Raw genomic sequence first — 144,179 nt, forward strand, 5'->3', positions numbered from 1 at the left:
TTCTCCAGCAAGTGGTGTGTAGTGGCGAGCGCACAAGCCTGACGGGAACAGGACTTGTCATAAGCGAACATGCAGGCTGCACACCTTGAGGTCTGTGATCTGTCAGATGGGGTTGGAGCCAACTGAATGGTTGTTAAACAAGTGTCCACCTACACAGAACATCTTGACGGTTTTGTCAGGGTTTCAGGACAATTGAACGTAAAATCACATCTGGGTCACATTTTCTTATGGACAAAAACCACCCACCAGTTTTTATAAACCAAACCCCCGTCAACCACCTGAATTTTTTGTTGCCCACGAACATTTACATACCCGCTCCTAATTCGTAATATTAAAGCAACAGTAACCAAAATCAAAGGTATATTACCCAGATCTGCTGTCCACAGTATATAACACCATAGATAACCAAGTGATAAATCTCTGGGTACAGATAAGGTAGTAGCTGTTGTTTGCAGTCCTATGTAACACCAGATAATACAGAGATAGCTCTCTGAATACATCTGTTTTCTTTTTGTGCAGCCACCATATTTCTTAGTGAGAGCTCTGTGAATGTGTTAGTTGACACAGCTTCTGCTAGCAGATTTTGTGCTGGCAGTCAACCTGCTACATTATGTTAAAGCAAAGCAGGTTATCACAATTCAGGAAGACTTCAGCAGCGCACATTGAGATCTGCTACAAGCGGAAAGATGTCACAGTGCAGGACAACTTCAGTCACACTCTAGGGCGTACATAGAAATCAGGGGGCCCAATAGCAGAAGTTCTAATTGTGCCTCCCCCCACCCCCCAAAATAAATAACTAAATAAATGTAAGAATAAATAATTTTAACCTGGGTCACAGAAAAGCATATCTCACAGATTTGAAGCCCTTACAACATAATTTCCCTCCTATTGAAGTCCCAAGATTCGCCTTTCATTGCACCCATAAAGTGTGATGCCAACAAAAGTGCCCCAAAAACATTGCACAATACCCCCAGAGTGAATTCCTCCACAGTACCCTACACACACACACACACACACACACACAGTATGATGACCCTACTGTACCCCCAACAACTACCCCGGCAAAATATGGTGATGCCAAGACAGTATGGTCCCCAAATGTGACACCCCCCCACACAGCCCTCTATGCAATATAATGGGAATACAAACAATATAATAGACCTCACACCTCTTGACAATGTATAATGACCCCCACTAGCCATTTAAACAGTATAATAGCCTCCACACAGCCCTACACAAAATAGAATGGACCTCACACAAACCTTCACACTGTATAATTGCTTGTGTACAGTATAATGGCCCTCAAATAGCCCTCCATAATGTATAAAGGCTCCCTCATAGTCCTCCAAATAGTATAATGGCCTCCACTTAGCCTTTCATATAGTATAATGCCCCCTCCCCATAGCCCTTCACATAGAATAATGAACACCCCATAGTTCTCCATATAGAATAATACATATGTAGTGCCCCTAAACCCTTCAGGAGCTACAAGGTACTGTATCCTATCAAAGATGCAGGACCTACCCACAGGAACCTGGAAGACTAGTGCCGGAAACACCAAAACATACTATAATCCCAGTTTTCCCCATCCCCAACAACTGGTGACAGACTAGAAATGGACCCAATGTATGGCCACCCAGGGGTGGAACCGATCCAGTCCACTAAACGACGATCAGGTGCGAAGGAACAGTCAGAGTTTGAGTCAGTAAGTGTAAGTGAGAGGAGTCGGATGTGACCGCACTGACGGGAGTGTGTGACAGTGACCTGACGGTCCAGGCGTGTGGTTGCTGGTGGAGTACGGAGGAGTGCTCCCGGAACCATAGCACCGACAGGGTACAGAGCCCTAGGTCAGGCAAACGCTCCAGGCAGACCTGATAAAATCTGCACAGTGAGGGGACCATCCAGGGCTTCACTGACCGTAAAGTCCAGAGGCACCAGCAGTGATGGGAGAACCAGGGACCAGAACAGAACACCAACCCTAGAGGGCTCAAACTGCCGCCGTACGGACTAAAGACTGAGAGACAACTAGGAGGGGACCCCCAGATGCTCCAAGCCACAGGACTTACCAACTTGAAAAAGGTGCAGGGGAAAGAAGCCACCGGGTCACTTAAACAGCACTAGGACTAAAGGAACCAGCGGTGAACACCAGCATTCCTCTGGGAACCAGTCATCAAGTTGCCGTGAGTAAAGAACCCAGTTACACTGCAATCCCTTATGTGGCCTACCTTCTTTCACGCCTAACTCCGTCACCTACCCCCCTGGGGCCCAGACCCTACTTGCAGAGGGCCCAACATCCAGGCTGCCACCAACATCAGAACCAGCGGTGTGAAACTGAGCAGCTGCAAAACCTCAACCCGCAAGTAGCGTCACGATACAAACTTTGTAAATATTCCCCTGTACATAACCCCCTTCAATGCGACCCCCAGGGTCATGGAACCGGGCAACGGCCACCCAGTGAACTGTCCCCGTAAATATACGGCCCGGGACCGAGTACCCCATAACCCAGGGCGGCACACATACCCCCTAGTCCTCCATATAGTTGTCATGCTTGGTCTCAGTGCGACACCCCCACACGCTCCTGGTGCCATGCTACAGTGGGGGCACTGCTTTCCTCACCTGCCCGCCGGTTCCATGCACCCTGTTCCTGCCTTGGGGTCTGCTGTGGCCTCCTCCTGCTTCCAGGCCACAGGCAAACCGTCTGCGAGTGCCCATAGGGTGTGCGCACGGCCATGCCCCTGTTCTTAAAGTGCCGGTGTCCCATTACCTGGAAGTGATCCTTGAGATGAGCTATTACCCTGAAAGTATTTAAGCCTACCTCCACTTAGGGGAGGCTCCTGAGCAACATTGCCTATAATTAGTGTGTTGCTTGTTCTCAGGTCCCTTACCTGCTACTGTGTCTAGTTCAGTGTTTTGTGTCCTAGTACCAATGTCTTGTTCGGCTAATCTGTATCTTCTTAGAGCCTGCTTGCTGCCACTACCTCCGTGCTGCCACGTCTAAATTACCACCTCCATGCTGCCATGGCTGAATTACCAGCTCTGTGCCGCCACATCTGAGTATTCACATCTGTGCTGCCACATGTGAGCATACCCGTACTGGACATCAGAGTCTCACAAGTCCATCAGAGCCGACTCCACTGGTCCTGGCTGTCGTGCATTGAGGCCACCTGGGGAGGCGCCTGATAATCTCTGTATAGGGGTTAGCTCCTCCAGGTGAATCCGGTGTATGGCCCGATGGGTCCTCTCCCAGACGCTCACCGCCCCTCAGCGACCATAACAATAGTATAATGCACACCCCATGGTCCTCTACATAGAATAATGCACCCCCCTAATCCTCCATATAAAATTCAAATCCCATAGTAATCTATATAGTATTATGGCCACCAGTGTACTCATTGATTTTAAAAAAATATACTCACCTCCCATCATTCCCTGCTGCTCCAGTCTTCGTGGTGAGTGTTCTGTAGCTCTGCTCATCTCAGCTTAGCGTGCTCACTGCGCTGGGACATCAAACATCGAGGGAGAATGATTGATGGAGGAGGGAGCATCAGCAGAGCGCTCCCTCTTTCATCAATCAAAATTCAGTTGATGGGCGAGGGGCGGTGCTGCCACTGGCACTGGGCCCCCTCAGCATACCGGCCCCATAGCGGCTGCGTGGTCCACCGCCACTGCCCCACATATTCAGCTCTGCAGAGTTCTTCTACACTATGATTAGCTGTAGCAGAGCTGAATGTGTGTGGCCGAAGTCTTCCACTGTTGTGATAACCTTCTGACTTTAGATAATCATTTGACACAAGGTAAGGTTTTAATACTAGAGGCAGGTTAGAACCGTACTGATGGGTACACCTTGTCGCGGAAGCATGGCTTTTATGCTTTTTTGATCAAATTAGCATGAACTAAGTACTCTATGGGATTTACATGTACTATTACCATTTACTTATTAACTTGCTGTAAGGTATATGCTCATTTTTTTTTTTTTTTCTCTTGGGTTTTGACTTTAGATAATGTAGCAGGTTAAAGGCAGCACAAAATGTGTTATCATAAGTTTTGTCAACTAACCAACATACAGTGCTCTTATCAAGGAATATGGTGGCTGCCCATTGAAACACAATGTAAGCAGCCCATAGCTCCTCACTGTGGGGGGCGCTAAGTTGGAGAGGGACCTGGTCAGAGTCAGGAGGAGCAACATTTTGCACACCCCTGAGAGACACCTCAGCTCAGCTAACCTCATGGCAGAAGCAGCCTTTTAATATGCGAGGTGGTAAGAATGTTAGGAAGAGTAAACTATATGTGCAACTGTGGCGCCCTGGACAAGCCAGGTAGTCACAGGTACTACACCAACACACTCTACACCCCGGATAGGCACACCCAAGTCAAACACAAATCCTTGTTGCCTTCCTCCAGGGGCTGCTGTCTACACCAGGGGGTGGGCCAGGCGGTTGGACCCGCCCACCGAGGAGTTCACAGTCTTGGAGGCGGGAAGAGTTGGAGATCTGTTTTGGAAAGGGAAGTGGTAGTAGAGGAGACTGACCATGTCCGGGTGTGTGGCCCGGGCACTCAGCAAGGTTGGCAGACGGTGGTGACCATCTGCAGGGGAGGCTGATTGGAGTGAACCGTAAGGACCGGGGACGGGCGGTGGCCCACCGGTACCGGATCGGGGAGTGAAGAGAAGCCAGCACCATCCGGCAGGGCCTACGGACCCCGACCAGGCTAGGAGTCGCCGTAAAACCGGTCAAATCCATTAGCGAAGGGAACCTCCGGGGTTTCCCAGCAGCCAAGATCCGATTGAAGGCAACAGCACACACTGTAGAGGGAAACACAGTCACCGCCAAGGCTACAGTTCCCAGGGCCAGAGCCTGCGGGCAAAAAGGGGCTCCCTCAGCATCCATCCAAGCTGGGGAGCGGGTTACCGGTGGGAAGCCATTGGAACCATAAACACAACACAGGTGCAGGGAAAGGCAGTCACCATCAACCTACCGGGAGGAGAACAACCGCAGCCGCCTGTGGGACCCGTCCATCCAGCCGTTTGTTTGACCAGAGACTCTGTGTGAATTACTGGCTGAGTGAGTACCACTGTGCCGTGCGGCACAGCGCTGCCCCCGCGACCCTGCACCTCACCAGGCCCCGTAACCCGCCTGCCATCCCTACCCCTCACCGGGCCCCGGGACAACCAACCCCCCTACCCACGGAGGGGAGAAAACAACATCCAAGCTGCTCCCTGTCATCGCTCCCGGGATCCCCGTCCAGAGCAGCGGTGGTGTCACAACCTCACCACAATTGTGGGTGGCATCACGGACAATATCCCCAAACCACACACCAACCCCCCTTTCACTCACAGGCGAGGAACGCCGCTCTTGTCCCCGGGATCCGGCACACTGCTCGAGCAACCACCGAGCAGCAGCCGGACCCAAGCAGTGGGTGAGCGCAGCGTCCCCTCCTCCGCCCGCGACAACTTGGCGTCACGAACAGGATCTACCGCTCTGCCGTCTGGTAGAGGTGCGCCTTGTGACCGCCGGAGGTGTCCGGCCGAAAAATTTGAGAAGCCGCCATTTTGGGCACGAAAAGTCCCCGCTCGAGCGTCTTCCCGAGTAGTGGAGGCGCGAAAGCTGAAACCCCCCCCCCTGTAGAGGAGGAGCCGGAAAAAGACTAAGGGGGATGGAAACAAGATGTCTGCACCCGACGGAGCCGCTGGAGGAGCGGTGGTCGCAGCCGCATGTAACTAGCGCTGCAGCGTGCAGGGACGCCAGGACTCTGCTGAAACACGTTCCTGGATCCAGAAGCAAGATGTGCCAGGAGCTCCCGGCCCAAGTCCACTTCATGCTGGCGAAGTGGACGTCGGAGATGAAGGGCCTGGCCGCAACCGTTTGGGCATCTGAAGTGGAGGTGGTCTCAGAGGAGCGGGTAAGCGACCCACGCCCCTATATCCCCGAGGGATTGGTCGATACGGCTGAGGGGCCCAGCCTGCTGCCGTCCACCACGCTACCTCCCTCACTGCCCATGCCCGAGGCCAACGTCCCGACAGACCTGTTGCCCCTGCCACCGGTAGCGGAGCCCGCAGCGTCTGTGGAAAAGGGCCCAGACCTGCGGCCCCTGGGCCTTACCTTTACCACCGCCCTGGCTCCCGTCCCAGCTTTCATCCCGACTGCGACGGAGATGACGACGGCCCCAGCAGTCCGCCCGGCCGCAGCGGAGGCGATCCTCGACCAGAGGCCAGCACCGCAAGTCCCATCAACCGCTCCCAGACCCCGGGCCTCGGCTGAGGCACGGCAGGGATGCAGCTGCCAGGAGGCAGAGCAGGCCACGTCACAGCGGGGTCCCTCATTACCGAAGGTACCGGTCGTAGCCGGCACGGAGGGACTCTGGCTGGGCCCATCCCCCACACCGCCTGAACCGGAGCAAGCAGAAAGTGCTCCGCACCGGGAGCGGCAGCAAAGGCAGCTGCGCCGCGGGATTGCTGATTAAGAAAGAAAAGTTAGAGCATGGTAGCGGTTCCCGGTTACCTTGGTGTTGGTCCCCATTGGGACTCTGCTGACGTTCCAGATGGCCCTCAAGGCTAAGGAGTCCGGTTGGAGGAGCAGTCGTACCCGCATCATCGGCAGCTGAAAATGGAGTCCTGTGGGACAGTGTCTACCCTGTGTGAGGGTGGCGTTGGGGGCTCGTGCTGTTCGATGGTGGACTGTGGGAAAGCTACAGGAGGAAGCTGTACAGGAGCCAGGTGTTGTGGATGGCCCCTGGGACCCAGCTGACAGTTCGCGTTGGGACCCTATGGCAAGTCTCCGTCGGGACCCTACAGTTTTGTTTGTGGTAGCCCGTTGTCTACAAAGCACTGTTGTCCCCGTAGGGACTGTCTGCAAACCGTTGCGTAAGAGACTTCTTACGGACAAGCCCGAGAACTTGCAGGGCAACCACAAACTTAGTGGAATGTAAATAAAAATGTTTTTGGCTTGACACTGTTACCGCCTCCGGAGAGGCTGATTTGGGAGGATGGGCCTGGAGGAAAGAGATGGCCCAGGCCCGCCACTACCGTAACCGGTGGCAAACCTCCGGGGGTTCAGGGGTCCCCTTGGACGCGGGTCCCCTGAAAGAGACAGAACCCGCTCGGGCAACTTGGTGCTGGACTAGGGTCAAGGGATGCTGCCCGCTTCTTAGGGGCAACATCAGGGCTAGGTTGTTTGGGTGGGAGAAGAGCAAAAGCCGTACCGTTGAAATTGTTTATAATGTTTTTATATGTGCTTTTACCATTTTACTCTTTTTCAGTTGTGAAAATAATGGACGGGCAGCCCGCAGACGGTCTGCATTTTACTAAGGGGGAATGTGGCGCCCTGGACAAGCCAGGTCGTCACAGGTACTACACCAACACACCCTACACCCCGGATAGGCACACCCAAGTCAAACACAAATCCTTGTTGCCTTCCTCCAGGGGCTGATGTCCACGCCAGGGGGTGGGCCAGGCGGTTGGTCCCGCCCACCGAGGAGTTCACAGTCCTGGAGGCGGGAAGAGTTGGAGATCAGTTTTGGAGAGTGAAGTGGTAGTAGAGGAGACTGACCGTGTCCGGGTGTGTGGCCCGGGCACTCAGCAAGGTTGGCAGACGGTGGTGACCGTCTGCAGGAGAGGCTGATTGGAGTGAACCGTAAGGACCGGGGACGGGTGGTGGCCCACCAGTACCGGATCGGGGAGTGAAGAGAAGCCAGCACCATCCGGCAGGGCCTACGGACCCCGACCAGGCTAGGAGTCGTCGTAAAACCGGTCAAATCCGTTAGCGAAGGGAACCTCTGGGGTTTCCCAGCAGCCAAGACCCGATTGAAGGCAACAGCTCACACCGTAGAGGGAAACACAGTCACCGCCAAGGCTACAGTTCCCAGGGCCAGAGCCTGCGGGCAAAAAGGGGCTCCCTCAGCATCCATCCAACCTGGGGAGCGGGTTACCGGTGGGAAGCCATTGGAACCGTAAACACAACACAGGTGCAGGGAAAGGCAGTCACCATCAACCTACCGGGAGGAGAACAACCGCAGCCGCCTGTGGGACCCGTCCATCCAGCCGTTTGTTTGACCAGAGACTCTGTGTGAATTACTGGCTGAGTGAGTACCACCATGCCGTGCGGCACAGCGCTGCCCCCGCGACCCTGCACCTCACCAGGCCCCGTAACCCGCCTGCCATCCCTACTCCTCACCGGGCCCCGGGACAACCAACCCCCCTACCCACGGAGGGGAGAAAACAACATCCAAGCTGCTCCCTGTCATCGCTCCCGGGATCCCCGTCCAGAGCAGCGGTGGTGTCACAACCTCACCACAACCGTGGGTGGCGTCACGGACAATATCCCCAAACCACACACCAACCCCCCTTTTCACTCACGGGTGAGGAACGCCGCTTGAGTCCCCAGGATCCGGCACACGGCTCGAGCCACCACCGAGCAGCAGCAGCAGCCGGACCCGAGCAGGGGGTGAGCGCAGCGTCCCCTCCTCCGCCCGCGACACAACAATTTATCCATCCTGAGACTGTATAGAAATCTCTAGATGGCTCTATGTAAATGAATGCGAGGTGGCTGAGGGTTGGCCATATACAACTCTACTTCTTGGGAAATGTACTCTGTAGGCACAAAGGAAGAGATGATAAAAAAATTCAGGATGTAAACATTACTATACCACAAGAATGGCTGCTAGAGCTGAAGGAAACTAAATCTAAAAAAAGCTAATAGAGGAATTTGGGGACACCATATGTAAGAAAGTGGACTGGGTCCTGTTATGTTGCTTCCCTTGAAAACACCAATTGTGTCATTGTATTTTCATGTAGTGTAATGTGAATTGTGTCTTGTGTCTTTTGAACATAGTGCATCATGTGAATTGTAATGTAATGTATCTGTATTAGGAAAAGGTGACATATACTGTATATATAGTATCAAATAATGTAAGGTACCATGTATAGGAAGTATTATATGTGGGTGACAGACTTTAGCATAAGAGTTAGTTAAGCGTTGGGACTAGCCCACAATGGGAGGGGTTAGTTGAAAAGGAAAAAGGTAACGGGTCAGGACTAACTGAGACGTGCCAAGAGTTGACTTTCCTGGGCAGTGTCTTCCCAAGTATCTGAGAGCACAAGTATTTACTTCAGCCATAGTAACAGAACCCCTGTCCTTCTCCTCTATGAGGAGTCGGGACATGGAGCTGCTAGAAGGGAAGGCGACCGTCACGAATTGGACTGTAACTTTAGGATGGGTTATGCTGGGACTCACAGGACCAGTAAGATGGGAAACAATCCAATGGGAACTGATAATGTGGCTCACTATTCCCTGTAAAATTGAAGCATGCGGGAAGATATGTGCCTGCTATCTGGCGTGTGAAGATGTTGATGAAAATGAACCATTAAAGGGAACCTGTCACCAGATTTGGTGACTATAAGCTGCGGCCACCACCAGTGGGCTCTTATATACAGCATTCTAACATGCTGTAAATAAGAACCCAGGCCGCAGTGTAGAACGTAAAAATCACTTTATAATACTCACCTAAATGGTCGGTGCGGTGCAGACTGGTCGAATAGGTGTCTCCGTTCTCCAGGTCCGTCGCCTCCTCTTTCGGCCCTTTTTGTCCTCCTTTATCTGAAGCCTGGGTGCATGACACATCCTATGTCATGCACACAGGCCGTCATTGAGATCTTGCGCAGGCGCACTTTGATCTGCCCTGAGCAGGGCAGATCAAAGTATTGTAGTGCGCATGCCGCAGCTTATAGTCATCAAATCTGGTGACAGGTTCCCTTTAAGTAAAGTACCATTCTTTGAAATAAACTGGTCGTCTACTTCTAGAAACGAGTGATCCTTTTGTCCAGCCAGCCAAACATCAGCGGCAACACGCGGCCAGCACAGGGGCGAATGGCCCACACTACGCAAGTCCACAGATCCAGCCAGGACCAGGTCTTTCATGGAGCGTGCTGGGCCGATCGGAACCAATCTCTCGCCCACAACTACTGCCCCATGACAATCTACACATACAGGGACACCAGATGTTTTTTTGTTTTTCTGTGCCCCAAAAACCACTTAATGTGTATAACAACAGTGTTGTTGGTAGCCCAGCCTCCTATAACAGCAGTCTGATTGTGTAATCTAAACTACCTCCTATCATAGCAGTTAGGGGTACTTCACACACACAGCGAGATCGCTACTGAGATCGCTGCTGAGTCACGTTTTTTGTGACCTCATTAGCGATCTCGCTGTGTGTGACACTGAGCAGCGATCTGGCCCCTGCTGTGAGATCGCTGCTCGTTACACACAGCCCTGGTTCGTTTTTTTATTGTTGCTCTCCCGCTGATAAGCACACATCGCTGTGTGTGACAGCGATAGAGCAATAATCCTGAATGTGCAGGGACCAGGAGCCGGCGTCTGACAGCCTGCGGTAAGCTGTAACCAAGGTAAATATCGGGTAACCAAGGTGGTTACCCGATATTTACCTTCGTTACCAGCATCTGCAGCTCTCATGCTGCCAGTGCCGGCTCCTGCTCCCTGCACACGCTAAGTTAAGCGGTGTGAGCTGGTAACTAAGGTAAACATCGGGTAACCATACCCGATGTTTACCTTAGTTACCAGTGTCCGCAGCTTCCAGACGCCAGCTCCGTGCAAGCGCAGCATCGCTTGCACGTCGCTGCTGGCTGGGGGCTGGTCACTGGTCGCTGGTGAGATCTGCCTGTTTGACAGCTCACCAGCGACCATGTAGCGATGCAGCAGCGATCCTGATCAGGTCAGATCGCTGGTCGGATCGCTGCTGCATCGCTAAAGTGTGAAGGTACCCTTACACTATGCAATATCCACCAACATGTCTGCTGACTTCTCTTCTCTGCATGTCAATTTCTTAAGAGAAAACTCTGCAACAAGTATATCCGCAGATATAATCAGCCCCAGTTTAGAGTCTTGTAAAGCTACAATTTAATAGCAATTTGTTTGTGTATCCCAATCCTCCCTGCTATAACTACAGACTGCCCTTCTTTTCTGAACTATACTGAAAATACACAATAATTTCCTTAAATTTAATATTTGCTTGTTGTTTGTTTCCAAAAAGACTATACAGTTAAAAGCTTGATATCAACATACATGTTTTTAAAGTATTGCTGTAAGTGAATGCTGCATTATATAGGTGTAGTGAATTAAACACATCATGGATGATTACTTTAAGGTCTTGCTGGCACATGTAGATGGCTCAGTATTTACAATAAAACGGTCTTAAGTAGGGATGAGCGGACCCGAGAAAGTTCAGGTTCAGTCGAACTTTAGTTAAAAGTTTGGTTCAGAACCCAGACTTGACCCGCACCTGACCCTGAACCCTGAGTAAGTTAAGGGGGACCTGAACTTTGGTGCTGTAAAATAGCTGTAAATTGGTCATAGTAAGGGAAAGGGGGCTGTAAAAGGAAGCAAAATTGTAACAGCAGGACAATTGCCTGCAAACAAATGTGGAAAGGGGATAGAAAACTAACTAACTAACTAAATAAATAAATGACCTGGGGTTTACCTTATTTTTGAGAACCAGTGCAGGTAAAGCAGACAACTGCAGGCTGCAACTGTAAGCTGTCTGCTTTATCTGTGTGTCTGGGAAGTTATCAAAAATAGAGTGGATCCCACACCATTTATTTTAAATAATTAATTGTAATAATTAAAAAAAATGGCCTGTGGTCCCGCCCCCTCCCCGTGATATCCACCCAAGGTAAAGCAGACACTTGGGGTCTGGTATTATCAGGCTGGGAAGACCAATTGTTATTGGCCCTTTTCAGCCTAAAAATAGCACCTCCCAGCCGCCCCAGAAGTTGCACATCCAACAGATATGTCAATTCTGGCGCTTTGCTGGGTTCTTGCCCTGGTGTGTTGGGAACCGGGGTAATAGTTTTGGGGTTGATGTCAGCTGTGAATTTACAGCTGGCATCAAACCCAGGGTTAGTAATGGATAGGTGATATCAGACACCCCCATTACTATCGTGGCAAGTGTAAAGTTAAAACATACACACATAGGGAGGAAAAATAGTTTCTTTGAATAAACACTCCCCCACACTCCCTCATTCATCAATTTATTCATTTTTAAAAATCCTTGAAGTTCTGACAATCCAATTTGGTAATAAAGACTCCCCCACAATCCCTTGTTCATCAAGTTATTAATTAAAAAGAAAGTTCGAATGTAAACCAATTGTATAATGTCCCACAATATCCATCAATTCCTATGGAGCTTCATTCTGACAACATTCTCAGAACTAAGCTCCATAGGAATTTATTTTTAGTTAATAAATTGGTGAAAGAGGGAGGGTGGGAGAGTCTATATTCAAAGAAACTATTTTTCCAGGTGTGTGTGTGTGTGTTTTTTAACTGTACACGTGCCAGGTTAGTAATAGGGATGACTGATAAATGCCTATCCATTGCTAACACTTATGCTTGATACCAGCTGTCAATTCATGGCTGACCAACCCCAGAAGTATTACTCTGATTGCCACCGCACCAGGGTAATCTGGAAGAGTTGGGCAAAGTACCAGAATTGTCGCATATAGTGGATGCACCACTTCTGGGGTGGCTGCAGGCTGATATTTTTAGGCTAAGAAGTGCCAAATAACCATGGGCCTTCCCAGATTAATAATACAGCCCTAGCTGTCTTCTTTACCTTGGCTTTGCTGTTTATCAACAATATGGGGTACCCCACAGCATTTTTTTTTACAATTATTTAAATAATGTAAAAAAAATGGCATGGGGACCCTTCTATTTTTGATAATCAGCCAAAGTAAAGCAGACAGCTGAGGGCTGCAGCCACCAGCTGCCTGCTTTACCTGCATTGGTTATCAAAAATAGGTGGGAGCCCAAGTCATTTTTTACAATATTTTATTTATTATTCACAGCAGCATACAGCATCTTCCCCATGATGAAAAGGTTCTTGATTCACTGTGTTGCAGCTTTTCAACAAACCATTAGCATACAAATAGCACCAGAACTCAGACACAAACTTACTTTTAAAGTCTGTGTTTGAGCCCCGGACACCCCGTGTCCTGTACGAACCCCAAACTTTACTGTTCGGACTCGCTCATCCCTAGTCTTAAGGCTTAGCTGGTAAAGTTAGGGCATGTTAAAACCCCATTTTCAAGTCTATATTTGCAATAATTTTCTACATATTATACATTAGCATACTGAGAAGAGCCAACTGAGTATTAGGCTTGCAGCAGTAAAATAGGGCAAAATAAAGAATATATTAGCCAAAAAGAATAAATATTGCATCTTAAGGCCGTAAACTCTTGATTCTGGCTGCTGTGTTTAAGAGACGTAATATTCGTTCATTTTTGGTGAGATCTGCTGGTTGTTCATTTGTCTGTAATAAAAACAGATAGAGGTAAATTACACCTTATTTTCCTACAATGTACTGGAGTAAGAAATCAGATAAGCAGGGATACTATGGGAAAGTCAGATTCATTTATTGCACTTGAACACTAATAGCAAACTACAGAAGCCCCTAAAAAGGCTCCTCAGAAAACTTTACATTTTATGTTAATCGGTTGCTGTACATAGTGATTGGCATAAGAATACAATTGCGTTAAGTATTTAATAACCTGCAGCAGCATGGTGCCAGCTGCATACAAAAAAGCTGATGACAGGAACCCTTTATTTTTTAAGCAAGAAAGGAGAGCCCATGTATGGACAGAACATGGCACCATGCAATTCTAATACTATTGCAGCCAGGTCGCCATACAGATTACAGGAGATTTCTGCTATTTCCAGAATCTTGACACTTTGAGATCAGCTCACTGATAAAGGGAACCTGCTAACTTGTAGAATTTGTCCAAAGAAGGCTCTGTTATGACAAACTGCATATTTAATGCATGATTTTAAGTATTGAGTAAAGGGGGCTTTACACGGAGCGAAATCGCTAACGATATCGCTAGCGATGGCACCCGCCTCCGTCGTTTGTGCGTCACGGGCAAATCTCTGCCCGTGACGACACAATCTCGCTTGTCCATGTCACACATACAGCCCTCCCTAACGACGTCGCTATGGGCGGTGAACAACCTCCCCTGAGAGGCGGAGGTTCGTTCGGTGTCACAGCGGCGTCACAGAGCGGGCCGCCAATAGAAGCGGACGGGCGGAGAGCAGCCGCATCTCCGTCACTCCCACCTCGGTGCTCATTGAGGACACAGGTACACTGTAGTTCGTCATTCCCGAGGTGTCACACATAGCAATGTGTGTTGCCACGGGAACGACAAACAACCTGTGTGCTCAACAACCAACGATTTTTTGAAAATGAACAACGTGTCAACGATGGACAATTTGGTGAGTATTTTCCATCGTTAACGGCCACTCGTTGGTGTCACACGCAACGATGTCGCTAACGATGCCGGATGTGCGTCATGAAATCCGTGACCCCAGCGATATATCGTTAGTTGTTGCGTGTAACAGGGCCTTTACAGTCTATAGTTCGTTGGAAAGCTGCTGGTCCAAATTCCAGCTTATTAGCCAGCCCGATGACAGGGGGATAAGAAGTAGGTTATTAATATCATATTATTGGGGGTCTAGCACATATATTAATCAGCTGTCACAATGTCCGGTGGTTGCTGGAAGTACGCAGTGTATGGAGCCGCAATAACACAGCTTTGTACCCGCGGCAGTGACGGATCTCAGCTCCTACTGAAGTGATTGTGATCATCAGGGACAGGAACTACAGAATGTATGAAGCTGTCTGCTGGCTCCATACACAGGGAACCTTTGACAGCTGAGGGACAAGGCAACAGCTGGACGATGGGGGTGCCGAGTGTTGTGAATCAGAATCCAATAAAAATGCATTTATATCAATTTTAATAGTCACTCACTTTATTTCTAATTGTAGGGTTGGCTCCAGCTTCTAGAAGAAGAGAAACTGATTTAACGTTCCCACCGAGAACTGCAGCGTGGAGAGCTGTGGATCCATTCTGAAGCAAATAAGATTTTAAAATCACATAAGCAGTGAAGTAATCAATGTTACATTAACTTCCTACTAATTCAAAAGGTTATATTAAAGAATATCCCTGAGTATATCACCAGATGAATGCAGTGTCCTTAAGAAAAAAATCTTGTATATAGTAGATTATCTCAGGTCCACAAATTAATTAATTGTAGAATTGAATATTCACGCAAACGTTCTTTATTATAACAATAACAGAGAAACCAAACTTTTAATAACGTTTCGGCCATGCGGTCTTTGTCAAGGTCTCTAAGTAAAGGTTGCTTGGGTTAGAATGTCAACAGCTTGCAAGTTCCAAAGCTGAGGAGGTAAGGAGTTATCAGGACAAAGATTATCTCCTCAGCTTTGGAACCTGCAAGCTGTTTCAGCCTGATTGACATTCTACCCAAGCAACCTTTACTTAGAGAACTTGACAAAGACCGCATGGCCGAAACGTTAGGAAAAGTTTGGTTGCTCTGTTATTATTATAATAAAGAACATTTGCATGAATATTTGATTCTATAATTAATTATTTTGTGGACCTGAGATAATCTACTATATGATTCAAACAGTTAATATACTGTACAATGAAATATTATCACAGTTGAACAAAAAGATTTGCCAAACCCTGGTCTAGAGGCCACATTGGAAGTCCCCATGGTCACCGGATGAGAGCACTACCCACCTTCTCCACCTGCAGCATCCATGGCACCTTTTCAGATTAGTATACAGCAGCAACATTGTTACTTTGTGGTACAGCCTATTAATCAGGATGTGATGGGGATGTAGCAAGTAGTAAGAGGTTCAAAAACCACTAATTCAGGAGCCATGGACTACCGACGTGGCTACAGGATCAGGCCCCTTTATCCTTTCTGTGCAAACCTTTATGCTCAACTCCAATGATAAGTTCTGTAACATTAAACAATACTAACATGTAGAATATCAAATTGAGTTTCTGATCTGGTTCCATTAGCGTTGAGCAGTTTAACTTCTGATAAAATGAAACATAACAATTGAGAAATTGTTGAATAATGTACTTGATCCTCAAGATCCCAGTATCATTACCTTCTTATAGATTGTGGTAACATGCTGGCATTACAACGGGACTAACTTAGGGCTATGTGCGCACTGGGAAATGGAATTTTCTTGAGAAAATTCCGCATGCTCTCAAAGATTACCGCACCCACGGTAAAAAAACGCGGCAAACCGCACCCGAAAACCGCATGCGGTTTGCTGCGGTTTCACCGCGGTATTGTTCGCGGTATTGCCGCGGTTTTGCCGCGTGCGGGTTGGGATGTGCTTTATTGCATTCAATGCAATAAAGCACATTGAAAAAAAAAAAAAAGTCATTTAATTCTGAGATAGTAGATAGATAGACAGAAGAATAGATAGAGGGATAGATAGATAGATAGATAGATAGAGGGATAGATAGATAGACACTCTCCACCTGATCTATCTATTACAATAAATAACACCACGCTCTCGCCAGTACCCAAAGTTCGCTGCCTCGGAGTGACCTTTGACTCTGCCTTATCCTTCATACCACACATCCAGTCCCTCACCACCTCCTGCCGTCTTCAACTCAAAAATATTTCCAGAATCCGCCCTTTCCTCAATTTGCAATCTACTAAAATGCTAGTGCATGCCCTCATAATCTCCCGCCTCGACTACTGTAACATCCTCCTCTGTGGCCTCCCTGCCAACACGCTCGCCCCTCTCCAGTCCATCCTTAACTCTGCTGCCCGACTTATCCACCTCTCTCCTCAATACCACCCCGCTTCTCCCCTCTGCATGTCCCTCCACTGGCTTCCAATCTTCCACCGTATCCAATTCAAACTTCTAACACTGACCTACAAAGCTGTGCATAATCTTTCCCCTCCGTACATCTCCGAACTACTCTCCCACTACACTCCAACACGTCACCTCCGGTCCTCCCAAGATCTCCTCCTCTCCTCCTCTCTCATTCGCTCCTCACGCAACCGACTCCAAGACTTCTCCCGAGCATCCCCAGTCTCCTGGAACTCGCTGCCTCAACACGTCAGACTATCCCCTACCCTTGCAAACTTCAAACGGAACCTGAAAACTCATCTGTTCAGAAATGCCTACAATCTACAATGAACTCGCTGCCGCCCGACCACCGTGCGGAGCTGCCGCCCGACCACCGTGCGGAGCTGCCGCCCGACCACCGTGCGGAGCTGCCGCCCGACCACCGTGCGGAGCCGCCGCCTGACCTACACCCCACCTATTGTCTCCTCCCCATAATCCTATAGAATGTAAGCCCGCAAGGGTAGGGCCCTCTTCCCTCTGTGCTAGTCTGTCTACTGTAACTTGTATACGTATTTTGTATGTAACCCCCTTCTCATGTACAGCACCATGGAATTAATGGTGCTCTATAAATAAATAATAATAAATAATAATAATAGATAGAGGGATAGATAGATAGATAGATAGATAGATAGATAGATAGATAGATAGATAGATAGAGGACAGATCGCTACATTTCTCACGGTCGGCAGTGAGTTCACATTACCGGCCGTGGGAAATGACCGGTAATTATCTCTGCTGTCTGCTGCATTCAGCGCTGTGTCTGTGACAGTCGCGGCTGGATGTAAGCAGCGCAGGACGTTGGAGCTGTGGATTACGCCAGAGCTTTGGTGCGGGAGGGGTTAAAAAAATGGTGAACGAGGCTTGTTTGTTTTATTTAAATTAAAGGATTTTTCGGTGTCTGTGTTTTATTCACTTTACTTACGGGTTGATCATGTCAGCTGTCACATAGACGCTGCCATGATCAAGCCTGGAGTTAATGGCGGTGATCCACCACCATTAACCCCTTGTATTACCCTGCTGCCACTGCTACACGGCTGCAGGAAGAGCCGGGGACACTCCGGTGCTGCCGCATAATGGATGCGACAGTCCCGGGGCAGCTGCGGCTGATATTCTCGGCTGCGGGAGGGGGAGTGAGGCGGGGAACATTAACCCTGCCCCTCTCCCTCCCCAGCCTGAGAATACCGGGCCGCCGCTGTGTGCTTACCTCGGCTGGAAGGTAAATATGCAGCGGAGCCCACGTTCTTTGTTTTCTATGTTTCCGTTTTCTTTCTATGTGTGTTCTATGTGTCTGTGTCTATGTGATCTATGTCTGTGATGTCTGTGTGTGATCTTTGTGTGTGTTTACTCTCTGCACGGCTTCCTCTTCCTGTAATGACATCACTTCCCTGCAAAACCGCAGACAGGCGATGTACATTACCGGAGGTAAACCGCGAAATACCGCAGGGAATAACGCAGGAAAACACAGTGAACCGCACAGAATTTGCTTCCTGCGTTATTCCCTGCGGGATTTCACGATTAACATTGGAGTCAATGGAGTGAAATCCCGCAGCGACGTGCGGAAAAGAATTGACATGCACTTGTTTTTGCTGCGGGAATCCCGCAGCAAAACATGCAGCTGTCAAATTCCGCCCAGTGCGCACAGGATTTTTTTTCCCATAGGTTTTGCTGGTGATTCACTACAGAGATGTTATGAACATTTTCTGCAGCGAAACATGCAGCAAAACCGCAAAAAATCCGCGGCAAAATCCGGTAAGTGCGCACATAGCCTTAATATCTCCAGACTTGGACATCATAATACAGTTTATCACGAAAGTGAGTACATCCCGCACGTTTTGTAAATTATTATATCTTTTCATTTCATATTACTGAAGATATGACACTTTGATACAATGTAAAGTAGTCTGTGTACAGCTTGTATAACAGTGTAAATTTGGTGTCCTTTAAATAACTCAGCACACAGCCATGTCTAAATCGCTGGCAACACACGTGAGTACACCCCTAAGTGAAAATGGCCATTGTTCCAAATTAGCCATTTTCCCTCCATGGTGTCATGGGACTCATTAGGCTGCTTTCACACTACGTTTTTTTAACATGCGTCATGAACGTTTTTTTGCTGCAAAAGCGGATCCTGCTTTTACAGCAAAAAAACGCATGCAAACGCATGTGTTATTTTGCAGGATCATGTCACTTTAAGTTTATGGGCGGGCATTGGAGTCATGTGATCGGGAGTCAGTGGAACTGAACGTGATAGACTGGGAGCCGGCTCGTAACCAAGGTAAACATCGGGTAACTTGCTTGGATACCCGATATTTATCTTTGTTATGAGCGTCTGCAGATGCTAGGAGCCGGGCTCCCTGCACACGTAACCAACGTAAACATCGGGTAACTAAGAGAAGCGCTTTCCTTGGTTACCCGATATTTATCTTGGTTACGAGTGTCCGCAGCTCTCAGGCGGGGGAGAGAGAGAGGAGAGAGGGAGGGGGCGAGAGACAGAGAGGGAGGGGGAGAGAGGGACTGATCACCCGAGGCTGGTTTCTGTGTATGCTCAGTAGAGCAAGCAGGATCCTGTCTATCAGCACGCCAGCGTTCACATGCGTTTGCGTGAAGTATAGTCAGGATCCAGCAATTTGCAGTATTTGGACGCAGATCAAAAACGCTACAAGTAGCGTTTTTGAAAAATGTTAAAAAACTGCAAGTCGCTGGATCCTCACTATAACGCACACAAACACAGGTGAACGCATGTTGACGCGAGTCCATTGCAAATGCATTGAAATGAAAACGCATTTGCACTGGATCCACTTTTGCGTTAAAAAACGCTCATGACGGATGTTAAAAAAACGCAGTGTGAAAGCAGCCATAGTATTACAAAATCTCAGGTGTGACTGGGCAGCACGTATGTTAAAATTGAGGTTATCGCTCACACACTCTCTGGTCACCGAACGTTTAACATGGCATCTAATGGCAAAGAATTCTCTGAGGATCTGAAAAAAAAAATGTTGCACTACATAAAAATACCTCAACACTAAAAGATTTACATAAAAATAGCCAAGGCTATAAGATTGTCAACACCTTGAAACTAAGCTGCAGCATGGTGACCAAGACCATACAGTGGTTTAACAAGACAAATTCCAGTCTAAACAGTCCTCACCATGGTCAACCAAGAAAGTTGCGTGCACTTGCTCAGCGTCATATTCAGAGGTTGTCTTTTCAAAATTGACATATGAGTGCTGCCAGCATTGCTGCTGTGGTTAAAGGGGTGGGGGGGTCAGCTTAGATCAGATAGTGTCAGGTGTGTGTAGTGGCAACCAGGTGATGAGTACAAAGACAAGTGTGTCCTGAATACAATGAAGCATGGTGGTAGGAGGGTCACGGTTTGAGGCTGCATGAGTGCTGGTGGGGAGCTACAGTTCCTTGAGGGAACAATGAATGTCATCCAGTACTGTGACATACTGAAGCAGAGCATGATGACCTCTCTTCAGAAACTGGGCCGCAGGGCAGGATTCCAACATGGTAACATCCCCAAACACCACCTCCAAGACGACCACTGCTTTGATATAGAAAATGATGGTAAATGTGCTGAATTGGTCAAGCATCTCTCCAGACCTAAACCTTATTGAGTATCTACGGGGCATCCTCAAATGAATGGTGGAAGAGCGCAAGGGCTCTAACATCTACAAGCTCTGTGATGTCATCATGGAGGTTGAAAGAGGATTCCAGTAGCTCCTGTGAAACTCTAGTGAACTTCATGCCCAAGAGAGTTAAGGCAGTGCTCGAAAATAATGGTGGCCACACAAAATATTGACACTTTGGGCACAATTTGGCCATTTTCACTTAGGGGTGTGCTCACTTATATTACCAGAGTTTTAGACATTAATGTCTGTATGTTGAGTTATTTAAAGAGCACATCAAATTTACACTGTTAAGTTGTACACTGATTACTTTACATTGCATGAAAGTGTCATATCTTCAGTGATATCCCAGGAAAAGTTATGATCAAAAGTTTACAAAAATGTGAGGGGTGTACTCACTTTTGTGATATACTGTAAATATCCTCTTCCAGACATTGTTATTGAAGAGAAAGCACTAATCTCAATGCTTTGTGCAGTGGTATCTCGTAAGTATATGGATTTTTACCTTTAAAACACCAAGTGTGGGAGAAAACTGGAGCAGCTCTTCAATTACGTCATTGAATCCTTTAGCTGCAGCTTTAAACAGAGCCGAAGTGCCGTCCTGCGAGGAATTGGATAACATAGGACAAGGTATTAATGATAATGCAGCTGTTTCATGCAGCTTAGAATATATATTTGTACAAGGTCAAACAGATCTACCAGAGGATCCTCTTGGTGGTTCCAAGATTTCTCCCAAAAATGGTTCCTGAGCAGTGTCAGACTGGGTCACCAAGGGCCCACTAATAATTCAGCCACATTCAGGCATTACTTTTTCCTCATTGCAAAATTCAATATTTAGAAAATAATAATGAATTGGTATTGGCTCCATTTGTCTGTACACAGTGATTTAACTATATTTTGGCAAGTACTGCTCATATACAGCATTGCCCAAATGTTGGTACCCCTGAAATTGTTCTGGAAAATTAAGTATTTCTCCTAAAAAAAATTGTTTCAATTACACGTTTTGTTATACACATGTTTATTTCCTTTCTGTGTATTGGAATAACACACAAAAAACAGAGGGGAAAAAGGCAAATTGGACAGTTTCACACAAAACTCCAAAAATGGGCATTACAAAATTGTTGGCACTCTCAACTTAATATTTGGTTGCACACCCTTTGGAATAAATAACTGCAATCAATTGCTTTCTATAACCATCAACAAACTTCTTCGTCCTCTTAACTGGAATTTTGGATCACTCTTCTTTTGCAAATTGCTCCAGGTCTCTCATATTTGAATAACACCTTCTCCTAACAGCAATTTTAAAATCTCTCCACTGGTGTTCAATTGGATTTAGTTCCAGACTCATTGCTCACACTTCAGAATTCTCCAGCGCTTTGTTTCCATCCATTTCTGAGTGCTTCTTGACATATGTTTGGAGCATTGTCCTGCTGGAAGACCCATGACCTAAGACGCAAACCCAGCTTTCTGACACTGTTGCAACCAAAAATCCTTTGGTACGCTTCAGATGCCATGATGTCTTGCACACAGTCTAGGACCGAGTGTCAGAGGCAGCAAAACAACCCCAAAACATCTTTGAACCGCCACTATATTTGACTGTAGGTACTGTGTTCTTTTCTTTGTAGGCCTCCTTACATTTTCAGTAAACAGTAGAATGATATGCTTTACCAAAAAGCTCTATCTTGGTCTCATCAGTCCACAAGAAGGATTTTGCCTTACTCACGTACATTTTGGCAAACTGCTTTTTTATGTCTCTTTGTTAGAAGTGGAGTCCTCCTGGGTCTTCTGCAACAGCATTTCATTTTACTCAAATGTGGAAGGATAGTTTGCACTCACACTGTGGGGGTTAACTTAAATCCCGCCCTAATCTCCGGTCTAGGTACTTTATAAAGATGGGAACTGATGTTCTTTCCGGGTTGGAGCTGACCCGCTCTTGAGTTCCATAGACCGGAAATGACACATGATTTAATGTCGGATCTAGTTTAAATCCCGTACCTTCCGGGTTGAGCTGATCCGCACTTGCGTTCCATAGACCGGAAATGACACAAGAGTCAATGCCGGATCTAGTGTAAATCCCGCCCCCACTTCCGGTTACGTCACACACCTCCCGCGGCATTTAAACCCCGTAATTGATCCAGTGCACCACACGTTCCCTGAAGAAGAAGGTGAAACGCGCATCGGAACGGGAGGGGTGGCGCTATTACGGACACTATATACTGGTTAGTAATGCTGCATGACTGCACTATTATATTGCTGTATTGCCAAATGTCAAAGATTCGATGGTAACCGGACATTAAGAGACCTTGAATTCACCAATTAGGTGATCAATTGACTGACATTGAATTGCTTTCCGGTTCTCAGAGGTTTGGTAAAAGGCGGACTAGCTTTATATGTTATACTATACTTTGCCTTATCTATTATTTACCACTCTGAATACCGGACAATAACGTTGCAGCACTCGTACTGCCTTATGTTTAACTTATTGCAAAAGAAAGGCTTAGAAGTGATATTGCTGCAGGGTTCATTCAGGTTACCCATTAACTGTTTATGGGGTGCCCTCTTAAATTCAGGGGCATGGTGAACATTTAAACTAGCATGCCATGTTTATGCAGCTGTGCTATATTTACTACCATTAACTTTATAATTGTGTCCCTTTTGTATCCACCTCCGGTTGTGCATACCTTGCTTATTTTTAACATGTGTGTTACTTTTGGTAATAATAATAAAAATTTTCATGTTTTGGAATAAAGCCACTGTGTCGTGCAATTAATATTTTCAGTAAACAGTAGAATGATATGCTTTACCAAAAAGCTTTATCTTGGTCTCATCAGTCCACAAGAAGGATTTTGGCTTACTCACGTACATTTTGGCAAACTGCTTTTTTATGTCTCTTTGTTAGAAGTGGAGTCCTCCTGGGTCTTCTACAACAGCATTTCATTTTACTCAAATGTGGAAGGATAGTTTGCACTCACACTGATGCACCCTGAGCCTGCAGGACAGCTTGAATTTCTTTGGAACTTGATTGTGGCTGCTTATCCACCATCTGGACTATCCTGCATTGCAACCTTTCATCAATTTTTCTCTGCCATCCATATCCAGGAAGATTAACTATAGTGAAATGGGGTGTAAACTTTTTGATTATGTTGTGTACTGTCGATAAAGGAACATCAAGATCTCTGGAAAAGGACTTGTAACCTTGAGATTGTTGATATTTTTCAACAATTTTGGTTCTTTAGTCCTCAGACTGTTCTCTTATCCTCTTTCTGTTCTCCAAATTCTGATCTCAAACAATGCAAAGAATGAGACAACTTCTCCCCTTTTTATCTGGTTTCATTCAGGTGTGATTTTCATATTGCCCACACCTGTTACTTGCCACAGGTGAGTTTGAATGAGCATGCCATTTTTGAAACAAAGTTGTTTACCCACAAATATGGAAAGGTGCTCACAATTTTGTCTGTCCCATTTTTCAGATTTTGAGTGAAATTTGCCTTTTTTCTCAGTTTTTTTTTAGTATTATTCCAATAAACTCAAGGAAATAAACATATGTTTAACAAAACATGTGTCATTGCAATAGATTTCTTGGGAGAAATACTTCATTTTCTGGAACAATTTAAAAGTTGGCAACACTTTCGGCAATGACTTTAGGCGGGTGGGAGGCCTACTCATGCACAAGGACCCACAAGAGTGTTCACCTTTTCACATGTGAACCAGTCAGTGCCTGATCATGAGGGACTATAAGAAAACAACCCATTTGGAGCAAATTACTTATTAATAGGATCTATTTTTTGATTCACCAATAACCCATTAGACCTTTTTGATGTGTCCTCGATGTGCAATAATAACTATCATTACAATGCAGTTAAAAATGGATGTGTACAAATTTGTACTGATTTATTTTCAGAATTATTTCCTGTATTATGCTACAATGAACCCCAAAGCAATGCTATAATTGTTTTTAGTAACAGTAAAGGCCACTTTACACGCAGCGACATCACTAGTGATGTCGCTACCGATCGCACCCGCCCCCGTCAGTTGTGCGTCACGGGCAAATCGCTGCCCGTGGCGCACAATATCGTTAATCCCCGTCACACATACTTACATACTTACCTGCCTAGCGACGTCGCTGTGACCGACGAACCGCCTCCTTTCTAAGGGGGCGGTTCGTGCGGCGTCACAGCGATATCACACAGCAGCCGTCCAATAGAAGCGGAGGGGCGGAGAGCAGCCGTATAAAAGTCACGCCCACCTCGTTGCCAGAGGATGCAGGTACGGTGTTGTTCATCGTTCCCGGGGTGTCACACGTGGCGATGTGTGCTGCCTCAGGAACGAAAAAAACCCTGCGTCCTGCAACAGCAACGATATTTGGGATTAGAACGACGTGTCAACGGTCAACGATTAGGTGAGTAATTTTGATCGTTAGCGGTCGTTCATACGTTTCACACGCAACAACGTCACTAACGAGGCCGGATGTGCGTCACGAATTCCGTCACCCCAACGACATCTCGTTAGCGATGTCGTTGCGTGTAAAGCCCCCTTAAGAATCCTATTGTGTAGTAGCAACAATAGTAGTGGAAGTAGTAGCAGTAGTGGCAGTAATAGTAGTAGTAGCTGTAGTGGTATCAGTAGCTGTAGTAGTAGCCACAGTTGTAGCAGTAGTAGTAATAGCAGTACTAATTGATGCAGTTGTACTAGCAGTAGTAGTAGTATCAATAATAGTAGTAGCAGTAGTAACAATATCAGTAATAATTGTAATAGTACCAGTAGTTTCTGTTGTTGTATTAGCAGTAATACTGGCAGTTGCAGTTAAAGCTTTAGTAGTAGTGGCAGTACTAGTACTTGCAACTATAGTAGTTGTAGTAGTAGTAGTATCAGTACTAACAGTTAGGCCAGTATAACACTTGCGAGTGCCTCGCGTGTATCTCACATTGCATCAGCTGACACGGACTCATACTCTCCGGACAGGAGTGGGTCGGTTGCATGCATCTCTATGCAGCTGAGACGCTCCTAGCCGGAGAGTGTGAGTCCGTGACGGGTGATGCAGCGTGAGACTCGCGCGAGATACATGCGAGGCACTTGCAAGTGTGACACTGGCCTTAGGCTAAGGACACACAGTGAGTCAAATAGAGTGAATGGAATGTGATAAAAAAATCGCAGTCCACTCAGACCAATGTTACTCCCATGAGCGTTTTTTTTCTCACACCTAATCGGACCAAGAAAATAATCACAGCATGCTGCGGGTGGAATCCGATTAGTTTACAATTCTATCGGTGTGAGAGAAACATCACATTGTACTCACATTACACCGGTGTGCACTGCGATAAATGCATTAGCTGACAATGCAGGAGATAGAGAGAGTAGTCCCTCCCTCTCCTCTGCAGCGCCCACCCTGTCCTGCCCAGCTGTGCTGCGATCGCAGGATCGCATCACAGTGGCATGACACTTAGCTTACACTCCAACAGAGGGGAGCAGAGTGTCATGCGATGCACTTGCAGTAGTGCTCGTGTGGCCCCAGCCTTACAGCAGTAGTAGTGACATTAATAGTGGCAAATGTAGTAGTAGTAGTGGCAATAGTACCAGTATCATTATTTTTAGTAGTAGTAGTATGAGTAGTAGGAAACCCATTCTAATTCTTTATGCCCAGGTCTATATGGGTTATACTGGAGAATACACATGACATGGCATAAAGTATAGTATATTTCTTGCATGCTACTGGGTCACTACCCTTTGTTAAACCCATCCTGCTTTTTGAGAAAGCACCATGGCAAATGCAAAAGGACAAAAAGTCTCAAAAACATTGCTAATATAACAATTTGCTAACATTTTTGAGACTTTTTTATACAATTTTTTTGGTGTAAGAGGGCAGATAAATTCCCTCTAAAGCATATAAAACAGTTACATAACATGTGCTTATGCTCTATCTAACTCAAGCTTAAAGGGAACCAATCACCAGGATTTTCGTGCATGTAACCTAAAGCCAGTGCTATACTGTCACTATCAGGCTGATTCTATACATCTGTCCTGATTTTTCGCGGTTGGTGGCTGTTCACACTTGCCATCCAACCCCGTCCACTGGCTATTTATTCTAAGCAGCATGTGCTCGGGCCTGTCCCGCCCACAACCATGAATCAGTCATGGAGACGGTGACTGAAAAGCACAAGGTACGTGCTGTGCAGTCCTAATTTTGCATATGTGAGGCCACATGGCACACTTTAAATAAAAATATTTTAGTGTTAGGACTGCCCCAGGAGATTTGCCGTGACGTTGGCGGGGTGGCTCGAAAAATTGCAATTTTTTGCCAAAAATCTCATTTTTTCAATAGTACAGCTTGGAATGTTGGTTCTGTGCACACTTTGCAATACATAATATTTTTGAGTGGAGGTTGATTCTATACATACCTGAATTACAGGCGAACAAGGAGTGTATCATGCAACTGTATTTATTGATATAAAATTAATCTAATTTCTTTCAGTAATAAAAGTAGTATCAAAGATTAAAATACAATGTGAAACAAAAGGACAGTGAATATACATAATTCATGGTAATGGCATATCATGGGCAATATAGAGGGTAAAAGTGGACAAAGATGACAAATATATATAAAAAAAAGTAAGTTGGAAGTGCTTATATTAATCCCCCAATTATAGCAGCAGAGACAGTGTAGACTTCATCAAAAAAGAATCAGTCCAACTAAGTTAGACACTCTTGATATACAATTATAAATACATTTTGACCTGAACAATAAATGGTAAGGGAATGAACCACCTCCCCCCATAATAAAGACCCAACATATGTTTCGCTTTCTTACCAGATTGCCATGCAAATTAGCCAGTTCCCCCATTGTATTTTGATCTTTGATACTACTTTTATTACTGAAAGAAATTAGATTAATTTTTATATCAATAAATACAGTTGCATGCTACACTCCTTGTTTGCCTGTAACTCATGTTTGTTATGGAGTTTGTGCTTTTGTCCTTTGGCGCATGTAGCCATGGGCCCAAGTGGACTCCTTAAAATGGTATTTTTTGGAATTCGGTTGATAATTCCCTACATACCTGTAATGGTCAGCTCGGATGTTTAGGTTTTGAAACCCAAGAAAGTAAAGTTTATAAAATCATCAGCTTCTTGAGTGACAGCAGCTGAGGATCAGATAATATCTGGGGGGATTCATAGTTATAGTTATAATTAGCATAAGTATTATACAATCGATTCACTTTTTCACTTGCAGGGCCTGTGTGAGGTCATACCCATGTGACCAGTAGGGGCGGGGCTTCAGCTAACAGAAAAATGTTGCCTCGTGGTATCAGCACTGTTGGATGAGGCCCCTCCCCTTCTGGTCACATGGGTATGACTTCACACATGTCCTGCAAGAGAAAAACTGAATCGTTTGTATAATACTTATACAAATTCTAACAGGGGGAGTGGATAACAATGATTACCTCCCCAGATATTATCTGATTCTCAGCTGCTGTCACTCAAGAAGCTGATGATTTTATAAACTTTACTTTCTTGGATTTCAAAACGTATACATCCGCGCTGACCACTACAGGTATGTATAGAATCAGCCTGATAGTGCCAGTATAGCACTGGCTTTAGGTTATATACAAAATCCTGGTGATTGGTTCCCTTTAAAGGGAGATGTTTAAGCTAAGCAGGATTGGAGAAAACATACAAACAATATAGTGCATTTACTTTTTTAATCTTGACATTGAGGCAAAAATATGCATTATAATTAGGGCAAGAACTGTGATGAACCCATATCAATTTTTCAAACTCAAACCCAACTAGAGATTTCATTACTGATAATACTGATAAGTCACTGTGGTCTTACTGTCCGCAGGGCATCACGGTCGGCTCCTCTCAGGAGGAGGACTCTGACCACATCACTGTATCCCAGCTGTGCCGCTATCCAGAGAGCTGTTGTTCCATCCTGGATGAAAACAAAGTTACTGCAGTTTATAAACACTATATATGACATATGTTGTAATATGTAGGGTCTGTTAAACCCATTTTATTTGGAGTATATGCTTTTATAATTAGTATTCAAAATCCTTATAACCATTCCACTACTCCAATCAGAGACTTTAAGATGTGGCAGAGCCAGCATTAGGATGTGTAAAACTGGGCAATTGCCCTGGGTTCCCACTCCCTTGGGTCCCTCAGCGTCTACAGCAAAAGCTATAATGGTAATAGCATTATCAGTGTAACTTCCGATGTAGAGATTGCTTCAGGACCTTTGGTGACATCATGATCATGTGACCATGATTTCACCTCAGGTCCTGAAGTCTGCAGTAGTCAAAAGAGCTGAAAAGGAGATGGACTGGTGTCAAGTCCTCTATTGTTTGTGTTCCTGATGGTATACATTAATAAGGACATCAGAATGTATTGGCTACTTGCGGTATATATTAGTGCACACATCAGAATGTATGGGCTTCTGTTAAGTATTTATCAGTGACAACATCAGAATGTACAGGCTCCTGGTAGGTATATATTAGTGAACATATCAGAATGTATGGGCTCCTACTGGTATATATCAGTGAGGACAACAGAATAAATGGGTTCCTGATGATATATATCAGTGAAGACATCAGAATGTTTGGGCTCCTGTTAGGTATTTATCAGTGAGGATATTGGAATTTCTAGCCTTTTGGTGGTACATATCAGTGAAAAAATTTGAATGTATGGTCTCCTGTTAAGTATTATCACACGTCATTTGGCTCTAATCTCACCGAGTGTCATGGCGGCATCAGACGTTATTCAAAATCTACTGCTGGTCCCTTATGTTCCTCACCACCCTATATAGGTTTCGCACCTATGCGCCGAGCTGGATACCTGACCCTAGGTATCCCTAGTGTTGGGCCCTAAATAGGGAAGGGATGGGATGAGTTCAACCCCACTAAACTACTATAGAAGACACAAGGGTGACACACAAGGGGAAAAGCATGAACTACTTATCCACAAATTACTCAGGTAGGCATTCAGCAGGACTTTCAGCAATTATACCCCAAAGGAGTACAAACCACCTGCTTGCAACCTTGGCTTGGAGGAACTGAAAATATCACCAGCACAGTCCAAAGGAAGGAACCTGTACATGACCGAGGACATAATGGTACATCCTAAATCATGAAGGGGTGATCACCACCGGCTGATGCAGTGAGCCAGTGTTAATCCCCGCACATGTCTGCTGATTTGTACAGCAGACATGTGTGCCTTGCAGGTGGATCCGCGATCCACCCACACCAGTTAACCCTTAAATTGTACTGTCAAAATGTGATAGCACGACTTAGAGTGCTACAGCGGGGAACGCACCATTGGAGGTCTCGTGACGCGATCACAGGGTGGTTGTCATGTTAGCACAGGGCCTTGTTATGACTTCTGTTGCTATCATGACGTAGTTTCTGTTGCCGGCAGAGCAGCAGTTGTAACAAGAGCATTTATCCTGATCAGAGAGATATTGCAGAACACACTTGTTTAACGGTTTGAACTCAGCGCATGTAAATCCATCCTAAATGGTTGAGTGTGATGGTGCAATATGTGAGCATTTAGGACCCTACTTTAAACTTTTGCCCTGGGCTCCATTTTGTTTAAAAACGGCACTAATATATACCAGGAGTATACAAATGGTTGCACCTAATGTCTGCAGGAATCTCACAAAACAGAAGACTCAAGTCTTTAAACAGATTAGCTGCCAGAATTCTTGGAGCATTTGTTTGTCTGTAAGGGCACAAAGACATGAAAATTGCACATGGAGGAGCAGTCATTGTTTCTAAGTAATGTAAGTGCATATTTAGTTTTCACCTTTTTAATGCTCTAACATCACAGGTAACAGATGCTTTATTTAGCGATCGACCAGCCCAGACACAGGTCTGTTCACCATCATCCAGATGTGTTATTGTGTCGTATTGATTCTGACAATGTGTGTCATGTGCTAGTGTAAAATTACCAGCAGATGGCGATGTGCACCTTACAAAATTTATATACCATAGTTTGGTGAGCTCACGGATTGTTAGGCCCCATTTGGACTATAGATAAAATGAAGACACAAAAGCAAATTAGTTGTAAACATTTTCCAAGAGTGCAAGAGTCTGTATCACATTGTGCAAAAGGATATTTTATATCTGCTTACAACCATGTAAAATCTGGATACAGCATTTATTATAAAACTACTAACTACACTTTGAAATGCAGAAGTGAAATATATTGTTGCATTATATGACTGCAATATACACGGGAGGGCAGGAAGGCATGGTTTACCTACTCGATTCTGGATTCTCAAAACATCATGAAAACTCATGGGCAGCTTGCAGGTGTAAGGGGAGAGGGGTACAAAGGGATGGGGAGGCTTTTAGATATTAAAAAAAAAAGAGAGAGAACTCAAGTACATGATTATAAAGTACATGGAGTCTGGGAAGGGGTTGCAGGTCCTATACGCAGCCAAAACCACCTAAATTATGATGGTGGCATGGTATACAGATAGGGTGAGACCATACAGTGCGGCTGGCCCTACAGACGATACTCTGGCCTCAATGTTATACATTAACTATATTGTAGGCTTGACCATGTGACCGATTAACACTCCATTTGAAAACCTAATTCACAGTCATTAGACATGGTTTTGGCAGCCTGCACATCACAATGCAGGATTGTACCTGTGGCGCCCCTGAGGCTTCTGGTCGCCACAGGGTACTGCAACTCATTTAAGGTGCATTATCCATCTTGAGGATGGAAAGGTTAATGTTTGGTATGTCTCACTTAAATCACACAGTCAGAGAATGAGTCAGCAACTTCCTTGCATAACACATACAGCAGGTGGATTCTCACTAATTAGAGCAGGGGTGGTCACCATGACAATTGGAAAATCCCTAGTTAGTGACTCATCCAGTGGGAGGGGGAGCACTGGCAAAATACATGAGCAAAGACAGAATTACTTTAGAACTTCTGGGGACACAAAACAACACGGACATCCGCAGGGAGTGCTTGAGAGCTCCTGTGGATAGAATCGGCCAGGCTGGAGACACCTAGAGGAGAAGGAGACCGGTACCGGTAGATCTTGGGGGTTGGAGGAGTTCTACAGCTGTCGCTGGGGAAAAATAGGTGGCTGCTTCCACAGGGACGGCGCTACTACAGGGTGCAGAGTCCTAGGGCAAGTTATACTTCACGTTGGCTGCCAACATCTGCACGATAGAAAGATTTCATGTCTCCTGTCCACCACCCAAATAGCTCGAGGCACAGTGATACACTGGATCCGGGACTGAGTTCAGTGGCTCGTCCCAAGGCGAGCATCCACTTCAGCTGTGACAGGGCTGGGACACTTAAACAATCAAAGGGGTCCCAAAGGTGCTTTATGCCATGGGGATCGACACAGTGCATCGTAGAAAAGGCGAGGCCCACAGAGACTGCCATATTGGACCTAACCTCTGACCAACCCGGGATCAACCGGAGTGTGACGCCCTGGACTAGTCAGGTCGTCCCAGGTAGTCACACACACCACACCCCCCTCCCGGTTAGGTGACATCAGTCAAACTAAAAACCTTGTCACCACCCTCCAGGTTTGATGTCCACACCAGGAGGGGCGGAGCCAGGTGGTTGGCTCCGCCCACCGAGGAGTTCACAGGCCTGGAGGCGGGAAAGCAAGAACACACAAGTCAGTAGGAGGTGTAGAGCAGACTAGTTCACGGGCAGTCCTGTGTCCAGGTCTGCCAAGAGACTACCGGGTGGCTGGGTCGGAGCCCAGTCATCATTGGCAAGGAGGCAGACGGTGGTGGCCGCCTGCAGTAGCTGGGATTACAGCCAGTGGAACCATAGGGACCGGGGTCGGGCGGTGGCCTGCCGGTACCGAACCGGGGAACCGATTGGAAACCGGAGCACCAGGAGGGTACTCAGACCCAGTACAAAGCCCTGAACAGACAGGGCCGAGTCGAATCAACTGATTGTGGACTGGACTTAAGGACCTATCCCACACAAGCCCCGTTAGAAGACAACAGCCCAACCATACAGGGTAACGCCACCGCCAAGGCATAGAGACCCAAAGGGCCAGCGTCTGAGGGCAAACGGGCTCCTACGGCATATACAAGTCGGGGAGCGGACTACCGGTGTCTAGGCGTAGGAGTCAAACATTTACACACAGAGGTGCAGGAGAAAGGCGGAAACCACCAACCTATTCTGGGAGAAGCTGCAGTCGGCTGCGGGCCCCGTTCATCACTCCGTTTGGTTTACCAGAGACTCCGGTGTCTTGTGTCATAGTGAGTACACCAGTGCCTTCGGGCCGTGCACCGCACCGCAACACTTCACCCTGCACCCTGGCCCTCGCCATCCGGGCCCCGGGACCAACACCCCCTACCCACAGAGAGGTCAACACCTAGCTGCACCATTACAACGCTCCCGGGAGCCCCCATACCTTCACCGCAGTGGTGGTGTCTACAATCACCACAACCCGAGGGTGGCGTCACGAACTTACATCCCAAACCAAACCACCATGGCCCCGGCCGTGGAACTCCTCACCCAAGTCCCCGCGTGTAGCGCCAACTACCTTGCAGAGCGACGTGACCCCTGGGTCCGTAAGAGGCTCGAGCCACCACCCGCCGTACGAGCACAGATCCGAGTGGCTCGGCGGTCACAGTCGAGCCCGCGGGGCGGTACAGAAGCTTCATCACGGCAGAGACTAGTACCCCCGGGGTGCAGTGTTGAACCAGTAAGTAAAGATCTGGAACCCGCACCCATTGACTCTGACTCTGATTGTCGTCACCTGGCGCTCCGGCGCTCCCGTGGGACTGCAGTGCCCCCACCATCCTCCCAGGGTAATCCCGCTCCGCCTGTGGGGAGCAATACTTTCCTAAGCCCCCGACTACTACCTCCATCCTCCCTGCCACCCTCCAATCCTCCTTCCTGTACGCCTCGGGGCAACGGAACCGGGCCAGGCCACCCCGTGATGACACAGAAGAATCAGCACCCCGGTCCGGCAACGAATAGGTTAAAACACTTACCCGTGGGGCGTTACATGCCATAAGGCCAAAGGCAAAAAAGCACATGAAAAGTCATCCGATTGTTATGCAGAAAACATGGATGATTTTCATCAGTATTGTCATTGTGGCGCCCTGGACTAGCCAGGTAGCCACAGACAAAACACAAACACGCTCCCACCCCCCAGACAGTTACATTAGCCATGTGAGCAAGGATGGTTGACCTTAGGGAGATCAATATCCACCACTGCGGAGACACCATCACGTGTTTCTCAACGCAGTGATTCTAGAGCAATGCCCCCTGGGTAATATTCAAAGCAAGAAGGCCTGCGGAGACACCATCACATGTCTCAACGCTGGCAGGAAACTAGCCAGGTCTTTCACCGGGAAGGAACAACCACGGGAAGAGCAGTCTCCAGTCAAGGAGACCACCTATGCCAAACATGGTATCCATCCACAGACAGCTGTTTCGGGGTATTTGCCCCTCATCAGTGTGGAGTAGGAATCTGGCTAGTGGGAGCATTGCCTAGTAATAGACTATGTGAGCAAGGATGGTTGACCTTACTTACTTACTGACTGGAGACTGCTCTTCCCGTGGTTGTTCCTTCCCGGTGAAAGACCTGGCTAGTTTCCTGCCAGCGTTGAGACATGTGATGGTGTCTCCGCAGGCCTTCTTGCTTTGAATATTACCCAGGGGGCATTCCTCTAGAATCACTGCGTTGAGAAACACGTGATGGTGTCTCCGCAGTGGTGGATGTTGATCTCCCTAAGGTCAACCATCCTTGCTCACATAGTCTTTTACTAGGCAATGCTCCCACTAGCCAGATTCCTACTCCACACTGATGAGGAGCAAATACCCTGAAACGGCTGTCTGTGGATGGATACCATGTTTGGCATAGGTGGTCTTCTTGACTGGAGACTGCTCTTCCCGTGGTTGTTCCTTCCCGGTGAAAGACCTGGCTAGTTTCCTGCTAGCGTTGAGACATGTGATGGTGTCTCCGCAGGCCTTCTTGCTTTGAATATTACCCAGGGGGCATTGCTCTAGAATCACTGCGTTGAGAAACACGTGATGGTGTCTCCGCAGTGGTGGATGTTGATCTCCCTAAGGTCAACCATCCTTGCTCACAGTCTTTTACTAGGCAATGCTCCCACTAGCCAGATTCCTACTCCACACTGATGAGGGGCAAATACCCCGAAACGGCTGTCTGTGGATGGATACCATGTTTGGCATAGGTGGTCTCCTTGACTGGAGACTGCTCTTCCCGTGGTTGTTCCTTCCCGGTGAAAGACCTGGCTAGTTTCCTGCCAGCGTTGAGACATGTGATGGTGTCTCCGCAGTTACATTAGCCAGACACAAAACCCTTGTTGCCTCCCTCCAGGGTCTGATGTCTACACCAGGTGGGGCGGAGCCAGGCGGTTGGCCCCACCCACCGAGGAGTTCACAGGCCTGGAGGCAGGAAAAGTGACAGATCAGTTCAGGAGGTTGAAGTGATAGGAGTAAAGTGGAGAGTGTCTGGGTTTGTGGCCCAGCCACTGACAGCAAGGTTGGCAGACGGTGGTGGTCGTCTGCAGGAGTGGTGGATCAACGCGGAACCGTAGGACCGGGGACGGGCGGTGGCCCGCCGGTACCGACCGGGGAGCGAAGTTAAGCTAAGCACACCCAGGCAGGGCCATCGGACCCCGACCAGGCTTGGAGCCGCCGATAATAGTCAAATCCGAATGTGACAGGAACCCCAGGGGTTTCCTAACAGCCAAAGACCCGTTAGAAGGCAACCGTCCGCACCGTGAGGGTATACAGCCGCCGCCAACGGCTAGAGACCCAAGGGCCAGCGACTGCGGGCAAAACGGGCTCCTCCGGCATCCATACACCGGGGAGCGGACTACCGTTGGGGACCCATCGTAGTCAAGATAGTACACAAAGGTGCAGGGAAAGACAGCCGCCATCACCTGTCCGGGGAGGGACACAGCAGTCAGCTGCGGGACCCGTCCATCCAGCCGTTTGGTTTACCAGAGACTTTGTGCCTCTTTTGCTGAGTGAGTACACCCGTGCCATCCGGCACCGCGCCGCACTGTCCCTGCAACCCTGCACCTCACCTACCCTGCCTCCCCGTCTCACCACCGGGCCCCGGGACCACCAACCCCTACCCACGGAGGGGGAAAACAACATCCCAGCTGCTCCCTACCATCGCTCCCAGGATCCCCGTCACCAGCAGCGGTGGTGCCCATCTTCACCACAACCCGTGGGCGGCGTCACGGACTAAATCCCCAAACAAACCACCCCCTTTTCACTCACGGGCGAGGAGCGCCGCTCGAGTCCCCGGATCCGGCCCACTGCTCGAGCCACCGAGCAGCAGCAGCGCCGGACCCGTGCGTTAGCGAGTGCAGCGCCCCACCGCCCGCGACATCATCATTGTGTCCGTATTTTATGCCTGTGTGACATCTGTGTGGCATCCGATTTTATACATCAACATTTAAAAATGCACTTGATTAAATACAGTTTCTAAGATAAATGGCAGCAATGAATCTTTAAATGTTGGATGCTACACAGATTTATCTGTATGAGATCCAACATTTTTGATCATCCATAGACTTGAATTCGATATATGGAAGAGACAAGTGCATTCTGGGATTTTTTTATCACCTGGTCACTTGGTCCATTTGAAAAAAAATGTCAATTGACTTTTGATGGTCAGAGTGCTGTCTAATTTTTACTTTTATTATATGCTTTTCTGAATATGCCCTAAGGGTGGTTCAGCTACATTGAGTTTTGACCTTGCAGATATCATACCTTTGTGCAAATTGGTACTGCAGAATTAATTCCTTATTGCAAAAAACATTATTGGAAATTCAGCGCTGGACACAGGGAGGTGAGTAATGCACAAATTGCAGTTTGTTTTAAAAAAGACAACCGGGGACAGGGGGATTCCGAAACTGGAAAACCCCTTTAATTAACAAAAAATGTTATCAATCATCCTCTAACAGAGAAAAATTATGTTTTCCAACTAAGCACTATACCTTGATTTGCACGAAAAAGCAACGTTAATATAGTTACTTTATATCAGTGGCTAAAATCCATAATTAAAGGTGCTGGAGGTTCTCTTATAATGAACAGCTGCCCTTGATGTGATCGGCATGAACAATCTATAGTCTTGGAATTTATGATGATAACATTTCTGATAAGGTTTATGATCAGCATAAGCAATCTATTCTTGGAACTGGTTCATAAATCTATCCTTACTTTGTAGCTGACACAGACTGTCATTGCTTTCTTCGTCAAACATTAAACCTAGAAGAGTGGAGGCTGGCTGGAGATGAAGAGTACACAGTCTAAGCAGGTTATTCCGGCTACGGTGGAAGGACAAAGAAGTGGAGGTACAGTCACCTGTCGTGGTTGATTTGCCTTTGCTCCAAATGTCAGCAATAATCGAACTACATCCACAAAGCCTCCCTGGGCCGCAAGAAAGAGTGGAGTTGCCCCATCCTAAACAAAAAAAAAAAGGAGAGATCAAAACTAATTTATGCAGACGGACCCAGAGCTGAAAACCATGTGCTAGGCATTATGAAATGAGAGAAATATTCTTAAAGGGATTGTCCATGATTACAATATAAATTACAAATAATTTTGGTAATCCTAATTGACCTATAATGAGAAAGGTTTATTCTGATTTCATGTCAGATAGTGAAAAAACATGTATATGTCTTTTTAGATAGTGTATATAAACTTCTGGTTTCAACTCTATATTGCATAGGACTTGTATATATAGTTAGTTAGCAGACTATAGGGTAAGCAATAGCTAAGTTTTAGGACTAGCCCACAATGGGAGAGCTCAGCTAATGAGGAAAGAGACAGTACCTTCTAGATAGTTATTAAAGTCCTAGTCTGCGATGCATACGGATGGATAGTTTGTAGGTCGTTCAGGTTGCATGAAGTGGGTGACTTGTGGAGGAAAAAGGAGAGAGATGACTGGAGTTGAGATAGCTTGATCCTTAAGTGTTAACTGAGACACAGAAAGAGACATCGCTAAGGCTAGAAACTTCAAACTAAGTGGCCCCAGACAGAAGCGTGTGGAGGACGGAACTTTTGCGACTAGGCCTTAAGTCAAAAAGGTAATGGATCGTAACAGACTAAGACATGAGCAAAGTTGAATTTCCTGGGTAAAATCTGGGAACACAAGGTTCTACTCTGGCACTACTGGCTATCCCCAACCCCCTTCCTCTATGAGGAGAAGAGAGACGTGGATTCCAAAGCGTCTCTGCGCACAAGGTTGTACTCTGGCCATAGTGCCAAACCGCCCTACTCCCTCCTCCACAAGAAGAGACAGGGAGCTGCGGAGAGGGAAAGTGTCTGTCACATACTAGATTATAGCATTAGGCTGGATTGTGGTGGAACTCACAGGACCAGTAAGAATGGAAACAAAGCAATGGGAACTGAGAATATGTTTGATTATGCTTTGTACAACTGAAACATGCTGGAAGAGGTGTGCCTGCTATCTCATGTATAAAGGTGGTGAAGATGATCTGTTAAGTAAAGAGTTGTGTTTTAAACTCAACTGGTGGTCTCCTTGTGGAAGTGAGTCGTCATTCTGTCCTGGCTAGCCTACGCCAACAGCAACATGTGTCCTGCACGGACATACAGCCCACGCAACACAAGACCACACACCCGGCCAGGACCATGTCTTGTATGTAGTATACCAGGTGTAAACGTTGTTATTACTCTGCGATGCCAGTGAAGGAAAGATGAAGCAGAACATATAATCCAAGTCATTTATTATGATCTACACAATTTGCTTCAATATTCCTTCACCAGCAATGCAGATTGTTATCCCCTTTTCTTACTGGTATGCAGTCTTTCATCATCGTGAGGCTGCAGCAGCTGTGCATTAATTGCATGCAACCCCAACCAGGTAAGTGTGTTTCTTTACCTACATCAATACCATCACCCAGATAAGACTCTATCGCGTTTGTCTTTTTTCCAGTTTCTAACCCATGTCTTGTATGTTAGTGTGGCGGGGTGTCTAGCGTCAATCCCTCACCTACGACTTCCACCCTGTGCCACTCTACAGGGGACTGCTAATCAGAAGTCCCGGGGATGCCACAGCAGGGATGGAGAGGGTCACAGTGCTTTGTTCTCTGGACCAGAGTCCTATAAATCTTCTTGCTCGACATTCTGAATACCCAGATTTTATATGTAGCTATATAGTCTAATGAATAATCAATGAAAGACAAAATTAGGAATTCACTTATACTAAGATTTATTTAATATTGCTGCAGGCCTTGTCCCGATGTAAAAAAAATACTTAAGAGAGTAGTGTTCAAACTTTTATAGCAGAGCACTTTGTCATTTCTATAACGCAATCATTTCTATAAAACCATCGTTGCTATGAGACATCTTTTCTTTCAGTACTTAACTTCATACGTATTCATTTTAAATGCCTGTCAGACAAAAATGCTCAGTCTTTGGTATGTGTAACCCCAGGCATAAAACAGATTTGACTGTTGCTTCAGTGTTTTGTAATCCATTGTTCTAGCTATATGTAACAGATCTGCCTGTGGGTTTTTACTTGGGACTGAATTGCCTAAAAGTGGTTATCTGGTCTAAGAAGAAAAGTCTGTAGTCACTCCATGTGACTGCAGACTGCTGAATCATGACAGTGTGCATTGGGCTACCTGTCACGATTCCCCTGTATAATCCATGCAAATGGATGGTCACTTGGCAGCATGTATGCGATTTCCAGACATGCAGTCACGTGACTGCTCTCTTGCATGAAAAATATAGGAAAATCACATCAGTGTGTGCACTGTCCACAGTCAGTCATAGCTCAGCAATTTGTAGTGATATAAGATTACTTATTAGTAAAGAAAACCCCTTAAAGATGCCCTCTCATGAAGATTTTTTTTTTTTAATAAATCTGTGTACATGTGTATGTTATGTAGTGCGAGTGTATTAATATACTCACCTAACGCCGTCTTCTCCAGAATCCAGAGCCATTCTACTCCTCTTAGTGATGTCTTCACTCTTCAGACTCTCCGGGTCATGCTGCAGACTGCAAGATCCAGAAGTGGCTTTTATTATGTAAGTCTATTGAGCGTCAGAAGGAGGCTCCATAGACTTACATTGTAAAAGAGACAGATAGTTGAAGAGTGGTGACGTCACACAGAAGAGGAGCAGAACAGCGCTGGATTCTGAAGAAGGTTGTGGTAGGTGTAGTATATTAATACACTTGCTGTACTTTTTTTTTATCTGCAGCTGTTCTTTTGCTTTTATGCAACAGGGGTGAATATTTATCATTGTAATTACTGTGATGCCTTGCCAAGTGCTTTAAAGTTGTTAAACGCAAATTAAAAAAAAAATTCTGTTCCCAGGTTTTTTATATACAGTATGAGACATAAAGTCCATAGAAAAATACTTGGGTGAGGAGTCTTGGGTGAGCAAGTCCAGATGGAACAGAAAGTGTATCAAGCGGGAGGGGATAAAAGTACTAATCCTTGGAATTTTTTCTGTTTTGCACCATTAAAAACATTGAAAAACCACAACCCTCTTTTTACTTCTTTCTTCAAGTGTGCTATAGTCTTTATTATATTTTTTGGCACCAGGAACATGGCCGCAAGTATCTGATATGCATAATTCAGGCCCGAATTCGACTAGATTGTTTCTGGCCTCACACAATACATGTTCGTGAGAATGCCAGGAACAGTCTAGTTGGATTCTGACTGGGAGTTCGTATGTTGTACTCTTGCGGCCATGTGACTGCCATTCCCAGTCAGGAGCAGAACAGTAATAACGCAGTAACAAGACAAGAATCTGCATAACTAATCATATGCTAAATAGTTGCAAGTCAAATTTATGTATGAGAAAGCCAAGACGATTGTCTGTAAAATGAAGGTAGTCTCACGTTTGAAGCTGTAGTGGATGGTGAGATATGGAGCCTGAAAGTCAAACGTTCAAAACATTGTTACTCTTTTGCTCATCAGTGTACAGTATGTCTAATTTTCCTGTTAATATCTGCACACATGGCTCAGTTTCTTCTGGTATTTCTGTCTCCATTTGTCTGCCTGCCATCCTGCATACCCTGCTATCCAACTCCTCTCTGATCCACACACCTTATAGCAATACCAAGACCATGCCATCTCCTCTGGTCAATGTTGCTCACCTTGACCTACAGCTTAGAGAATGTGTGGCGTCGCTGAGGGTCCAGTCGCCACAGAGGTACTGCACCTCAGCCAGAGGTGTGGTATCCCAATCCCGAGTAAGGCGGAGGCCACAACTCGTTGCACACATACACAGACACGCACTATTAATTTAGCGACATTCCATTAGGCCATGGTTAGGGCGAGTTGCACCTTAGGGAAAGTACAGTCTCAAAGCCAGTCTGGAGGTGGGGTTTAGTTAGTGGGAGTAGACTGTAGAATGTTACTCAGTCAGGAAGTGGACGTGAAGGAGAAAGTTCCTGTGGTCTGGAGCTGGAGCAGCTCGTCCCAGGATCAGGAAAGAAGGAATCTTAAAGCCGTGGGAAGTGAGCCATCCACCCGTAGGCTTTCATCCACAGCTGGTATACCGGTGTGGAGGGACTTGGCCACGACAGGGAACCAGGACCTAGACTAGTGGAGAACAACCAGGCTCAGCTAGTAAACTGGAGGCTGAGGTTACTTCAAGTACCGAAGCCATCACCGCACATAACTCGCTAACAAAGGTGACCACATAGGATCAAGGGACAAGGCAGGAAAGCCACCCTTAAAAAGGGATCCGCGTACACCGGCTCAGGGCACTGTGTGTGAGGCACGGGGCAGGCGGGAAAGGCCAGCACAGGAAGACGACCAGGGAAAGAACATAGAAGGGTGTACCGAATTGTGCCTGTGATCTATCTGGGGATTGGCTGGGCCCCATCACAGCACGACTCAGCACTCTGAGGGCAGCTTCTGACTAGTCATGGTAACCTGGAACTATCAACAGTGAGTAAAGAACTTGTGACTGCATTCCTGTGTTGCCCAGTTATTGCCTGCGCCTCCGGCCCTGCACCCTGCCATTACATCTCAACACCATAGACTCTATCTCCCATCAACAGCCCTGGGGCCCAGCTCTACTTGTGGAGAGCTATACCAACTCAGCTGCATCACCACCGACCCCAAGGGAACTGAATAGCAGTGGAGGCACCTATCTTGCCGCATACCATGGGTGGCGTCACAAATTAATTTCCCCTTGTAGATAACTTCCCCCCCATCTCTTAAAAATGACACCACCGAGGTCACGAAGCCGAGCCTTGCCACCATGATCTCCCAGAACAGAGCTGGCCTGCTAACGAGTGCTCCACGGCCCTGGTGGGCGTATCAAATGCACCTTACCTGGTGAATTATAACAACTACACTGTAAAAGTCTTCGTAATGAATCAGCAGCTGTCAGTCCTTGATGTCAGCTAGTTGTGGATGGCGGAGAGCTTTGTCAAATGCCTCTCAAGCGTGAAACAGCTCATGAAGGTGGCCAAGCTGGAAGGAACAGCTTTCTAGAAATGCATACAGTGGCATGTAAGCGTTTGGGCACCCCATGTCAAAATTAATGTTATTGTGACCAGTGTTTAGGATCATTATCCATTTGTAGAAGCCATCCTCTTTTCAACTTCAACTTTTTTACAGATGGTGTTATGTTTGCATCAAGAATTTGTTGAAATTTAATTGAATCCATTCTTCCCTCTATCCAGGAAATGTTCCCTGTGCCATTGCCTGCAACACAACCCCAAAACATGATTGATCCACCCCCATTCTTAATAGTTGGTGAGATATTCTTTTCCTGAAATTCTCTGCCCTTTCTTCTCTACATATACCTTATATCATTGTGGCTAGAGTTTAAACTCATCAGTCCACAAGAATTGTTTCCAAAATTCATCAGGCTTGTTTAGATGTTCTTTTGCATATTTCTGATACAGAATTTTATGGTGAGGACACAGGAGAGGTTTTCTTCTCATGATTCTTCCATGAAGGCCATATTTGTGCAGGTGTCTCTGAATAGTAGAACAATGTACCAGATCTCCAGAGTATGCTAAATATTTTGCAGTCAAGAGGGGTTTCTGATTTGCCTCTCTGGCAATCCTACTAGCAGCTCTCACAGAAATCTTGCTTGGTCTTCCAGACTCAATCTTACATTTTAAACTGAGGAAAGGGTAACTTGAAAACACTTTGCTATCTTCTTACAGCTTTCTCCTGCTTTGTGGGCGTCCACCATTTTCATTTTCAGAGTGCTAGGCAGCTGCTTATAAGAACCCATTACTCCTGTTTTTTAGCACGAGGTTTGAGGAGGCTGTTAGTGTTTGGGGTTTTTTTTAAGCTGGGAAAATTGCATCACCTGGCCTTATCTAACAATGATAGTGAGCAAGCAAGCCATAACCCTTAAGGTACCGTCACACATAACGAGATCGCTAGCGAGATCGCTGCTAAGTCACCGTTTTGGTGAAGCAGTAGCGATCCCGTTAGCGATCTCGTTATGTGTGACATCTACCAGCGATCAGGCCCCTGCTGTGAGATCGCTAGTCTTTGCAGAATGGTCCAGGCCATTTTCTTCAAAGGCGATGTCCTGCTGGGCAGGACACATCGCTGTGTTTGACACTGTGTGACAGGATCACAGTGACTGCTGAGATCGTTATACAGGTCACTACTGCGACCTGTATTGTTCCTGCATCGCTGGTAAGGTCTGACTGTGTGACATCTCACCAGCGACCTCCCAGCGACTTACCTGCGATCCCTATCAGGTCGCATCGTTTTCGGGATCGCTGGTAAGTCGTTGTGTGTGACTGGGCCTTAACAGGCTAGTTAAGGTCTGAAACCTTGGCTAAAGTCATCTGAGCACACAAATCTCCATGGGAGACCAAACGTTTTTACAGTCAGGGCCAGAAATATTTGGACAGTGACACAAGTTTTGTTATTTTAGCTGTTTACAAAAACATGTTCAGAAATACAATTATACATATAATATGGGCTGAAAGTGCACACTCCCAGCTGCAATATGAGAGATTTCACATCCAAATCGGAGAAAGGGTTTAGAAATCATAGCTCTGTAATGCATAGCCTCCTCTTTTTCAAGGAACCAAAAGTAATTGGACAAAGGACTCTAAGGGCTGCAATTAACTCTGAAGGCGTCTCCCTCGTTAACCTGTAATCAATGAAGTAGTTAAAAGGTCTGGGGTTGATTACAGGTGTGTGGTTTTGCATTTGGAAGCTGTTGCTGTGACCAGACAACATGCAGTCTAAGGAACTCTCAATTGAGCTGAAGCAGAACATCCTGAGGCTGAAAAAAAAGAAAAAATCCATCAGAGAGATAGCAGACATGCTTGGAGTAGCAAAATCAACAGTTGGGTACATTCTGAGAAAAAAGGAATTGACTGGTGAGCTTGGGAACTCAAAAAGGCCTGGGCGTCCACGGATGACAACAGTGGTGGATGATCGCCGCATACTTTCTTTGGTGAAGAAGAACCCGTTCACAACATCAACTGAAGTCCAGAACACTCTCAGTGAAGTAGGTGTATCTGTCTTTAAGTCAACAGTGAAGAGAAGACTCCATGAAAGTAAATACAAAGGGTTCACATCTAGATGCAAACCATTCATTAATTCCAAAAATAGACAGGCCAGAGTTAAATTTGCTGAAAAACACCTCATGAAGCCAGCTCAGTTCTGGAAAAGTATTCTATGGACAGATGAGACAAAGATCAACCTGTACCAGAATGATGGAAAGAAAAAAGTTTGGAGAAGAAAGGGAACGGCACATGATCCAAGGCACACCACATCCTCTGTAAAACATGGTGGAGGCAACGTGATGGTATGGGCATGCATGGCTTTCAATGGCACTGGGTCACTTGTGTTTATTGATGACATAACAGCAGACAAGAGTAGCCGGATGAATTCTGAAGTGTACAGGGATATACTTTCAGCCCAGATTCAGCCAAATGCTGCAAAGTTGATCGGACGGCGCTTCATAGTACAGATGGACAATGACCCCAAGCATACAGCCAAAGCTACCCAGGAGTTCATGAGTGCAAAAAAGTGGAACATTCTGCAATGGCCAAGTCAATCACCAGATCTTAACCCAATTGAGCATGCATTTCACTTGCTCAAATCCAGACTTAAGACGGAAAGACCCACAAACAAGCAAGACCTGAAGGCTGCGGCTGTAAAGGCCTGGCAAAGCATTAAGAAGGAGGAAACCCAGCGTTTGGTGATGTCCATGGGTTCCAGACTCAAGGCAGTGATTGCCTCCAAAGGATTCGCAACAAAATATTGAAAATAAAAATATTTTGTTTGGGTTTGGTTTATTTGTCCAATTACTTTTGACCTCCTAAAATGTGGAGTGTTTGTAAAGAAATGTGTACAATTCCTACAATTTCTATCAGATATTTTTGTTCAAACCTTCAAATTAAACGTTACAATCTGCACTTGAATTCTGTTGTAGAGGTTTCATTTCAAATCCAATGTGGTGGCATGCAGAGCCCAACTCGCGAAAATTGTGTCACTGTCCAAATATTTCTGGACCTAATTGTAATCGGCCAATTTTCCTGTTTTGTTAATCTAAAAATGTAAAACATGACAATAAAAAAATATTTTTTTCCCTAAATTACAAAGGAAATGTGTCATCTTTAACCAAGTCAAAGACAGTAGCCGTGGCCTGATCCCTTGGCAATGAGCTAAAAAAGTATAACAAGAGAATGGTGCAATATATAAAAAAATATATAAACAGCAAGTCAACTGCAAATTTACTACCTTTAACACTGTCTCCATACCTAGCTATATTTTATAAAATAGAATTAACCATTTAAGTAAACTCAGTGTTTCACTACAACCTGTACTGCTGCCAGTGCATGTCTGTTTATAATGGGTGTGACTGAAACATCTAAACTCAATAATTAGGAGTCTACATGCTATTGGCCATATAGTGTGGGTTATGTTTTGGCTGTATGTTTTTAAAAAGTCTTCTAACACAAAATCTAAGCATCATTTAGAGATTGTTTTCTAGCCCAGCTGTATCTAGAGTACTGTATGTCTGCATGTTGGTACACGATTTATGAGATAAAAATAAAGATATTTGCACATGTACGTACATAGATTATTAGTTAAATTGGCAGGCTGCTCTTACCTCACCCTTAGCGGATGTATGTTAATATTGCAATTTATTTTAAAAGAAATAATTGCTCCGGTTAAATAAGGACACACAACTCACCCTGGGGCAGCAGCTTTGATTGTGAGGAAAATCTTAAGTCATACATGGTATACAAATATTCTGTAAACTATGCTGTAACTGGAGATCTGGGGTGAATTAGGCTATGGCTACAGACTTCATTTTCACTTGAAGAAGGACCTCCACGCAACCTATGCACAACTTTCCCTTCATCCAAAATAGCATAATTTATGGTGCATATGGGCAACATGGATCCCTTATACAGCATTCTAGAATGCTGTTTATAAGTTGTCAGGCTGATCTGTATAACATAAAAAACAGCTTGCTTTTATTATATACACCTACAGGGCGCTCAGGTCCGATTGGTGTTGCTGGTCTTGGTCCGGTGCCTCCTCTCTTCTTTTGATCTCCATTCTCCTTCTTGTTTTGTGTGGATGACGCGTCCTATGTGGACTGTATATATAGTATATACTTTAAGATCGGAGTGGGCCGAAGTGGTTTTCCTGATGTTGCACCTTGGTGAGGAGGCATTCACTTAGGTCAACCCTCTGTTTGAGAGAAGAGATACGATCACCTCCAATGTCCTAGAATTTTTGGAAGCCTTCCGGAAGGTTTTTGATGAGCCAGGTCATTTCGCCGCTGCTGCAACCTCTCTTCTGCAGTTACAGCAGGGGCAGCAGAGTGTCCACACTGTCGGCCAGTATGCAGTTCAGTTCCGCACCCTCTCCCCAGAACTAGGTTGGAATAATGGCTACAGACTTGTCCTGTCCACTTGTTTTTGGTTTCCCTTGGCTCCGTGCCCATGAGTCCACCTTGGACTGGAAGTCATTGGGGGTAGAATTGCCACAATAGATGTCTGATCCCTGAAGCCTCAGCACAAGTCCCACAGGAGTGCTCTTAGGGCATGCATATACACACCTGCCCTTCTCTTAAAGGGCCGGTGTGCTATTTCCAGGAAGTGCCTCTCAGCCTATGGCTGAGAGGCGCTAGATACTTAAGGCATCCTCTCATGAGGGGGGGTGCCTGTGCAATATCCTTAGTTAGTCAGTCATCTGTCTACTAGCTAATTGTGAGGTCCCGTGCTCCTGTCTCGTTACCTATTCCTTAGTCTGCCTCCCATACCTGCCTTCCTGTCTGCCTCAGCCATTCCGGTTGTACCCACCTGCACCTGTGTCTGCACCTGAGTCCATCTCCCGTCCTCTGGGGGTCAGCTGTCGCAGTGGCGGTCATTGCCCTAGGAGTGGTACCTGGCATCTGTCTTGTGGCAGGCGCTTAGTTAAGCCCCTCCGAAAAAAGGGTAAGCCCAGGTTCCCCTGTGGTCTAGTGGATCTACTCTTGCTCTCCACCACAACATCGGGGAGCATTACAATTTGCAAATACCTCCGATTAGAAATGTAGTACAGCTGTTCTGATTCATTAACACTAGAAGTCCCAGAGAGGGGTCATTTAACATTTCTACCTTTGGAACCCAGAGACGGGTCGAATGAAATTCTTTTGTTTACACTCTCTTACAAGACCTTTGTTGAGGTGGATCAACACAATTGCCCCCTGCAGATTCCTCAGGCAATGGCCACATTTACAAAGGAAAGGATGCTAATTGGAGCCATCAGAGTTGTCAGTTTGGACTAAGGGTCTTTTGACCCTCTTTCGGGACGTCAGGGGGGAGCTCAAAATTTCTGGGACTTCTAGTGTTAAGTCCCTTACCTCATGTGCATTGCATTGCAGGACCTTAAGTACCCATATATAGTTACAGTTAGTTAGTTTCATAGCTATGGATACCTAAGTTCCTGCAATGCCCTGAACATGAGGTAAGCGACATAGTGAATCAGAAGAACTATACTACATTTCTAACTGGAGGTATTTGCTAATATTATTACACCTACTGGGACAGGATCTTGGAGATGGGAATAGCCAATTAACTCCCCTGACAATCAATTGTCCGGGGCCCCTATACACAACTTGTCAGCCAAATCTGTAGTTATCAGCAGGTTCAGCTGACATTAGTCTAATGCGTATGGAGGGATTTAGAATATTTAAAGTCAACCTTGCAAACATTTGATCGATGAAGGTTCTTGCTGTTGGACCCCAATCAATTAATAATGACCTATTTTTAGGATTGGCTGTCTGTTTTTAAATCCTGGACAACCCTTTTCATAATAATTTTAAATGGAGAATTGCTCCCTATAACTTTCTGTATCAATTCTGTATAGTATGATTTATATTATAGTTATTTTTAATGCATATTCGGAATAATTGGAAATCCAGTTTATGAATGCCTTCTGATTTCCAATTTGTTTGTAACAGATTAAGTCATAATGATTCATAAGAATGCTTATTGGTTCATTAGTACATACACAAAGCTGCTCATGGATGTTGGCTCCATTTTTTAACAGGATTTCTGCAGCTCCGCAATGTCCATGCTGACAGGCTGTGAGTAACGCTGTTCCTCCATCCTATGGAGATAAGAAAAAAGTCAATAAGTATTTGCACATAGGTACTGTTTTCCCAAAAATAAGACATGGTCTTATATTATTTTTTGCTCGGAAAGAGAGCAATAACAACAATCCACATTTATTCTTGAACAAGAAAATCAACAATTATTGAAATATAATCATGTCATTGCACTCTACAAAATCATCCTAACTCTCCTGAATGCCATAATTAATTTCTTGAGACCGTATTGCCTTTTTACATATACAACAATTTACATTAACTGATATTTATGTACAAAATCCAAAAGTGTCCAGGCAGCTACTGGCATACATGAAAAAGACTAAAAAAGAGCTATTCACAAAAGGCTAAAAACAAGAGGAGTAAACCTTTTGTGATATTGGATACATGTAATAAAGATATATTTTTATAAATTATTCATAGCTATACATCATTTTTGAATAGGTGTTTTTCAATACTATTTAATTTATAGCCACATTTATAGTTAAAGTATGTAAAAAGTTTACTGGGTGCCATTATTAATACTACCCTCATTGGCAAACATAGGAAAAACACAATGTAATGAACCCCTCCAATTTATGAAAAATTGCAAAAATTAAAGTAGCTTCTTCAAAGAACCTTAAGTTCTGATTCTTGTCCTGAAGAAAGAGACTCCGAAACGCGTAGACGAATAAACTCACTTTTTAACAAGATTTTTGGACTGGAGTCTACTTTTGATGCAGTGCGGTGTTGTTTACCCTTTCCTTGACCTACCTCTTCTAACGTACAGAAAAAAGAGATCCTATAATGGGTGAGGTATTGAAATGTAAAAAACAGTGAAAACGCTTTGTGACGACTGCCCTAAAAATATTTTCTACATGAATGACTATCAAGAATATGGACACTATGCTTAATATACAATGGAACTGACAATTGAACACAAAAATTCTGGTCTTGATAAAAGCAGTCTTTGGATAAAATTTTGTAAATAAAATATGTGTTTTCCCAGAATGATCATTTACCACCTATCCATAAGAGAGGTGAAATACACACTGTGTAATTACTGGGGACCCAACCAATACCTATACCTGAGTCTGCCTTCCCATACCTGACTTCCCCTGCCATGCCCACCATTCTTGTTCTTACCCACCTGTCCAGCCTGCCTCAGTCATCCTGCCAGTACCTGTCTATTCCTGAGTCCATCACCTGCCCTGGATGTCAGCTGCCATAGTCCCGGTCACTTCGCTGGGAGTGGGACCTGGCATCTGCCTTAAGGTGGGCGCGTAGTTGAATCCCTGCCACTAAAGGGTAAGTCCGGGTCCCCCCTGTAGTCCAGTGGGTCAACTAATCCCGCTCGCGGCCCCTACACCAGCCGCTAGCGTTACACCCATCACTACAATGAGAATAGAATTCAAGATCCGATTTCTTCTCACTGCATGACCGCAGAGAAAAGGTGTCTTGCCACTCCATGCAATGGCTGTGCGGTTAACAGGAGGAGTTTCCATCACCTTTAAAGAATTTGCGGAGACTCCTTTTAATCATGATATATGATATAACACTGATTCAGGCCTGGCACGGCTCGCCAATCTTTTCAATCGTTTGTAGATTTAAATGCTGATGGCAACATATTGGATTTTGCTAAGTAGTCGAATTACAATCCTTCCAACAGAAATAAACCATTTCCACGAAGCCAATTCTCTGGGATAAGAAACATTGGGCATGAAGTAAATATCTTCAAGCTAGTACCTGAAATCCAGCCTCAGATGCCCTTTTACTGTCCGGAAATAAACGTGTGCATTAAACCGTAACGTGCCAATGAGCCAAGTCAGCACTTTTCTGAATAGGTGCCAGGCGCTCACTGAGCACAGATTCAACACCAAGTGGATTCCATCTCTTTCATAACACTTAACATATTGACTTGTTACCAAGTCGTAGAACAAGGCAGCCTCTTATTTATTTTTACAGGCTTTCTGCATCACCCCACGTGCACTAGTGACTTGTTCAAGCAGGATCACAATGAAAAAGCGATTTTGACAAGTTTATGTTACACAAAGATGGTTGTAATTAAGAATATAACTAATACAATAAAGTCGTCCTTGTATGAATGTTAACGAGCATCTGTTTTATGAGTAAGACTCAATGGTATCTTTTATAGTAATCTCTCTGGAATATCTTAAGTCTATTATCTCTCTTTTGTTATTATTAATGTTGTTTTTAGAATGTTTTAACTGAGAACAAGATAAAGGTTTTCGTCAATCTTCTAAAAAAATATGCAGAATACTACATAGATTTTCCATTACAATCGCAACTAACTTTTAAACTTCTCTCCTCGTCAGCTTAAAGGGAATTTGTCACCAGGTTTTTGCCACCTAATCTCTGAGAGCAGCATAACGTAGGGGCAGAGATCCTGATTCCAGCGATGTGTCAATTACTGGGCTGCTTAATGTAGTTTTGATAAAAAAAAATCACTGTTTAATCAGCAGCAGATTATCATTAGAGGATTACTTGAGATGCTGCAGGTTGTCCAGCATATTCATGAGCTCTGTATAACTGCTAGATCTGTAGCAGAGAAAACATTGATTTTTATCAAAATTACATCTAACAGCTCAGTAAGTGACATATCGATGGGATCAGGGTCTCTGTCTCTACATTATGCTGCTCTCAGATGAGGTTGCAAAACCCCAGTGACAGATTCCCTGTAACCAGTACCCAAGGGGCGCATATAGTGCCCTTAGAGTTTAGCAGTGCCCCCGGGCCTCGTACCATCTTTGATCAAAAAAATACTGACCATTACTATTACAGAGTGGCATGGATCTCTATCTGAGTATGACAAAGAACAATGTAACAGAAAATTGTGACCTCATCTAAGAAAATTGATTTACACTATATGGACAATAGTGTTGTGACCTGCGTATCTACAGGAGCTTTAATGACAATAGAGTTGAGGTCAGGTCTCTGTGCAGCTAATCAAGTTCTTCCACACCAAATCCCCCAACGATGCCTTTATAGACATTGCTGTGTGCACTGGACACAGTCATGCTGGAACAGAAAACTTAATATCCCAAACTGTTAACACAAAGTTGGAAGGTCTCAGTTGTCCAAAATGTCCAGGTATTCCTTCACAAGAGCCATACCGTATCATCCTAAATCCTTAGGGGACATAGCTTTGCCCGATTTCAGATCTTACTGTATTATCTTTCTAGAGTCCTGGACTGGTGCACGAAAGTATCGGAAAAGCTTGGGTCAGGATGGTGCAAAGCTTTACAAATATCCCTCTCATTATGATTTCCTGGTTGGACCCATCTCTGGTTAAATCACTTAAAACATATCCCACAATTGGGGCTACTCTTGCCTGTTGTACCCTTCAAGTGGTAAGTGCCTATCTTATACTGCAGTCCTCTTCTATTTTTATCATTTTGGGTAATGCACTTTTCCTCTCGGGACTAGATTACAATGTCTTTTGAACCTAGATTAACAGTGGATACTTCAGAATTTGCCATTTTGGAGCTGGACATGTCCACTAACTAACTAACTCCACTGGGACTTTGGAGAGTGGATTAGTTGTCTCATTTCTTTCATTCCCTTCCTCCTAGATCATTTTACGATAAGGACAAGATGACTTTTGAGACAGCGTGCTCGAGTGGGGGACCTACTCTGTCTTTCTCATATTCATTGAAAAATGATCTTCCTGACCAGCCTGCCACTCAATATCTAACACAATCGTAGGCTGCCCATGGGTATTTCTTTCTCGAAAGAACAACAGAGGCAAATTTTCACTTTAACGCATAAAGCATCGATTTGCTCGCATTTTCATTAGGCTAGTTATAAACGGATATCCTGGTATAGAGTCACAACCTGCCTACACTCTATGATCCCTGATGCCAATAACGTGTTGGAAATATGGGGATGAGGAAGGTGACCCACTACATATCTTTTGGTCTGGCAGATTTCTCACTCCTTCTTGGAAAAAAAATGCTACAAATAATAAGAGGGATTACGGATCTTGGGTCTAATCTGAATTTCCGCCTCGTCCTTCTCCATCACTGTAACATTCTATACTGAGGCTCCTAATTGCAACAGCTTGAGAGTGCACCCCTCCTCTGGAAAAAATAATCCCCTCTGACGATCTGCGTCTGGTTTTCTAAAATGAATGAAGTGATGTTGATGCAGGAACTAACTTCTAAAGTCAATATCTCATATGACTGCTGTTAAATAACTTGGTTTTATTGGATAGAATTTAGATCTTGGTTTTGATATCTAACTTGCTTTATATTATCTTGGCATTTTATATTATATTTCACTATTGTGTAACTCTTGTCATTACTGCAAACTACCTATTGATCTCTACTTCAAGATAACAGTTCCAGTTTCTCACTGTAGTCTATATTAACATTATCTTGTGTATTTGTTTTTGTGTTTGATTTTAGCACATTAGTGCCTTTTGTCTTTGTTGCTCTTTTTGCAATTTAATAAATACAGATACATTTTAAAAAATATTTCCTTTACTAGGGCCTTAATTAACTCTTGAAAAACAACCTAATAAGATTATGCCCCTTACAGGTGGCACAATTCAGCAGTCAGGCTGGTAAGTTCATTCTGTAATCAGGCTGGGCATAATAGTAGGTCCCAAATTTAACATGAACCAACAGTGTGGTGCTGCAGCTAAAAAGGTCGACACAATTCTGGGATGTATCAAGACAAGCATTGAATCTAGGTCAAGAGAGGTAGTTATTCCCCTATATTCTGCCCTGGTCAGACCCCACCTGGAATACTGTGTACAGTTCTGGGCGCCTCAATTCAAGAAAGACGTCGATATATTGGAGCAAGTCCAGAGAAGAGCAACCAAGGTGGTGGAAGGTCTGAAAACCATGTCATATGAAGAACGGCTAAAAGAACGATGGATGTTTAATTTGAAAAAGAGAAGGCTGAGAGGAGACTTAATAGCGGTCTACAAATATCTGGAAGGAAATCATAATACAGAGGGAACCACCCTATTCTCATTAGCACACACAAGTAAAAGAAGCAATGGGATGAAACTAAAAGAAAGGATATTCAGATTAGACATTAGGAAAAACTTTCTGACAGTGAGGGCAGTCAGAGAGTGGAATAGGCTACCACGGGAGGTAGTGAGCTCTCTATCAATGGAAATCATCAAGTGTAAGCTGGATAAACATATAGCTGGGGTGATTTAGGAAAACCTGCACTCGCAGTGGGTTGGACCCAATGGTCCTTTAGGTCACTTTCAAGTCTACCATCCTATGAATCTATGACGTTTCTACTAGTAATTGCCATATCAGCCACCACACTGCCAGATAGAAAAGTGTGAGTCATCACTCCACAGAACAAGTTTCTACTGTTCTATAGTAATATGGCAGTGAAATTAGTTAACCCGATTAATCAAATTTGTATTAAAAAGTAACAAAAAAAATATTTAATATTTAAAAAATATGAAAAAAAAATTATAAACATTTGAAATCACCCCTCTTTTTTCCATTAAAAATAAATAATTAAAAATAAAAAAATAAAATAAACACATACAGTATATGTGGCATCTATTTGTCCATCCAAAAAAGTCCAATCTATCATGTAAAATAAATGCATTCGATTGGTAAAATCCTGTGTTGAGAAAACAAAATTAAAATATCAGAATTGTGTTTTTTTGAATACTTAAGTGCGGCAATAAAATGCAATAAGGGGGTTGATCAAAATATTGTATCTACCCCAAAATAGTATCAATAAAAATATCTGCTCATACCACAAAAAAACAAACTCTAACACGGCATCATCAACTAAAAATTGAAAACGCTATGGGTCTGGCAAAATGGTGACAAAAGCAATTTTTTTATGAATTTCGTAAAATTAAATGAATTACTATTTAAATAAAAAAAACTATACATGTTTGGTATCACCGTGATCATACTGATCCAAAGAATTATACTGTCTGGTAAGTTTTAACTTATAATAAATGCTGTCAGAATAAAACACAAAAAAAAAATGGCGGAATTTCACCGGGCATGGATTTTTTTCCCCTACATTCCAACACATCACATGATAAAATGGATGGAGTCATTCAAAAGTAAAAGTCATCATGCCAAATACAAGCTCTTACATCGCTGTGTCAATGAAAAAGTAAAAAAGTTATGGTTTTGGAGCAGGGGAGGAAAAAACGAAAGCGCATATAGGGAAAATCACCAGGTCGGGAAGGGGTTGATCAAGACCTTGTGGCTCTAATACTGCCTTGTGTACCTCAAAGAAGTCATATATTTAGGAGTTCATAAGGAGATGACCACAAGAGTAATGGCTGATGCATGAACAGTGAGTAAGTGGCCTGTACAGTCTATACAGTCCTCAGTACATGTTCAGATTGAAAAAAGCTACTTTGAACATCATGATTTAATTTCAGTTTTAGGTTTTTTATTTTCTTTCCCCAGCACAGAGACCACTCATGTTCATCTAGGGCTATCCTAGCAGATTATTGGCATACTACCGCATGTCAACTGTGTATTCTACCAGTTTATTTTCATTGAGAAAAAAAGAACTTCTAAAGTCACTGTCGAGGCACTAGACATTCTGCAGACAATATGGTTATTCTCCAATGATCTTGTTTCCAGTCTACTGAGTAGACAGCCCCCAGTCTATGGTGCTGAAGAAATAATACGATTGTAGATAACTGGGAAAACAGGAAACACTCTTACTACCTAAGGTGAGAACAGTGATACAAGCTTGAAAAATTGACTTCAGTCATGTACGAAGAAGAAGGACAGATAAGATGAAAAACAAGCTTATAATAATGTCCTATTGTAAGAGTGTGATCTACAGTCATGTACCCCCCTGAAGACCTCAATGGCTTTAGTGCCTGCTGTGTGATATACAATACGGGGTATAGAAAGTAATAGTACAAAATGTAATGTATAGTAATGTTGATAAGGGTTTGCAATGTATGAGGTGTAGTACATTAGAAGGTTGAGTTTAAAGAAGTATAAAATATCAACAAAAAGAGGAATAAAGATCCTCCATAAATTAGGAAATACTTATAGCAACAGAAGCAGTTGTGAACTGCCCAGGCCAAAAAAACTAATGCACTAACAGGATGCAGACAAACCCCCAGTAGGTGGCGGCATCACAGGTGCAAGAGGAGCAAGTCACACACACATCTCCAAAATATGGAGGGGGCAATTGCTGGATGATAAAATGCACACTAGTGGCCTGCATAGGGCACAGTTCACACATGCAGGTACATAGTAACTGACCAGCAGCCTATTAAACGCCCATACTATTCGACCAGGCGGGCTACGTATAGTACAGAGTCTCCCCAGCATTTATTTGCACCATACAGGGACGGAAACTCCACTATACAAGGCCTTACATGAAGGGGCCTGGCTGCATCCTGTATAAAATGTTATGTGCAGAAAAATGTATCTAAAATATATATGAGGAATTAGTTGGCCATAAGAGGAGGTTGCTCCTGGCTATGGTTAGATGTCCCCCACGTAATATAGAGTTAAGCCTAGTCAGATAGGGAAGGGGAGTAGAGTGTGAGGATATATAGGAAGAGGGATTTCCTGGTTTTAGAGCTGTTCTGGGAGTAGAAAGGAGAAGTCAAATGCAGGAGGAAGCAAAGGTGGCCGGGTTTGGAATCCAGACGTAGCTCTAAGGAGGCGTGTTGAGAGACGGGGACTCCCCGCCAAGCAGGCAGTTTGACAAGGTGTGGACAGTGTCAGAACAGTGTGCAACGGGGACCCCATAAGAGAAAGAGGCTGCAGGACACTAAGACTCTAAGAGCGACTCTGGAAAAAGTAGCATAGCCGTGCAAAGTATCTTAGCCACAGTGAAACACGTGGACCCATGTGGTTAAATATCAGTGGGATAGATATGAGTCAGCCTCCCGATCCCTCCTTGGTAGCCGGTGTTGAAAGAGTTAACACATATCTGAACCCAATTTGGAAGAGCCGGTCTATGTCAAAGTAACAATGCCTTGTAAGAAACTATGTTTTAAACCACTAGCAAGTAAAGTACAAGACGTTTTTTAACTACTGTTGTGGACTTTCCTTTAATAACCTAAAATGCAGCGGTACAGCACTTTGTGCAGCAGGAAATGAAAACCAGGCCTCCGACCTAGAGGTACCGATACAAAGAGGTAATGCTACCACACACATGCAATCCTTGTCTGTAACAAGCCAGGGCAAAGAATCTGAGACCCTTGCCCACAGCTATAGCCCTAGGCAGTAAAGTTTGCCAAACCTGGATAGAAATATGACAGTGAAATCATGGCATCATAGTGGTACCACAGTTAGTATTCTCAAGTTATGTAATAGTCCAGACAAAAAGAATTTAAGCAAATAATAAGATTTATGTGATAAACATTTTACAAAGACGTAAGGAGGGGAAGATCAGGTGTATACCGCGCTATCACCAGAGGAAACAATGTCGATTATTTCATCTATTTATTATTTGTTCAGGTCAACACGTTTCAGAGAACACTGTCTTCTTCATCAGGATGTCAAAGAAAAATCAATAGTCTACTACAAAGGAGGAAGAACCTATTTATATACAAATACAGATACGTCACATCACTGCCTGCTGTATTTCAAATACTGGCGGGATAATCGACTGTTACATTAATGGAAACAAGATTTAAAGAGTTCTCAGAAACAGGAGAACTCTGAGTCTGTATCAAAAACATACGCATTTAATTTCTCATAATTCATTAGACAAAAAACACATATTTACATATCATGATCCCAATTAACATTATAAGAAATAAAGAGTTGGTGGATCCAAAAGGTATAATTAAGTTACTGCTCTTAAAGATTTAAAGAGTATTGTAATGAAAAACTATTTAAAAAGGTCCTGGAGGTATAGCATTTCAAAATTCCTAACAATAAAACACATTATAACAAAAAAAAAGTAAAAGGGAAAAAAAGGGTTTACAAAAATGTTTTAGGTGGTGTAACAATAAAGAGAGTCTAGATCTCGGAGAGCTAAAGGGGATCATGGAGTGATACTAGCTGGAGGTTCTAACTACAACCATATATGGAAGAATGGGGTGAAAGACAAGACATCATTGAAGAGATGGTGTTAATAGTGATAATAGATGGTGTTGCAAAAAATGAAAAAAATAAATGAATAAAAATTAGAAAAAAGTTGAAAGAATTGCATTGTGTTTTATTTATCAGAGAGTGTGGTGATATTTGATATTTTGATATATTGATATTTTATCAAATGTGCGTGTGGTGTAATTACGTGGATAAAAACGTGTTAATAGGTTGAAAAATATTAGTCTGGAATTTATATGCCAATGGGTGTGTTCAGAGGTCACGTGCCAGTTCGTACTGTATGTATGAATTTGTTATAATGGAGAACATAAATGAATTCAAATAAGAACACAAAAAGACAGAAATGAGAGAATTGCCTAAGAGTCCTAAAAAAAACAGGTTAGGACCCATAGAATAGTTGCACCTGCAGTGATTAATGTGATCCACTTGGCCATCTAACTCAGAAGCTGCTCAAGAGTCGTAGAGGACAGTGATACAAATTCCGTAAGGGAGTAAATCTAATAAATAATTTCCTTTAGATAAATGGGCCAAAAAGACTTTTGCGCTTTTGTTCCACAGTTACTTCTTTGTAAACATTTGTAAACTCCACCTGGCAGTGTACGGTACTTTATACAGTAATGCGATACATATCAGATACTTATCCCAAGTGTCACCAATCCATTTCTGAGCCATACAGGAATCCTTACAAATCATTGAAGCAAAACCAACCCCAGTGCAACTGGACTGCATCAGCTATTTCCATAAGTAAAACCATAAAAATGTCCATGTGCCAAGAAACCCCTTACAATACTAATATAGCTAGAAGAAAGGGTAAAGTACCTGTGAGTAAACTAATGTACAGAAAGTAATTTTCCTTAAATAGAGCTTGTTGTCACTTCCCTAAACCAAATAAATGTGTGTAGATTATTAATCTACAAGTAACATCATACCAAATAATTACTCTGTTACAGAGAAATCAACTTTTCATGCTATATACAAATAAGGCTGGAAGTGCATTGGGGAGTGATGATACACTTTCATTGCCTATTCCTTCAACAACTGCCCTTTTCATTGAAGTCTATTCTGTCCTGTATCAATATTTCTACTGGTATGTCATATTCCGTCAACAACTGTCTTCCTTTAAAATTAGAATTTTTGGGGTTTTTTTTTCTTCTTTTTAACTTTTTGATCCTAGATCACACTTGACTATATCTTCTCCATCTCAAGTGTATAGCCATCTTGCTGTGAAGTAATCCTAATGCTTCTTGTAGTGTCTTTCTGCTAATTTACCCCTGTTGTGTTTCTGTGCTCTGTGTTAGTATGACCCCTCCCTTCTGCTCCCACCAGAGTCAATCTGTAGGCCTTCAGAGATGTATAAATTTGATGGTGCAGGTCTGCTATGACCCTGGTCTGGTGTGCTCTCATAAGTGGGATCTATTAAGTGGAGTGTCAGAAATATACCAGAAATGTCACAGAAGTGACCAGAAGGTAAAATTTTACTCTTTCTGAGTTTGCCACTGTCACAATTTATTTGTTAAATCCCAAACTTAACACCTTACTCCCACCATGTTCACCTATGCCCTCACAGTCTTTGCCCCTCTCCTCCTTACTCTCCTTCGCTATCCCCACACCCCAGCACTCTCCAAACAAATATTCATCTCCCCTTCCCTCCTGCCTTCTCATCTGTCCTCATCTGCTGACCTGCTCCTAAACCTCAGATCGCTCCTTATATCACGCAGACCATGCTTGCCACTCTCCTTTTCCCACCTGCTCTCCCTTTCTCTACTTCTTCTCACTACTGGTGACATATCCCCCAACCCTGGCCCCCCACAGATGGTACACCCCTCTTTATCACCCATTTATCACTCCCCACATACTAGTAACTACTGCAATCTCTCCAATATAAAATCCATTCCCCTCTCACCTACTCCAGTGCTCCCACTCTCTGGAGCACTCTGGAATGCCCGTTCTGTCTGTAATAAACTGCACATCATTGACGATCTCTTAACCTCCAGCAATCTATCCTTTCTGGGCCTCACCGAAACATGGCTGACACCCTCCAAAAACTGCCTCCCCTGCTGCACTATGCTACAGTGGCCTTCACTTCTTCCACACTCCTCGCCCTGGCAATAGACAAGGTGGAGGAGTGGGCCTCCTTTCTAACAACTGCAGCTTTAACCCAATCCCACCTGTATCCTCTCTTGTCCTGCCTTCCTTTGGAAGTGCACTCTGTCCGAATCTATTCTCCCTCTAACCTCCAAGTGGCTGTCATATACAGACCCCCGGGCACTACCACTGCCTTCTTCGACCACTTCTCTGCCTGGCTTCTACACTTTCTCTCTGCTGACATTCCCACCATCATCATGGGTGACTTCAACATCCCCACTGACAACTGCCAGTCGGTAGCCTCCAAACTCCTGTCCCTCGCTTCGTCTTTTGGTCTAACTCAGTGGTCCGCCTCTGCCACCCATAAAGATGGACACACACTAGACCTTATCTTCACCTGCCTCTGTTCCCTTTCTGACCTCACAACTTCCCCCCTCCCCCATCTGACCATCATCTGCTGACCTTTTCAGTCCTGTCCTCCTCACCTGCCCCCCCTGTCCAGCGCCTAGCACATCCCCGCAGAAACCTTGCACAACTCAACATGCACACCCTCTCTGACTCTATCCTTCCGCTGTCCTCCATATCGTCACTCCACGACACAAACAGTGCCACCACTTTCTACAACACCACTCTCACATCAGCTATTGATTCAGTCGCTCCCCTTGTGCATGGCAGAGTGAGATGAATCAATAGACAGCCCTGGCACAACAGCCTCACTAAAAAACTACGGCAAGTGTCTAGGGCTGCAGAGCGGCGCTGGAAGAAAACGCACTCCCAGGAAGACTTCACCACATTCAAAAATGCAATTCACACACTTCGTTCAGCTCTCACCTCCGCTAAACAGGATTACTTCAGAAACCTCATATCCTCTTTAACACACAACCCCAAACAGTTATTCAATACTTTCAACTCCCTCCTTCGCCCACCACTGCCCCCTCCAACCTCCCTCATTTCTGCAGAAGACTTTGCCACTTATTTCAAAGAAAAAATCGACCAAATAAGTCTTCTCTGCTCAGCCACCACAACCCCTTCATATAACAGACCACAGCCCCTCCCCATAAACTTCCTTCCCACCATCACCGAAGACGAGCTTGCACATCTTCTCTCAAAAGCGCACCTCACCACCTGCGCACTTGACCCCATCCCATCCCACCTCCTCCCCAACCTCGCCACTATCCTTATTCCAGCCTTAACCCATCTTTTCAACCTATCTTTAACGACTGGTATCTTCCCTTCTGCCTTTAAACATGCATCAGTCACACCTATCCTAAAGAAACCTTCCCTCGACCCAACCTCTACTAACAGCTACCGCCCCATATCACTACTCCCATCCACCTTAAAACTCCTGGAACAGTACGTCCATGCTGAACTTTCCTCCCACCTCTCATCTAACTCTCTCTTTGGCAACCTACATTTCGGCTTCCATCCTCATCATTCTACCGAAACTGCCCTGACTAAAATCACGAATGACTTACTTACTGCCAAAGCTAACAAGCACTTCTCCATACTCCTACTTCTAGACCTGTCCTCAGCCTTCGATACTGTCGACCACTCCCTCCTATTACAGATCCTCTCTTCCCCTGGTGTCAGAGATCTCGCCCTCTCTTGGATCTCTTCATACCTTTCCAACCGCACTTTTAGTGTCTCCCACTCCGACACAACCTCTTCATCCCGCTATCTCTCTGTTGGCGTCCCTCAAGTCTCTGTCCTGGGATCCTTACTTTTTTCTATCTATACATTTGGCCTGGGACAACTCATTAAGTCCCATGGCTTCCAGTACCACCTATATGCCGATGATACTCAGATCTACCTCTCTGGCCCAGATGTCACATCTCTGCTGTCCAGAATCCCGAAGTGTCTAACTGCTATATCCTCCTTTTACTCCTCTCACTTCCTAAAGCTCAATGTGGCCAAAACTGAACTAATCATCTTTCCTCCATCTCACCTACATTCTCCACCTGATCTATCTATTACAATAAATAACATCACGCTCTCCCCAGCACCCAAAGTTCGCTGCCTCGGAGTGACCTTTGACTCTGCCTTGTCCTTTATACCAAACATACAATCCCTCATCACCTCCTGCCATCTTCAACTCAAAAATATTTCCAGAATCCGTCCTTTCCTCAACTCGCAATCTACAAATATGCTAGTGCATGCCCTCATAATCTCCCGCCTCGATTACTGTAACATCCCCCTCTGTGGCCTCCCTGCCAACACGCTCGCCCCTCTCCAGTCCATGATTAATTCTGCTGCCCGACTGATCCACCTCTCTCCTCAATACCACGCCACTTCTCCTCTCTGCAAGTCCCTCTACTGGCTCCCAATCTTCCACCGTATCCAATTCAAACTACTAACACTGACCTACAAAGCTGTGCATAATCTGTCTCCTCCGTATATCTCTGAACTAATCTCCCACTACACTCCAACATGTCACCTCCGGTCCTCCCAAGATCTCCTTCTCTCCTCCTCTCTCATTCGTGCCTCACACAACCGACTCCAAGACGTCTCCCAAGCATCCCCAGTCTTCTGGAACTCGCTGCCTCAACACGTCAGACTATCTGCTACCCTTGCAAGCTTCAAACGGAACCTGAAAACCCATCTGTTCAGAAATGCCTATAATCTACAATGACCTCACTGCCTCACTACCGTGCGGAGCTGTCGCCCGACCACCGTGCGGAGCTGTCGCCCGACCACCGTGCGGAGCTGCCCCCGACCACTGTGCGGAGCTGCCGCCCAATCTACATCTACACCCCACCTACTGTCTCCTCCCCAAAATTCTATAGAATGTAAGCCCGCAAGGGTAGGGCCCTCTTCCCTCTGTACTAGTCTGTCTACTGTAACTTGTGTATGTATTCTGTATGTAACCCCTTCTCATGTACAGCACCATGGAATCAATGGTGCTCTATAAATAAATAATAATAATAATAAAAATAATAATAAAATTGCCTATCCCTTTGATCCACTCTTTTCCTAATGCTGCACTCCACTACTTAGATAGCGCTGCTCTATTACCACTCTGTTCTTGAAATGTTGAGCAAGGTCTGCTCCTTGAGCCCACCTATGGGAAACTACTGCACAGGCATGATACCTAAGCAGAGCAGTGTCATGCCTTGGATTTGATCCAGCAGCCTGTGCTGTGGTTTGTTTCCCTCTCCACTAAACCACAGTCAGGTTCAGTTGCTGTCCTGGTTCTGAACACTTTTGTTTGTGTGTTCATTGCTTTTCTGCCAATAAGTGTTATCAATGCTGTAATTCAGTCTGCCCTAACACTCGGCGGGTGTAACTATTTAAAATTTCCCCAGGCAGGCTTGAATTACTCGCTGGTGATATTTCTGAAGTGGTTCCTGCTTGGAATTACAACTTGTCTGGAAGATTGTTACTTTTGGTTTACCTAATTTTTACTCTGCACCTTCCCTCAGATTCTTAAGGAGATAAGTGAAACCCTTGATGGCCGCTTAAGAAGCAAAGGTCTAAGTGGTCATCTGAGTCTAAGGCGGACTTTGCACATTGCGACATCGCAAGCCGATTCTGCGATGTCGCACGCGATAGTCCCCGCCCCCGTCGCAGGTACGATATCGTGTGATAGCTGGCGTAGCAAAAATTATCGCTACGCCAGCTTCACATGCACTCACCTGCCCTGCGACTGTCGCTCTGGCCGGCGACCCGCCTCCTTCCTAAGGGAACGGGTCGTGCGGCGTCATAGCGACATCACACGGCAGGCGGCCAATAGCGGCGGAGGGGCGGAGATGAGCAGGATGTAAACATCCCGCCCACCTCCTTCCTTCCGCATATCCTACGGAAGCCGCGGTAATGCCGGTAGGAGCTGTTCCTCGCAGGAGCGAGGAACAACATCGGACCGTCGCGTCAGGATAATTATGGATTACGCCGACGCTGCACCGATGATACGATTACGACGATTTTGCGCTCGTTAATCGTATCATCTAGGCTTTACACACTACGATGTCGCATGCGATGCCGGATATGCGTCACTTTCAATTTGACCCCACCGACATCGCACCTGCGATGTCGTAGTGTGCAAAGCCCACCTAAGTCTTCTAGTTAGAGTTGTTTCAGTTTATGCAGGGGTCTTTAGAGACTGCACAGCTGAGACCTCTAATCTGTACAACAACCGGGTGGGTCAGGTGTAGTAGTTTAGAGTTAGTCCTTATTTTACATTATTTTTCACGTGAACACAGTAGTGTGCATAATAAACAGAATATGGTGAAAAATGCACTGAACAGAGTAATTAAGTAGCACACTACTTAAGTGTCCATCATCTAGAAGAGGGAGGAGCTATGTGGAGAAAGACCTCAAGGCACCAGGCAATGGAAGTGCATTGTCACACCCAGTGCACTTCAAGCCTTGTTTGCATATTGCTTCGAAAGCCAATTAATTAAATGTGTTGTGTAGTAAAGCTTTCGGGCAAATAAAGGCATGCATTGAGTCATGTTTCAATGTTACATGGACATGTATTCAATTTGGTGGAGGGCTTAAATTTTTAGTTGATGTAAGGACAGGAAAAAGGGTCAAGCATTTACAACAAGAGCAGACCCCATAACATTGCTACTCACAATGCCAACGCATATTACTGTAAAGTGTCACTACTACATTACTCTGTTTAGCTACTGTTTCAGATTTTCTTTGCTATAATTAGTAAGTATACAACTATTTTTTTTAAAAACAAGCCTTAGGTAATTTTGCTTTACGCTCTTTTAGAAAACTATTACGGTACTTACCCTGGTGGTAAATTCTGTAGATGCACCAAATTCAAAAAGGAATTTCACAATCTCATTGTGCCCTTGCTGAGCTGCAAAGAACAAAGCAGTAGCACCAGTCTGCAAAAAATTGGCAAAAGTTATAAATTACAACATACCATCATAGGTTTTAGCAGTAATCAGATATCAGACATACATGAAGTAACTTGAGAGTTGAGCGCTCTCTGATATAGAATAATTGTTTCTTACACCTGATATATACTTACATCTCTCTGAAGATTAATATCCGCCCCTTGAAGTACTAACTCTCGTACACATTGCATATGTCCTGCATAGGATGCCACCATCAAAGCTGTAGCCCCAGTCTGTGAAAAAAAAGATACCATAAGAATATATCATAAAACTTGTTTGTTAGTTGTTTTTATTTATTTATTTATTTAAAAAAAAAAAAGCAAGTGCTGTCATGATTAGCTTTTTAATATATTTTAAACTGGAAAAATGTTATTATTAATAATTGCTAGTTAAAAAATATTGCTTCATTTATTTAATTAATCCATTCTAGACCAATAGCAAAATATGTTCATCCAAAAGACAATCATTTCATTACATAGAGGCACCTTTGGAGGTATATTTTTTACCTACACATTTTTTGGATGGAAAAGCATTTGTTCAACACGGTTCTATTAAAAATGATATTTTTGTTTGACATAGATAGAGATCATGGGGCCCCTAGCAAAAGTCCTAACTGCCCATGCTCTTAAAAAAAATGATATATATATATATATATATATATATATATATATATATATATATATATATATACATATATACATATATGTGACAGAATAGGGGTAGTCACGGCTTATCCGCTCAGTCTCTGTAGGGGTTACCTCCCGACACTTCTAAAAAGGGAGAGGGCCATGCATTCTAACACATACACAGTAATTGATTGTACCACTACTGAAGTCCCTTAGCGTTTTTACCCACTACCATATACTTATCATGGTTCCAATAGAATATGATGGCTCCAAAAATGGTCCCTCAAATAAAGTATGATACCCAAACACAATCTACCCCCACAGTACAAGGTAGTCCAACTACTCCCCCACAACTGATTGGCAGTTATCTTCCTATGCACAGTGTACACGGAGAGCAAACAATCATTGATGTGGGCGTGGTTATATAGAGCTCAGCATTCAGAGAACTGGTAGACTTGCAGCTGTGAAAATTGTGATTTTAAAAAAATACAACATGTAGACCAGTGATGAATCACTGGCATCAGGGTCTCTGCCCCTACATAATGCTACTGTCAAATGGGGCAGCAAAAACCTGGTGAAACCGCCAATCAGCTGTTCCAGTGTCATTGGTGGCTACATGTTGCTAGTCGCAGATCTGAACAGCTCAGCTTCGTTAACTGCCCGATCCCCATACCAGGTACCACAGATCTATCCCTATTCATTAGATCAGAAGAGGTTTTGCAGTACAGCAGACACTAAGTAGTGGTCACAGCTGTACAGCTCCACAACTGGTCACATCCTGCCATGTCAACAAGGGGAACAGCTGATCAGCGGAGTTTCCGGTTGTCATATTCCCACTAATTTGGAATTCATGACCTATCCTAACGATAAGCAATCAATAGCCTGAAAGTGTTTGTACCCTTGATATTGTTCCAGAAAATGAAGTATTTCTGCAGAAAATTAGTGAAATTACACATGTTTTGTTATACACATGTTTATCCCTTGGTGTGTATTGGAACAACACAAAAATAAACAGGAAAAAAAGGTAAATTAGACATAATTTCACACAAAACTCCAAAAATGGTCAGGCCAAAATTGTTTGCAACTCAATATTTGATTCCACACCCTTTGGAATAAGTAACTGCACTCAATTGCTTCCTATAACCATCAACAAGCTTCTTACACCTCTCAACTGGAATTTTGGACCCCTTTACTTTTGCAAACTGCTCCAGGTCTCTGATATTTGAAGAGTGCCTTCTCCCAACAGCAATTGTAACATCTCTCCACAGGTGTATAATGGGATTTTGATGATCATTTTGGGATCATTGGTGGCCACATCAGAAGTCTCCAGCACTTTGATTCAATTCATTTCTGAGTGATGGCTGAAGTATATTTGGGGTCATTGTCTAGCTGGAAGTTCCTTGACCTAGGACGTAAACCCAGCTTTCTAACACTGGGCAATACATTGCGACCCATAAACGTTTGGTAAACTTCAAATTTCATGATGCCTTGTACACAGTCAAGGCACCCAGTGCCAAAGATAGCAAAACAACTCCAAAACATTTTTGACTCTCCACCATATCTGACTGTAGGTATTGTGTTCTTTTCTATGTAGGCCTCATTCCATGTTCGGTAAACAGTAGAATTATGTGATTTACCAAAAGCTCTATCTTGGTCTCATCTGTCCACAAGACATTTTCCCAGGATTCTGGCTTACTCACATACTGTACATTTTGTCAGACTGCCATCTAGCTTTTTTATGTCTCTCTGTCAACAGTGGGGTTTTCCTTGGTCTCGTGCCATAATGTTTAATTTCATTCAAATGGTGAATGATATTTTGTGCTGAGACCAATGCACCCTGAGCCTGCAGGAAAACTTTAATTTCTTTCGAAGTTGATTGAGGCTGCTTTTCCACTATCCAGACTATTCTGCATTGCAATCTTTTGACAATTTTTTTCTGCCGCCCACGTCCAGGGAGATTAGCTACAGTGCCTTTTTGGAAACGACTTGATTATATTGTGCAACGTGGATAAAGGAACATAAAAATCTCTGTAAATGGACTTGTAACCTTGAGATTGTTGATATTTTTCAACAATTTTGGTTCTCAATGCACCCAGACACACAATGCAAACATTCTCCCTTTTTTTCTTATTACAGGTGTGATTTTCATATTGCCCCCACCTGTTACTTGCCACAGGTTAATTTGTATGAGCATCACACTCTTGAAATAAAGTTGTTTACCCACAATTTTGGCAAGGTACCCAAAATTTTGTCCTGACCATTTTTGTTTGTTTTTTGTGAAATTATGTCCAATTTTTCTTTGTTTTTTTATATATTGTTCCAATACACAAGTGTAATTGAAATAATATTCTCGGCGAAATACTTCATATACTGGATTAATTTCAAGGCTGCCAATACTTTCGACTATGACTGTATTTAAGTTCTGGACCCCTTCTTTATTGCATTTAGGTAGCAAATGAAAAATAAAAAATCTGGTGCACAGTATATAGAAAATCTGTGTCACTTTTCAATATACAAAGAATATGTTTTATGTGCTTTATTTAGAAAAGCAGTAAAGGTCACCAGTGGGAACAAAATATGAAACCATGCAATGCTCTTACAATGACAAGCAAAAGAGCAACAATGTTTTGAACTTTTGACATTCAGACTCCATATCTCACCATCCACTACAGCTTTGAGTGTGAGACTACCCTCATTTTACAGACAATGATCTTGGCTATCACATACATAAACTTGACTTGCAACTATTTAGCATACGATTAGTTATACAGATTCTTGTCATGTCACTGCATTATTACTGTTTTGCACATACAAATCTAAATCTAAATTTGTATTATTTTGTTAATGTTTTGGCTTTGGCTTTCAGCACTACCTGAATCCTTCTGGGCATGCTTTCTATCAGATTCAAGCTTCTATCAACCAAAATATGATCCCAGGTCTATTCTACACGTTCCGTGCATACTGGACAACTCACTAGGGTATGTATATAGCTTTTCTTTCAACTCTACCTACAACTGATCGATTGGGTTGAGGTCTGAGCACTGCAGGGGCCAATAAATCACCTCTAATTCATTGTCATTGAACCATTTATTTGCCAGTTTTGATTAGTGATGAGCGAGTATGCTTGTTACTACTCGGTACTCGCACGAGTATCAATGTACTCGGGCTACTCGGCGGGGACCGAGTAATCTCGCGATACTCGTGCTGTACTCGTGGTCTTCATGTTGGCGCTCTTTTTACAGCCATCCCTTATGCAGGGATTGGCTGGCAGACCACTGCAATGCCACAGCCCTGTTGTGGAATTGCAGTGATTGGCCAGCCCGCACAGCGTGACCGTGCCTTTAGCCCGACACTTCCCCGCTCGGCTACGGCCCCTCCCGCACTCCACTCCGCGTGTATATATATATATGCACGCTTACACACACACGCACGTTTTTTTTTTTAATTTACAGTTTTCTGGTTTCTACATGCTGCCGGGGGTGATTTCACAAAAATACTCGGGTCTCCCATAGGATAACATTGGGCTCGGTGCTCGGGCCGAGTACACGAGTATCTTGGGATGCTCGGCCCGAGCCTCGAGCACCCGAGCTTTTTGGTACTCGCTCATCACTAGTTTTGATATATGCTGTGGGTTGCTGGAACACTGTCGTCCTTTTCATACCCATAGTACTTGAGTATATGAAGTAACTCATCTTGTAGGATACTCACATAAAGCTCAGTATTGACACCACCATTGATCCTGGTTAAGTAAGCCTTTTGCTGTGAAACAGCCAGATATCATCAGGCATCCTTTACTTAACTTGACAGTTCCTTCAATTTCTCTATCCGTTAGCCTCTTTTTTCCCCTTGTTTCTTCCAGACCTACTTGCACCTATCAGAGCCTTGACTATTGACTTTCATCTCAATGCTCCAAATCTCCTGTTTCCAATCTTCTACTGTCTACTTTTTGTATTTTTTTGCAATCTCAAGCCAACGCTTCTTAGATGATACTGAAGTTGAGGCTTCTTCACCTTTTTTCGGGCCACCATTCCAGACTATTGTATGCATATCTGTGATCTCACTAGTATGAAGCACATGAGCTATCTTCATTGCCGTTTTTTTTAAGCCAGAACTGACTGACCTTAAGATGAGCCGACTTGCTTGACTTCAATATTTTGCCTGGACATCCACCTCTTGGTTTTTGAATGGATGAACGGACTTCATTTCTTATCCTTCCAACTGTAATGGCACTCAATTGATGCAGTTTGGCAATTTTCTGACCAACAGACCACTAAGGATGAGCTGGATGATGCTGTTCCTCTTTTCTTGGGAAATCTTCTTCATGGTGGCTCCTCGATTTGAACTGCTGACTTTTGCTTGCGAATCAACCTAATAACACTTGTCTATTAGAGAATGTGAGAACATATTGCAATTTATAGTATTCAGGAAGTTAAAAGATTTTTCGCAAAACAATAATAATGGAGTGACACAACAAAAATCTGCATAACTAATTATATGCTAAATAGTTGCAAGTCAAATTTATGTATGAGATAGCCAAGTCTATAAAATGAAGGTCGTCTCACGCTCAAACATGTACCGTAGTGCATGGTGAGATATGGAACCTAAAAGTCAAAAGTTCAAAACATTTTTACTTTTTACTTGTCAATAAGAAGGTAAAATCTGCTTCCACTAACAACAAAAATCTATTTTCATATTTGTGTCCCCCCAAAAAATCCTCTTGGGATGATATGAAAAGAACATTGATTGATATTACTCATGCCTACTGACTTCATGTTAGGCACCTACAAAGGGCAGTAAATATATTATCAGCTGTACTTTGTTCTCCTGCTTAGTGAGATTCTTCGCTGTCAGTCTTAAGACAACCACTAATGCTACCGTAGCTCACATACAGCGTGAGGTGATAACAAGAAAACGTGAGATTGCATGGGTGGAGAAAGTTTCCATGGTGGAGAATTTTTGTGACTCATGCAAAACATGTTCTAAGCCAGAGCTTTTCTTTCCCCTTTTCCTTCCCCTTTTCCTTTTCAATAGGTATTTGTAAGAGCATGCCAGCTATCATTCTTATTTTACTAGAAAACATGAGTCTGGAATCATGGTATAAAGTATGAGACTTTTATGATGGGATCAGTATCTAATATATGCGGTACATAGTGCAACTTTAAAGTACATCAAGATTTTATGTAGATGATAAAAGTCTGCAGTTTCTAATAAAGTGCTTTTTTTATCACTTTCCATTTAATTATAATGAGTGACCAATAGTTTCCATAAGGGGAAAGGAAATTTAAAAAAATCTTATATAATAAGAGTTATAGCACATGTAACCATAGGGTTGTGACATTAGTTTAGATGCTTGGTATCTGCTATAATTTCTCTTAAAATCACTCATTATGGGTTTTTTTTTCAAATTTATCTATTTCTTTTTCACATTTTTCTCTGTTGAGGTTTATATCCTAGAATTATAAATATCCATCAAACATTAGCTACTGATAGATGTCTAAACTTAGGCAAGCCTGTGCTTAGTTTGAACAGTCATTTTGCATTGACAGACTCCATTTAAAAGGAACCTGTCAGGTGACCTATGCCCTCCAATCCAGCAGCATTTATACCTGTATGCCCAAATTCCATCTGTAACCAGCCATGTAGATCACTATTCACTTTGAAAAAACAACTTCTAAATCTCCTTGTTCTTATGCTAATTACCGTATGCCTTGACTAATCACAGGGGCGTTAGATTAGTCGGCCATCTTTTCATGCAATCACGACCCTGTGGGCGCCAGCTCCTGGAAATCTTGCACATGTGCGCGGTTCATTTTGGCTGCATCAAAGCTAGGTATACACTTCCCGGCTACATCAGGCCCAATGTGCATGACCGGAAGTTCAAAAGACAGCTTACGTAAACGTATTTTGAACTTCTGGTCATGCACTGTGCTCTTAATGAAGCCGGGAAGTGTCCACCCTGCTTCAGTAGCGCTTTCAAAGGGCTGGCGCTGACGCTAGCTCATGTAGATCATTTTATCATGCCCACAGAGGAGTGATAACATAAGAAAAGGGCCGACTAGTCTGGGGAAACATGGTACCTGCGACTAGTCAAGGCCTAATTAGTAAAGCAACAGCGAAGTTTATAAGTCGTTTGTTTAAACCTTCATATTAGTGAATAGCATTATACATAATAATTTATGAATGCTGCTGGGTTGGAGGGTATAGGGGACCAATCCACAGGGTTGCTTAATTATAGGTTACTTTGTAATTTTTATCATATGTGAACCTTCCTAATAAGGAATTTTAATTGAAAATAGTGGTAATGAGTGGCATTAACCATTCTGGTAGACCCTCCTTACCAGCAGACTGCAAATTGTCACTATTACTACAGAATATGCTGCCAAAACATCCAAGAGAATTGAAGATGTCATGTGTTCTGCTCTTAAATGCCCACGGCCATAAATAAAATATTTAGCATTTGTGCCAATCTTCCTTTCGCTTTTATTTTTATTTGGTTACTAGATTGCACTTTGCATTTCTTAACACATCCACCACAAATCCATTACAACATCCTAGAGCTTTGTTTAAACCACTGAATAATATTGATGCTGAAGGAATAATAACAGGCCTGTTGTCTGGCCACTGTGCCATTCTGATGAAGGAGATAGTGATCTGGAATTCTTGGCATACACAAGTGAAGGGCATACACTGTCTCTGCAGTCCACATCGACGCGGCCACTGTTCAGCAACAGCTGGAGTAGTGCCAGGTTTCCTTTACGAGCGGCCCAGAAAGCAGCATTGGCAAGAGGCGTTTCCTTCTGTGTAAAATAATAGCTCCATATTACTTTCATGGCATCTTGATTTAAAAGGCAAACAATCACATCAAAGAATGGATTAACACAACAATGGAGAATATATCTGGTGTACAATGGGCGGTGATTGGGACTTACCATGGAAAGTTCATTACCCTCAAATTGAAGAATATAACACTATACAGTAAACTTCACTACTTTTACTGTAAAGGCCCCGTTACACACTGAGACTTTCTAGCGATCCTACCAGCGATCCCAACCTGGCCGGGATCGCTGGAAAGTCGCTGGTGAGCTGTCAAACAGGCAGATCTGGCTAACGACGCAACAGCGATACGGACCTGCAGAACGATCTCACTGGTCGTTGGGGACATGTCACACAGCAGCTATTTGACGACTCACACCTATGTTAGGGGTGTGGTGTTTGGCGCTGAAGCCACCTAGGGGTCCATTTTACTCGCCCCCCTCAGCTCCGATTGGTGATCGCTAGTGTGTTCTTATTGGCGACCCTGAGCTTGGAAAAATTGGCAGAAGTCGCGCTTGTATAGCCTTTGTTCCTGAGCTTCTGTTGCTTAGCGGATCTTTGTAGAGTTCTCTGTGCAGCGACTTCATACTGGTTTATCTATACAGCATCAATACAGCTTCAATCAAATGATGCTTACCATATAGGCTTTATAGTATTGCAGACTGGAGAACTCTCTGATGATCCGCAAACCAGCACGCTCAGGAACAAGGTAGCTTTGAAACAAAGGACGGACGCGCTAAAGTTGCCTTCTTTTCAGTGAAAGCCGCCCAATCAGAACGCAATAGCGACCACCAATCGGAGGTAAGGGGGCGAGAAAAAGAACGCTATAGCACGCCTACAGGCTGGGTTCTAAGTCGCTAACGATGTCGTTGTAACGGTATCAAACACACCGATGCATGCTGCGCAGCGGGAAACAAAGGACCAAAATGGTCCTGAAAGATTTGCAGCGATCAGTGACCTTACAGCGGGGGCCAGGTCGCTGATGCGTGTCACACACTGCAATGTCGCTGGGGAGGTCGCTATTACGTCACAAAACCGTGACGTTACAGCGATATCACTAGCAATGTTGCAGTGTGTAAAGGGGCCTTAAGGTGAAATGTTCTTCCAAGTTTTTGAGATAACAGATCTCAACAGGACCAGATCTACTTTATAGGGGGCATAAAGGCTTCACACAGCCAGTAAACCCAATGAAAAAGGTACTTGTGACAGTGAAAGTAACAAAACTACATTTTCACAAACTAGCGAACATGCTAAAACATGAGAGCAGTTTAGTCTTAAAATGTCACATAGAAGATTCTGTACTTTATAGATGATAAGTGGTGGTAAGAACAATAAACTACGTCACCTTTAGAATTGAAATATGCAGTTTTAAAGGAAGTCTGGTCGGCGGTATTCACATTAGAGAAGTTATCTGCACTGAGCCCTGGGGTTATGTGTTTATACCCATAAATGACATTCAGACGTCCCCCGGAGGGCTCCATTTACTGCACTGAAGCAGCGGGAGTTCAGTGGATAAATGCTTGGATTCCATTTGATCTCTGTCTATGGCCACGTGCACACATTGAGTCTTTGGTCAGTATTTTACATCAGTTTGTGTAAGCCAAAACCAGGAGTGGGTGAAAAATACAGAAATGGTGACGTGTCTCTATTATACTTTTCCTCCGATGGTTGCATTCCTGGCTTTGGCTTATAAATACTGAGCTAAAATACTAACCAACATACTCAATCTGTGAAAGTGGCCTATGACACTACCAACACTAGACTGCTGTGGGGATACAGGGGAGTCACAGCCACCGGTGTTAATTGATGCCATAAGACAGTGATGTTTAACCAACCAATCACTGTGCAAGAGCTTAATTTAACGTCTCAATGACCGTACTGCGCCACCTCATTGCAGTCTGGCAAAGCTTGTAGAGTAGACATTGTGCCAAGCAGTGAACTGCCTTCCTGGTAGGACTTTGGTGCCACAGATTTCTGTTGTCATCATAGCTATTCTGGTGTAGATCATCCATCTTCTAATTCCTGAATGACTCCACTGTCCACTGCCTCACCCAAATCTATTCCCCGACAATTGTAACCCCCACGCCATATACAAACCCCATCCCTCGCACCCCTTTTAAACCACTTCTACCACTAAGCTCAGATTTGTAGTGTGAGCCACTGACTGCATAGTGTGCTCAATTTTTCACAAGAATTTTTTTTTTCTCCTGTCACTTTTATTCTTCACATTACCTCCTGCAGTTGAAGTGCACTGATCAGTGCCCAGCACTGATCTGCCTCAATGCTTCCTTTTAGTCTAGAATTATTTTTGTGTAATTTATTTTTTTCCCTTTACATCATAAAAATGAAAATTAAAAAAGAAAAATCGCCAGGGGGTGAATAGGTTCATTTTGGGAGGTAGTAACCAAGGCCCTAACCTCTGGAGGTCAAGAAGGGGAGGGTCCCACTAGATTTTGGTACTGAAGTTGCCTGTTTTGTACTAAGGCAACATTTACTCATTGAAGTTCAAAACTGTAAAGGAAGGAAGGTTGCAAAAAAGTTGCAAAGTGTGTTCCAAGAAGTATAATAAATGTTGGGTCCCCAGGGACCACCGTGGAATCCGTATAGACAAATTCTGACTAGTTTGTTGCTAATAAAGGTCATACAATGCGTTTCTGCCCTTAAAGGGTTTCATCAGGTAAAAAAAAATAAAAGATTTGATACACACTGTCTCCAGGTCCACTCATTAAATCTTATAAATATTCACTTCTTCCCCAGTTTCTGTGATTGGTTGCAGTCAGACTGAGCCCCCACCTTCTGTGATTGGTTGCCCTCACACTAGCTGTCTTGGTCCCTGAAGTGGAGTGTAAGAATAAATAAATAATTGGAACAAATGGCATAGGGTCCCCCATATTTTGATACCCAGCACAAATAAAGCACACAGCTGGAGGCTGCAGCCCCCACTTGTGTCCTTTAATTTGGCTGTGTATCAAAATATGAGGGACCCCATGCTGCTTCTTTAAAATTATTTAAATAAATAATTTTAAAAGTCGGTGTGTGGTATCCCTCAATTTTGATACTCAGCCAAGATAAAGCAGACAGTTGGGGGCTGGTATTCTCAAGCTGGAGAGGCCTATTGATAATGGGCCCTCCCCAGATAAAATTAGCAGCTTGCAGCCACCCCACAATTAGTGCATGCATAAGATGCACCAATCCAGACACTTACCCGGCTCATCCCAATTACCCTGGAGTGGTGGAAATTAGGGTAATATAAGGGGTTAATGATAACTGTGATTTGTCAAAAAAATCACAGCTGCCACAAAGTTCTGAATTAGTAATTGGTATTGGTCTATGAGACTCCCCATTACTAATAGTGTTAGCTGTTATTAACCCCTTATATTACCCCAATTGGCCTCACTCCAGGGCAAACAGGATGAGCCAGGTAAAGCGCCAGGATTGGTGCATCTAATGGAAGCGCCAAATGTGGGCCGGCTGTGGGCTGCTATTTTTAGCTGGGGAGGGCCCAATATTCATAGGCCTCCCCAGCCTGAGAATACAAGCCCCCAGCTGTCTGCTTTATCTTGGCTAAGCATCAAAATTGGGGATTACCGCACACCAACTTTTTCAATTATTCATTTAAATAATTTTAAAGAAGCAACATGGGGTACCTCATATTTTGATACACAGTGAAGATAAAGCACACAGCTGGGGGCTGCACTGTCAATAGTTGGAAACTATCCTCTCTGCTTAGGTAAATACAAATGCATGATGATTTAAAGGGACTCTGTAAGCACAGAATGACACAGGGGCCTAAAAGGTAAGGGGGCACATTTCCACCTCCAAAGCAGGTGGAATTGTGCATTTTGATGAGTTAAGGTCCAGTCACACTAAGCAACTTACCAGCGATCCCAACAACGATAGGGATCGCTGGTAAGTTGCTAGGAGGTTGCTGGTGAGCTGTCACACTGCGACGCTCCAGCGATCCCACCAGCAACCTGACCTGGCAGGGATCGCTGGAGCGTGGCTACACGAGTTGCTGGTGAGCTCACCAGCAACCAGTGACCAGCCCCCAGTCTCCTAGTTACAGCACACATCAGGTTAATTAACCCGATGTGTGCTGCAGCTAAATGTGCACAGAGCAGGGAGCAGCGCACAATGCTTAGCGCTGGCTCCTTGCTCTCCTAGTTACAGCACACATCGGGTTAATTACCTGATGTGTGCTGCAGCTAAATGTGCACAGAGCAGGGAGCAGCGCACACTGCTTAGCGCTGGCTCCTTGCTCTCCTAGTTACAGCACACATCGGGTTAATTACCTGATGTGTGCTGCAGCTACATGTGCACAGAGCAGGAGCCGGCACTGACAGTGAGAGCGGAGGAGGCTGGTATCAAAGGTAAATATTGGGTAACCAAGGACAGGGCTTCTTGGTTACCCGATGTTTACATTGGTTACCAGCCTCAGCAGAAGCTGGCTCCCTGCTCACTGCACATTAGTTGTTGCTGTCTCGCTGTCACACACAGCGATCTGTGCTTCACAGCGGGACAGCAACAACTAAAAAATGGCCCAGGACATTCAGCAACAACCAACGACCTCACAGCAGGGGCCAGGTTGTTGCTGGATGCCACACACAGCAACATCGCTAGCAACGTCACAAAAGTTGTTCGTTACCAGCGATGTTGCTAGCGATGTTGCTTAGTGTGACGGGGCCTTAAGGCCATGTGTCCACGCTGCGGAAAATGCGCGGATCTTGCCGTGGATTTCTCGCGGAAAAGCCGCGGATTTTCCGAAAATCTGCAGCAGCGGCACTTCTAAGCCATTTCAATGGCATTTTGGAAATGCTGTGTCCATGCTGCGGATTTTTCCGCGGCGGATTTGCCGCGGATTTTGATCCGGAAAAATCTGCAGCCTGTCAATTATTGTTGCAGATTTTGATCCGGATTTTGGCTATAGAATGGGGAGAAAAAAAAAAAAATCCGCATCAAAGTCCGCGGCAATTCCGCGGTAAATCCGCGGTAAATCTGCGGCAAATCCGCGGCAAAAAAAGGTGCGGATTTGCCGCGAAAGTCGCGGATTTTCATGCAGAAAAATCCGCAGCAACATTCTACCGTGGACACATAGCCTTATTGGACTGAAAAATCCCCTATACTGTTCTTGCACGGGGCTCTTTTTTGTCTGTGTCCACCAGTGCACACGATGATGTACTTGGTTTGACCAGTGATTCTATGCTTAGTACCTTTAACTATCTAGTGCAAACTATACCATGATTTACTGCAGTAGTCTGGAAGACCAAAAGAGGTCCATTACACTTCATGGGTATCTCTAATTCTATTTGGTCATTCAGCGTAAAAAGAAATTGAAATGGATCTCCACTAATGGGAGCTTAGTAGATCATAATAAAAGGGTCTGCCAGTGAGTCTATCTTTTTGACAATGAGAATTGTGCTGCAGACTGCACTAACCTGGCTTTAAAAATACTGGCACCCCTAATGGAAAGCATAAAATCACTTCCAGATATTCTCGTCTCAGATGCTCTACTAAGGCATTGTGACCTAAAACTGGAGCAGCCCATTTCTTTTATTTTTCTAAAGCAAATGACAATTTCTGACATAGCAGAATTTAAGAAATGTGCAATTACTAAACGTTTTTCAATTACTTTATGAGGGAAAACAACATTCTAAAATCTCCAAATCCAGCTGCTAAAAAAAGATAGCATTACTGTTGAATATGCATTGCATTTGTGAGTGCATTCCTATAGAAAATGACTGTTGTAAGACAAAAAACTTGAGCCAACAGTCGTCATCAGACCCCGGGCTGATTCTATTTGGCATTGTCCCATTAGCTGAAGCCAAGAGCTACATCTAGATTCGGGCAGTTTTTGCTAGCAAGTATTCTTCTTCAAGGACAGCCACAGCCCTCTGTTGCTACAAAACCTGCACAGACGTTTCTCTATACCCTACTTATAGAAGCAATTCAATACATTTTTTATCGTTGCTACAGTTTGTATTGTACATCAGGTAAGATGTGTCGGTGCTCTTCTATTAAATTATCAGCTTCATTCTTGGCATTTGATATATCATGTGACCGGCACTCGGAGTACCTCTGAATCATGCACTGTCTTCTGTACGATAACCGCAATGAGAATCTGATAGGAATGAATATACAGACTGACTAGTGACCTACAAATACGACTCTGGAGGATTTGGGTACAGTGCAGGTCAAATGATGCAAAGGTGGCCAAAAGTGAAGCTCATATGTGCCGCCCCAGCCTCAATCCCCTGCAACCAGGGGTCTGACTCTTCTAGGTCCAGACCACCATCTGCAACCTAGACAGCTTCTCCTGGGAGCCACTACTCCCAACCTCCTCCACTGTACTACTTCACTTTCTCACTCCACTCTTCACTCCTCAGCTCCACTTTCTGAGCCCTAGGTAGGCGACCCTATTCCGCTTAAGCCGCCCACTGGTGTGCCTGGTGGGTGTGATGCAGGGTGTATCTAGAATTTGATTTGCTGTTGGAGGCAACACTGTAAGATGGGGACCCAGAACCATGAGGAATTTGAATACCGCACTAAGAAGAAAGAACGTGCAGTACCCTGTGACGACCTGAATAGTCCAGGGGCATCACACATACATCAGCAATATAGTGCACCTGCCCTATCTTTTTCATGATGTACTATATAAACCGGTGGCACATTTTAGAGGTGTCCATGAAGAAGTTCTGTAGAGCAAGATACCATGCAAACTTTTCAATTGAAAAACTTTGTTTTACAATATTTCCTCTACGATATATCTAAGTCATTATGTGAGTGAGCTAAGTAACAAAATCGTCTGGAAAAGAAAAAGTACTGTTCCAGTGACAAAAATGAGAGATAATAATAATAATAATAATAATTCTGTATAATTTAAAGAACACATATTGGAAGTGAAATATATTTAGAAACTAATATACACATTTATTTTATAAAGATAGAAATATCTCAATATCTAAAGTCACTGTTGTTACATTTGCATTCATTCTTCTCTCTTTATGTTACATTATTTTAATGCTTTAAATGAAAATATTCTATAAATATTTAACATGTATATTGCTGAGAAATTAAAAAATCAACTATTGTTCCAAACTAGTGACTGTTTCCTTAATTTTTCATACATTAATAAAAATGACTTTGTTCTAATTAATAAGCTTGTCTGTTCCTGCAAAGCATTGTAATCCAGGGTTCCCTGCATTGTCTTCTACTTCAGGAAATTTGCTGGCTCATAACTCAGGGCCTGTACCAGCAGTATCTGCACTATGCTATCCCAGAACAAGGCCTGGGAAGCAGAACCGTTTAGTGCAGGGCGTTACTAATTTTACAGCTTCATCTGCATGGAACATAATTATCACTTGCCTTGAAAGACATCATGCACATGTCGTAGCCGCAGCAGATTCTTCCTAGTCCAAGAGGGATATAAAGAATAGGATCAGGTCCTCAGCAGTCGCTTTGCCGCGCACTCTGGGATTCTGAGCTCCAGCCCGTCTCTTCCATCAGCAGATACTGAGAGAATAAAATCCCCAAGACTTACATCTGCAGAGTTGTAGCCAGCAATATTGACTAGTTCATTGCCAGAATCCCAAGAGCGAATACTAAAGTGCAGCTGGAAGTCTGCAGTGTTCAAAGGATGCTTTTATAGTACAGATCAATATACCAACTCCAAGTAGTGTAAGTGCAGGAAGATACCATAGGATTCCCCTTCTAATACATTTAGGAAATATTTATATACAATAGTATACATCATATTGCCTATTTTGTAGTGTATTGAACCGGCCGGTGCATTATTGAAATGCTCTTGTATGTATCTGTTACGTATACAGATGAGCGGACCCGTGTATGTTTGGGTTAGCCGGGTTCAGCCGGACTTTAGTCAGAAGTTCATTTCGGGGCCCAGACTAGACCTGAACTTGTTCCCAGACCCCAAACCCCATATAAATCAATGGGGATCCGAACTAAAGAACTTTGACTTGAGATTCGAGTACAATGGAAGTCAATGATTGCAGAGTTCAGCTTTCCGCTCACATACAGCCAAACAGAGCATTTCCGGGGGGCAGGAAAAGTGGGTGTTTTTACTCTTTCTTTTTAGACACAGCATTGGTCCCCAGTGGGAGCCATTCAGAGACTGGGACGAGCATCAAGCGTACCCAAGCACCCCAATGCTCGATCGAGTGGTTAACATATGAACAGCACCCGAATTCGAGTCCAAGATCTGGTCACCTGTTGTTAGGTAAGGACCCCAAACTTTACAGTTCAGGTTAGCTCATCTCTAGTTGCGAATACTATGCTGAGAATAGATGTAGAACAGAAATTAAAAAAAACTTTACTTACAATTAAGTACAATTTAATAAGATTTAATAATAATTCATCTAGTGGTCATAACGGCTGGTATTATCAACACATCCCAGACAAGGTTACCAACTTGACTTGGTAAATCATGGGCACTCAATTTTTTTCAACTCCTTCACGACCAATGACAGATCTATCCATCATGGAGCGTGTGAGGTTAAGCCCCGCCCCCTGCCATGGGCAGGTTGTGGCGATCCGCGCACATATCAGCTGTTTTCAACAGCTGACATGTGTGCCTGCATGTTACAAAATCTGGCAGCGAGATGTATTTGCGCGCAGCCATTACATTTACTTACCGCTGCCCCCACCGGAAGTCACGTGCGTGATAGCGTGACTTTCGGTGGTTGCCATGGTAGCACAGGGTCATGTGATGATGCCTGTAGCTATCATGAGTCACTTCCTCTCAATGCCGACATAGTGCCAGCACGGAGAGTAAAGCACCATATCTGCAGATCTTAGCTCTGTAGCTGAGATCTACAGATAGGGCAGAGCGATCGGATTGCTGATCACTATAGCCCCCTAGGGGGACTAGTAAAATTAAACAAAAAAGTTAAAAAAAAGTTTTAAAAAATAAAAAAAACCCTAAAAGTTCAAATTACCCCTCTTTCGCCCCATTGAAAATTAAAGGGTTAAAAAATAAAAAAATATACACATATTTGGTATCGCCACGTTCAGAAATGCCTGATCTATCAAAATCTAAAATCAATTAATCTGATGAGTAAACGGCGTAGCGGCAAAAAAATTCCAAACGCCAAAATTACGTTTTTTGGTTGCCGCAAGTTTTGCGCAAAATGCAATAACAGGCGATCAAAACGTAACATCTGTACAAAAATGGTACCATTAGAAACATCAGCTTGAGGCGCAAAAAATAAGCCATCACTGAGCCATTGATCCCGAAAAATGAGAAAGCTACAGGTTTTGGAAAATGGCGCAAAACGTGCGCCACTTGCATTGGACAAACATGTGAATATTTTTAACCTTTTAGATACAAGTAAACCTACACATTTTTGGTATCTACAAACTCGCACCGACCTCAGGCATCACAATGACACATCAGTTCTACCATATAGTGAACACGGTGAATAAAATATCCCAAAAACTATTGTGCAATCACACTTTTTTTGCAGTTTTTCCACACTTGGAATTTATTTGCTGTTTTCCAGTACACGATATGGTAAAACTTATGGTTTCATTTAAAAGTACAACTTGTCCCGCAAAAAACAAGCCCCATATGGCAAGATTGACGGAAAATTAAAAAAGTTACGGCTCTCGGAAGAAGGGGAGCAAAAAACAAAAATGCAAAAACGGAAAAGGCTCTGGGGCTGAAGGGGTTAATAGATAAGGGAAAAGTGCCCTAAGTTTACAAACTGTCCATGATTTTCTAGACAGTTGGAAACCCTGATCACAGGGTAAATATCTTTAGGTAAAGGGGTTTTCACCTTAAAGTAGTGCTCACCTTCCACCAGCTGATCCAACACTATAACTCCAAACATGCCAAGTCAGTCAGAAAAGAGTTGCACTTTTGGAACAACTGGAGAGGCAGAAATTGATTGAGAAACACTGCTTGAAAGTATGCTAGGACATATGGGAATCATGGAGACAAGCACAAGGAGTTGTTGATCTTGAAGGGTGAAGGAGCAGTGGTGTATTGTGGGTTCCCAGCGCTTGGGGCAAGGCAGTATTTTGCCGATAAAGCCTGCTTTACATGCTGCAATGTATCTTACAATGTGTCGGCGGGGTCACGTCGTAAGTGACGCACATCCGGCATCGTAAGTTACATTGCAGTGTGTGACAGGTACGTGCGATTACGATTGAACGTTAAAACGTTCATCGCACGCACATCGTACCTTTCTCTAGAATTGCACGTCAGATTGTTCATCGTACCCGGGGTAGCACACATCGCAGTGTGTGACACCCCGGGAACGATGAACAGATCTTACCTACGTCCTGCGGCTCCCGGCCCACAATGCGGAAGGAAGGAGGTGGGAGGGATGTTTACGTCCCGCTCATCTCCGCCCCTCCGCTTCTATTGGCCTGCTGTCGCGTGACGTCGATGTGACGCCGAACGTCCCTCCCACTCCAGGAAGTGGACGTTCGCCGCCCACATCGAAGTCGTATGGAAGGGTAAGTACGTGTGACGGGGGTTAAACGTTTGTGCGGCACATTCAACAAATAGAACGTGCCACACATATGATGGGGGTGTTGCAAATCGCATACGATATCGTATGCGAAATTGCAACGTGTAAAGCAGGCTTTAGAGTGACAACTAAATTTATCAAAAGTTATGTAGTAAGACTGCTCTTTCTAAAACGTGACCAACTTCCTCTCTATACTCACTTATACAAAGAAAGATACGATACGATACACTTTATTGATCCCGTGGGAAATTATGGTATCACAGCAGCACAACTTAAATAATAAACGTGCGCCACTTTTATTGGACAAACTTTTTTTACCCCTTAGATACAAGTAAACGCATACATGTTTGGTGTCTACAAACTCGCACCAACCTCAGGCATCATACCCACACATCAGTTTTACCATATAGTGAACACCGTGAATAAAACATCCCAAAAACTATTGTGCCATCACACTTTTTTGTAATTTTTCCGCATTTGGAATTTTTTTGCTATTTTCCAGTACACCATATATTAAAAGTTATGGTTTCATTTAAAAGTACAACTTGTCCCGCAAAAAACAAGCCCTCATATGGCAAGATTGATGGAAAATAAAAAAGTTACGGCTCTCGGAAGAAGGGGAGCAAAAAACAAAAACGCAAAAACGGAAAGTGCCCGGGGCAGAAGGGGTTAAAAGACCTCAGTTTCCTTAGGAAATACAATCTGCTCATCCCCTTTTTGTAGACCCTCTCTGAGTGGCATCTCCAGTCCAGTTTGCTATCAAGGTGGACCCCCAAATATTTGTAACTCTTCACCTGCTCCACCTCCTGACCAGCAATAGTGATCGGTAAACATTCCAGCTTTCTCCTGCTATAGTTGAAAGATGTCATTTAATGATAGGACCACCCACATGACCGAAACCCACAGAAAGAGGAGATGATTAAATGTTAAAAACACAGGCTATACTAAATTTTTTCTCACAAAACTATGTATTAATCTACTCAGCTCCCCCTGATCTAAATTGGACTTTCTGCAAATTGGACTGCACTTTCAGGTTCACTGGTGCTTTTGTCTCCTACCCCCTATCTTATCCTTAGCCTCTGACATCTTCCTCTTTTAACAAAACAGCTGTCCCGTGGCGCCATGTTTTGCACGTAACTGTTGATTTGGAAGAAGTTAGGAGTTACGTCACTAGCGCTCAATACAATTCTATGAGAGCAAGGACAAGACTCTCATAGACTTGTATTGTGTTATGACCTCTGGCATTCTCCATGAAACATTAGAGCAGCCGGGAGGTCACAAAGTGCCTGAGACCGACCAGAGCAATGCTGAAAATAGAAGAAGACACTGATGGGTAAGTATAAGACAGGGTGGAGGGGACTTAGATTAAAAGCACCACTCCGGCACTGAAATAAAAAAAATAATAATGCTTTAGTTGGTGCATTAACATTCAGCAAGCCCAGTTAATCATGGTATATTTAGGCGTAGAGTTAGTATGAATTGATGTGGACAACCCAGTATGAATTGATGTGGACAACCCAGTCCATCGGCCAGTTCAGCTATATGTGCTTGCAGGTTTGGAGCCTTGAGAACCACCTCTTACCTAACAACATCCATGGTTCTTAGTTTGATAAGTCAGTTGTTTGGAACATGTGACTTTGCACCAGGCTGGCTAATCACAAAAAGAGCAATGGATACTGTCAGGTAAGGGATGGTCCTCACAGCTCCCGTCCAGCGCTGACAGATCTCTCACATGGCCAATAGACTGCGTGTGGAAATCAATTTGCATCAACTCCACTTAGGAAGAAAGAAATTTCACAAACTGACTGGTTACAATTGTGGCATCCTATTACAGGACCATTCTCAAATTCAGTAATCTCTCTAAAATGAGCCGTTCTTTCCGAAATTTTTGTAAAGGCAGCCTATAGCTTAGGTGCTTTATTTTATACAATCTGTGGCAATGGGTCTGAATGAAAAACTTGAATTAAATAATTAAGATGTGTCCTAATTCTTTATTCATATAGTAAGGGAATCCCCAGATTGTGGCTGCTGGACCATGATGGCTAGCAGCTGTCTGCCAACTTGGTGCATTAGCACCAGGTCTAGCAAACAGTAAAGGGGGCTTTACACGGTAGCGATATCGCTAGCAATTTGTAGCGATAGCGAGCGTGTAAGTACCTGCCCCCGTCGCGCATGTGATTGTTTGTGATCGCTGCCGTAGCGAACATTATCGCTACGGCAGCGTCACACATACTTACCTGGTCGGCGGCGTCGCTGTGACTGCCGAACAATCCCTCCTTCAAGGGGGAGGGACGTTCGGCATCACAACGACATGACCGCAACGTCCCTAAGCGGCCGGCCAATCAAAGCGGAGGGGCGGAGATGAGAAGGACGTAATATCCCGCCCACCTCCTTCCTTCCTCAGTGTGGCCGACGGCAGGTAAAGAGACGTTCCTCGCTCCTGCGGTGTCACACATAGCGATGTGTGCTGTCGCATGAGCGATGAACCACCTGGATAAACAACCCTTACCGATTTTTGAGTTTGGGACGACCTCTCCATGGTGATCGATTTTCACCATTTTTGAGGTCGCTTAAGGTCGCTGGTCAGTGTCACACGCTGCGATATCGTTAATGACGCCGGATGTGCATCACTAAAACTTGACCCCGACGACAAAACATTAACGATATCGTAGCGTGTAAAGCCCCCTTTACAAGGAGAAGCTTTCCAGACTTTTGTGAGTAGTAGAGCAGATTGGAGAAAGCAATAAATTGCTACATTGGACAGAGGATGATACTTACATATAGAGGAGGTGCTTGAAGCTGGATGCGATAGCCTGGTGGGAGTGATTCATTCAAAAATTTCAAATGAGGGTAAGGTGGGAACCCATGAATGCAATGGGTATACTGCCTTGGTATGATTTCTGTGGGTAAACTTTGGCTGTCATTATACCAAATGAGACAAAAAAAAACAAAAGAAGTAACATTTGTGCACTTCCTGAGCATTACAGGTAGCACACAGTCCTCAACAAAAAGCAGTACCGGTATAGGTTTTGAGAGCCATAGTTAGGGCTCATGCGCATGTAACTGCTGAATATTCTGCAGCGATTTGACAGCATATGTGCGCGTCAAATCGCTGCAGAAACACTGCATAAGGCTGGAAACACATCTATGCGAGTAAAATCGGTCCGACTGGGCTGAAAAAAACTCGGCTGATTTTAGTTCACGTTAGGTCCGAGTGCAACGCAAGTGCGATGCTTTTTTTTTTTATTTAATGACTTGCCTAGCGTGTGTAATGCATGTGTAATGCGTAGGGGATCCGTTTTTACTATGTCATCTGCCATTCAGCTCTGCTACATGGCCGCTGACAGCAGACACAGCCATGTAGCAGAGCTGAATGGCAGACGACAGCAGACACAGACAGAGCCGCACGATCAGAATGAACTCGGGTGAACTTCACCCGACTTCATTGTCATACCGCAGCTCTGTCTGTGTCGCGTCCTGATTAGGGGTCACCCGTGAAGGACTCACCAGTGACCGCTAATCCCCTGAGTGACTGAATTGAGCAGCGCGATTAGCGCTGCTGTCACTCAGGTTACATGCGGCTAGCTGTATTCTCCCCCCGTGATCGCAACTCACCTGTGACTTCATCGCTGTCACTCGGGCGACTTGCTGTCACTGTTGGAGGATCCAGCGGTGGCCGCGAGTAACCTGAGTGACATCATCAGCTGATCACGATACTCACCTCAGTTGCTGCATGGAGCTGACAGGAGCGGCGGTGTCTTCTGCAGCTCCTGTCACCTTCATGTAGCAGAGCTGAGAGCGTCGCGGGACCTCCGTGGATTACGTTGGACAAGGATGGGTTATTTGGGGACTTAATAAAGTGGTGAACGAGGGTATTTGTTTTATTTTATTATTTCAAATAAAGGATTTTTTAACTCTGTGTGTTTATGAACTTTAATTTACAGGTTAATCATTGCGGGAGTCTCATAGACGCCTGCAATGATTAATCTAGGACTTATTGGCAGCTATGGGCTGCCATTAACTCCTTATTACCCCGTTTGCCAATGCACCAGGGCAAATCGGGATGAGCCGGGTACTGTCCCAGAACAGTAGCATCTAATGGATGCGGCAATTCTGGGCGGCTGCTGGCTGATATTGTTAGGCTGGGGGGCTCCCCATAACGTGGAGCTCCCCATCCTGAGAATACCAGCCTTCTGCCGTATGGCTTTATCTGTCTGGTATTAAAATTGGGGGGGACTGCACGCCGTTTTTTTTATTTATTTATTTATTTTTTTTTAAATGCACAGCATAGACATGCCCACCGGCTGCTGTGATTGGTTGCAGTGAGACAGCTGTCACTCATCATGGGGGCGTGTCTGACTGCAACCAATCATAGGCGCCGGTGTGCGTGGAAAGCAGGGAATACGAGATTGAACAATAAGCGGCCGGCTTTTTCAAAAGAGGAGAAGCTGCCGAATCAGTGTGAACGCCGTGCAGCGCCGCGCCGGTGATCGGGGATTGGTGAGTATGAGAGAGGGGGCAGAGGGATAGACCGACATGAACAGAGAGAGGGACAGAGATAGTGACCGACCGATTGACAGACCGACCGACAGACCGATCGACAGAGAGAGAATAGAGACCGAGAGGGAGAGACCGACTGACAGAGAATAGAGATTGACAGACATTGTGACACATCACTCGTTTCCAGTATTTTAGGAAACATGCGAGAAATGTATTTAGAAAATCGGATGTCACTAGGATGGTGTGAGTGCCGTCCCGTGACATCCGATTTTTTACACGCTCCCATAGACTTGCATTGGAGAGACTCGCCGAGAAACTCGCAAAAAAGCAGCATGCTGTGATTTTTTTCTCAGCCCGATTTGGACTGAGAAAAAAAATCGCAAATGGGAGCTGAATCATTCACTAACATGTGTCCGATTCCAATGCGAGTTTTTCTCGCATTGCTCTACTGCGAGAAACTCGCAAGTGAGAATCCACCCTAATGAATGTAATTTTTCCGTACAAAAAAAGCCGATTTCATGCGCTACGGCTGCTGCTTCCAACATAGACAGAGTGGGAGCTGCATCCAAAGCGCACAAATAATTGACATGCTCATTTTATGAACGCACGGATTTGGGTCAAAATTTTAGCACCCAAATCGCTGCATTCATAAATGCATCGTGCACACATATCATGCACAATCTTCCTAGATTGTGCAGGGGACGCAGGACGCATGCATTTACGCTGCGGTGTAATACGCAGCGTAAATGCATGCAATTACGCAATGTGCGCATGAGCCCTTATGATTTGAATACAGCCCCTGCATGTCATCCAAGTGACATGATGTTCCTTTATGGACTCAAAGATAAGAAACTCTGTTAGGGTATGTGCCCCCATTCCAGGTTTGGTTGCAGTACTTTCTGCACCAAATCTTTATCTCTTGGCAGGCAAAATGCAGAGACAAAAACATGTTTTCCATGCATTTTCCATTTGTTTCATTTGTTTTCTAATGTATTTTTGGCATGAGTTTTGTTCATTGCTTTCTATGGGGAAAACAAAGCCAAAAGAATTGACATGCTGCAGATTATTTTCTGCACCAAATCTTCAATGAGAAAATCCTGAAAGTGTGTACTACATGTCAGGATTCTCATTTACTTTGCTGACATCAGGATATAATTGCACTTTTGTGACAAGCCTGCAAGCAAAAATGCATAAAAAAACACGGCAAAAACGCAACGTGTGCATACAGCCTTAAGGGGGCTTTACACACTACGATATCGTTAATGTTTTGTCGTCGGGGTCACGTTGTTAGTGACGCACATCCGGCGTCATTAACGATATCGCAGCGTGTGACAATGACCAGCATGAAAATCGTTCACCATGGAGAGGTCGTCCCAAACTCAAAAATCGGTAAGGGTTGTTTATCCAGGTGGTTCATCGCTCATGCGGCAGCACACATCGCTGTGTGTGACACCGCAGGAGCGAAGAACGTCTCCTTACCTGCCGCCGGCCACAATGCGGAAGGAAGGAGGTGGGCGGGATGTTACGCCCTGCTCATCTCCACCCCTCCGCTTTGATTGGCCGGCCGCTTAGTGACGTTGCGGTGACGTCGCTGTGATGCCGAACGTGCCTCCCCCTTGAAGGAGGGATTGTTCGGCAGTCACAGCGACGACGACGACCAGGTAAGTATGTGTGACGCTGCCGTAGCGATAATGTTCGCTACGGTGTGTCGTCCTGGACAAGCCAGGGGCCACAGAGAACAACACCTACACACCCCACACTCCCGGTCAGGCACACCGAAGTCAGACACAAAACCCTTGTTGCCTTCCTCCAGGGGCTGATGATCACACCAGGGGGTGGGCCAGGCGGTTGGTCCTGCCCACCGAGGAGTACACAGTCCTGGAGGCGGGAAAAGCAGACAGATTAGTTTTGGAGGTGGAAGTGAAAGGAAGGAGAAGTGGTAGTGGAGCAACTAACTGACAGCGTCCGGGTGTGTGGCCCGGGCGGTACAGCAAGGTTGGCAGACGGTGGTGACCGTCTGCATGAGTGGCCTATCGGAGTTACCGTAAGGACCGTGGACGGGCGGTGGCCCGGCGGTACCGGACCGGTACACAAAGAGAAGTCAGCACCATCTGGCAGGGGCTTGCGGACCCCGGCAAGGCTAGGAGTCGCCGTGAATTTGCCGAATTCGTTAGTGAAGGGAACCTCCTGGGTTTCCCAACAGCCAAGTCCCGACAGAAGGCAACAGTCCAACCAGAAGAGGGAGACACCGCCACCACCAAGGCAACTGTTTCTCAAGACCAGAGCCTGCGGGCAAAAAGGGGCTCCTCCAGCCCACATCCAAGCTGGGGAGCGGGTTACCGGTGGGAACCCATCGGAACCATCAACTGTACATAGGTGCAGGGAAAGGCAGTCACCATCAACCTGCCGGGAGAAACAACACCGCAGCCGTCTGTGGGACCCATCCATCCAGCCGTGTGTTTTACCGAGAACTGTGTCCTCATCATTGGGCTGAGTGAGTACCACCGTGCCGTGCGGCACAGCACTGCCCCTGCTACCCTGCACCTCACCAGGCCCCGTAACCCGCCTGCCATCCATCCCTACCCCATCACCGGGCCCCGGGACAACCAACCCCCTAACCACGCAGTGGAGAATTAACAACAAAGCTGCTCCCTGTCACAGCTCCCGGGATCCCCGTCCAGAGCAGCGGTGGTGTCACCATTATCACCACAACCGTGGGTGGCGTCACGGACAATAAATCCCCACAATCAATCCTCTTTTCACTCACGGGCGAGGAGCGCCGCTCGAGTCCCCGGGATCCGGCCCACCGCTCGAGCCACCACCGAGCAGCGGCAGCCGCAGCAGCAGCCGCAGCAGCAACGGCCGGACCCGAGCAGTGGGAGAGCGCAGCGTCCCCTCCTCCGCCCGCGACAACTTGGCGTCACGAACAGGATCCTACCGCTCTGCCGTTGGGTAGAGGTGCGCCTTGTTATTGCCGGAGGTGTCCGGCTGAAAATTTGCCGAAGCCGCCATCTTTGGAGCGAAGAATTCCCGCTCGAGCGTCTCCTCGAGTAGTGGAGGCGCGAAGGCCAAAACCCCGCCCCTAGAGAGGAGGAGCCGAAAACAGACTAAGGGGGACGAAATGGCGGCTGGTCGCATGTGAGCGCGGCTATAAAAGCAGGGACGCCAGGACCCTGCGGCCATCTTGTTCCTGGGAGAGGCCGCCAGCAAGATGTACATGCCGTCCCGAAGCACCGTAGCCCCCGAGCCTGGAACCGCGGCGTGGGTGGAGATCCGGACCGCGCAGCTCCAACAACGGCTGCAGGTCAAAATGCAGCTCCTCTTGGAGGAGTGGGAGACCGACATGGCGGAGGTCATAGCGACCATGCGGAGACGCGAGGAGGAAGTTGCGGAAGAGAGGGTGAGTGACCCACGCCCCGATACCCCTAGTGGGTCGGTCATCGCGGCTGTGGGACCCGGTCTGAACCCCCTCGCCCTACTGCCTCCCTCGCCACCCGTCTCGGCTGCCGTGACCCCGCCACTAGGCCCGCTACCCCCGCAACCGGTAGCGATACCCCGCGTGTCCGCCCAGGCGGACCGACCTGTAGCCGGAGCCCGGAGCCGACCGGAGGTGCTACCGTGGAAAGCCCCGAAGCCTGAACCGGAGGCATCCCCCGAGAGATTACCCGAGCCGGAGCCGATAGACTGCTCCGTGCAGAAGGCCCAGCGGAGGAAAGCCCCTGTGCCCATCCCCCACACCTCGGCTGAGGTTGCGCCGGGTTGTCGCTGCAAGGCAGCGTCCAAGGCCAAGTCACCGCGGGACCTTCTGCCCAGATCACCAGCAGTGGGCAGTGTCCAAAAGGTCTCGCGGGGCTCGACCCATGCGCCGGAGCTCGCAGCAGCACCGTACTGGGATAGGGAGCCGGTACCGTTGGGCCCAGAAATCGTGGAAAGGGAAAGGAAGAAGGCGGAGTTGGTGGCCCGTACGATCCGGGAGAAAGAAAGCCTCCGCCAGGCAACCTTCCGCGTCCGGGGCCCGCTGTATGAAGGGCAGGTGATTCGGTTTGATGTCCGCCGGGGCTATGGTTTCATCTATGAACCGGGCCTAGAGGCCGAAGTCTTTATAGCCCGGTGGGATGTTAATGCCCACCTGCCAGAAGAGCACCCAGGCCGTAACCTGATGCCAGGAGACCTGGTGCAATACACCCGGCACTGCGGGGAGAGGGGGTGGTTTGCGTTGGACGCCAAGCTGAGGGGCAGCAATGAGGCCCGAGTGTGTACCGCGCCCCCTCCCCCAGTCGATACCGAGGACTCAGAGTAAGGGCAGCGGAATGCCGTTGTCAACGTCCCCGTTGGGACTACCAGTGTTTAAAGTTTGAAAATGATAAGAATAATCAACTGAGATGTCACCTGATTGAAGCCTTGATTGAAACCGGTCGTTGCCGGCACCATTGTCCCGGTGGGGACCGTTTAAAAAGTTTTTGCATAAGGGACTCCTGATGAACAAGCCCAAGAACTTGCAGGGCAACCACAAACTTAGTGGCTTGTAAATAATAATGTTGTTGTGGCTTCTACCGTTGCCGCCTCCGGAGAGGCAGATTGGAGAAAGGGCCCGCAGTGGAACAGGCTGGGGCCCAGCCACCACCGAAACCGGTGGTGATCCTCTGGGGGTTTCAGGGGTTCCCCATGGACGTGGGTCCCCTGAAAAGGACAGAACCCGCTCGGGCAACTGGTGCAGGACTGGGGTCAAGGGGTGCTGCCTGTTTGTTTAGGGGCAGCATCAGGGCCAGGTTGCTTGGGTGGGAGAGAGCGGAAGCCGTAACCGTTATGCAACCGTTTAACTAAGAGTACATCCCGATGTGGGAAGATGTTATTATACTTGTATGTGTTACCGTTTAACCGTTTTCATATTTTTCAGTTGTGAAAATAAAACCGGTGATGGACGGGCAGCCCGCGGACGGTCTGCATTTAACTAAGGGGGAATGTGGCGCCCTGGACAAGCCAGGGGCCACAGAGAACAACACCTACACACCCCGCACTCCCGGTCAGGCACACCGAAGTCAGACACAAAACCCTTGTTGCCTTCCTCCAGGGGCTGATGATCACACCAGGGGGTGGGCCAGGCGGTTGGTCCCGCCCACCGAGGAGTACACAGTCCTGGAGGTGGGAAAAGCAGACAGATTAGTTTTGGAGGTGGAAGTGAAAGGAAGGAGAAGTGGTAGTGGAGCAACTAACTGACAGCGACCGGGTGTGTGGCCGGGCGGTACAGCAAGGTTGGCAGACGGTGGTGACCGTCTGCAGGCCTATCGGAGTTACCATAAGGACCATGGGCGGGCGGTGGCCCGGCGGTACCGGACCGGTACACAAAGAGAAGTCAGCACCATCTGGCAGGGGCTTGCGGACCCCGGCAAGGCTAGGAGTCGCCGTGAATTTGCCGAATTCGTTAGTGAAGGGAACCTCCTGGGTTTCCCAACAGCCAAGTCCCGACAGAAGGCAACAGTCCAACCAGAAGAGGGAGACACCGCCACCGCCAAGGCAACCGTTTCTCAGGGCCAGAGCCTACGGGCAAAAAGGGGCTCCTCCAGCCCACATCCAAGCTGGGGAGCGGGTTACCGGTGGGAACCCATCGGAACCATCAACTGTACATAGGTGCAGGGAAAGGCAGTCACCATCAACCTGCCGGGAGAAACAACACCGCAGCCGTCTGTGGGACCCATCCATCCAGCCGTGTGTTTTACCGAGAACTGTGTCCTCATCATTGGGCTGAGTGAGTACCACTGTGCCGTGCAGCACAGCACTGCCCCTGCTACCCTGCACCTCACCAGGCCCCGTAACCCGCCTGCCATCCATCCCTACCCCATCACCGGGCCCCGGGACAACCAACCCCCTACCCACGGAGGGGAGAACTAACAACAAAGCTGCTCCCTGTCACAGCTCCCGGGATCCCCGTCCAGAGCAGCGGTGGTGTCACCATTATGACCACAACCGTGGGTGGCGTCACGGACAATAAATCCCCACAATCAATCCCCTTTTCACTCACGGGTGAGGAGCGCCGCTCGAGTCCCCGGGATCCGGCCCACCGCTCGAGCCACCACCGAGCAGCGGCAGCCGCAGCAGCAGCGGCCGGACCTGAGCAGTGGGAGAGCGCAGCATCCCCTCCTCCGCCCGCGACAACGGCAGCAATCACAAACAATCGCATGCGCGACGGGGGCGGGTACTTACACGCTCGCTATCGCTACAAATTGCTAGCGATATCGCTACCGTGTAAAGCCCCCCTTATTGTTGCAATGGCTTTCGTGAGTCCATGTTGGACCATGCCAGAGATTACAATAGAGTAATGCTAGATTCTGATTAATATTACAAATACAGACCAATAGGATGATTGTTGTGTACTGGAATGACAGAAATGCACCAAGAAGAAAGAAAAGAACAAGTTCCTGGCACAGGTCTAGCATCGGATACAGGAAAGCTTTGTTACACATCATTTCAATCAGGAGTGTGAATCTGAGTAGGTGAATGGATGTTTGTATGCAGTGAAATGAGATGGGTGTGAGAGAAGCTATCAAAGGTAAATCAAGGTGAAGCTCCTTATGTCACAATGCTGGATTGCAGCTCGCTGTTGCAGGTGTTACCATGGCATGGCAAAGTATAGTTCTTTTTTTATTAGTTAAGATTTTTCCAATTAAAACTAATTATTTCTTTACAGGACTTGGCTAGCTATATGTTTAGCTCATTTTCTGTTTTGAAGCAGTCACAGAAGAAGAAGAAGTTACCCGGCTTCTTGCATCTTCTCGCCCAACTACCTTCACCAGTGACCCTATTCCTGCACATCTCGTTCAGTCCCTTCCCTGGCTGTCATCCCTCAACTATCTAAAATATTTAACCTGTCTCTTTCGGGCCTCCTTCACACATCCATCACTCCAGTACGTGTGACGTCCATTTTCACACTGCCTCACATAGACCCATTAAAATCAATGGGCTTGGTCACACATCTGTATTTTCACATGGATTGTGTGTCCGTATGAAGCAGACATGTATCCATGTGCTCCACACGGCGACATGTCCATTTTCTAGCGGCAGCACGGGTGTCACACGTACCGCAAACTGATGTGATCCATGTGACATCAGTGTGACACGTACTGGAGAAAACACAGGTGACATAAAAGTAAAGAATTTTTATACTTACCTGTCTTCAGTGCTCCTGTCTCTGCCTCTGCTGTTGCTTCCAGTCCAGCTCTTTATGCTCATTGCATATTCACTGCACTCAGCGCAAAACCGGAAGTAGCAGCAGTGCGGGAAACAGCAGTGCTGGTGACAGGTAAATATACCAGCTCATGTTGTCCATGTGCTATCAAGATTTCACACAGAAAGCACAAGGTCAACATGTAACACTCACGGACACATGTAAACAGGGCCAGATTATAGGCAGGGCAGACGGGGCTTCAGCCCCGGGGCCCTCCCCGCCATACTTGCCACTAGGCACCTGTCAGCATTTTCTTTTTTCCTCTTCACATTCCCCCCCCCCGTAAAGACAGTCTAATAAATCAGCTGTGTTTTCGGGGGGGGAGGGGAGGGGGGGGTTGGCGCACTGCCATTTATTTGTATCTGCGTCTTTCAGACGCAAAAACAAACTGTGGGCACAGGACGCTGAATGATCCCGGAAGTACAGCGCTTGCACTTCCGGGGTTAGAGGTGTGCACTGCCAATGAGCTGCCTGCTATGTGCTGCGGCCGTACCCAGGGGTAATGGGGGGTGCATTATATTGTGTGTGTGTGTGTGTGTGTGTGTGTGGGTGGGGAGGGGTAATGGAGGGTGCATTATATTGTGTGTGGGGGGAGGGGTAACGGAGGGTGCATTGTATTGCGTGTGTTGGGGGAGGGGTAATGGAGGGTGCATTGTATTGTGTGTGTTGGGGGAGGGGTAATTGGGGGTGCATTGTATTGTGTGTGTGGGAGGGGTAATGGGGGGTGCATTGTATTGTGTGTGGGGGGAGGGGTAATGGGGTGTGCATTGTGTGTGGTGGAGGGGTAATGGGGGGTGTATTGTGTGTGGGGGGAGGGGTAATGGGGGGGTGCATTGTAGTGTGTGTAGTGGGTGATGGGTGGGTGCAGTGTGTGTGTGTGTGTGTGTGTGTGGTGGGTGATGGGTGGGTGCACTGTGTGTGTGTGTAGGGGGTGATGGGGGATGCATTGTGTGTGTGTGTGTGTGGGGGTGATGGGGGGTGCATTGTATTTGTATGTGTGTGTCAGAGCTGTGTGTGTGTGTAAGAAGCAGTACTGTGTGTGTGTATATATGAATTAGAGCAGTCAGTTCGGCCCCCCCCAGAACTATATGGGTGCCCCAGAGCGCTATGTCACCCATCCCAGTAATGAGTACACCACCAGAGCTGTTTTCCACTCCAGTAACGTCTATGCCCCCTGCCCCTCCTGTAATGTATATATTGTAGCCCTCAGCCCCTCCTGTGATGTATATACAGCAGTGCTGTCAGTGTGCAGTCATGTCTGTTAGTGACAGCCATCGTGAAACACAGCCACATGTCCTGAAGGAGCTGGATGGAAACAAGCGGGAGAGGTGAGTGAGGCTGCTGGCGACTTCCCCATATTAATACCTGTAAGGGTTCATGCGCATGTAACTGCTGAATATTCTGCAGCGATTTGACAGTGCATGTGCGCTTCAAATCGCTGCAGAAACACTGCATAATGGATGCAGTTTTTCTGTACAACAAAAGCCGATTTCATGCGCTTTGGCTGCTGCCCCCACCATAGACAGAGCGGGAGCTGCATCCATAGCGCACGGAATAATTGACATGCTCATTTTATGAACGCACAGATTTGGGTCAACATTTTAGCATCCAAATCGCTGCGTTCATAAAAGCAACGTGTGCACGTATCATGCACAATCTACATAGATTGTGCAGGGGACGCAGGACGCATGCATTTATACTGCAGTGTAATACGCAGCATAAATGCATGGAATTACGCAACGTGAACACGAGCCCTAATGCGTCTGTGTCTGCATGTATGTCAGTGTATATGACTGTGCATATATTTGTCTGTTTATATGTATTTTTCTGAATTTGTCTTCAAATATGTATATGTACGTATGCCTGTATGTGTATGTGCGTGTCTGTGTGTGGATGGGGTCCACTGAGACTCTTTCACCCGGAGGCCAGAAAAAGCCGGCCCTGGCTGCCTTAACATTGGGATCAATAAAAAATATGTGACTAAAGCGGGCTTTACACGCTACAATATATCTAACGATATATCGGCGGGGTCACGTCGTAAGTGACGCACATCCGGCATCGTTAGTGATATTGTAGTGGGTGACAGCTACGTGCGACCCTGATTGTGCGTTAAAACGTTGATTGCATGCACGTCATTCAGTTTCTAAAAATTGAATGTCCGGTTGTTCAATGTTGCTGAGGCAGCGCACATCGCAGTGTGTGACACCCCAGCAATGATGAACACCGCTTACCTGCATTCCGCCGGCAATGCGGAAGGAAGGAGGTGTCCGCCCCTCTGCTTCTATTGGCCGGCCGCTGTGTGACGTCGCTGTGATGCCGAATGTCCCTCCCACTCCAGGAAGTGGATGTTCGCCGCCCACAGCGAGGTCGTTTGGAAGGTAGGTACATGTGACGGGGGTTAATCGTTTGTGCGACACGGGCAACAAATTGCCCGTTCCGCACATACGATGGGGGCGCGTGCGATCGCATACGAGATCGCATATATAATTGAAACGTGTAAAGCAGCCTTAACTCTACTTTCTGTGTATATGTGATGGCTGTGAGTTATCATGGACTGTATCTGTATTGTAGTATTGTAAAGGTACCGTCACACATAACAAGATCGCTAGAGAGATCGCAGCTGAGTCACGGTTTCCGTGACGCAGTAACGATCCCGTTAGCGCTGTTGTTTTGTGTGACACCTACCATCGATCAGGCCCCTGCTGTGAGATCTCTAGTCGTTGCAGAATGGTCCAGGTGTGGCGCCCTGGACAAGCCAGGTGCCACAGGTAACAACACACACACACACACACACCCCCAGCAGGTCACAGCAGACATCCCCAGTGGAACTTGATTCCTTTCCTCGGGCTCAGACAGACACACCAGGTGGGCGGAGTCAGGAGATGGAGACGCCCACCCAGGAGTTTAGCTGGCCTGAGGCAGGAAACAAGTCCAGACAAGTCCTAGGAAAGGAAGAGAGAGGAGGTCTGCAGAGAGGCAGACGCAGACTGGGGCCTAGGTTGGAGCCTAGGGCCCTCGTGCAGAGTGAGGCAGACGATAGTGGCCACCTGCAGGGAGCCGGGCAGACAGTTGGTGGAACTGTAGGTAGCCGGGGCTGGGCGGTAGACCACCGGTACTGAATCGGGGAGCCAGCTGGAAACCGGAGCGCAGGAGGAGCGTATGGAAGGTGCAGGAGAGGACTTGCATCACCAACCTGGGGTCAGGGGAAAAACACCGCAGCCGCCTGTGGGACCCGTCCATCCAGCCGTTTGTTTCAGCAGAGACTCTGTGTGCATCATTGGGCTGAGTGAGTACCACCGTGCCGTGCGGCACAGCGCTGCCCCTGCGACCCTGCACCTCACCAGGCCCCAAAACCTGCCTGCCATCCATCCCCACCCCATCATCGGGCCTCGGGACCACCAACCCCCTACCCACGGAGGGGAGAACTAACAACAAAGCTGCTCCCTGTCACAGCTCCCGGGATCCCCGTCCAGAGCAGCGGTGGTGTCACCATTATGACCACAACCGTGGGTGGCGTCACGGACAATAAATCCCCATCAACATCAACATCCTAGCTGCTCCATACCATCACTCCCGGGATCCCCGTCCAGAGCAGCGGTGGTGTCACAACCTAACCACAACCGTGGGTGGCGTCACGGACAATCTCCCTTACCTAACCCCTTTTTACTGTGGAGCCTGGGATCACAGACCGGGTCACGCCACCGTGATACCCACAGAAGTGACCTCGTGGCCCGGATCTGAGTACCCCTTATCCACGGGCGACACATTTGGCGTCACGAACAGGATCCTACCGCTCTGCCGTTTGGCAGAGGTGCGCCTTGTTACCGCCGGAGGTGTCCGGCCGAAAATTTTGCAAAGCCGCCATCTTGGGCGCGAAAATTTTCCCACTCGAGCGTCTTCCCCGAGCAGGAAAGGCGCGAAAGTGGAGCCCCGCCCCCTGAAGAAGGAAGTTCCAAAAAGAGACTAAGGGGGACGGGATGGCGTCCGGCTGCATGTGAACCGTGGCTGTGGAAGCAGGGACGCCAGGACTCTGCCAGTGTTTGGTTCCTGGAACACCGCTGCACAAGATGTCCCGTCCGTCCGGCACCGCTGAAACCTCGGTGCCCGTGCCCGCGGCCAACGCCCCGACCGACCCGTTACCCCTGTCACTGGTAGCGGAGCTCGCAGCGTCTGTGAGGGAGGGCCCAGGCCTTACCATCGTCACTGCCCTGCCACCGGTCCCGGCTTCCATCCCAGCCGCACCGCCGATGACGACGGCACCGGCAGTCCGCCCGGCCGCGGTGGAGATGACGACGGCTCCGGCAGTCCGCCCGGCCGCAACGGCAGCGAAGCACCCATCCCGTTAACTATCTGGGCAGCCTGGTTCTGGACTGGGGTCAAGGGGTGCTGCCCGTTTCTTAGGGGCAGCATCAGGGCCAGGTTGTTTGGGTGGGTGACTGAAGGACACGTTCCATTGTTATTATTAAAAGTGTTTTAATGTTTGATGTGCCTCCCATTGTGGGAAGTTTGCAAAGTAATGCTTGTGTTTAATGTTTTAATCTTTTACAGTTAAAAGAGAAAAATAAAACCGGTGATGGACGGGCAGCCCGCGGACGGTCTGCATTTTGCTAAGGGGGAATGTGGCGCCCTGGACAAGCCAGGGGCCACAGGTAACAACACACACACACCCACCCCTAGCAGTTCACAGCAGACATCCCCAGTGGAACTTGATTCCTTTCCTCGGGCTCAGACAGACACACCAGGTGGGCGGATTCAGGAGATGGAGACGCCCACCCAAGAGTTTAGCTGGCCTGAGGCAGGAAACAAGTCCAGACAAGTCCTAGGAGAGGAAGAGAGAGGAGGTATGCAGAGAGGCAGACGCAGACTGGGGCCTAGGTTGGAGCCTAGGGCCCTCGTGCAGAGTGAGACAGACGATAGTGGCCGTCTGCAGGGAGCTGGGCAGACAGTTGGTGGAACCGTAGGTAGCCGTGGCTGGGCGGTAGCCCACCGGTACTGAATCGGGGAGCCAGCTGGAAACCGGAGCGCAGGAGGAGCATACGGAAGGTGCAGGAGAGGACTTACATCACCAACCTGGGGTCAGGGGAAAAACACCGCAGCCGCCTGTGGGACCCGTCCATCCAGCCGTTTGTTTCAGCAGAGACTCTGTGTGCATCATTGGGCTGAGTGAGTACCACCGTGCCGTGCGGCACAGCGCTGCCCCTGCGACCCTGCATCTCACCAGGCCCCGTAACCTGCATGCCATCCATCCCCACCCAATCACCGGGCCCCGGGACCACCAACCCCCTACCCACGGAGGGGAAACAACATCCTAGCTGCTCCATACCATCGCTCCCGGGATCCCCGTCCAGAGCAGCGGTGGTGTCACAACCTCACCACAACCGTGGGTGGCGTCACGGACAATCTCCCTTACCTAACCCCTTTTTACTGTGGAGCCTGGGATCACAGACCGGGTCACGCCACCGTGATACCCACAGAAGTGACCTCGTGGCCCGGATCTGAGTACCCCTTATCCACGGGCGACACACAGGCCATTTTCTTCAAAGGCGATGTACTGCTGGGCAGGACACATCGCTGTGTTTGACACTGTGTGACAGGGTCACAGTGACTGCTGAGATCGTTATACAGGTCGCTACTGCCACCTGTATTGTTCCTGCATCACAGGTAAGATCTGACTGTGTGATATCTCACCTGCGACCTCCCAGCGACTTAGGCTGGGTTCACACTAAGCGACAGCGAAAACGACGTCGCTGTTACGTCACCATTTTCTGTGACGTAACAGTGACCTTGTAAGTCGCTGTTATGATCGCTGGTTAGCTGTCAAACACAGCAGCCGAAGCAGCGATCATAACGACACGCGTCGCTGTGCTGCAACATGTGCAGAGAGCAGGGAGCCGCGCACACTGAGCGCTGGCTCCTTGCTCTCCTAGCTACAGTACACAACGGGTTAATTACCCGATGTGTAGTGCAGCTACATGTGCAGAGAGCAGGGAGCCGCACACTGCTTAGCGCTGGCACCCTGCTCTCCTAGCTACAGGACACATCGGGTTAATTACCCGATGTGTAGTGCAGCTACATGTGCAGAGAGCAGGGAGCCGCGCACACTGCTTAGCGCTTGCTCCCTGCTCTCCTAGCTACAGTACACATCGGGTTAATTAACCCGAAGTGTACAGCAGCTACATGTGCAGAGAGCCGGAGCCGGCAGCACAGGCAGCGTGAGAGCTGCGGAGGCTGGTAACTAAGGTAAATATCGGGTAACCACCTTGGTTACCCGATGTTTACCCTGGTTACAGCTTACCGCAGCTGCCAGATGCCGGCTCCTGCTCCCTGCTCGCTTCATTTCGTCGCTCTCTCGCTGTCACACACAGCGATCTGTGTGTCACAGCGGGCGAGCGCCTTTGAAGAAAACGAACCAGGGCTGTGTGTAACGAGCAGCGATCTCGCAGCAGGGGCCAGATCGCTGCTCAGTGTCACACACAGCGAGATCGCTAATGAGGTCACTGTTGCGTCACCAAAACCGTGCCGTAGCAGCGATTTCGGTAGTGATCTCGCTATGTGTGAAGCACCCCTTACCAGCGATCCCTATCAGGTCGCCTTGTTTTCGGGATCGCTGGTAAGTCGTTGTGTGTGACTGGGCCTTTAATCTGAATGTGGCAGAACAGGATAAGATATGTTCATTGGATTTATATCTAAATGCTACAGTTCGCGCTCTACTGTTATAGCTAAAAATGTTAACGTTATGGGACCCCCACCAGATTTTCTGCCCAGGGGCCCCCACCAACCTTAATCTGGCCCTGCATGTAAACACACATATGCACCTCCACCATGGACAGTGCAAAACGTTAGTGTTTTGCACAGATGTGTGAAGGAGGCCTCATCTGGTGTTTTTCCCTCCTCCTTCAAACATGTCAGTTTACCCTCTATTAAAAAAAATCAATCAATCAAAACTACATTGCGAATTACAGATCGGTCTCTAATCTCCCCTTCCTCTCTAAACATCTGGAATGCTTGGTCCAGTCCTGTCTAATATGCTGTCGTTCAGATAATTCTCTTCTTGACCGTGTACAATCCGATTTCTGCTCCTAAGGGCGGCTTTGCACGTTGCGACATCGCACGTGCGATGTTGATGGGGTCAAATCGAAAGTGACGCACATCAGGCGTCGCAGTCGATATCGCAACGTGTAAAACCTTTTTGATACGATGAACGAGCGCAAAAGCGTCGTTATCGTATCATCGCTGCAGCCTCCGACATTTCCATAATGCCGGTGCAGCGACAGGTGCAATGTTGTTCCTCGCTCCTGCGGCAGCACACATCGCTGTGTGTGAAGCCGCAGGAGCGAGGAACATCACCTTACCTGCCTCCCGGCTGCAATGAGAAGGACGGAGGTGGGCGGGATGTTTACATCCTGCTCATCTCCGCCCCTCCGCTTCAATTGGCCGCCTGCCGTGTGACGTCGCTGTGACGCCACACGACCCGACCCCTTAGGAAGGAGGTGGGTCGCCGGCCTGAGGGACGTCGCACGGCAGGTATGTGCGTGTGAAGCTGCCATAGCGATAATAATCGCTACGGCAGCTTTCACTAGATATCGCATGTGCGACGGGGGAGGGACTATCGCTGCAGCATCGGTAACACATTATTACCGATGTCGCAGCGTGCAAAGCCCGCCTAAAGGTCCAGTCACACACAACGACTTACCAGCGATCCCGAAAACGATGCGACCTAATAGGGATCGCAGGTAAGTCGCTGGGAGGTCGCAGGTGAGATGTCACACAGTCAGACCTTACCAGAGATGCAGGAACAATACAGGCCGCAGTAGCGACCTGTATAACGATCTCAGCAGTCACTGTGACCCTGTCACACAGTGTCAAACACAGCGATGTGTCCTGCCCAGCAGGACATCGCCTTTGAAGAAAATGGCCTGGACCATTCTGCAACAACTAGAGATCTCACAGCAGGGGCCTGATCACTGGTAGGTGTCACACTTAACAAGATCGCTAACGGGATCGCAACTGTGTCACGGAAACCGTGACTCATATGCGATCTCACTAGCGATCTCGTTATGTGTGACGGTACCTTTACACTCTACTGAAATTGCTCTTACTAAAGTCTCTAATGATCTACTAACAGCTAAATCTAATGATACTACTCCCTGCTGATTCTCCTGGATCTCTGTGCGGCTTTCAACACTATTGATCACCATCTCTTCCTCACCATGCTCTGCTCTGTCAGGCTCAAGGACACTGTTCTCTCTTGGTTCTCCTGTCAAGTCTCCAAAAGCTGATAACCTGCAGGAAAGGGGTTAATCTGGAGATTAATAGTGTTTCAATTTTGTTTGCCCCCCTTACTGATAGTGCAGTATTTGGGAAGTAATGAACTTTATTCCTCCTGGAAACTGCTGGCTTTGAGTCATAGAGGTGTGCCAGAGCAGCTTCAATCACCACTCAGCACACAGTAAGTACTTCTCTACACTTTGACTGTACGCTCTGCACAGATATGCCTCTCACTGTTTACTGAGTGGTGACTGAAGCCACTCCAGCACTCCTTTGAAAGCCAGTGGCTCCGGCGAGGAATAAAGTCAATATCCTCCCCGTAGCTGTGATTTCAGCAGCAAGGCACCCATACATTACACTAATGCTATTGTAGCGCCCCTGAGACACTCAGGGCACTACAGGGAACTGCATCCTCACGGGGATGCAGGACCTACCCCCTGGGACCTGGAACACCAGTGCCAGAAACACCCACACACACCAAAATCCTAGTTACCACTCCACACCAGGGGGCACTGTCTAGTCAAACAAGGGGATGGCCACTTAGAGGGTGGAGCCAGACCAGAGGGACTAGACAGCCTAGTGGGAGGGGACAAGGCAGAGAAGCAGTAGAAGTGAAAGTAGAGAGATGTGCCTGAGAGCTGGGTCGTGTAACGGTGACTCGGGGGCACAGGAGAGTGGTCGCCAGGGCGGGTACATCCGAATACCGCTGGAACCAGAGCACACACGGGGCACAGGGCCCTAGGTCAGGCGACAGTTTCAGATGACCTGGTAAATACTTGCACAGTGAGGGGATCTCCACGGTCCTCACTGACCCACAAATCCAGGGGCATCAGCAGTAAAGCAAGGATCAGGGTTCGGACACATACCTCCCTACAGGGTCAACACTGCCCGCCGTACGGAGTAGGAGACTGCCGCTGCAAAGAGACAGTCGGGCCCCAAATGCTCCACGCTACAGGGACCCAACCACACAGAGAGTGCCGGGGACAGAGCAACCGAGTCATCAACTGGCACTGGAAATACAGGGACCTGAACCAGCCATCCAAGGGCCCACCAGTGAGTAGAGACTGTTAATTACAACCCTGGTGTGGTCTCCCTTAATCCGACACGTCCGCCATACAGCTCCCTGGGCTCAGCCCTACCTGTAGGGGGCCTACAACCTCAGCTGCCATTACCACCAGCCCTAGAGGTAACCAATCCAGCAGCGGCGGTTCCCGCATATTAACCGCAACCCGCAGGTGGCGTCATACAAATTACTTTATTCTCCCCTGTAAATACTCCCCATCAGAAAGCACCTAGGGCACGGGACTGGGCAACGGCCACCACCAAAGTGACATTCCCCAGTAGTAAACTGTCTGGAACCGAGTACCCCATTCTCTGGGCAACACAGCTTTTTTCCTGGCGTCACGAACAGGATAAGGACTAGGCCCATTAACCCGAGTGACGTGCGCCTTATGGACTATTTTGTGCAAAAACTACAGCCATCTTTAATTCTGTGAAAAACTGACTGCGCCATCAGTGTGGCAAAAGGGCGCGAAAAACCGACTCCGCCCCTGGGAGTGTGCAGAATGCAAAAGTGAAACTAACTATGGGAAGCCGGCAGAGGCGTCGGCAGAATGCACCCTGGTATGCTGGAGCAATCGCAGCTCTGCAGCACAAGACCAGCAAACCTGCAGAGGAGAGAATGTCTGCCCCTCCAGCCCGCAGAACCGTTCCCTGGCTTGAAGAAGAGCTGGGACGGCTGTGCCTATGGATATGGCTGCAAATGATCCAGCAAACAGAGGACTGGCGCTCGGAGATGATGGGGTAGTGGTGGTTGTGCAAGCCCAGGATGCACGGGCTCTGCACAAGGAGAGGCAACAGGAGCTGGTAAGAGTGGAAACCTCCTTAGCCCCACTAGTCCCCAAGGCAGCAGAATCTGTATCACCCCTGACCGCTGACCACCGGTAGCACCGGACCCTCCGACCACGGCCAGATCGGACCAGGCCGCAACGGCCACCACCAAAGTGACAATGCCCAGTAGTAAACTGCCTGGGACCGAGTACTCCATTCCCTGGGTGACACTCTATTAATCTGCAGATTAGGTCCCATCTAAACATGCAAGGAGATGATCTAAGTAAGCACTTGAAGAGATTCTTAGAGAGAAACTATCACCAGGTCAAAACTGGCCAATTATTAGCTCTTATGGTATTCCTGCTACTATCATAACTTTTCTGTTGTTTTTTTCTTCTGCAATCCATCAAATGGTTCCAGAGATATGTGTTTTTTAATTTAGTGCTACTTTTTACTGGCATTACATTAATTTCAAAGGAAGGATCTTTAGACGGTTCTGCATTATTACCCTGTGAGCCACATCCCCTTAATAAACAGAAGCACAGAACAAAAAAGCTCCATATATCTAGAACAGCACAGCAAATTAAAAACAGAATACTGAGAGAAACAGCAGGAATAAAACAAGGGCAAAAACTGGTCACTTTTGACCTCTTAATGCTATTGCCAGTGCTTGCTCAATGGACTATGGAATAGGCTGTGTCCGCACTTTGCGTCGTCGTAGTTGCAGTTCTAAACGCATCCTCTGGCAGAAATTGCTTTTGCCAAAGTTACTTTGATCACAAAATCGCGGTAAATACACATGCGTTTTTACCGCGTTTTTAGCGCTTTTTAACTGCGTTTCCATTGCTTAAAATCAGATGCGTTTTGATTACAAAGACACTACTAAATACAGTTTTGACATACAAACACAATGAAAAAAGGGAAAAAAAAAGGAAAAAAATATAATTATTTAAATTATAACGATAATAGTTATATTTAATATAATTATAGCGGTTTTATACTATTTATCGCTATAATTCCAATAAATTAATATTTTTCAGGAATTTAATTGTCGGACTATGTGTGTGTGTAAAGGGACATATCATTCCATTATTTTGATATCAGAAACGCATGCTTTCTGCACGTAAAATGCAGGAATTTTGATGTTGCTTGCTTTTTACAACTTCTCATTGACTTCAATGTTAGCAAAACGCAGCCCAAATGGCAAAAACAATTGACATGCTGCTTCTTTGAACGCAGAGTTTTTGCCCAAAATTATGCAAATTAAACGCAACGTTTTGAACTGCATTGTGCGCACAAGAAATCCACTTTTCTCATAGACTTTGCTGGAACATCAAAACACATGTATTTTGGCATGAAAACACTGCAGTTCAAAACGCTGCGGAAAAGCAGCTGAAACACAGGTGAAAACGGAAAGTGCGGACACAGCCTTAGGCCTCTGCCACACTCACGTGAAATTCACGCACGTGCCGAGAGACCCGTATTTCCCCTGCGTGTTGCGTGCAGGTAAGTACGTGTCTCTGGTACGTGCGGGACACGTGTGTTCTACGTGTGCTATCCGCGATAGCACACGTAGAATCGGTAATTAACATACTCACCTGGTCCTTCCTGATGTCTGCGGTGCTGTCCATGGTGCTGATCCTCGGTCTCCAGCCCTCCCGTCTCCCCGCGGCTGCTGCTGCCAGGCAGTGAAGTGAATATTCAATGAGAATAATGAGCGGCGGTCGGCAGCAAGAGGCAGCAGCGGCAGAGACGGGAGGGCTGGAGAAGGTGAGTTAATGTTTTGGTTTTTTTTCACTGACATGTGTGTTTTCTCCGGCGCGTGTCACACGGGACCGCATCCACACTACACCCGTGTGGTACGGGTGCGGGCCGTGTGACACCCGTGCTGCGGGAGAAATCACTGACATGTCAGCGCTTTGAAAAACGCACACACGTACAAACGCACACGGACACACGTTCCGTGTGGTTTTACGTGTGTGTGCCTGCTACAATAGGATAGTATTGCTGAACGTGTCTCCATGCCGCCGGTACGTGTAAAAAATGACAAACATGTGCCGGCAGCACGGATGTGTGTCGCAGGCCTTAGGGTTGTAAGATCCCACCCAAATCAGCAAGTTCATCCAACCAAATCTTGTATGTTGCCAGAGTTTAGTTTACGGCAATGGCGATCAGCCTACTTGTACATACTGGGGCCCTATTTGCAGCAGAGAGGAGGCCTCACATACACAATTACTCTCCATTACAGATTATAATATCTTTTATATCTTTAATTCACTCCAATCTAGTGTGAGTATACATGTGCAGAAAATATCCTGTAAAGCTTGACACGTCCTTCCTCTGTTTCGGTGGGGATTGCATTAGTAAATAGGTCAGTTTAGTAACCATGTATGGCAGATTCTATTTTTTTTTTATCAAAAACGACTAGTGAGCCAGAACGTGACCATTAAAGCTTTTACCATCTGAAACTCTCAGACTACATTCAGAATCTACTCGACACAGCAAAGTCATGGAGTTTTGCACTGTATGCATTTCACAGGGCAATCATGAAATAGAAATGTCTGGTGAGAATGCACCAGGAGGTCATCCACCTCTGATGTTAGGTCAGGTTTGCTTACAATACAATAATAATAGCAATATTAGTATATAGATATCTACACACATAACTAAGCATAAGAATACTATATCTGTATAGTTTGCAACACCTCTTGTAATGTCCTTTGCTCCTGCTTCAGGTATTTGGTGCCAGGCTTTTTTTGCCATGATGGTGGTCATTACACATATGCACGCTGATTACTAACTTTTTATACACTGATGAGCAAAAGGGTAACAATGTTTTGAACTGTTGACTTTCAGGTTCCATATCTCGCAATCAACTACAGCTGTGAGTGTGAGACTACCTTCACTTTATAGACAATCATCTCGGCTTTCTAATCCATAAATGTGACTTGCAACTATTTAGCATGAGTCATGAGCTCATCAACAGCAGCCTCTCGGTCAAGAAAATTGCCAAATTGCATCATGTGAATGCTATGACAGGAGGAAGAATACAAAATGAAAGCAAAATATCAGAGTCAACAAGTCGGCTATTCACAAGGTCTATCAGTTCTGATGTAACAAACACGGCGGTGGAGGTGGCTGGTATGCATTGTAAGGGTATGTGCGCACGTTGCTTTTTACCTGCTTTTTTGCTGCTTTTTCTTCTGCGCTGTTTAATGCCAAAATGGATGTGTTCTTCTATTCAAGCAAAGTCTATGGGAATTTGGGTTTCTTGTTCACACTATGTTGTTCAAAATGCTGCCTTTTTGTGGCAGAACTTTGGTCAAAAACTCAGCTTTGCAGTGCAAAACCCAAATGGCAAAAACAATTGACATGTTGCTTCTTTGAAAAGCTGAGTTTTTGACCAAAGTTCTGCCACAAAAAGGCAGCATTTTGAACAACATAGTGTGAACAAGAAACCCAAATTCCCATAGACTTTGCTTGAATAGAAGAACACATCCATTTTGGCATTAAACAGCGCAGAAGAAAAAGCAGCAAAAAAGCAGGTAAAAAGCAGGTAAAAAGCAACGTGCGCACATACCCTAATAGTGAGATCAAGCACCGTGCAATGTGAGCTACACAAATCTATATTGGTGGCCCGAAAAAAGGTGAAGTCTCAACTTCAATAGCATCATAAGTAATGTTGGCTCAAGTATGCAAAGAAGTACAAAAATTGGACGGTAGAAGATTGGAAATGGGTGATTCGGTGAGACAAAAATTAATAGACTAGGCTCTGATGAGTGCAAATAATGAAAGACATGAGGGAAAAAGGAGCAAATAGATTAAAGAACCTGTCAGGTTCAGTGGAAGAAGCCTGATGATATGGGAATGTTCCAAAGCCAAAGGTGTTGGATATTTGACCATGATTGATAGTGGTTTCAATGCTGAGCTATATGTGAGTATAATACAAGACAAGTTACTTCATACATGAGAGTACTACAGGTATGTGAAGGACGACATACTCGAAGTGAAAATCAAGAGTGACAAAGAAAAGATTCAGTGACAATGTAGTAGAAGTACTGGATTGTCCCCCACAGTGCCCAGACCTCAACCCAATCGAACACTTGTGTGGAGAGTTGAAGAAAAAGCTGTATGGATACCCACGTGAGACCTGTATGCACCAAAATTAGGAAAATGTAGAAGAGACCTGGGAACAGATTTTGGTAAAGGCATGCTTAAATCTTAAAAAGAGCATGACCAGAAGGATTCAGACAGTGTTGAAAACTAAAGGTGGTTTTACAAAGTACTAACAAAATAATAAATATTTAAATTGAGATTTTTAGGAGCAAAACATTAACAATGCATGAATCTGCATAACTAATCATATGCTAAATAGGTGCAATTGAAATTTATGTATGACATAGACAAGATGATTGTCTATGAAATAAAGGTAGTCTCACGTTCAAAGCTGTAGAGGATGGTGAGATATGGAGCCTGAAAGTCAAAAGTTCCAAACATTGTCACCCTATTGCTCGTCAGTGTATATCTACTAGAAGTAACAGATGAATGTCACGTTGCAAAGTTCTAAAGGTGGCGTTACACGCAACGATTTATCGTACGATCGCATGAGCGATCGCACCCGCCCCCATCATTTGTGCGTCACGGGCAATTCATTTCCCGTGGCGCACAAAGTCGTTAAACCCCGTCACACACACTTACCTCCCTAACGACGTCGCTGTGGAAGGCGAACATCCGCTTCCTGAAGTAGGAGGGACGTTCGGCGTCACAGCGACGTCACACAGCGGCCACCCAATAGAAGCGGAGGGGCGGAGATGAGCGGGACATAACATCCCGCCCACCTCCTTCCTTAATCATTGCCAGCGGGATGCAGGTAAGGTGTTTTTCGTCGTTCCCGGGGGGGGCCCGATGTAGCGATGTGTGCTGCCACGGGAACGACAAACAGCCGGCGCGCAGAAGGAGGAACAACATTATGGAAATGAACGACGTGTCAACGAGCAACGATAAGGTAAGTATTTTTGCTCGTTAACAGTCGTTCGGAGGTGTCACACAGTACAACATCTCTAACGATGCCGGATGTGCGTTACGAATTCCGTGACCCCGATGACATATTGCACGATATATCATACCGTGTAACGCCACCTTAAGAAGTAGGGCTGCTGAATTGTTATTTATTGGTAAATGTAAGTATTTATTTACCATGACAGACATATAAGGAGGGATGACAGGTCCACTTTAAGGTTTAGCAAAAAATAAACATAACCACCAAGGGGTAATGGTAATGGATGAAAAGGTGGAAGTTATTAAAATACTTTTTTTTATTTGGAAAACACTTCATTTATGAAATGTATACCTACTGTATTCATCGGAAGTGAAGTCATGGTAATGAGCACTCAAATCCCACAATGAGAAAGGGCTGAATGATTAATGAAAATTGCTTGGCACAAGAGGGATTATCAGTTTTCTAGATCTTCAAAGAGAACAAATTGTAGCAATGCTAAAAATATTTTTCTTGTTTCTACAATGCCAGTTCCCAAAAGTTGTGACGCTGTGTAAAATGCAAAGTATAAAGAAAGTAAGAATGCAATGATTGGGAAATCTTTTATATCCATATTTTAATCACAAAAGTACACAAAAGTGGAGAGATAGACATTTTTCCATTTTATTTAAAAAAAATTAGCTCTTTTAGAAATTGATAGCAACAACAGATATCAATAGGTTGGGCCAGGGCAGGTCTACCATCGTGTAGCATCACCGCTTCTTCATACAATAGTCTGTAAAAGACTACAAGTCAGGAGACCAATGCTGGAGTTTGGGGAGAAGAATGTTATCGTATTTTTGGCTGATGTAGGATTGTATCTGCTCAATAATCCTGGATTATCTTTGCTGAGTTTTTAATTCCACCTCTTCCAACAAGCCTACAACCTACAATAACCCTAACTCCAGTACACCACTGCGCAACCAGCTCTGTCCCCACCTATTGTACCATCACCCATTACCTGTAGACTGTGACTCCTCGCGGGCAGGGTCCTCTCTCCTCCTATACCAGTCTGTTTTGTACTGTTAATGATTGTTGTACGTATACCCTCTTTCACTTGTAAAGTGCCATGGAATAAATGGTGCAATAATAATAATAATAATGTGACCAATGTTTTTGTTTTTATTGTTGAAAGATCTGGACTGCAGGCGGCCAATTTATCACCCAAACCTTTCTTCCTGCAAAGCCATACCGCTGTGATAGTTGCAGTATGTGGTTAGAATTGTCTTGCAAGACCCTCCCTGGTCACTCCTTTTTGGGCATAAACTTTAGACATTGTCTTGATGGGAGCATATGTTCTACAACCTCTATATAATGCTCAGCAGGGGTAGAATAATTGTGGTCACAAGGATCACCATCGCAACTGGGTCCGGGGGTTTAGGGGGCCCGAGGACCTTAGCCAGTTGCGCATCACCAATGGTGGCAGGCCACCCGACCGCTATGGGGCACAGTGCCAGCGCTGGCAAAGGCCCTCCCTGCCGGGGATTCGACTGACACTTACAAATGTATCGGCTTTGAAGGTGGCGATACAATTGAAAGCAATGATGAGAGAGCGAGCAGAGCGCTCCCTCTCTCATCATTCTCCAGCTGTGTCTGCGGCGCTCTGACCTCTCAGCACAGCGGAGCACGATGACGTCAATACTGCGCACCTGCTGTGCTGAGATGAGCAGAACGGCAGAACAGTGGACACACTGAGGAGACCGGAGCAGCGGGGGGAACGAGAAGGGAGTATGTATTTAATCACGATGGCCAGACGACTATGGGGGTACATTAAACAAGATCAGGGTTGGATGCTACCACATAGGGACTGTATAATGGTATATAGGGGCTGCATAATACTATATGGGGGTGCCTACTACTATATGGTCGCTGCATACTACTATATGGGAGCTACATAATACTATATGGAGGTCCGAATTTTGCACCGGGGCCCATTGAACTCTACTTACACCACTGATGCTCAGCATTGGTAGTGCCTTTGAAAACATGTAATCGGCCCATACAATGGGCACTAATGCAGCCTCATACCCCCAGGGATGCAGGCTGTTAAATTGTGAGCTGATAAGCTGGATGGTCGGCTCCCTTTTGAGTCTGCAATACATGGTGTTCGTGGTCTCCATAAAGAATTTCACATTTTGATTCATCTGACCACAGAATAGTTTTCCATTTTTCCTCAGCTCATTTTAAATGTGAAGATTTTTGGATTGTGTGAATAAATGGCTTATTTTTTACATGATAGAGATTTGACTTGCATTTTCAGCATTTTAGTAACACTGTCTCTACTGTTTGAGATGTATTGCTGCCATCAATTTCTAAATTAGTTCATTTTTTCAAATGAAATGGAAAACATCTAAATTTCCACTTCTGATACAGTATGTATTCTATGTTCTATGGCTATAAGAGATTTCTAAATCATTGCATTATTGTTTTCTTTACATTTTATCCGATGTCCCAACTTTTTGGAATTGTAGTTGTATATATATACTTGGTTGATTTAAAAACCTGAGATATGATTTAATAAAACCATATAAGACCCTGTGTGTACGCTGCGGTTGTACCTGCGGAATTGCCACGGAATTCTCTGAAGGAATGCTGCAGAAAATGTTTATAACATTTCTCCAGTGATTCTCCAGCAAAATCTATGGGGATTAAAAAATGCTGTGCGCACACTGCATTTTTTTGTCCCTGTGGATTTTGCTGCGGAATTTCCGCTGCAGAATTAATGTGCATGTCACTTAATTTATGCAGGTACCTACGGTTTTGCCATTAATTAATGGTAAAAACCCACAGGGAGGAACCTTCGGAAAAACGGCAGCAATTCCGCTAAAAATCCTCACCAAAACCGCAGGTGCAAAAATCTTTCAAAGGGTCCGGAATTTTCTTAAAGGGAACCAAACATCAGGATTTTCGTGTATAAGCTGCAGCCAGTGCAGTACTGGCACTATCAGGCACATTGTGTACATACCATTAGGGTGCAGCTCGGGTGTTTAGTCAGTGAAATCCAACTTTATAAAGTTTGAAATTTCGTGCACTTTTTGATTGACGTGTGCACCTCTCTGTTAATGTCCGGGCGGGTTATGCAGGAGTTCCCCGCCCCCCCACCAGCCTGTTCCTCCCTCTCTCCTGATGTCCGGGCGGGTTATGCACGTGTTTCCCGCCCCCGCGCCGCCTGTTCCTCCCTCCCTCCCTCTGGCTGTATGTAAATTTATAATCTTCAGAAACATGGCGCCGGAGTGGGCCTCTGCGTATAGCGCTTATCTCCGGCGCCATGTTTCTGAAGCCCGCATCACACAGCTTGGTGTCTAAGAGGGCGGCGCATGCGCCCTCGCTCCTTCAGATCCCGTTGTGATCGTGGGAGCGAGCGCAATCACAACAGGACTGCAGAACAGCTGATCGGAGGACACGATCAGCTGTAGCTACGATGACGTGCCGCCTCAGGACACCGGGCCAGGACAGCAGCCTGCCAGCGACATCGGGGGTCAGGTGAGGTAAGCTCACCATGGACTCACATGACCCCGTGACGGCAGTGCTGCAAGACCCGGTCACGGTAGTGATATCGGGCGGCACTGTCTTCACGGGGTCAGGTGAATGAAATTACTAGCACCTGTGATGTCATTGCCCCAGCAGTCACACACACATTATACACACACTGCTGTGTGTGCGCCCCTGCGTTGACCTTCCGAATTCCAGGTCACTGCAGGAAAGCACTCACAGGTGTGTGTGTGTATAATGTGCGTGCGTATAATGTGTATAATGTGCGTATAATGTATGTGCGCGCGCGTATAATGTGTGTGTGCGCGCGTGTGTATAATGTGTGTGTGTGTGTGCGCACGCGTATGTGTGTGTGCGCGCGCGTATTATGTGTGTGCGCGTGTGCGTATAATGTGTGCGCGCGCGTGCGTATAATGTGTGTGTGTGCGCGTGCGTATAATGTGTGTGTGCGCGCGTGTGTGTAATGTGTGTGTGTGTGTGCGCGTGTATAATGTGTGTGCGCGCGTGTATAATGTGTGTGTGCGCGCGTGTATAATGTGTGTGCGCGCGTGTGTATAATGTGTGTGCGCGCGTGTGTATAATGTGTGTGCGCGCGTGTGTGTATAATGTGTGTGCGCGTTTGTATAATGTGTGTGCGCGTGTGTATGTGTGTGCGCGCGTGTGTATAATGTGTGTGCGCGCGCGCATAATGTGTGTGTGCGCGTGTGTGTGTACAATGTGTGTGTGTGCGTGCGCGTGTGTGTATATAATGTGCGCGCGCGTGTGTATAGTGTGTGTGTGCGCGCGTGTATAGTGTGTGTATAGTGTGTATGTGTGTGTATGTGTGTGTGTATGTGTGTGCGCGTGTATAATGTGCATAATGTGCGTGTGTGTGTGCGCGTGTGTATAATGTATGTGTGTATAATGTGTGTATAATGTGTATGTGTGTGTAGTGTGTGTATAATGTGTGTGTGCGCGTGTGTATAATGTGTATGTGTGTATAGTGTGTGTGTGTAGTGTGTGTGTGTATATAGTGTGTGTGTATAGTGTGTGTGTGTGTGTGTGTATAGTGTGTGTGTGTGTGTGTGTATAGTGTGTGTGTGTGTGTATAGTGTGTGTGTATATAGTGTGTGTGTGTGTGTGTGTGTGTAGTGTGTGTGTGTATAGTGTGTGTGTATAGTGTGTGTGTATAGTGTGTGTGTGTGTATAGTGTGTGTGTATAGTGTGTGTGTGTATAGTGTGTGTGTGTGTGTGTATAGTGTGTGTGTGTATAGTGTGTGTGTGTGTGTATAGTGTGTGTGTGTGTATAGTGTGTGTGTGTGTGTGTATAGTGTGTGTGTGTGTGTGTATAGTGTGTGTGTGTGTGTGTATAGTGTGTGTGTATAGTGTGTGTGTGTGTGTGTGTATAGTGTGTGTGTGTATAGTGTGTGTGTGTGTGTGTATAGTGTGTGTGTGTGTGTGTGTGTGTATAGTGTGTGTGTGTATAGTGTGTGTGTGTATAGTGTGTGTGTATAGTGTGTGTGTGTATAGTGTGTGTGTATAGTGTGTGTGTGTGTGTGTGTGTGTGTATAGTGTGTGTATAGTGTGTGTGTGTATAGTATGTATAGTGTGTGTGTGTATAGTGTGTGTGTGTATAGTGTGTGTGTATAGTGTGTGTGTGTATAGTGTGTGTGTGTGTATAGTGTGTGTGTGTGTATAGTGTGTGTGTGTGTATATATAGTGTGTGTGTATATAGTGTGTGTGTATATAGTGTGTGTGTATAGTGTGTGTGTATATAGTGTGTGTGTGTGTATAAAGTGTGTGTGTATAGTGTGTGTGTGTGTATATAGTGTGTGTGTTTAGTGTGTGTATAGTGTGTGTGTGCACGTGTATAATGTGTGTGTATAGTGTGTGTGTGTGTGTGTGTGTGTATAGTGCGTGTATAGTGTGTGTGTGCGCACGTGTATAGTGTGTGTGTATAGTGTGTGTATATAGTGTGTATATAGTGTGTGTGTATATATAGTGTGTATATAGTGTGTGTGTGTGTATATAGTGTGTGTGTGTGTTTAGTGTGTGTATATATTGTGTGTTTAGTGTGTGTGTATATAGTGTGTGTATAGTGTGTGTATAGTGTGTGTGTGTTTAGTGTGTGTGTGTTTAGTGTGTGTATATAGTGTGTGTTTAGTGTGTGTGTATATAGTGTGTGTGTATAGTGTATATATAGTGTTTAGTGTGTGTATATTATGAGTATGTGTGTGTGTGTATATAATGTGTGTGTGTGTATATAGTGTGTGTGTATATATAGTGTGTATATAGTGTGTGGTGTGTGTATATAGTGTGTGTGTATAGTGTGTGTATAGTGTGTGTGTATATATAGTGTGTATATAGTGTGTGGTGTGTGTATAGTGTGTGTGTGTGCGCGCGCCTCTGCTGGGGCAATGACGTCACAGGTGGAAGTGAGGGGCTGCTCTCACAATCAATGGGGGACTTTTAGTTCCGCATTGAACGTACCAGGGATTATGGGATCAAACCCAGATTTGGATTTCGGCGGACCTGGATTATGGATGTCACAGGGAATTAAATTTGAAAAGATGGTGTCTATTGTGTTCTAATTTCTATTTTTATGTCTTTTCAGGGTCAACTTAGGAGAACGTCGGGGGACATCTAAATGGATTACGGCGGACCTTTAGCATTTTAATAATTTTGTTAATAAATTGGTCAACAAGGGATGGCGTCGGGGTTTTTTTTGTTCTAATAAAAAGTATTACTTTCAAATAAAAGAATTCGTAATGGGGGTGTTTACTAGATACCCACCCATTACTAATACCAGGACTTGATGTCAGCTGGCAATTCACAGCTGTTATCAACTCCATATATTACCCCGTTTGCCACCGCACCAGGGCAACGGGATGAGTTGGGGCGAAGCGCCAGTATTGGGACGTCTAATGGATGCGCCACTTCTGGGGCGGCTGCGGCCTGCTATTTTTAGGCTGGGGAGTGTCCAATAACAGTGGACCTCCCTAGTCTGAGAATATCAGACCCCAGCTGTCCGCTTTACCTTGGCTGGTGATCCAATTTGGGGGGACCCCACGTTTTTTGTTTTAAATTATTTATTTAATGTAAAATAACTGCGTGGGGTGCCCTCTGTTTTGGATTACCAGCCAAGGTGAAGTTGCCAGCTGTGGTTTGCAGGCTGCAGCCATCTGCTTTACCCTAGCTGGCTACAAAAATAGGGGGAACCCCACGTCATTTTTTTTAAATTATTTATTTTTTGGCTAAATACAAGGCTAGGCACCCTTTAGTGATGAAAGTCACTAAAGGGTGCCAGCTTAGAATATGCGGGGAGGTGGGACATTATATAGGTCTTTCTCATCTATTATCTATCTATCTATCCATTATTTGTCTATCTAATATCTATATTATTTATTGCAGTTCAGCATAAAAAAAACGCAGGGACCAACCTGCGGGAAAACTGCAGGAAAAGCGCATGCGTTTTTCCCGTGGTTTTGGTGCGTTTTTTTACCGCAGTGCGGTAATCTTCAACTCCCAGAAGTTTCTCAAGAAAATTTCTGAGAAAAATCACTTTTCTAGTGCGCACATAGCCTAAAGATCTTACTTTACTTTTTTTTTTTTGAATGGTTGCACAAGCCACCTTCCAACATACATAGCAGCAGCATAGGTGGCGAGGACGCGGCAGGCAGCGGGGATAGGTAAGCTCTATGAATACTCCACCTCCTCCTACTTCTCCTCCTCCATCATCATTCTCCTCCTCATTATCCTCCTTCTCCATCATCATTATAATCCTCCTCCTCCATCATTATCCTCCTCCTCCTCCATCATCATTATCCTCCTCCTCCATCATCATTATCCTCTTTCTCCATCATCATTATCCTCCTCCTCCATCATCATTATCCTCTTTCTCCATCATCATTATCCTCCTTCTCCTCCATCATCATCATTATCCTCCTCCATCATCATTATCCTCCTCCATCATCATTATCCTCCTCCTCCATCATTATCCTCCTCCTCCATCATCATTATCCTCCTCCTCCATCATCATTATCCTCCTCCTCCATCATCATTATCCTCCTTCTCCATCATCATTATCCTTTTCCTCCATCATCATTATCCTCCTCCTCCTCCTCATTATCCTCCTCCTCTTCCTCATTATCCTCCTCCTCCATCATGATTATGAGGAGGAGGAGGATTATGAGGAGGAGGATTATGAGGAGGAGGATTATGAGGAGGAGAATTATGAGGAGGAGAATTAGGAGAATTATGAGAATTATGAGGAGGAGAATTATGAGGAGGAGGAGGAGGATTCATAGAGCTTACCTATCCCCGCTGCCTGCCGCGTCCTCGCCACCTATGCTGCTGCTACTTGTGGTTGTATAATGAATTTTTCATCGATATGTATGTTGGAAGGTGGCTTGTGCAACCATTCCAAAAAAAAAAAGTAAAAGTAAGATCTTTAGGCTATGTGCGCACTAGAAAAGTGATTTTTTTTTTTTTAGAACAAAAAACCCCCCGACGCCATCCCTCGTTGACCAATTTATTAACAAAATTATTAAAATGCTAAAGGTCCGTCGTAATCCATTTAGATGTCCCCCGACGTTCTCCAAAGTTGACCCTGAAAAGACATAAAAATAGAAATTAGAACACAATAGACACCATCTTTTCAAATTTAATTCCCTGTGACATCCATAATCCAGGTCCGCCGAAATCCAAATCTGGGGTTGATCCCATAATCCCTGGTACGTTCAATGCGGAACTAAAAGTCCCCCATTGATTGTGAGAGCAGCCCCTCACTTCCACCTGTGACGTCATTGCCCCAGCAGAGAGGCGCGCGCGCACACACACTATATGCACAAACGCGCACACACACACTATATACACACACACACACTATACACATTATACACACACACACACACACTATACACACTATACACACACTATACACATTATCCACACACTATACACACACACACTAAAAACATTATACACACACTATACACACACACACACACACACACTATACACATTATACACACACTATACACACACTATACACATTATACACACACTATACACACACACACACTATACACATTATACACACACTATACACACACACACTATACACACACAATACACACACACACAATACACACACACACTATATACACACACTATATACACACACTATATACACACACACACTATATATACACACACACACACTATAGACACACACTATAGACACACAAACTATAGACACACACACTATACACACACACTATACACACACACATTATACACACACACACACTATACACACTATACACACACACACTATACACACACACACTATACACACACACACACTATACACACACACACTATACACACACACATACTACACACACACTATATACACACACTACACACACACACACTATACACACATACACATTATACACACGCGCACACACATACACACACGCGCACACACACATTATACACACACATTATACACACGCGCACATTATGCACATTATACACGCGCACACACACATACACACTATACACACATATACACACTATACACGCGCGCACACACACACTATACACACACACACTATACACACACGCGCGCGCACATTATACACACACATTGTACACACACGTGCGCACACACACACATTATGCGCACGCGCACACACATTATACACACACACACGCGCGCACACACATTATACAAACGCGCGCACACATTATAGACACACACGCACGTGCGCGCACACACATTATACACGCGCGCACACACATTATACACACGCGCACACACACATTATACACGCGCGCACACACACACATTATGCGCGCGCACACACATTATACACACACGCACACACATTATACACGCGCGCACACACACATTATGCGCGCGCACACACATTATACACACACGCACACACACATACACGCACGCACACACATTATACACGCGCGCACACACACACACATAATACACACACGCGCACACACATTATACGCACGCGCGCACGCACACACATTATACGCACGCGCGCACACACACCCATTATACGCACGCGCGCACACACACATTATACGCACGTGCGCACACACACATTATACGCACGCGCGCACACACATTATACGCACGCGCGCACACACATTATGCGCACGCGCGCACACAAACATTATACGCGCGCGCACACACACACATTATACGCGCGCACACACACACACATTATACGCGCGCGCACACACATTATACGCACGCACATTATGCACATTATATGCACGCACATTATACACACACACACACACCTGTGAGTGCTTTCCTGCAGTGACCTGGAATTCAGAAGGTCAACGCAGGGGCGCACACACAGCAGTGTGTGTATAATGTGTGTGTGACTGCTGGGGCAATGATATCACAGGTGCTAGTAATTTCATTCACCTGACCCCATGAAGACAGTGCCGCCCGATATCACTACCGTGACCGGGTCTCGCAGCACTGCCGTCACGGGGTCATGTGAGTCCATGGTGAGCTTACCTCACCTGACCCCCGATGTCGCTGGAAGGCTGCTGTCCTGGCCCGGTGTCCTGAGGTGGCACGTCATCGTAGCTACAGCTGATCGCGTCCTCCGATCAGCTGTTCTGCAGTCCTGTTGTGATCGCGCTCGCTCCCACGGTCACAACGGGATCTGAAGGAGCGAAGGCGCATGCGCCGCCCTCTTAGACACCAAGCTGTGTGATGTGGGCTTCAGAAACATGGCGCCGGAGATAAGCGATATACGCAGAGGCCCACTCCGGCGCCATGTTTCTGAAGATTATAAATTTACATACAGCCAGAGGGAGGGAGGAACAGGCGGCGCGGGGGGCGGGAAACACGTGCATAACCCGCCCGGACATCAGGAGAGAGGGAGGAACAGGCTGGTGGGAGGGGGGGAACTCCTGCATAACCCGCCCGGACATTAACAGAGAGGTGCACACGTCAATCAAAAAGTGCACGAAATTTCAAACTTTATAAAGTTGGATTTCACTGACTAAACACCCGAGCTGCACCCTAATGGTATGTACACAAAGTGCCTGATAGTGCCAGTACTGCACTGGCTGCAGCTTATACACGAAAATCCTGATGTTTGGTTCCCTTTAAGAAAATTCCATTTTCTATTGCGCACAAAGCCTAAGAGCCATGTTTTTTTGTACAACATTTATTTCTCTCTTTTTTGTGCTGTTGTTATTTTGGGGCCATCATAGTTTGCAACTTTAATTATATCACAACAGACAAGGACAGTAATTGGGTCACTTCATATTGTTGCTGAGTCACCGTTGCATAGAATAATGATCTTCTATCCTTTCTGTGCTCGTGGCCTTAGTGAAACTAACTATTTATAACCTCAAACTGGTATTTCCCATACAAATGCAGAAAAAAGGCAAAGGACATAATTACCAGGGCACCAGGTATAACAGTGATTATGGGGCCAAACAGCTTATACAGTATATCATGAAAGCGTGTACACCCCTCACATTTTTGTTAACATTTTATTATATATTTTCATTGGACGACACTGAAGATAGGACATTTTGATACAATGTAATGTAGTCAGTGTACGGCTTGTATAACAGTGTAAATTTGGTGTTCCGTCTAAATAACTCAAGACACAAGCATTAATGGCTAAACCGCTAGTGACAAAAGTGAGTACATCCCTAAATGAAAACGACTAAATTGTGCCCAATTAGTCATTTTTCCTTTCTGGTGTCATGTGACTCCTTAGGCTGGTTTCACATGAGCGTTTTCCTGCCGCACTCGCAGATCCAGCACAAGGACAGTACAGTACATTAAAGTTCACTGGCAAGGTCCGGGCACATGCGGTCATGTGACTGGAGCATGTGACAGCATGTGACTGGGGTTTGCCGCACTGTCTGTAAACTGTATTGTACTGTATTGCCCTTATGCCGGATCCGGCAGTGCGGCAGAATATCGCTGATGTGTTTGTGCCCTAAGTGTTACAAGGTCTCAGGTATAATTGGGGAGCAGGTGTGTTATATTTGTTGCTATCGCTCACACACTCTCTCATCCTGGTCACTGGAAGTTCAACATGGCACCCACATGGCAAAGAATTCTCTTAGATTCTGAATAAAAAATTTGTTGCTCTACATAAAGATGGCCTAGACTATAAGATTGCCAACACCCTGAAACTGAACTGCAGAATGGTGGCCAAGACCATAAAGCAGTTTAACAAGACAGGTTCCACTCAGAACAGGACTCGCCATGGTCAGCCCGAGACGTTGAGTGCACGTGCTCAGGGTCACATCCAGATGTTCCCTTTCAGCATAGATGTATGAAGCCTGCCAGCATTGTTGCAGAACTTAAAGTGGTGGGGAGGTGAGCCTGGCAGTGCTCAGACCATATGCCGCACACTACATCAAATTGGTTTGCATGGCTGCCGTTCCAGAAGGAAGCCTCTTCACAAGATGTTGAACAAGAAAGCCCACAAATAGTTTGCAAAAGAAAAGTAGACTAAGCACATAGATTAGTTGAACCATGTCCTGTGGTCTGATGAGACCAAGAAAAACTTATTTGGTTCAGATAGTATCACGTATATCGTGGCAACCAGGTGAGTAGTACAAAGACAAGTGTGTCTTGCCTACATTCAAGCATGGTGGTGGGAGTGTCATGGTTTGGGTCTGCAATCTGCATGAGTGCTGCTGGCTGTGTGCAGCTACATACTGTTCATTGAGGGAACCATTTTAACCATGTACTGTGACATACTGATGATACATGATCACCTCCCTTCAGAAGCTGGGCATCCTCAAACAGAAGGTAGAGGAGTGCAAGGATTCCACCAGCTCAGTGATGTGATTATGGAATTGGAGAGGATTTCAGTGGTAAGCTATGAAGCTTTAATGAACTTCATGCCCAAAAGAGTTAAGGCAGTGCTTGAAAATAATGCTGGTCACACACAATATATACACTTTGGGCATAATTTGTCCATTTTCACTCTGGGGTGTACTCACTTTTGTTGCTAGTGGTTTATACATTACTGGCTGTGTGTTGTTATTTAGAGGGCACACCAAACATACACTGTATACAAGCTGTACACTGACTGCATTACATTGTATCAGTCTCATACCTTTACTGTTGTCCTATGAAAATATATGGTAAATTATATACAAAAATGTGAGGGGTGTACTTACTTTTGTTATATACTGTATGTCTGTACTGTGACTGTTAAACAACCTTCAGAGGTGAAAATAAACTTGGAAAAAGGGAGGATTTGGATTGTAAAGGAGGATAATTGAACGAAGAGGGTAGAGGCAGTTTACAATTGGGATGCAGAGGGCCGAAATAACATTTTAACTTTAAAAATAATTATGCCTTGGGGAAAGAAATTGTAAGACCTAAGTAAATGCGAAGTGCTCTAAAATCTCTCATTGCCAACTATTCGCTTCTAAAGAAAGGATCTCACTAAGCCAGCAGAGGGAGTTTCACCACTAGACAGAATTTTACAGAACCAGCATAGTTATACATTCCTCAACATTGATATTGCAACGCCAACAAGGAAAAGGCGTGGAAGTATGGAAATCACAAGACAGATAGACATGTTAATTATGATAGACATTATTTTGAAAACATCTCAATTTATTCAGTGTCAGGTATGAGTGCAACGTGCAGAAATCCCCGTACTTACACACCTTGGATGCTACTCCTTGTGGAGTGTGTCAATGACTGCCTTCTGGACATCTGTCTAGTCAGCAATCTTCCCCATGATTGTGTAGCCTACTGAACCAGACTAAAGGACCATTTTAAACGCTTAGGAAGCCTTTGCAGGTGTTTTGTGGTAATTATTCTAATTTTCTGAGATAATGACTTATGGGTTTTCATTGTTTGTAAGCCATAATCATCAACAGTAACAGAAATAAACACTTGAAATAGATCACTCTGTGTGTAATGACTCTATATAATATATGTGATTCTCTTTTTATATTGAATTACTGAAATAAATTAACTTTTTAATAATATTCTAATTCATTGAGATGCACCTGTATGTGTTGGCCCCCATATAAAAAATAAGACAAAAAAGAACCCAGATAAAATATATAAATCTCCCAGAAAACATCACAATAGGATCATTCTGCAAGTAATACTTCAGAAAAATACATTCATACAAACACACAAGTAACAAATATTACTGTTACTGAGCAAAGTCCACTATGGCAGGATCAACGTTGCCACTAATAGCACTATAGAAGAAATAAATAGTGGGGGCACATCACGACATATATAACTACTACATAATATAACTCCCATCCTGTATAACTACTACATAATATAACCCCCATCCTGTATAACTACTACATAATATAACCCCCATCCTGTATAACTACTACATAATATAACCCCCATCCTGTATAACTACTACATAATATAACCCCCATCCTGTATAACTACTACATAATATAACCCCCATCCTGTATAACTACTACATAATATAACCCCCATCCTGTATAACTACTACATAATATAACCCCCATCCTGTATAACTACTACATAATATAACCCCTTCCTGTATAACTACTACATAATATAACCCCCATCCTGTATAACTACTACATAATATAACCCCCTCCTGTATAACTACTACATAATATAACCCCCATCCTGTATAACTACTACACAATATAACCCCCATCCTGTATAAGTACTACATAATATAACCCCCATCCTGTATAACTGCTACATAATATAACCCCCATCCTGTATAAGTACTACATAATATAACCCCCATCCTGTATAACTACTATATAATATAGCCCCCATCCTGTATAAGTACTACATAATATAACCCCCATCCTGTATAACTACTACATAATATAACCCCCATCCTGTATAAGTACTACATAATATAACCCCCATCCTGTATAACTACTACATAATATAACCCCTTCCTGTATAACTACTACATAATATAACCCCCATCCTGTATAACTACTACATAATATAACCCCCATCCTGTATAAGTACTACATAATATAACCCCCATCCTGTATAACTATTACATAATATAACCCCCATCCTGTATAACTACTACACAATATAACCCCCATCCTGTATAAGTACTACATAATATAACCCCCATCCTGTATAACTATTACATAATATAACCCCCATCCTGTATAAGTACTACATAATATAACACCCATCCTGTATAACTATTACATAATATAACCCCCATCCTTGTATAAGTACTACATAATATAACCCCCATCCTGTATAACTACTATATAATATAGCCCCCATCCTGTATAAGTACTACATAATATAACCCCCATCCTGTATAACTACTACATAATATAACCCCCATCCTGTATAACTACTACATAATATAACCCCCATCCTGTATAAGTACTACATAATATAACCCCCATCCTGTATAAGTACTACATAATATAACCCCCATCCTGTATAACTACTATATAATATAACCCCCATCCTGTATAAGTACTACATAATATAACCCCCATCCTGTATAAGTACTGCATAATATAACCCCCATCCTGTATAAGTACTACATAATATAACCCCCATCCTGTATAAGTACTACATAATATAACCCCCATCCTGTATAACTACTACATAATATAACCCCCATCCTGTATACGTACTACATAATATAACCCCCATCCTGTATAACTACTACATAATATAACCCCCATCCTGTATAACTGCTACATAATATAACCCCCATCCTGTATAAGTACTACATAATATAACCCCCATCCTGTATAACTACTACATAATATAACCCCCATCCTGTATAAGTACTACATAATATAACCCCCATCCTGTATAACTACTACATAATATAACCCCCATCCTGTATAAGTACTACATAATATAACCCCCATCCTGTATAACTACTACATAATATAACCCCCATCCTGTATAAGTACTACATAATATATCCCCCATCCTGTATAAGTACTACATAATATAACCCCCATCCTGTATAACTGCTACATAATATAACCCCCATCCTGTATAAGTACTACATAATATAACCCCCATCCTGTATAAGTACTACATAATATAACCCCTTCCTGTATAATTACTACATAATATAACCCCCATCCTGTATAACTACTACATAATATAACCCCCATCTTGTATAAGTACTACATAATATAACCCCCATCCTGTATAACTACTACATAATATAACCCCCATCCTGTATAACTACTACACAATATAACCCCCATCCTATATAAGTACTACATAATATAACCCCCATCCTGTATAACTATTACATAATATAACCCCCATCCTGTATAAGTACTACATAATATAACACCCATCCTGTATAACTACTACATAATATAACCCCCATCCTGTATAAGTACTACATAATATAACCCCCATCCTGTATAAGTACTACATAATATAACCCCCATCCTGTATAACTACTATATAATATAACCCCCATCCTGTATAAGTACTACATAATATAACCCCATCCTGTATAACTACTACATAATATAACCCCCATCCTGTATAACTACTACATAATATAACCCCCATCCTGTATAACTACTACATAATATAACCCCCATCCTGTATAACTACTACATAATATAACCCCCATCCTGTATAACTACTACATAATATAACCCCCATCCTGTATAACTACTACATAATATAACCCCCATCCTGTATACGTACTACATAATATAACCCCCATCCTGTATAACTACTACATAATATAACCCCCATCCTGTATAACTACTACATAATATAACCCCCATCCTGTATAACTACTACATAATATAACCCCCATCCTGTATACGTACTACATAATATAACCCCCATCCTGTATAACTGCTACATAATATAACCCCCATCCTGTATAAGTACTACATAATATAACCCCCATCCTGTATAACTACTACACAATATAACCCCCATCCTGTATAACTACTACATAATATAACCCCCATCCTGTATAAGTACTACATAATATAACCCCCATCCTGTATAACTACTACATAATATAACCCCCATCCTGTATAACTACTACATAATATAACCCCCATCCTGTATAACTGCTACATAATATAACCCCCATCCTGTATAAGTACTACATAATATAACCCCCATCCTGTATAAGTACTACATAATATAACCCCCATCTTGTATAAGTACTACATAATATAACCCCCATCCTGTATAACTACTACATAATATAACCCCCATCCTGTATAACTACTACATAATATAACCCCCATCCTGTATAAGTACTACATAATATAACCCCCATCCTGTATAAGTACTACATAATATAACCCCCATCCTGTATAACTACTACATAATATAACCCCCATCCTGTATACGTACTACATAATATAACCCCCATCCTGTATAACTACTACATAATATAACCCCCATCCTGTATAACTGCTACATAATATAACCCCCATCCTGTATAAGTACTACATAATATAACCCCCATCCTGTATAACTACTACATAATATAACCCCCATCCTGTATAAGTACTACATAATATAACCCCCATCCTGTATAACTACTACATAATATAACCCCCATCCTGTATAAGTACTACATAATATAACCCCCATCCTGTATAACTACTACATAATATAACCCCCATCCTGTATAAGTACTACATAATATAACCCCCATCCTGTATAAGTACTACATAATATAACCCCCATCCTGTATAACTGCTACATAATATAACCCCCATCCTGTATAAGTACTACATAATATAACCCCCATCCTGTATAAGTACTACATAATATAACCCCTTCCTGTATAATTACTACATAATATAACCCCCATCCTGTATAACTACTACATAATATAACCCCCATCTTGTATAAGTACTACATAATATAACCCCCATCCTGTATAACTACTACATAATATAACCCCCATCCTGTATAACTACTACACAATATAACCCCCATCCTATATAAGTACTACATAATATAACCCCCATCCTGTATAACTATTACATAATATAACCCCCATCCTGTATAAGTACTACAAAATATAACACCCATCCTGTATAACTACTACATAATATAACCCCCATCCTGTATAAGTACTACATAATATAACCCCCATCCTGTATAAGTACTACATAATATAACCCCCATCCTGTATAACTACTATATAATATAACCCCCATCCTGTATAAGTACTACATAATATAACCCCCATCCTATATAAGTACTACATAATATAACCCCCATCCTGTATAACTACTATATAATATAACCCCCATCCTGTATAAGTACTACATAATATAACCCCATCCTGTATAACTACTACATAATATAACCCCCATCCTGTATAACTACTACATAATATAACCCCCATCCTGTATAACTACTACATAATATAACCCCCATCCTGTATAACTACTACATAATATAACCCCCATCCTGTATAACTACTACATAATATAACCCCCATCCTGTATAACTACTACATAATATAACCCCCATCCTGTATACGTACTACATAATATAACCCCCATCCTGTATAACTACTACATAATATAACCCCCATCCTGTATAACTGCTACATAATATAACCCCCATCCTGTATAAGTACTACATAATATAACCCCCATCCTGTATAACTACTACACAATATAACCCCCATCCTGTATAACTACTACATAATATAACCCCCATCCTGTATAAGTACTACATAATATAACCCCCATCCTGTATAACTACTACATAATATAACCCCCATCCTGTATAACTACTACATAATATAACCCCCATCCTGTATAAGTACTACATAATATAACCCCCATCCTGTATAAGTACTACATAATATAACCCCCATCCTGTATATGTACTACATAATATAACCCCCATCTTGTATAAGTACTACATAATATAACCCCCATCCTGTATAACTACTACATAATATAACCCCCATCCTGTATAACTACTACATAATATAACCCCCATCCTGTATAAGTACTACATAATATAACCCCCATCCTGTATAACTACTACATAATATAACCCCCATCCTGTATAAGTACTACATAATATAACCCCCATCCTGTATAACTGCTACATAATATAACCCCCATCCTGTATAAGTACTACATAATATAACCCCCATCCTGTATAAGTACTACATAATATAACCCCCATCCTGTATAAGTACTACATAATATAACCCCTTCCTGTATAACTACTACATAATATAACCCCCATCCTGTATAACTACTACATAATATAACCCCCATCCTGTATAAGTACTACATAATATAACCCCCATCCTGTATAAGTACTACATAATATAACCCCCATCTTGTATAAGTACTACATAATATAACCCCCATCCTGTATAAGTACTACATAATATAACCCCTTCCTGTATAACTACTACACAATATAACCCCCATCCTATATAAGTACTACATAATATAACCCCCATCCTGTATAACTACTACATAATATAACCCCCATCCTGTATAAGTACTACATAATATAACACCCATCCTGTATAACTACTACATAATATAACCCCCATCCTGTATAAGTACTACATAATATAACCCCCATCCTGTATAAGTACTACATAATATAACCCCCATCCTGTATAACTACTATATAATATAACCCCCATCCTGTATAAGTACTACATAATATAACCCCCATCCTATATAAGTACTACATAATATAACCCCCATCCTGTATAACTACTATATAATATAACCCCCATCCTGTATAAGTACTACATAATATAACCCCATCCTGTATAACTACTACATAATATAACCCCCATCCTGTATAACTACTACATAATATAACCCCCATCCTGTATAACTACTACATAATATAACCCCCATCCTGTATAACTACTACATAATATAACCCCCATCCTGTATAACTACTACATAATATAACCCCCATCCTGTATAACTACTACATAATATAACCCCCATCCTGTATACGTACTACATAATATAACCCCCATCCTGTATAACTACTACATAATATAACCCCCATCCTGTATAACTGCTACATAATATAACCCCCATCCTGTATAAGTACTACATAATATAACCCCCATCCTGTATAACTACTACACAATATAACCCCCATCCTGTATAACTACTACATAATATAACCCCCATCCTGTATAAGTACTACATAATATAACCCCCATCCTGTATAACTACTACATAATATAACCCCCATCCTGTATAACTACTACATAATATAACCCCCATCCTGTATAAGTACTACATAATATAACCCCCATCCTGTATAAGTACTACATAATATAACCCCCATCCTGTATATGTACTACATAATATAACCCCCATCTTGTATAAGTACTACATAATATAACCCCCATCCTGTATAACTACTACATAATATAACCCCCATCCTGTATAACTACTACATAATATAACCCCCATCCTGTATAAGTACTACATAATATAACCCCCATCCTGTATAACTACTACATAATATAACCCCCATCCTGTATAAGTACTACATAATATAACCCCCATCCTGTATAACTGCTACATAATATAACCCCCATCCTGTATAAGTACTACATAATATAACCCCCATCCTGTATAAGTACTACATAATATAACCCCCATCCTGTATAAGTACTACATAATATAACCCCTTCCTGTATAACTACTACATAATATAACCCCCATCCTGTATAACTACTACATAATATAACCCCCATCCTGTATAAGTACTACATAATATAACCCCCATCCTGTATAAGTACTACATAATATAACCCCCATCTTGTATAAGTACTACATAATATAACCCCCATCCTGTATAAGTACTACATAATATAACCCCTTCCTGTATAACTACTACACAATATAACCCCCATCCTATATAAGTACTACATAATATAACCCCCATCCTGTATAACTACTACATAATATAACCCCCATCCTGTATAACTACTACATAATATAACCCCCATCCTGTATAAGTACTACATAATATAACCCCCATCCTGTATAAGTACTACATAATATAACCCCCATCCTGTATAAGTACTACATAATATAACCCCCATCCTGTATAAGTACTACATAATATAACCCCCATCCTGTATAACTACTATATAATATAACCCCCATCCTGTATAACTACTACATAATATAACCCCCATCCTGTATAAGTACTACATAATATAACCCCCTCCTGTATAAGTACTACATAATATAACCCCCATCCTGTATAACTACTACATAATATAACCCCCATCCTGTATAACTACTACATAATATAACACCCATCCTGTATAAGTACTACATAATATAACCCCCATCCTGTATAACTACTACATAATATAACCCCCATCCTGTATAAGTACTACATAATATAACCCCCATCCTGTATAAGTACTACATAATATAACCCCCATCCTGTATAAGTACTAAATAATATAACCCCCATCCTGTATAAGTACTAAATAATATAACCCCCATCCTGTATAAGTACTACATAATATAACCCCCATCCTGTATAACTACTACATAATATAACCCCCATCCTGTATAAGTACTACATAATATAACCCCCATCCTGTATAACTACTACATAATATAACCCCCATCCTGTATAAGTACTACATAATATAACCCCCTCCTGTATAAGTACTACATAATATAACCCCCATCCTGTATAACTACTACATAATATAACACCCATCCTGTATAAGTACTACATAATATAACCCCCATCCTGTATAACTACTACATAATATAACCCCCATCCTGTATAAGTACTACATAATATAACCCCCATCCTGTATAAGTACTACATAATATAACCCCCATCCTGTATAACTACTACATAATATAACCCCCATCCTGTTACTGCACAAAATCCACTATACACAAATCAATAATACCAGATACAAGGGACAAATTATACCATCACATAACACTATGACCACATACCACTTACTTACTAGACTAGTGTTCAACTAATACCAATATGTTGATCATTTTCAAAATCCACAATACTAACTGTAATATTATCACTGGTGACATTATACACCAGAGCTCTTTAGATAGTATATAGTGTTATAGGCAATTCAGTTTCCTCTTCATTACTGCATATGTCCCCTTTTGGGGCCCCTATACAATAGTAAAATTTTAAGTCCTCACGTAGTAGTAATGTTCACCTTTCTGCTCACCTATAGCAGTAATGCCCCCTCCACAGTGGAATCCATTATTAGTGTATGGGGCCAGAATGAGGGACATTATTAGTGTATAGGGCAATGTGACCCATACAGTATTAATGTCTCCTATTTTAAAATATTATGATGTATTCTTCAATATGGTGCCAAAGTCATCTCCATTTTAGGCCTCTTTCACACGTACGTGCATCCGGTACATGTATGGTCCGTTTCATCATGTACCGGAGACACGTACACACGTAGACCTATGTCTTCCTATGGTGTCGGACACATATATGTATTTTCGCACGGAACGTGTGTCCGTTCCGAGCTTACGTATGTCCGTGTGTTTCTCATGCCAACATGTCCGTTTTATCTCCGGCATCACGGGTGTCACATGGAACGCAATCGGGTCACACGTAACACACACGGACCACACGGATGTGTTCCGTGTGACACGCACCGGAGACAAGACATGTGTCTGCGAAAAAAAACCCCAAAACATTACTCACCTTCTCCTGCCCTGCAGTCTCTGCTGCTGCTGTCACTTGCTGCCGAACGCCGCTCATTATGCTAATTGAATATTCACTTCACTGTGGCCGGAAGCAGCCGCAGCGGGGAGTCGGCAGGACCGGAGACCGAAGATCAGCACCACGGACAGCGATGCCAGGGACAGGTGAGCAGAAAGTTCCCGTTCTCTGTGTGTTATCATGGATAACACACGGAGATCACACGTCAGCCATGCACACAGCACACCGAGGGCAATACGCACCTTTGACACGTCCGTGAAACACGTGCGTGATTTTCACGGACATGTAAAAGAGGCCTTAGTAATTACAATATGAATATTTATGTCACAATTCCTGTGCAGATTCCATTGTCGAACACTCTATTGTTGGCACTGTTCTTTTTACACTTATGTAACTATTTGTATGAAGACAATAAAGATGATTATAAAATAAGGCCGAGGCCACATGGGGATTTGTGCGAGTGCTCGCATAACACTCGGCACACAGTCGCAGCACAGCGGGAGCCGAGTGTCATGCGACTGTGGTCCGATCGTGCGATCAGACCACAGTTGCGGAGAGGCAGGCCGGTGCTGTGGAGGGGAGGGAGGGATTTATCTCCCTCTCCTCCATTGCCGGCTATTGTGATTCTCGCTCTGCACTCGCAGTACACCGGTGTATCTCTGAGAGCAGTGCGATGTTTCTCTCGCCCCATAGACTTGCATGAGTGCGAGTGGAACAGGATCGCATTACATTAGGGCTGAGAAAATAATCGTTCATGGGTGCAGGCACAGAGTAATATTGGTCCGAGTGGAATGCGATGTTTTATCGTATTCCACTCGCACCGTTTTTCTTGTCATGTTTCCTAGGCCTAATGTCTCCAATTCTGGCCCCCATACACTGATAATGTCCCAATTCTGGCCCCAATATACGTATAATAGCTCACCCAATGTTTTTTTTTTTCACTATCTCTATAAGAAGAACAAGAATGTTTGTCACAAGCTCCATCCCATGATGAGCAGCTCCTCCTTCATATCCGGGATAGGTGGCATAATGCAGTGATGTCATTGTGCCGGCTGTAATGTCAGCTGCCGGCCTCTGATAGGCCGCTGGCTTGTATAGCTATTATGGTGCAGGGAGCCAGTGGCTTTGCTCTGCAATAATCCCCAATTGGATATGTGTGTGAGGACATTGCACAGGCTCATCCTCTGCGTCACTATCATTACGCCCCATGCCGCAGGACATGGTAGAACATGCAGGCCGCTCAAGCTTACATTACAAGCGTTTCTTTTTACATTTCCAGGCTTTCTCTGACAAGGTGCAGTTTTGGTTGCAATTTGTGTGCAGAAAAAACTGCAGCGTGCGCATATAGCCTTATAGTAGTGTCAGCAACATGTGATTGGCGTTGTCATGTTGAAAGATAGCTCATGGGACACTGGAGAGATGGCCGCACCACTGGTTCCATGCCAAATCCATGTAACCGAGCTGTTAGTGTTCCTGGAGTAAAGACTAGAGGGTCCGCCTACTGTACATTATGCCACCTAGGAAAACACACACACACACGCACACACACACACCCAAACACACACACACACACACACGCACACGCACGCACACACACACACACACACGCACACACACACACACACACGCACACGCACGCACACACACACACACACACACGCACACACACACACACACACACACACGCACACGCACGCACACACACACACACACACACGCACACACACACACACACACACACACGCACACGCACGCACACACACACACACACCCAAACACACACACACGGCCAAACACACACACACACACACACCCAAACACACACACACGGCCAAACACACACACACACACACACACACACGCACACGCACACACACACACACACGCACACGCACACACACACACACACGCACACGCACGCACACACACACACACACACGCACACACACTGGTGGGACAGACCCTACCCTTGTGAAGACCTCTTCATGGTGTTCCTATGCATGAGGCTTCATCATGTGTCTGAGTTATATATGTCATATTTTCTGTGACCGGGTGACAGGATCCATTGTGTCTGGTCACATCTGGAGCAGAGTTCTCTTCAGCATGTGGCGCCCCCTCAGGTCTGGAGCTGCTTTACACTGTGGAGAAATGCTGAAAGTGTCAGAACTAACAGATGGCAGCAGACACATTACTGGCTTCATACAGTCAGTCCCTGCCCAAACTAATGTGGCTGACAACAGGTAGCAATAGAGTATCCACCTGCATGCTATGTGCATGAGGCAGAGCCGGTGGCCCGGGCGGGCAGGCTGGGGGAGTGTCAGCCCTCACCCGGGGCTGGGCACAGGGCAGCCTCGCTGTTGCTTTGTTTTGCAGCGCTGACAGCAGCTCTGGAGCGGAGGAGCCGGTGAATGGCTGCGGACAGATAGTGTCTCCACCTGACTATGGTGCTGCGGCCCCGGAGCCGTCCCTGCCCCGGGGGCCACACTGCGAGGACGGTCACCGGCGGCTTCAGGCTGGCACGGGCACTAATACTGGCATCTGCGCTGCTCTCCGTGCTGCCCGGGGGACGCGGCCAGGAGTTCGGGGCAGTCAGCACCGGGTTCAGCCTGCACCCTCCGTCCTTCAACCTGGCAGAAGGGGCTAAAATCAGGGCGACGGCGACCTGCGGAGAGGAGGGGAGCGGAGCCGGGGGCGCACAGCCCAGGGTGGACCTGTACTGCAAGCTGGTGGGAGGACCAGTGGTGCCCTCCACCCAGGGGCACACTATCCAGGTACTGCCTTATGCTGCACTCTCTGCTTACTTTCTGGTTGCCTCTTTTTCCTTCTTTCTTTCTTTCTTTCTTTCTTTCTTTCTTTCTTTCTTTCTTTCTTTCTCACACAAAGAAAAACACACAATACATATTATATACAGACATACAGCATGCCCTAGATCTATCTTTACACTGACCTATATCTGTACATAAATTCATACACACATACTGTACACAAACACCACATACACACACACCACATACACACACACACACACACACACACACCACACATACACACAACACATACACACACACACACACACACACACACACACACACCACATACACACACACACAGACACACACACATACACACCACACACACACAACACATACATACACATACATATATATATACACACACCACACACACATACACACACACATATATATACACACACACACACACCACATACATACATGCACACACACCACATACACACACATATATATACACACACACACACACACATACACCACATACATACACACACCACATGCACACACCACATACATACATACACACACACAAACACACCACATACACACACATATACACACACACACATACACCACATACATACATACACACACAACATACACACACCACATATACACACACATATGCACCACATACATACACATATATACACACACACCACATACACACACCACATACACACATATATACACACCACGTACATATATCTATATACACACCACATACACAACATACATACACACACACCACATATCTATAACACACACAGTTGTCCATATACAGTCACGCACTGTGCCCCACACACACACACACACACACACACACACACCATGCATGTTACACTTTATATACAGGTATTTTTAAGATAAAACTCACTTTTTTGCAAACATATTACACAATGTAATCTTTACAAATACACACTAACATTATATATACTGACAGCATTACACCACCACGTACACGCACATTCATGTGAGTGCACACATTATACACGAGCCTCCATAAAAAATACACAGACGCACAAACACATAAATTTCGATTTTTCCGGCTTATCCTCAAGATCAGACCTGTGGGAACCAACACCCGATGCCCCCAAAGAATAATGCTTTTCAGCTCCCATGGCAGCAGGATGCACAGAGCTGGAACCTCATGGTTTCATACCCTATGTAGTGTCTGTTGTGAGGTGCTATGGCTCTGCCCTCATTGCAGTGAATAGGAGCTGAGCCGCGGTACTTCATGGTGACTGGATCGGTGCTGCTTCGTCTCCATACACGGCTCACGCTGGACTCGGCACTACCAACCGCTAATCAGAGGGTCCTGGGCATTGAACCTCCACTGATCCGATCTTGATGACCCTTATAATAGACTATCAATGTCTCAGATGTGGACAACCCCTTTAAATAGATACTGTAGCTAATTATTATGCACTTTCAAGATTTTCCTATTGGTAAGTTCCCATGCACTGAAATTGCTTTGGATTTTCCTTTTTAATTTTTAGACAAAAAACTCTGTAGTGCAATTTAGTTAGCAATAAAGTAGATGACTTTTTCCTCTTGGACGTTGACCCGTGTTGTCGATTTCTAAACCTGCAGGAAATCATTTTTATCATGGATTGGTTGTGGATCTGAAGTGGGTTTTCCCATTGAGTTCAATGGTGAAGTGAAAAACCACAACAAAATAGAATTGTTGTGTATATATTGTGTTGTGTATGCAGATAAGGTTTAAATAAACCCCACTGAACTCATATTCTCTGGCATTGCAATGGGAACACTTTTCTGGCTGTACTCTCCACTCTCTGCCTCTGGCGATGGCGTCTCATTTGTAGCCATTTACAGGCTGCAGCGGTCACAAGATGAGACATCATTGGACTGGGGGATCGGCAGCAGACCGAGCGTTACCGAAAAGCACCAGGGAGGGGAGTAGGATCAGCTGTTATCACAGGGAATCATCTGCACCATTTGGTACGGAGATGCTGGTGCAGGCTTCCCTGTGTCTTTCTTCCGATTTGTTGCTGATCTGGAATGTGCGACCGTAAGGCTCAATTCACATCTATGTCAGAGACTTCATGACGGATTTTGTCACATTTGACAGGTAGAATGGCACAGTAACCAGCACCATTCTTCCCCAAAATGGTGAACACTGAGACTGAACCCAACAGACTCCATTAGTGGGGTCTTTCCTGTTCTTTTTGTGTACTTTCACGGATGTGTCTTGCGTGACAATCATGTCGCTTCTGGCCATAGAAGGTCACAACGTCTGGCTGCGCAAATTGCTCCCTGACTTTCCAGTGTTCCTGCTGTCAGTATTCATTGGTATAGGTAGCTTTTCTATTGCATTCATTGCCTTCTATTTTGGACCCAGCAGGAGCACAACTTCCACCCAGCTGTTGATTATCAGTATTCTCTTGGTGTTTAACCCTAGAACGCATACCTGGGGCCTCTCAGGCCTGCTAGGTTACTTGTTTTCTATTGTAGATTTCTGTGGTTGCGCGTTCTAGGGTTAAATACCCCTCCCTTCCTTTGGACTTTGCTGGTGATATATTCAGTTCCTTCAAGCTGAGGTTGCAAGCTGATGGTTTGTTTTCCTGTGTAGTATTGTTGCTGAAAGCTCTGCTGAACTTCTACCTGAGTCATCTAATGATGAGTAGTTCATGCTTTTCCCCCTGTGTCCCCCCCTTCTGGCTTCTATAGTTGTCTAGTGGGGTTGATGAAGAGCTCATCACAACCATTCCCTATTTAGGGTCCAGCACTAGGGATTCCTAGGGTCAGGTATTCGGATCGGTGCATAAGTGCAGAACCTATCTAGAGTGGTGAGGGACCAGCAGTAGATTTGGTCAGGGGTCACCATCTTCCCCTTCCCTAGACACAAGGTATCCTTTCCCTTTCACCGTGCGCTTGGTACTTCCCCGTACCTAGCGTGACATGTCCATTATTTGATGGATTCATTACTTTACTTTTTTTGTTTTTTGTTCCTCGCACAGAATATAAAAACTGTAATGTCAATTCTCATGTGAACTTCGCTAAACTGGAGTGTGAATGAGCTCTTAGGCATATTCCAAAAATACAAACATTTTTATAAGATTAAAAGTAGTACGGAGAAGTTTCCAATAGTATAAAAGAATGCGCTAGCAATGCAGAGGGGTTTCTGGTAATATATGGGATTACCATAGCATGGTTGTAAGATTTCTGGTAATATATGGGATTACCATAGCATGGTTGTAAGATTTCTGGTAATACATGGGAAGACAGATTTGTCAGATGCTCTTTTCCATGCCGTAACTGGGATGTAGGTGTATGTTCTCATAAATGTCTGAGGTCAGAAATGGGTTGACTAAATGCAAACATTTGCCATTACAATCCAAATAGGTGTTACCAGCGTGTTCCTCTACGTCCTCGCTCCCACTAGCATATATATAATCGCTCTGATTCTCACCCAGAAAAGAGGGACGAGTGTCCTGCGATTGTCACTCCGTATATCATGCAAGTGTAAAAATTATTTTCTCGCTTAGCATCTATGTGACAGGCGTATGCAATGCGTTTTTAGCGTAATCTTTTACATACTATAATAACTCTGTAATTTTAAGCTAGTTATCATAAGATAGATGGAGTTAAATAGACAGATATTAGTTATATAATAGATAGATATTATATACATATAGTCATGGCCGAAAGTGTTGGCAGACTTGAAATTATTCCAGAAAATGAAGTATTTTTCCCAGAAAATGAATTCAATTACACATGGTTTGTCATATACATGTTTATTTCTTTAATGTGTATTGAAACAACATAAAAAAAACTGAGAAAGAAAAGATAAATTTACACATTTCACACACAGCCCCCAAAATCGGCCTGGACAAAATTGTTGGCACCTTTCCAAAATTGTGGGTAAACAACTTTGTTTCAAGCATGTGATGCTTGTTCAAACTCACCTGCAACAAGTAAAAGGTGTGGGCAATATGAAAATCTCACCTGAAACCAGATAAAAGGGGGAGAAGTTGACTCAATCTTTGCATTGTGTGTCTGTGTGTGCCACACTAACCATGGAAAAATGAGAAAAAAACTGGTTGAAGATTTGGCAAGTTCATCTCAAAAGATCTTGATGTTCCTTTGTCCACGGTGCGCAACATAATCAAGACGTTTACAACCCATGGCACTGTAACTAATGTTTCTGGACATGAACGGTAGACATAAATTGATAAAAGTTTGCAACTCTTGATAGCCCGGATAAGCAGCCCCAGTCAAGTTCCACAAAAATTAAAGCTGTCCTGCAGGCTCAGGGTGCTTCAGTATTAGCAAGAACTATACATCGACATTTGAATGAAATAAGATGCTATGGCAGAACTGCTGACACAGAGATATAATAGAAAATGTTCGTGAGTAAGCCAAAATCCTTCTGAAAAAGCATCTTCTGGACAGATGAGATCAAGATAGAGGTTTTTGGCAAAGCATATAATTCTACTGTTTACCGAAAACTTAATGAGGCCTACCAAGAAAATACCACAATACCTATAGTCAAATATGGTGGAGATTCAAAAATAGTTTGGGTTGTTTTTCTGCCTCAGGCACTGGATACTTTGACTGTGTGCAAGGCATCATGAAATCTACAGATTAACAGGATTTTGGATCACAACGTAGTGCCTAGTGTCAGAAAGCTGGGTTTGTGCTCTAGGTCATTGGTCTTCTAGCAGGACAATGACCCCAAACATACTTAAAGAAGACCCCAGCAATGGATGGACACAAAGCACTGGAGAGTTCTTAAGTGGCAGCAATAAGTCCTGGTCTAAATCCCATTGAACACCCGTGGCGATATCTTAAAATTGCTGTTGGGAGAAGGCGCACTTCAAATATGAGACCTGGAGCAGTTTGGAAAAGAAAAGGGGTCCAAAATTCCAGTTGAGATGTGTAAGAAGCTTGTTGTTGGTATAATAAGCGATTGAGTGCAGTTATTTATTCCATATAGTGTGCATCAACCAAATCTTAAATTGAGGCTGCCTGGCCCATTTTTGGAGTTCTGTGAGAAATTAAGTCCAATTTGCCTTTTTTGATCTGGTTTTTTTTTGTGTTGCTCCAATACACATAAAGGAAATAAACATGTGTATAAAAAAACGTGTAGTTGAAATAATTTTCCGTAAGAAATACTTCATTTTCTGAAATAATTTTAACAGTGCCAACAATTTCGGGCATAACTTTACGTATATACAGCAATATCTACTATTTATCTATTACATATCTATCTATTTATATCTATCTATCCACCTAGCTATATATATATATATTATCTGTATCCATTCTCTGGAACAATTTCAAGGGTGACAACACTTTCAGCCATGTCTGTATATAGATAGATAGATATCCTGCAGATATACAGTATAATCCCCCCCCACCACATACTGTAAATTTGCAAACTTTAGTTCCTTTCATGTGGCACTGAAGGGTGTTTAGGTTTGATTAACATACTAGATACATAATTTAAAAAAATGACATGGGGCTATCCTAAGGGGCACTTTGCACACTACAACATCGCAAGCCGATGCTTGCGATGCCGAGCGCGATAGTCCCCGCCCCCGTCGCAGATGCGATATCATGGTGATAGTTGGCGTAGTGAACATTATCGCTATGCCAGCTTCACATGCACTCACCTGCCCTGCGACGTTGCTCTGGCCGGCGAACCGCCTCCTTAATAAGGGGGCAGGTCGTGCAGCGTCATAGCGACGTCACACGGCAGACGGCCAATAGAAGCGGAGGGGCGGAGATGAGCAGGACGTAAACATCCCACCCACCTCCTTCCTTCCGCATAGCTGGCGTGAGCCACAGGACGCAGGTAGGAGATGTTCCTCGCTCTTGCGGCTTCACACACAGCGATGTGTGATGCCGTTGGAACGAGGAACAACATCGTAACATCGGTCAATTCCAAATTATAGAAATGACCGACGCTACACCGATGATACGATTACGACGATTTTGCGCTCGTTAATCGTATCAAAAAGGCTTTACACACTACGATATCGCCTGCGATGCCGGATGTGCGTCACTTTCGATTTGACCCCACCGACATCGCAGTTGCGATGTCGTAGTGTGCACAGTGCCCCTTAGTTTTGATAACCAGCAAAACAGACAGCTTAGGGCTGATATTATCAGGCTGAGAAGGTCCATTGTGTTTTGTCCCTTCCAAGCCTAAAAATTTCAGCCTGCAGCCGTTCCAGAAGTGGGGCATCACAATTATGGCTCTTTGCCTTGACTCTTCCTGATTGTCCTGGTGCGTTGGCAATCGGGGTAATGGTATTTGGTGTTGATGTCAGCTGACATCAAGCCCTAGTTTTAGTAATGGACAGGTGTCCATTAGACACCCCCATTACTGGCCCAGTAAGGCAAAAGAAAAAAAACACCCACACAAAAATAGTTTATTTTAAAAAACACTTGCCAACTTTTTCCCTGGTTCATCAATTTATTTAAAATAAAAAGAAAAACCCAGTCAGGTCCGATGTAGTCCAGGGATTCTGAAGTAATCCAGGGAATTCGACATAGTCCACAAATGGAAATCTGAAAAACATAAAAAGAGAGAGATAAAAACAAGAGACTTACCCTTGTTCAGCAATTTATTAAAAACGAAACTTCCCACACAGGTCCGACATATTCAAGCACTTCCTACAATGTTCCCTGACTATGACAATCAAAGGCTATGGAGCCTCAGCTTTGAGCAGCAGCCTTTCCTCTGGATAAGAGTGATGAGCGCTGATGTTGCTGATGTCACCGCTCCTCACAGTTGGCGGGTCTCTGGAGTGTAGCGTGGGCCTCGCTCTGAGGCTCCATAACCTTTGATCATTGGAGTTAGGGAACATCGTGGGAACCTTGGATCTGTATGGGAACTTTGCTTTCTAATAAATTAGTGAATGAGGGACAGTCTTTTTTTATTTCTCTCTTTTTATGTTGTTCAGGTCTCCATCTGTAGACTATGTCGGATTCCCTGGACTGTGTTTTATATATATATATATATATATATATATATATATCCTATTTTCGTGTGTGTTTCTTACTTTTTACTTATCGAGTTAGTAATGGGGGTGACTGATAGACACATCTCCATTAGTAACACCAGGGCTTGATGCCAGCTGACACTACACAGCTGACATCAAACGCAAGTATCATTACCTAGATTGCCCCCGCACCAGATAAATTGGGAAGAGTGCCAGACTTGGTGCATTCTGCCACTTCTGGGGAGGCTGCAGGCTGATATTTTTAGGCTGGGACGGGTCTAATGACCATGGACCTTCCCAGCCTAATAATATCAGCCCACAGCTGTCTGTTTTACCTTTGTATGTTATCAAAAATAGATAATAAATGATTAATTAATTTATTTATTATGTTAATCAAGCCTAAACACTCTTTAGGGCCACATGAAAGGCACTAAAGGAAGCAAGTTTATATTTAGGGGGGTTGTGAAATTATATATCTGTACGATATCTATTCTATCTATTTATCTAATATCTTTCTATAGTCTATCTACCTATATGTTTTTATTAGGTTTTTTTTTTCCTTTGTGATGTGTGCGAGAAAAACATAGAATGGTATTCAGATGGTCTGTACGTATGCTGTTCGATTTTTTTTCTCACACCTGTTGACTTGCATTGACGAGTCTTGTCCGATATACGTGGCCACTCGCCGCATGCTGCAATTTTTCCCCATTACAGCTGAGTAAAAACTCACAGATGAACATCGTCTTATTTAATAACATTGGTGTAAGTACAATCCGATTATTTCTAGCATTGCACTCATCCGGCTTATACGCAAGTTGGAGAGAGGCCTAAGGCATCAATCATATATAAATATTCTGATCTTCATGGAATGGAGTCTGCTACAATTCTGAACTTGTATCAATTACATATTCATTCATAAATCAGATTTGTTTCATTTTAATTTATCCTATACAAAGCCTGAACTCACTGACTCACAGGTGAAGTGACTAATATTCTCCCATTACAATGGCAATGTGGTATGGCCCAGTATGCAGTGATTAGCACTTACCAAAAGAAGCCCAAGAAAGAATAACTGGTGATCATGGACCAGGGTCGTGAGCGCCCAAATTTCATTGATGGGCAAATATCATCTTCTCCAATCTCACACAGGATGACTGTAGCGCACATTGACGAACGTTTACTCCTGGCTGCACACAGTGCATAGTGCATTGCATCAGAGCATGCTACATATAGGGTTGCATATCTGCAGATTGGAAAGAGTGACCATGCTGACCGCGAGTAGCCGAGAACACCTAAAATGGGCTTATGAGCATCAAAACCAAAGGAACCACACGGCAATAACTGTTTAGAAAAGTTCAATGATCATGAACGAAGACAAGAGAGATCTACTGAGGTTCCACGCTGCAATGTAATATAATACTGTATATCATAAAAGTGAGTACACCCTCACATATTTTTAAATATCTTACTATATCTTTTAACAGGAATACACTGAAGATATGACACTTTGATACAATGTAAAGTAGCCAGTCTACAGCTTGTATAACAATGTAAATTTGGTGTGCCATCTAAACTAAATTACTCAACACACCATTAATGTCTAAACCACTGACAACAAAAGTAAGTGCACCCCTAAGTGAAAAGTGGATAATCTGAAGAAAAAAAATTGCTGCTCTGCATAAAGATGGCCTAGGCGTAAGAAGATTGCCAACACCCTGACACTGAGTTGCAGCATGGTGGCCAAGACCACACAGCAGTTTAACAAGACAGGTTCCTCTCAGAACAGGCCTTGCCATGGTCAACCAAAGAAGATGAGAGTATGTACTCAGCATCATATTCAGATGTTGTCTTTTAAAAAAGACGTATGAGTTCTGCCAGCTTGGATACAGAGATTAAAGGGTTGGGGGGCCCATCCTGTCAATGCTCAGACCATACGCCACACACTGCATTAAATTGGGCGGCATGGCTCTCATCCTAGAAGTAAGCCTTGTGTTAAACATGATGAACAAGAAAACCTGCAAACAGTTTGCTGAAGACAAGCAAACTAAGGACATGGATTACTGGAACCATGTTCTGTGGTCTGATGAGATCATGATAAACTTAATTGGTTCAGATGGTGTGAAGCATGTGTGGGGGTGACCAGGTGTAGAGTACAAAAACAAATGTGTCTTGCCTACAGTCAAGCATGGTGGTGGGAGGGTCATAGTTTGTGGCTGCTGTGGGGAGCTTCAATTCATTGAGGGAACCATGAATGACAGCATATACTGTGACATACTGAAGCAAAGCATGATCATTTCCCTTTGGAAACAGTACTGCAGAATAGTATTCCAATATGATAATGACCCCAAACACACCTCAAAGATAGCCACTGCCTTACTAAAGAAACTGATGGTAAAGGTGCTGGACTGGCCAAGCAAGTCTCCAGACCTAAACCCTAATGAGCATCTGGTTGGCATCTCAAACGAAAGGTGGAAGAGCACATCCACCAGGTCCATGATGTCATCACGGAGGAGTGGAAGAGGATTCCAGTGGCTCCTGTGAAGCTCTAGTGAACCTCATGCCATTGAGAGTTTAGGCAGTGCCAACAAGGTCACTCCCAGGAAAAGATTTTAAAGCAGACTGGTGTTTCTAGATGTGCTCTTCAAGCTCTTTTGAAGCACCAAAAAATTGGGGACTTTAGGAAATGAAAGGCATCATTCTTACTTCACTTTGAAATTGAAGGATCTCTAATAGTGCCTTTAGCTCATAACTGGACCAGCTACACTCATCTATTTGGAGAATTCTGACCAGGTCTTCATGAAAGAATTGCATACAAAAAACATTCCTTCAATATGGAAACAAGACCAAGCGACTCAACTATGCTAGAAAACTAAAGAACCGGGTTGCATAAAAATAGCAACAGGTGCTCTGCAGCCAAATGTGAAATATTTGGCTGCAACAGAAGGCAGTCAGTTCACCAAAAGGCTGGAAAGAGGTACAATAATGAATGTCTGCAGGCAACAGTGAAATATGGTGGACGTTCCTTGCATGTTTAGGGTTGCTATTTCAGCAAATGGAGTTGACAGTTTGGTCATGGTTAATGTCCTCACTGATGAAAAATACAGGCATCTTATCCATACTTATCCATCATGAAATACCATTACAGAGATGACTCCATGTTTATTCTTCAGCAGGACAACAACCTCAGACATACAGCAAATGTTATTAATGGGTTGTCTGGTCTTGAGAAGTCTGTAGTCACTCTATGTGACTGTATGCTTATGAATTTTGGGTACATGCTGTCAGGATTCGTTCCTTGAGTGGACCGTCAATTTGCATACTTTTGGTCTTATACTTTTTTTTGCCCTCAAAAAAGCGCTAGGGCAAATTTTCAGTGTAGGTCTTATGTTTGGAGCAACATGGTTGGGGGTGAGTTTACCCTGCAAAAAAGCACACTCCCTCCCTCCCTATGGGGATTCATACCTACCA

The 144,179-nt window shown here is 44.8% G+C and overlaps 1 protein-coding gene across 2 annotated transcripts; it reads right to left on the bottom strand.

Moving 5' to 3' along the window:
* Positions 1-10,740: 10,740 nt before the first annotated feature.
* ANKRD29 (ankyrin repeat domain 29) lies at positions 10,741-78,878 on the bottom strand. Of its 2 annotated transcripts, XM_075353339.1 has the most exons (10): positions 78,702-78,878; positions 71,213-71,323; positions 64,035-64,133; positions 63,790-63,888; positions 47,837-47,935; positions 36,711-36,809; positions 28,201-28,299; positions 20,878-20,973; positions 14,807-14,905; positions 10,745-13,314 (listed from the first exon to the last, which is right to left on the bottom strand). In XM_075353339.1, the coding sequence occupies exons 1-10, from the start codon at positions 78,720-78,722 to the stop codon at positions 13,225-13,227; spliced, it is 912 nt and encodes a 303-aa protein (XP_075209454.1). In that variant the 5' UTR covers positions 78,723-78,878; the 3' UTR covers positions 10,745-13,224. The 2 variants fall into 2 exon arrangements, with proteins under 2 accessions (XP_075209456.1, XP_075209454.1); XM_075353341.1 differs by lacking the exons at positions 71,213-71,323; positions 78,702-78,878 and adding an exon at positions 71,132-71,212 and having other exon boundaries at positions 10,741-13,314; positions 64,035-64,131.
* Positions 78,879-144,179: the final 65,301 nt, after the last annotated feature.

Source organism: Anomaloglossus baeobatrachus, chromosome 6, assembly GCF_048569485.1.
Source record: "Anomaloglossus baeobatrachus isolate aAnoBae1 chromosome 6, aAnoBae1.hap1, whole genome shotgun sequence".
Classification (NCBI taxonomy): Eukaryota; Metazoa; Chordata; class Amphibia; order Anura; family Aromobatidae; genus Anomaloglossus; species Anomaloglossus baeobatrachus.

Bases quoted from the DNA above. Each gene is read 5' to 3' on its own strand.
- ANKRD29 (XM_075353339.1), bottom strand. From the start codon at position 78,722: ATGTGCATGATGTCTTTCAAG. The intron at 47,936-63,789 runs GTAAGTACCGTA...TTATCTCCATAG, and splicing joins CTACAGAATTTACCACCAGG to GATGGAGGAACAGCGTTACT. The intron at 13,315-14,806 runs GTGAGTGACTAT...TTTTTATTACAG, and splicing joins ACCCTACAATTAGAAATAAA to ACAAATGAACAACCAGCAGA.